We start from the raw sequence: 132,779 nt of genomic DNA, 5'->3' as shown, positions 1-132,779 counted from the left end.
ATGGTCGCGTTGTGTGTGTGTGTGTGTGTTAAGTGCCGTCAAGTCGCTTCCGACTCATGGCGACCCTATGAATGAAAGTCCTCTTTTCAGAAGAATTCTTGCAAGCTTACCCTCTAGTCTTATTTTTGGATGCTACAAAAAGCCTCTGCATTAAATTCATTCCTATTTGGAGTGAACCAATTCTCTTGTTTTTTTCTAGACAGAAGGTGGTAGTCCTGCTCACATCCACTTTTTTAAAAAGAATAGATGAATGGGTGGCTAATTGCTAAATATATAAAACATTCTGTTATGAAATAGATATAGCCAGCATAGAAAACCTGGACCATGCAACGAAAAACTAAGGAACTATATTATCAGCAATATGCCCCAGAGATGCAAGCTCGTATATCATCATTACCTAACCTTACTCTGTGTGTGTGTGTGTGTTTGTGTGTGTGTGTGTGTGTGTGTGTTAAGTGCCGTCAAGTCGCTTCCGACTCATGGCAACCCTATGAATGAAAGTCCTCCAAAATGTCCTATCTTTGACAGCCTTGCTCAGATCTTGCAAATTGAAGGCTGTGGCTTCCTTTATTGAGTCAATCCATCTCTTGTTGGGTCTTCCTCTTTTCCTGCTGCCCTCAACTTTTCCTATCATGACGGTCTTTTCCAGTGACTCTTGTCGTCTCATGACGTGACCAAAATACGACAGCCTCAGTTTAGTCATTTTAGCTTCTAGGGTCAGTTCAGGCTTGATTTGATCTATAACCCACTGATTTGTTTTTTTGTTTTTTTTTGGTTGCGTTAGTCTCTTTTATTCCCTGTTTCAGCCAGGATTCAGCCAGGATTGAATGCACGTTCGGCGAAACGCACGCGTTCGATCCTGGCTGAATCCTGGCTGAAACAGGGAATAAAGGAGGCTAAAGCGACCATGCGTTTTCGCCCTTAGAAAGGTAGAGCAGGATTTGAATCCAGTAGCACTTTAAAGACTGACAAGCTTTTGAGAGTATAAGCTTTTGAGAGTCAAAACTCCTTTAAAAGGGTGTATCTCTGCTTAGGCTGGCAGTATACATTAGTATACAATCCTATCTTTTCCAGAGTGTTTTCATATGAACACAACAGCTGTCTTTAGCCTCTTCCACTCAGAAGTGAATGTCGTTAATACAGAATAAAGAGAGATGCATAATGTAGGTTTTACATTAAATGTATAGAATTGCAGATTTTTTTCTTCTGGAGTCATGTGGACACCCTTAGTTTAGACGAGCCTGGCAAAAGGATCTGGATCCTCCCCCTTGATATGAATTTCCTATATTGGTTGATTACATCCGCCAATCCTCAGCCTAATTCACTGCCAAATAGAACTGGTTGAGTCGTGATAATACTGAGCTCTCTGTCACTAAATCAGCTTCTTGCCCAATAATATATTTGAGACTTACTGAGTTGCACACTGGAAACTATGCTTTTAACGTTCACTTGTCAGAATGCAACAGTATGTAACATTTTATATGTAGCTTATATTCAAAGCAAATAATGTGTAATAAATGCAGATGATTCATGAAACACATTAATAACAATATATAGGAAAGCATCTGTGTGTGTGTGTAAAGTGCCTTCAAGTCGCAGCCGACTTATGACGACCCCTTTTGGGGTTTTCATGGCAAGAGACTAACTGAGGTGATTTGCCAGTGCCTTCCTCTGCACAGCAACCCTGGACTTCCTTGGTGGTCTCCCATCCAAATACTAACCAGGGCTGACCCTGCTTAGCTTCTGAGATCTGACAAGATCAGGCTAGCCTGGGCCATCCAGGTCAGGGCAGGAAAGGATCTAGCACCCCACAAAATCCTTCCATCCTCCTTCCAGGCATTCTGCTTCCTAGGAAGACACCCCCAATATAAGCCACCTTTCCATGTGTGGAGAGGTGAGTGTGCCCCCCCATGGAAGTGCCAAGTTGAATTGTGCCCATAATTTGAAGTCTGTGTAATCAAGAAGTTTGTTCCAATAATCATTTTCTTTTTTTAAAGATTGTGCAATGATTTGCTTAGTCGCTCTTGCAATTATGCAGCAAAGACATTTCTACAGTCTCAAAAGTGTGTTTGGGAATGCCTTTTATATATTTTCATCTTTTTATACTTCCTAAAACTTTCGAGAAAGAAACCAAATGGATGTTGTTATACCCCCCGCCCCCATGAGTGCAGCCACTTGGCAGAATACATGAAACATTCCTGCTACCCAACTTGCACTCTAGATAAGAAGCTCACATTGGATCTCCTGTAAGCAGCACTGATTTAAATACAGATTGCACAGATGGCTCCCACTGCAACATTACGAGCTGGTGTATACTAGCAATAGTGCCTTTTATACCCAAGCCCTCTGGAAGGGACCTTGAAGATAAAACGTGATTTTAATTAATATTTTAATAGTGCTGATGTATTTTCTGTTTTTAACCTTATGCTCTGTTCATTATCATCGTTATAAATGGTTATATCCCATATGCCATACTATTTTTAAATTTTTTTAAAAAAGTATATATCCTATAATATTTTATTGCATATTTATTACAGACATGAGACTGGAATGTCTTATCTGATTGATATATCTCATGACTAATTTGGCATTCTGCTACTAGAATTCACCTTTAGTATCAATAAAAAAATTCTCTGTTTCACTATTTTCTTGCTCTTTCTTTATATATGTACGCAAGGTCAAACGCTGTCACCTGCAAGCCCTCAAATCCAGTGCCTAAGACGAAATGCAATGGATTGTTTGATAGCTTGGCATGCTCAGGATGAAAATGTCTGCATTAAAATGTTGACAGCTTTTGAAGAGAGTGATGGTTCACTTTGGGCCTTTACTCATAGGTCATTTTATGAGTGGGAGTTTCACCTGAGGTTCATTGCTCACTGGACCCACGCTTTCCTGTTGGGAGTCTATGTACCAGCAGTCTCCAAGTTCAAATCAGGAAGTATTTGAATCCCCACCTCTTGAACTGCTGCTTTGTAATTGGCTGTAGTGAGAGAAAAGTTCCTCCCCCCCACCCAATTGCCACATAAAAAAGCATTTTAAGAGCAAAAAACGGAGCTATTTGAAAGGAATGGGGGGAGAACCCAAGCCTCGTTTTTAAAAAGCCTTCTGCTCAGAAAGAACTCAGAGGAAGCAGGGAGTATTTGAATCCCTGCCCCTTGACATGCTGCTTTGTAATTGGCTGTCTGCTTGCTGTGAGAGAAACCAAGCTTCTGTGTCCCGCGCTTTGTCTTATGCATGGGGATTTCAAGCGGGCTGAACTTGGGGGAGAGGGAAGAATCGGGTTAACTGAGGGACAGGTGAGGGCTGGCAGCGAGGTCATCTCTAGTGGAGGGAAAACTCATGCAGAACTCCAGGGAACAACCAAGACAGAAGGGGGCCAACATGAGTGAAAGTATCCATGTATAACCAACCATAGAGGATCTATGAACAGGAGTTTAATGCTTTGTTTGTGGGAAGAGGGCGTGGTGCTCAGATGTGTGTGTGGGGGGGACACACGAAGGGTTGGCAACAGAGCAGAAAAGACACCGGCAATTTTAGGGACTGAGAGCCCTGAGACAGGACTATAAGAAAGAAGCAAGATAGGGTTCCCAACTGACCTGGAGGAAAATGTCCTATATCTTTGAGGTTTAATGGATTGGCTGTTTACCAGGTGATATTATTTAGATCCATGCCATTAAAAGCTTTAACTACCAATTTCTACACATTAAGCCTCTGTTAAAGTGACAGGCCTTTTTTTTACAGATCAGTTGGCAGCTATAGGGAAGATGGGTAGACCAGTAAGTGCCTGAAAAGAAGGTATCGGGGAAAGACAAAACATTTCCCCCTAGTTCCTGATTCTTAAGGACTATTATTAGCTAGTGTTAGGATTCTAGTTTAAATATATTTAATTTATTTGTCTCCCCTTTTGCCCAGCAGTCCCGTGGCCCAAGAAAAAGCATTGCCAGTAAGTTGGGAGATCTTCTCAGATAAAAGGCCGTTCTGGTTGGGGAATAGAGATTACTCTCCTCCCTCTTGCAATATCCATAGGCTCTAGCCCAATGGGTTGGATCCAACCAGATTTTCTGCTGCTGAAAATGAGAGGAAGGTGGATCCTGTTTGACTACCAAAAAGGTTATGGTGGGATTGCAGGACCCACATGGACAAAACCCTTGTAGGATATTTAATGTATAACTGATCATATGTACGTCCCCACCAAGGGAGTTTACACAGCAGGCCCGAAATATTTTAGTGGGATGAAGTTTGAAACTTGTGCTCAGTCCTGACCTAGCAAGAAACAATAGCCACCAAAGAACATAAAGTGTGTGACTACAGTGCAAACATACTTCCCTACACATATGCGCTGTCCCACTGACTCGCCACAAAAAGGGCATATACTACTGGCTTGCACAAGGCTAATCACAAAAGGGTATTCTACATAAGGTGCGGAAGAGATATAAGCCAGACTTGCTTTTGTGCTCTATGCTGACCCGGTCAAGTGAAGCAGTCCAACTTCTATGGTACTTGTAATGCTTTTGGGACAAAATGTTCTAACATCAATAAGTAATTAATGAGACAACAAACATATTTATTATGAAAATGGAACTGGTTACGTTAGTTCCCTTGGACAACTAACGGTTTTCTGACTGCTCAGTTGGAGACTGCCCACTTGTAGCTAATATAAATGTACCATCCGGGACTCCATAATAGAACATGTCTCTGGGAAACAAATATGATCATACTTGTGACTTAACCAAACATTCCAAACTTAGCTATTAACACTGAAAAAAATTACATCACCTAAAAAAGTGAAGAATCTGCCCAGGCAATGAACTAGAATACAAAGACAGAGTTGGACCTCCTAAAGAGGCCAGACAGTTTTATTTGTATTTCCCCATTTACACTTAACCATTGTGGTCATAATACATATTTTGCTTGATTCTAAAAACCATGTGGAAAAAAGTAGCAGTAGCACATCGAAAAAAGCACAGTTGCAAATGTTTTGCTACAGCCTTGTAACATTTATGGCTTCACCTAATATTTAAATGCAACCAAACCCCCATCACATTACTCAAACCTTGTGGGACTCTTTGCTTTTCCTTTTTTTAAACAGTTGGCCACAATTACTCATATTATTATAGAACAGAGGTCATTGTGTTCTTGTGATCCAAGGAATTTCGCTTTGTGCTGAAGTAGTAGCAGATACCCTGACCTGGATAGCCCAGGCTAGCCCAGTCTTGTCAGACCTCAGAAGCTAAGCAGGGTCGGCCCAGGTTAGCATTTGGATGAGAGACCAATGAGAAATCCCAGGATCGCTACACAGAGGCAGGCAATAGTAAACCATCGCTGAACGTCACTTGCCTTGAAAACCCTATGGGGTTGTCATAAGTCGGGTTCGACTTGCTGGCAAAAAAGAAGTAGTATATAGATCAGAGGTTTCCTTCCCAGTTACAAAGGATCTGTTGCTTATATTTTACAGACTGACCAAAGATTTTTAGGTAGCATTCAGACATCACTTTTAACCAACATTATACCAAGATGAATTTGGTCTGTTGCTGGAATGGCACATATACTTCACTCCTCCCTCCTTTCCTTCTAGCACAGAGAAGCCCTGACAGACAAAGAATGGCAAACAAATTAACTAGAGTTACGCTTCCACCACACAAACTGGGATTCTAAACCTGGATTAAGTTTTGGTTTAGAATCCTGGATTGTGTGTACGGAAGACCAACTCCTGTTAACCTGTATTTGTATGCCATGGTGCTCCTGGATTTGATTTGGTAAAGTTGATTCCAATGGGACCTAAGCATGATTGGATCAGAATTTAAGACTACTTGAGTGTCTAGTTTCTCACCCCACCCCCCCAAAAAAAGTATACAGCAGAACTGAAAAAGGGCAGCAAAACAATAAGGTGATCTTGTTGGAGACTGCCTATGCAAAAAAGACAGACAACAGTTATACAAGAAGGATGATTGAAGGATGACAACCCAAACTATTGGAATAAAGGTCAGTTTGGGATGATCAGGAAACCAAATAACGATACTCCTTTTCTGACGCTTTACACCAATTTCTATACTGAATCTAGACTACATTTGGGACAAATATATTATTGAAACCTCATAAAGAATATTAGTGCAAATTATATCACAACAAGTCAAACAAGATTTATTCCAACATGACAATAAACTAGGGAGCTTGCTACAGGCTGGCATGTTTCCTGCTATGCCCTGCTGCACACTCTTGGGCACATGCAGTCTTCCTACTCAGCATGGAGGCCAACGGAGAAGAAATCTGGCAGAAGGGAACTCCACAGAAGGGAACGGAAAAGGAAAAATCAGCAGGATGCTGAACAAAATATCCTGATAATTACCTGTCATTTGCTTATTGCTGAATGCTGAAAAGTCATTAAATTAGGTTCAATTTAAAGGCACCTGGTTGGCCACTGTGTGAACAGACTGCTGGACTTGATGGGCCTTGGTCTGATCCAGCAGGGCCTTTCTTATGTTCTTATGCATTATTTAAACTGAAAAAGCTTTTTAAAATATATTTTCATTTTGAAGTATGAAAAAGTCTGGAGAAAAAAACACTATGTTCATAAAGAAACACCGGATGGTGTAGTAGGGGGTCACTGAGGGTGTGTGTGTGTGGGAGGTAGTTGTGAATTTCCTGCATTGGTCTGGGGGTTGGGCTAGATGACCCTGGTGGTCCCTTCAAACTCTGTGATTTTGCCTTGTGGACCATGTGCTCATTTTGATCATCAGGGCAATAAAAACCACAACACACAGGTTAAGATCCTAACATTCTGCTCAGCAAAGCATGGAGTCTTGTGGAAAAGGTTCCCAATGCAGAAAGAAGGCCCTGCTCTTAGCTGAGTAGACTGGCATAATCCAACTTTCAGTATTGTGAATATATTGAATACCTGGCCATTTTAATTAGTGCAGATGCCTATGTGAGTGTGTGTGTGTGTGGGGGGGGGAGGAATTTAAATGGATTTCTAACTCTAAATGTTCTGTACCTTACCATTACACATTTGACAATGAAAAAAAATTATTTATTATGAAGTGCTACTAATCAGTGGAAGACTTACAAAAAACTACTGAAATGAGCAGTTAGGGGTGAAATGAGGCCACCCAAGAGCTTACACCAGCAATACTATAATATTTTGGGTTGTGACCACCGGCATGTAAGTAGCAAGTGGCTAAAAGACATTCAACAGCAGAGGTTCCCCCAGCATAATATTAAATCAAACAGGAAATGACTCACAAAATTGGAAACAGAAAAATAAATTACAGTGAAATGCAATTTTAGTAATGTTCCACTATGGACAATTATGACAGTATAAAAAAACCCGGTAAGATAATTCATTTTTAAAAAAATAATGAGTCTTATATAACTTTTCAACCTAAACTGATTGGCACCAGAAGATTCCATAAGTTAACACACACACACACACAAACATGAGTCCGATTTCCCTGCATTCCAGAAATGTTATACCCAAAAGCAGCTCCTGCTTTTGCATTAAGGTAATAGACAAAATAGGCAAGTGTGCATTGAATCTTTTTAATCCTCTGATTTGGTTTGATCCAGCAATTAAGTAAAAACAAAAAAAGAGAAGGCTTTTCATATTCATATTATCTACACATTATGTCTATATATAAAAACTGTGTGGATATATATATTTACATATCATATACACACACACACATTCATACATATATACACTGGAGCCTGATTCCCCTCCCCCGAGAAAAAGTGTGCCGCACCAGAACCTACCAAAGGCTTTTAAGGCTGCAACAATGAAAGAGGACTTTGCTTTTGAGCTGGACAACATTCTTCCATGTCATGATCTATCACTGAGGCCATAACCCAATTCTGAAAGAGGACTAGATTTCAATAACTTAAATATAAGAATATAAAAACAATTCCAGAAACACTTATTAAAAGGCTATTTTTGCTTCCAATTCATTTCTGCTACCTAAATCACATAGCAAGCCACTGAAATGAGGCCACATTGGAACACACGCACACTCCCTAAGCCTTAATCTAAACTAACATGCATTAGAACACTCTGGGTTGTTGCGTCTTTTGACTTCCTCATCTTCTCAATTGCCCGGTGCAGATCTCTCTGTTGCACGGGACGTATTTCATCATCTTCTTGGCTTGGGGGAGAAGAAAAAATAAATAAATAAAGTTGATCCAAGTGTTGTGTAAGAAATTTAACAAAATACATATCTCAAGGAGAAAAAACTAAGCCGAGAAACAATAAAAAACCTAAGCTGCTAAGTGTGTTTCAAACAGAAAATTCTAGCCTCATAATCTTTGCTTCTGGTTTCTCAAGTAGCTGCACACATCCCTACGTGCATGTGGAAAGAAACAACTGACATTCACTTCCTGTTCCCTGAGTTCCTTCCTCTTATCCAAAGTGGAACTGACACATTTCCACTCACCCGCCCCCACAAGCAGAGAAATGTGCAAGCTGCTGCCCTGCGCCAGGAACACATGTATCTCACTACAGGAGTACACGACAGTCATTCCCAGTTCAGCCCGTTTCATGCATGCCGTACACACAAACTAAAGTTAGTCTTGGGTCGTTTATGCATGGGTACTTTCACTCATGTTTGCCCCCAGTCTGTCTCAGTTGTTCCTTGGAGTTGTGCATGAGTTTTCCGTCCATTAGCGATGACCTCGTGCCCAGCCCTTGCAATGTCTGGGTCTTCCCATTCCTCTGTTAACTCGACTCTTTCATCTTCCCTGAGCAAAGCCCGGGTGAAAACCCCATGCATAAGGCACAGTCCTTGACACCCAAGCTTGGTTTCTCTCACAGCCAATCACAAAGCAGCATGTCCAGAGGCGGGGATTCAAATACTTCCTGGGAGATCTTTCTGAGCAGAAGGAAATCTTTTTAAAACCAAGGCTTAGATTTCTCCCCCCCCTTTCAGAATACTCCTTTTTGTTGTGTTTGTTGTTCTCAAAATGCTTTTTTATGTGGCACTTGGTGTTTTTTTTGGGTGGGGGGACTTTTCTCACACAGTAAGCACTATAAGTAAGCCAATTACAAAGCAGCATTTAAAGGGTCAAGGACTTGATTTGTGCTTGGAGACTGCTGGTGCATAGATTCCCTACAGGAAAGTGTGGGTCCAGCGAGCAACGAACCTCGGGTAAAACTCCCATGTGTAAATGACCTTGGTGAAACTCTCAAGACCCGTTTCTGTAACAAGGACCATACAGAACAGCCACTGGGTATCAAATATTTTTCCTGACACAGCTGAGCTAAAAAGGTACCTGTCTTCATAGGAGGCATTAACGTATTCCCTGACACAGAGGAGTGCAGCGTCACGGCACATTTCTTTCAAGTCACTTCCAGAGAACCCGTCGGTTTCTCTAGCAACTTCAAGGAGATCTACGTGCCTGTCCACCTATTAACGAACAAAAGTAACACAGATAAGGACAATGACAGCATTTTCTTGTAAATAGTAATGAACAGTCCAAACTGGAACAGAATGTAGGAATTTTATGCTATTGATTCTGTTCCAAGCTGAATTTTGAATAAATGGGGGGGGGGGAGATTACGGGGTAATCCAGCAAAAATTATGTCCTTTCAGCCCAACTGTTACCAGCTAGACTGCATTAAAAAAACAAGGCTGGGATATAATGGCCTTTTCAAGCCCACTTGCCTACAAACAAGAAGCCCATAGCTCTAGTAGAGGAATTAAGTAATACAAACTAGCTCTAAATTAAGCAAAGGTAAAGGTCCCCTGTGCAAGCACCGGATCATTCCTGACCCATGGGGTGACGTCACATCCCGACGTTTCCAAAGCAGACTTTGTTTGCGGGGTGGTTTGCCAGTGTCTTCCCCAGTCATCTTCCCTTTACCCCCAGCAAGCTGGGGACTCATTTGACCGACCTCGGAAGGATGGAAGGCTGAGTCAACCTTGAGCCGGCTACCTGAAAGCGACTTCCGTCGGGAACGAACTCAGGTCATGAGCAGAGCTTAACACTCTGCACCACAGGGCTCCTTAGCTCTAAATTACGTGGTACAAAAGCCAGTGACTCTACCTTGCATTAAGGGCCAAACTACATGCGGCACTGTGAGTCCATGAAAGGATCCCTGATGTATAACTTAGCTGACATGGATAAAAGCTGGGGATGTTCCAAAATTTTATTTATTTTGATATTTATACCCTACTTTCCCCCCCAATGGGGACCTAATCTGGTTGATATCATTCTCCCTCCTTCCACATTCTCCTAAAAAGAGCAACTCCATGAGATAAGCTAGGCCTTGAGTGGGCCCAATGTCTCCCAATGAGCTTCCATGGCAGAGCGGGGATGCAAACTTGGGTCTTCCGGATCCTGGTCTGACATCATCACTACACCATGCTTGGGGGTGGGGGGAAGGTTAACTACATTATCCCAATCAAAGTATCTCTCTTCTCCCTACCACCCATCTACTTCTAAGTCCAACAGAGGAAGGAAAAAGCCAGGTGCAATAAGAGTATTTGTCTTCTTTCCCTACAGGGCTTAAAGGAGCACGTGGGCGGGGGGAGCAGCTATTTCGCATCGGGAAAGTGGCACTGGGGTGAGATCTCGCCCGCCTTCCCCAATGCACAGCCTCATTTCCTATCAGTCCCCACTGGCTGCTTTTTGAAGCCAAGTTATATATTAGGGGATCTAATCAGAGACCCTCCTGCATCACACCTTATATAGCCCCAGGTCAGGCCATCTAACTGCTGGAACGATTAACTTACATTTTCATCTGTCAAAATCAGTTTCAAGATTGCTTCTCTCTGCTTCAGCGCCTGCAATTTTTTTTTTTTTAAAAAGGGCATTGTTATAAAACAGGAACAATGTGACAATTCTCACACATTCAGCTTTCTAGTACGAACTGAACTGCTCCTGAACAACTTGAAATTATGCTGTTGTATAGTTCCCATTCACGTCTCTGAGGTTTCCACAGAGGTCGTGAGAGAGGAACGTGCTCTCTCACGAAATAAAAAAAACATACAGTCAGTCCCTTGAGATAACATCAGGTGGATCTCGCAGACCCATTCTGCAATTGACAGTGCCTCCCCGATTCAAGATACTCCTTTGGTGGCAGTATCTGTTGCACCCAAGGAAAGCCCTGCCATTAGCAGAGCACGCCTGCAGGATCCAGCCTCGTGCTTTTCATCTCTATCCCTTTCGTCAATACCGCCCAAATATTCCCTCTTGCAGGAGAAAGCACTGGTTGGCAGGCGTCAAGGACACTGAGATGTCGTTCCATTTAGCCAGGTCAGAGATGTCAATCAGGAAGCAACAATAAACTATCTCCCTCGCGCAACTGATTTCTGGGCTATGAAGATTCATGCTCTCTCAGAAAATTATTTTTAATTAAATTTTTATTTTTTATAACAACATAAAACATACACTCCCCATACATAATAATTACTTCACATCTATAACAAGATCCTCATCAACATCCGCACTGGAGCGGAGATAGGACCTTCTATAATGCCTACTCTTAAACGATAGATCTTGAAAGTGATTGAGTCTATAACATAACTAAAATACACCATTTATACTCAAACCTGCATATAATCTAGCTACCTTACACCACTGTATTAATATACTAACACTGTTTATCAAGCCTGTTAGCCAATATATCTAAACAATACATATTTATATCCCTCTACTAAGTGAACACCTAACATATAGTTTATAGACAAAGGGGAAAGGTACTATTAACTTTTGAGTTTATAGTAATTTATTCATCAGCATATTCTCAACACTATCTTGTTAATCCAATTCAGCTCTCTCAGAAAAACACTGACATTAATGGGAATCTTCCCTTGCTACTGTGCCAGAACATCCTAGGAACAGGAAGTTCCTTTCCTACAGGAACTAAACTCAGGTCTCCAATTATGAACACATGAAGCTGCTTTATACTGAATCAGACTCTTGGTCCAGCAAAGTCAGTATTGTCTACTCAGACCGTCAGCGGCTCTCCAGGGTCTCAGGTAGAGATCTTTCTCATCACCTATTTGCCTAGTCCCTTTAACTGGAGATGCCGGGGATTGAACCTGGGACCTTCTGCATGCCAGGCAGATGCTCTACCACTGAGCTAGGACAAAAAAAGGGTACTTATAGGAAACAATCGATAAGCAAGGAACAAGCTAATAGCTAACGTTCAATACAGAGTTCAAAACCCACTCCTTTTAAATAACAGTGACTTACAGGTTGGTTGATATGAAATCTCGTAGGCATTCTTCTCATAATAGCCGAATCGAGATCCTGAGGGCGATTGGTAGCTCCCATCACTATCACCTGAAAATTCATCAGAATGAGAAGTGAGGTCAAACAAAGATTGCATCTCTCTCTTGAGATACTTAATTCTGTCCTATGGGCTTAAGTTCAGGGATTGCATGGCTCCTTTGGAGCCATTAAAAATACCACCAGTTTTCAGGGACTTTTGCACAGCTCTGAGCTGCAACTGGGGGAAAGCATGGATGAAACACAGAGAAACACTCAGTCTTGCACAAACAAAATGCCTGCCTCGTGCAAATTTTGAGACAAAAATCAATGTTCTCAGACATATGGTTTAGCCGTTTTAAAACATTTCTAGCACATGAGTAAGATGTGGACAGTAAATCTTGCAGTCTTTTTTGGTTTAAAGTGTCTCCACCCCACCATTTAGGATAAGAATTAGCACATCCCGGAACATCCTTTGCAGTTCCTCCCAAATGTTCAACCGATTTGAAAGCCATGAAGCAAGAGGAACCAGTAATCTCCAAAAGTTAATTACTACCATGCTACAAGACAAAGACTAATTTACTATATGCCCTCTTATGAAGCCATCGATGTATTGCAGAGTCATAGACTTCTTCCACCTCAAAATTAATCTGCTTGGTACCATGTACATCTGTTTAGATTCAGACTTTAGTTTATTGTTTCGACTGACACAAAAATATGCCATTATAAGTGTGAAAAGACATATATGAGAGACATAAAACTGTTACCACAGCATAGGAATGAAAATCTTGCATCAACCACACTGGATACAAAATTATATTTAGTAACTGTAGGCCATCTTTCCTAGCACCAACACTTTGTGAATTTTGGAAGAAATTATGTTTATTCAAGCTCATTGATAAAAACCGGACATTGGTCAAAGACTGTTTCTTAAGTCTTGGTTTTGCTTTTTGCCCATGAACGTCACTGGCTTAGGGCTGCTTCACAACTTAGTTTTCCTACAGGGAGAGAATCTCTGCGTAGAAAAACAAATGTGTGCATCATAACATGAAGAGTATTGGCAACACGGAACCTGTACAATCTGACATTTCGAATGACACACATACATGCCTGATCTGTACCAAATTCCTCTGCATAGGAAAACTGTCAAGCACACAAAGCAAGTTGGGATGCAGAGTTCAAAATATTTCTTGGCTATTTTTAGGGAAACAGTGCCACCTAGAGATGTAAAAGAAATTGTGCCAGAGAATCTTAACATAAGATCATGCGTAGTAGGGGTGAGTGCCTTTTCAACTCAACGCACAGGAACATGACCCCGGGGAAAGCGGGGAAGGCAACATGTTTAAAGTGGTAGTAATCCACTATTAGCTTCCATTTCTAAGCCGAAAGGTGGCATGCATGTGCTGAATATGCAGAGACTAGGACAAGCCTGGACTTGTCCCAGCTAAACATCCCATACACCATGAAGTATTTCTAAGGTGGCTATGTGGTTACCTATTTCCCAGCCAGATTTCCTATAAATGTGCAGCCAAGCTTCGTGTTAAGAGTCTTCCAGCTAAGTATTTATTAGAAGCTACTCTCTCTGACTTCCACATTGTATCTTCTGCCACTAGGTTGGCCGGGGAACTTTGGTTTAGGATTTAAAAGGACTGCGTTTTGATGCTGATCTTCAGCAGCCACATATAAGATGTAATAGATGGAAAAGCAAGCCTGGTTTTATTATTTTTCCTTTACCACAATCTTATGTTCCTCATGCTTTGTTCATGAACCCAACCTGTTTAAGTAAACCTTATCCAGAGGAATTCTACCGTATGTATCTAACCTTATCTCAGCTCCAAGTAAATTATTTGGTTCTCTCAACCAAGTTACTAAGAAAGAAAACCCCCAGTAAGATCCTCTCTTCTCCATCACACATTAAGAGCCCCGTTGCTCTCTAATCTTGAAAGTGGTGGCAGCTGCGGATTTCTGCATATTATAGGGTGAATTTAGTCCCAGCCATAAAGCAGCAGCAAACAGACACCCATCTAATCAAGTTTATCAAGGAATCTCTTGGCATGGCAGAATATGGGATGGGTGGCCGAGTTAAAATTTTTGAAAAAGGGCTCTGAGGCACCCTATCTAAACTAGTCCATCAACAGGGTATTATGAAGAACAGTTGGTTTCTATATGCTGACTTTCTCTACCACTTAAGGAAGAATCAAACTGGCTTACAATCACCTTCCCTTCCCCTCCCCACCACAGACACCCTGTGAAGTAGGTGGGGCTGAGAGAGCTCTAAGAGAGCTGTGACTAGCCCAGGGTTACCCGGCTGGCTTCATGTGTAGGAGTGGGGAAACAAATCCAGATCACCAGATTAGCGTCTGCCACTCATGTGGAGGAGTGGGGAATCAAACCCAGTTCTCCCCATCAGAGTCCACTGCTCCAAGCAACCGCTCTTAACCACTACACCATGCTGGAGTTGTCAGTAATAGAGATAAAGAACTATGTTTCCAAATGTACAAGTATACACCAGCATAATATAAAAATGGGGAGTCTTACTATCACTAGACTACTGGACAGATGAGATATAGCATGTGAGTTGTAGTTCTTTTTCTCCCCCTGAAGAACTCACCTTCTGCCTCTTTTCCCTTTCCTCCAACTCTGCAATTTCTTGACCATCACAAGAGCTTGCTATTGTGAGAAAGCATCTTAAGATGGTTTTGTCAGGAAATCACTGGAGGTATTGATCCCAACCACCAGGCTTCTCTACAATTAACCTGGCATAGCAAAGTCTCTTTCCAAGCATGAGGAAGCTAAGTAAAAGAATATTCTGTTAAATATAAAAGAAGACACAAAAAATATCTCAGGGCATCTACAGAAGTAACTACTCTGGCCTTCAAGCTCTCCCTATACTGAACCCTTCTGTACTGTTGATGCCAGGCTTTCAAGTCAAAGATCAGCTGAGGATCAAACAGAAGATACTATGCTAGTAGCACAACACTAGAACAGCTGCATTTCGCATTTCCTTGTTGTGGCATTTACATTTCTAGCCTTAATATGCTTTTTCTCTCTGCGTTTAATGGAAATTTATGCAACTGAAACTTCCTACAACAGGGATCATATTGAGTAGGCATTCTATGATTGCCTCTTAAACAAAGAAAACCTTTATTGTCTGGGCATGAAACTTTGTACCTACTTGACAATTATAGTCGGTGTCCAGACCATCCCAGAGACTCATGAATTGGGCCTTCATCATAGCTGTCGCTTCGTGATCAGAACTGGAACGGCTTCGCAGGAAGGAATCTGAGTTTTGAGGAATATTTCAATAAGAAATTATGGGCTACCGGGAATGACAATTCCAGAATTCGTTTAAATATTGATCTACTTCTTAGGAACAGTGGCCCCACCCTAGCTAAATATACTGTTTTAATATTATTCACATGACATACAAGGAGAGGCGTTTCAGCATCTCCCGAGCCATATGCCACACTACTTTAAAACAGAGGAGACCTTTGAGCTCATACTATGGTACAGCAGAGGTGGGAAGTAACCTGCAGCTACAGGTAGACTACCAGCCAGATTCCAGCAAAGCATACAGTAGCTGCTCCTTGTCAGGATTCTCACAAAGGATGCTGGACCTTGCTCTGATCTGTTAAGGCACTTATGTTCTAAAGAATGCCTACTAAAGATCACTTCATGCAGCAGATGCCTTTTCTATGAGAAGATCCTTGAGGACAAACTCTTCCTTTTGAAAATTTAAACACACACTGGTTGATCACTGGAATTCTAGTTTAAAAAAAAACTAGCAAAACCCATTCCTTTGAAAAATAAAGTGAGCCAAAAGTGCTATGCAAATCATCATGTTGTACCGATTTGGTCTGAGCATGGAAGTAATTTCTTGTACCATTCCCCCCCCCCCCATCAAGTCACAGCTGACTTATGGAGCCCCTGTAGGGTTTTCAAGGCAAGAGATGTTCAGGGATGGTTTGCCTCAGTGTCATGACCCTGGTATTCCTTGGAGATCTCCCATCTAAATACTAGCTAGGGCTGACCCTGCATAGCTTCTGAGATCTGACAAGATTGGGCTAGCATGGGGCTATGCAGGGCATATAAAGTTTGACATTCAGACAAGTACAATATTTTATTTCAATACCAAAAAAATGCTTTATATGGTCAATGCTGATTGTTTTCAGAGAGCTAAACAATATTTAAAGCATGCAATATTTTTAAAACATAAAATGTGCAGAACATATCATGATAATTTTGAGCACCCACTGAGTGGTTTTATAACAGATATACACAAAAGCAGACTTCATAGAATCAAAGAGTTGGACAGGGCCACCAGGACCATCTAGTCCAACCCCCTGCACAATGCAGGTGTTTATGTACTACCCCTATGCTTACCCTAAGCTTAAACTCCCTTCCCTCATCCTGTGTTCTGTGTTTTGCCATGTAGACCAACGTTTCCCTTGCAAGAGAAGACTGAGGAAAAGTAGGAATTGAGGAGTTCTGCCCTCTCGTCATCACCTGTTACAATTTCACTTTCCTCTCCCCGCAGTGGACTGATCATGTCCTTGTTCTTTTTCTTACTCTGAACATAACAAAACAACCCTTTTTGGTTGTGTTTGGCATCTCTCGCTAGCCTAAGCTTAATCTGCGCTTTAGCTTTTCTAACACTCTCCCTACAAGCACTGGTTATTTGTTTATATTAATCCTTGCTTATAAGGCCCTCTTTCCAGTTCCTAAATGAGTCTTTTTTATTTCTCAAATCTTTAGAAAGCTGTTCATGAAGCAACCCTGGCTTCTTTAGGCTCCTCTCATTTTTCCTTCTCACAGGAATAGTTTGTGATTGTACTTTCAATATTTTACTTTTAAGAAACTCCCACCCCCCTTGAACTCTCTTCTCCTTAAGTATTTTTGACCATGGGATTCTACCCAGCATAACTTTAAGTTTGTTAAAATTTGCTTCCCTAAAGTCAAACCTATATGTCTGACTATGTACAGCTTCTCCCTCATCCAAGATTGTAAATTCCAGAATTACATGGTCACTACTACCCAGGGTGCCCACTACTTTCACCTTGTCAACTAGTTCTTCCCTGTTGGTAAGAACCAAGTCCAAGATAGCAGACCCTCCTGGAAAATGACGTTTCCACAAGACATGTCAGGAATTTATTTGACCTTTCCCTTTTAGCAGAGTTGGAATTCCAACACATATCTGGGTAATTGAAATCTCCCACGACCACTTGTCAAGCCAGAAAGGTTCATTTTATTTTCTTGACCAAAGTTTAGTTTTCCATCTTAAGATGCTAAGTGTTAGCTGCAGTTATTTTCCAAAGTCGGTTATCAAAGACTTAACAGCCTGCACCTGCGGCTTGTTAGGCCAACGAGCTAGTTACTCAAGGACACTTACGTTTAGTTTAATTGGGGAATATAATGCATCTGTGAGAAATTGGGAGGGGGAATGAGATCACTCTCCGGAGTGTGCGGAATACTGGTTAGAACCTGTCTCTAAGCCCTTTTTCAGCTTTCCTTTTAAAGCTGTGGTATTCTATTGAGTAAACTGACCTACGCTCGGTTTTTGTTACAACAAGCTCTGGGTTCCTGGAGAGGATCTCAGGCTTGACACGACTCTTTGAGAACTTTGTAATCTGGCCTAGGAAGAGGATGAGCAAGAGCTCTTGCCCCATGCTTCCAAAAATAAGATGAGACAATTCACATTACTTTTGCAAACACTAAATATAAGGATGAAAACACTAAGGACTGGTAAAAAAGCTTTTCTACTTCAAGATAAACTGAGCTACCAACCAGTTCCTTAATTTTCAAAGCAATCCTTTAAATTGCCTACTTAAAAATGTATAAAAACACACTATTTCTCCAATGATATCTGATAATTCTAAGGAGACGTTTGCAGGTATCTTTTTTAAAAGCTTTAATGCAACATTTTCCTATGACTGAACAGAATGTATATATTATTTTACCTATTTCATCAATAAAGATGATGGAAGGTTGAAGCTTTATAGCAAGGGAAAAAACAGCAGCTGCCAGCTTCTGGGACTCCCCATACCATTTGTCTGTCAGCGTTGAGGGCTGAAGATTAATAAACCGACAACCTGCTTCCTTCGCTGTAGCTTTGGCGATCAAGGTTTTACCGCAGCCTGGAGGCCCATAGAGAAGCACTCCTGAAAAGCAACACATTGTCATCAGTCCATTGCCGCTTAGCGGGAAAGAGATAGCACTCCCCCCCCCAGTCACATCTAGATATGACGCAGCATGTAATGGTCCTTAAAAGCAACCACTGTTCTGCCACTCATATCCGGCTTCCATATCCAACAAAACATAAGCATTTCCTTTTAGTTTAGGATATCGTCATTTATCGAAACAATTTTTTTCGAGGTGAGACGAAGAGTACAATGAAGGCAGAGGAAAAGACACTGGACACACAAAAGCAAGTGACACAGGACTGCTCAACTGGAGGAATACTTTTGATATTACACAGCCTGATCCAAAAGCATATTTACTTGGACACAAGTTCCACTGAACTCCATGGATCTGAATGCTAAGCGCACACAGATAGGACTGAAGTCTTTGAAATGGCTCTCTGAATTCTTATTTTGGCATAGAAAGTTTAAAAACATGGTTTGCAATAGAAGTTCAGAGCACGTTCAGACAACCCCAGTTCAAACACTCCCGCATGTTCACCTGGAGCACTGCAGAAACAGAAGGATGGAAAAGCAGCATGTGCTTTTTCCCCTCACCATGCAGACAGCCCCCGTGTGAACTGAGCACGTCATATGAATGGGAGATTGCACAAGTCACATGATCTTCTTTTTTCTTGAGTGGGAAGTCTTGGAATGGCTCAGCATTGTTGTTGTAACTTTCATTGGTTCCATCTGCTATGGGGCCATGGCTCAGTGGTAGAGCATCTGCTTGGGCACGTATAAGGTCCCAGGTTCAATCCCTGGCATACCCAATCAGAAAGGTAAGGTACTACTATTGTGAAAGCCCTCTACCTGAGACCTTGGAGAGTCGCTACCTGTCAAAGTACACAAATCAACCTTGATGGAAGGGAAGGGGAAGGCAATTGTAAGCCACTTTGAGACTACTTACAGTAGAGAAAAGCAGGGTATAAAGACCAAACAAACAAAAACGAACCAATGGTCTGATTCAGTAGAATGCAGGTTCATACATTCGACGTATAAACTCCCAGAAAATATTATCTAGGACACTTCCATCCTTACCTTTTGGTGGCTGTAACAGTCTGGAGTTCTGAAACAAATGTTTCTTCCGGATTGGCAAAATGACAGTATCCTTCAGGTCTGTAATGACTTCATCTAAACCTGCAATATCACTCCACGTTACCTGAGGCACAAATATAGTGTTAAGAAAACTACAGAGTCATTATTGGGCTATATTCTCAAATCCCTAAAGAAGCTCAGGCATGCTCACATTTTGAGCTTTTTGAAGCTTATGGCCAAAAATGGAATTATACAAATGTAGATGTAATACATACAAGAAACAGGGCTATTCTGAGACACAAAACAAAACAGGAGAGGAGGTTGTGTCATATTTGTGATTCCTGTGGGTTTTAAAGATAACAGTTTTCAAGTGCACTCTATAATTGGCCCTGAGGAAAAGTCTTCTTTACCTGTTTCTCTTCCAAGATACAAAAGAGATGATCTCCTAGCAGAAAGTTATTTTGGCTAACAGGAGTCCTGATCTTGGTAACTTAGGAAACTGTTAGGAGATTCTCAATTTATCAGAGTGCAGTTCCTACAAGAACAACAGCAGCTACATGTACCAAGGTCTATCCCAAATATTATACTTTACTGCCCCCCTCCAAAGCACCATTTCTTTAAATTGTGGCAAAAATGAGCTACTCTTACATGCATGCTAAGAGGGTCTACGAGGTGTGCAGCAATGCTCATTTCATACTCGGTAAGCTTCACATTCTTCACACCTATTTGTTTCATTAACTTCTCTGCCTGTAAAGAAAAAAAAGCATTAAGTAACACCGCCTGTTCTTTTCCATATTTTTTTTAAAGAAAGCTGTTCCATGGGGATGTGAATATTCAGTAAATTTCAAATCAAGACTTCTATGAACAGAATTCCAACATTTTAGGCTTGTTTGCACAGAGATTCTCTCTTCTCCTTTTATAAATGAAAATGCAGATGTCCTGTTACTTATAACTGGGGAGGGGCTGTGGCTCGGTGGTAGAGCATCTGCGTGGCATGCAGGAGGTCCCAGGTTCAATCCTCAGCATCTCCAGTTAAAGGGACTAGGCAGGCAGGTGATGAGAAAGACCGCTACCTGAGACCCTGGAGAGCCGCTGCAGGTCTGAGTAGACAACTGATGGACCAAGGGTCTGATTCAGTATAAGGCAGCTTCATGTGTGTTCAATAGATAAGTAAAATCGGTTCACTAACTCCGAACACTTCTATGTGTTCTAAGGGGCACAACTGGAGAAGCTCAGGATGAGAACTAAGCCCCTGCACTAGCATATCATGAGAAAATGCTGGCCCAATCAGCATGATGCCAAACCAAGACTGGTGCCAGCACGATTATGCTGGTGCAGGGGCACTGGGGCTATGTCAGTGGAGTTAAGAACCATCATAAGCTTTCTCAGCCAGGGGTCCCAGTCTTGATTTGAGTGTAACATTTACACCAGTGAGAGGAAAACAGAAACCACCCTTCCCTCCCCCCAACTTTCTGCCTTCCTTTGCAGCCATGAAAAGCTTAGAATTCCAAGTAACTCTGCAGCCAACTCTCACAGCTCCAATAGTTCACAAGCAAATAATTAATTCTGTTCCCAAATGATGATCTGAATACAGTTGGGCGTTACAGAAGACAAATTTTAGTGCCTGACCCTACCTGTTTCTGAGCTTCTACTTTTTGTTTCCTGGTGGGATCAATTGCATCTACCATCCATTTAATGGTGAAATAGGTCACAGCACCAAATATTGTCAACCGGAAAATTAAGCCAACAACTTCATTCCGGCTCAACGGGCGAGAAAAGGCTTCAGCATGTACCATTTTGGCTTTACGCCTAGGCAGAAAGAAAAACGATTAGAGACTGATGTATGGTCTTAGAAAGCGGTAATAACTGTTTCTTTAAGGGACGTTACTAGATAAGAATTACAACTACTATGTTTTGGCCACTGGTAGGAATGGAATTGCCAATTTACAAATGGTTCTCCTCAGTCCTTCCTACTCCAGCCTCTGCTGAGCAGGCAGACAGTCTGACAGACAGACCTAGTACCATATAACTTTCTTGATTCATATGGCCTCTAAAATGGTTTCCATACATTGCAAACATATGACATTACATTATTATACCTAATTCTGTACTGTGCCACAGAGTAAGAATAAAAAATCCACACGATGGAGCCAGAGAACGAAACCTTGATGGCTTACCATGAGGGTACCTTCTGCTCGGAGGTAAGAAGGGCATCTCAAAGCTATGGGTGATTCCCATTGCACTTTCAGGGAGGCAGCCTAATTCTCCTGTCTTCCTGGGCGGGAATCCACCCACCCCTCAGTTACAATCTTGCCAAGCTAACTAAAGACAGGAGACACCAGAAATAACAAGAACAACATAATTCAACTCAGGTATGAAATTGCCAGATGCAACAAACTGATAGTTAACATATATACAACAAACAAGAAAGTAAGAAAAGAAGTTGTAAGGTCCTAGAGTGAACCTGTTCTTTTCAATCATGTGCTTAAAGTGTTTGGCATAAGTTGTCTTGAGACATCATCTTTTTTAAAGTCCGTCCTGTTCATTTGCAATAGTTTTCTTCTTTCTTTGAGTGGGCGAGATGCCCTTCTTACCTCAGAGCGGAAGGAACCCTCATGGCAAGCAATCATGGTTCCATTCTCGCTCTGAAGGAAGGGCATCTCGAAGCTGTGGGATTCCCAAGAGCTGCAATAATCAGGTGGGACGACTAAACCTCCTTCACAACCTGCTGTAAGACTCTTCTGTCGAATGCCATGTCAGCTGAAGCATAGGTGTTTATTCTACAGTTTTACCAAGATGGACACTGATGACCAGGTGGCATGTGACAAATGTCTTCCACAGAGGCTTGCTTGTCAAAGGTAGCAGACGTGGCTGAGCTGCAGACTGAGTGAGCCAGGATTCCATCTGGAACTGGAACTTTGCTGGCTCTGTATGCCTGAATTATAAACTGTCAAATAGTATTGCTTAATACCGCTCTGGGTATCTTCCCTCTGTTGGGATGTGCCAATGAGACAAACAGATAATGAGATTTTCCCCTTTTAACATATAAATCTAATGCCTCTGTGTCTGACATAACACCTTTTTTACTAAGTGACAGGGATTCCAAGGCTACATTGTCAGTGGCAAGATTTGTTTCAGTCCTTATATCCCCCAAACATTAGATATATGCTGCTCAAGATCAATGGATCAAGGAGCTTCTAAGGGGTAAAGGAAAGGAAATGCCCGCATGGTTTGCAATTGCTTTTCCAATGCTAAATTAACTATGGTTATAACATCAGCCTTGGTCACGGGTCTCGCGCCCACCGCTTCAATAGCAGGGGGTGGCATAATGTTACCAACTGCAGCTTCAGAGGAGGGGATCGCTGATGGTTGATCCGCCACCATCTGGGTGCTCTCCATGCCACGTACAGCCCGATGCCAAAGCCAATTTGTTCTTGTTGGCCTTTTTCATGCCTTTTTCCTCGAGCTGCTCAGCGCATGATCTTTTGGGCATGCTCGGACTGGCTTCCTCCTCCGTTTCCTCTAAGAGACTGTGATAGTGGCTGATACGGGTATTGGCTGCCTTTTCTAGTGCAAGAACGAGGGCTAGATCAGAGTCCTCCTCTGAGAGGAATCCATCGTCCTTGCTTCTTGCTCCGGCGGCCTTTTTGTTTCTCTCCATCAAGTTTCTTCTCAGTAAAAAACAGAGAAGGGAAAGGACATGGAAAAGCTAGCTTTGCTGAAATGAATGAAACAGAGGAGTAGGCTGTAGTGAAGAAAATGAGGCAGAAAATAGAGGTAACATTTCCTAAGAGTTCTGAAGTAGTGCAGAGAAGCACTGCGAGGGTGCTCTCCCTATTGAGGCAGGACAGAAACTGAGTGGTAGGTAGATTCCCACCCAGGAAGTTGAGAATTAGTCCTGCCTCCCCGGGAGTGCAATGGGAATCACTCATACCTTTGAGATGCCCTTCCCTCAGAGCAAGAATGAAAGGGAGAATTGTTCTACAAACCTAAGGAAAACTGAGGTTCAGAAAAATCTGGGGGGGAAAGCCACAAACAAAAACAATAAATCAAGAACAAACCCCAAAACAAAACAGTGATATGTTAAAAACCCCATAGTGACAGTGAAGCCAGGTTTTAGCGTATAAGAAATAAAGAAATTCACAGGGAGCTTCACAGTACTAGAAGGTAATCTGATTTTTGGGTTTTATAAATGAATATGTTTAAAAATAATTTTTGACCTTATGCCCATGGAGAATATACTAATGATTCCTCTTCCTTGTTTCCCTTCCCCCCCCCCAAAAGGGCTTTTAGATATTTCTTACTGCCCATTATGTTATTATTATAATATAAGGATGTGTGATAAGTTATAATTTTATACTGACCACTGAGGAAGGCCTTTCCAGGCCGAAACGCGTCTGGTCCTTTTTGGATCTCATATTGGTCAAATAAAGATTGTACATCATAGTTGTTTATGTTTGTATATACTGAATGTGTAAGTTTTTGCCTTTATTAGGAGTTTTATGCTTTTAATCTACATGTGCACCTTATTAAAATTTATATATTTGTAATGTTAAAACCACACCATATAGTAGAAGCAATGCCAGTAGCTTTAAGAAATGAATGCCCACTGAGATCTCATGACCCTATGTTCTGAGATCTCGGTGGCATTTTAGATTGCTAAGCAACCATAACAATTTTGCCAAGCCTTGATTTCTGTCAGGCAGTGGTGCCTCTGGGTAGACTGGGAGGCCAAAACAGCCCCATCACATCCCAAGCCCTGGCACTGGCCAATGGATGACTCACTACTGTGCAACTCACCTGAGTCTGGTAGCCACCATGCAACCGACCCAGGCAATTCACTACTGTGCATGACTTGGCCTCACGGCAGCACCTTACCACTCACCTAGACAACCTGCTGCCATGCAACTCATGTAACTAAGCTGGACTTTTCCATGGGAGAAGGTACCGGGGCAGGGAACAAGGAGGAGAGAGGCTATAGGGGCCGCCACGGAAAGAGGCATTCGTGTGTGGAGAGGAAAACAGAGGGAAATGAAACGACACATGCAAGTCTTTGCAGCTTACCTGCTTACCCCTATATAACATTATTACAAAAATGTACCATGCCTCTAATGGGATGGGGCAAGATGAGAAATCAGTGCAACCCAAATGGAGCTCCGGGCCAGTGTCCCATGCACAGAAAGGGAGAAGGCACTAGCAGAATTAAGAGCTGCAGAAGCAAAAAAGAGAGTTGGCTGGGAAGACTTTCACAGCGGGACTGCTCTCACTCTCCCCTTCTTCCCAGCCAATGACCGCTGAAGTCACCAATGGATACATGTCCCATGCCAGCCCAGAGCCTGATGCAAAGGAAGGGCGTGACTAGAGAGAAGCATAGAGTGATCAGCCTGCCATCTGGGTAAAATGTATTATTTGCCCTACAGATAGATTAGCTCTGCGATCAAGAATCACTATTCTCTTGCCAACATATTTCACAGCTCTGAAAGCCCTACCTCCCTCCAGCTGACCCAAACAAGATTATTGATAATAATGTATTCTTAAGTAGTATGATGAGAGCCAGTGTGGTGTAGTGGTTAAGAGCGGTGGACTCTAATCTGGAGAACCGGGTTTGAGTCCCCACTCCTCCACATGAAGCCAGCTAGGTGACCTTGGGCTAGTTAGTCACAGCTCTCTCAGCCCCACCTACCTCACAGGGCACTTGTTGTGGGGTGGGGAAGGGAAGGTGATTGTAAGCCGGTTTGATTCTCCCTTAAGTGGTAGAGAAAGTTAGCATATAAAAACCAACTCTTCTTCTCTCAGAACTCTCTCAGCCCACACGGAGGCAGCGATAGCAAACCCCCTCTGAACATCTTCTGCCTTGAAAACCTTATGGGGTCACCATAAGTCAGATGTCTTGACAGCATTTTCCACCACCACCAAGTAGTATGAATCATTTACTTATGGATCGTAACTCCTGATGATTAAGTACACCTCCTAATATTAACTCAAAACTAAGATTGTACTAGCTAAAGAGAACTTTTTTATCACTTACTAGGAAAATGTATCATTTTCTCCCCTTCAACTGTTAATTTAGTATAAGCAGAACTTCTAATACTAAAAATAGTTTTGTCAATGAAGAGGTGTTTTTTTTTCTGAAGAGCCTCAGAGACCATACCAAGGATACTAGGGAAAGAATGAAATTTAAAGAACCCCACAGTTATTTTTACAAATCAGTTTTAAAGATGTGAAAGCAAGCCGGAAGTTGGGGTGGTAGTCCTTTTTAAAACAATTCAAAATGAAAAAATCTGAAAATTTGGGAGAACACTGCAATAATTTCTTTCTTTCAGGGCACGTTAAATTATTTTTAAGATACGGTATTAGTCACACAAAATACATACTATGAAGACTGTTATGCAAGACAATCGACAGCATTAAAGAATAATTCCAATGTATACTGCAGACATATACATTTTTGCAAATGTTTATTCTTTATATATGAATAATTTTGTCCACCACTACTATGCTATAGTTTATTTAGTACATGGACAGCACAATTCAAGGGGTGGTAGCTGAGGCGTGTCTGGGGATGGCGCAGCCACCAAACAGCGGAGCCATCTCCTGAGCAGCTTGCAGCGCTGCAGTTGCAAGGCAAAAATAAAGAGTTAGTTTTTATATGCCGACTTTCTCTACTGTCTTAAGATAGATAATTTATTTACGGCCCTTAGCCATATAAAACAAGATAAAACACGCAACTCTACTGTCTTAAGAATCAAACCAGCTTAAAATCACCTTCCCTTCCCCTCCTCACAAACTACCCTGTGAGGTAGGTGGAGCTGAGAGAGTGTGACTAGCCCAAGGTCACCCAGCTGGCTTCATGTGGAGGAGTGGGGAAACCAACCCGGTTCTCCAGATTAGCATCCGCCGCTCATGTGGAGGAGTGGGGAATCGAACCTGGTTCTCCAGATTACAGTCCACCGCTTCAAACCACTGCTCTTAACCACTACACCACTGTGGCTCTTCCCCAAGCCTCGTTAAACTGCTCTATGCAGTTCCATGGGGCTGTGCCACCATTTTTGCTGGTGCCAGTTTGCAAAAGGGGGCATTTCTGGAGTGAAAGGGCACCCTCAGGAACACCCCCTTCGGCGCCAGTGCAAGCCCTTGCATCAGAGATATGCACCTGGCAACCATGTGTGGTGCTGCTGTGCCGCTCCCCAGAGCTGTTGTAAGTGGCCCTGCACCAGCCCATTGAGCCAGCGCAAGTGACATCTACGTCGGCACTGGGGTCACACCACTTCCAAAGCCCTTTCGCCCCCTCCTTAGGATTGTACTATTTTACCCTGCCCTTCCTACAATGAGCTGAGGGTGGCATACATCAGTCTCCACTCCTCCAATTCTATTCTCACAACAACACTGTGAGGTAGGCTAGGGGGGAGAGAGAAAGAGAGAGGGAGAGAGAGAATGGCTCGATGTTATCAAGCTTATAACCCATTATGACACTGGTCCTAACGTGTCTGTATGAGGCTTCTTCTGTCCAAATACTACATTTTCTTTTGCTTGCTACAAAATTTGTGTTTCTATTTTCAACTTCTAGTTATTTGCTGTCTGAGAGATAGGCAAGAGTAAGATACAACCCTGTTCTTGTGACCTCAAGTTTGTCAGAATTGCAGCTCTTGTGCTGCACAAACAATGCCAGCCACATATTGCAGCTGCTTAGTACCTGAGGTTGCAAAAATAAGGTTTGTCAAGCACCCAGTGTACCGCATAAATTGCTAACATCTTCAAATCCTTATATACAACTTCCATAGACGATATGGGCTCCCTATTCCTTTCACTCGTTGCTTTACAAGATTCCTCTTATACACTTGATTTAATGGGTTGAATCAAACTACCATCAAGTTTGTAGCAAATGGCTAAACATTTGATTTTGTAACAGCTGGTTTCACAGATAGGCAACCATCTGTAGCCTCTATTCCTATAGTAAGCTGAAGGTACAATGCTTGGCAACCACTTAGAAATCCAGAGAAGAAGGAAGTGTTGTAGGCAAGATTTAAAATCTGGCCAAAGGCTATGGTGCACATGGTTACAGCTGCTGTTATATGGTTAGTGATCTAATTCCACCCACATACCCAGGGAACTAACTTCAGTACTATTCTATTCAGTACAGATCTAACCTCTCAGTTTGTTTGCTCACATTAATTCCACCTTACTGTTATTTTGTGGCGAAAGACTTCATTCTTGTACTTCCAGTTCAATCCTGTAATGCAAAACTTGTCTTTCTTACAAGAACATCTTCATGGTTTTTAAAAAGGTATATTTTCACATTTTTAAAGACAAGGAAGATGTCCTTGGAAAAATACAAACATTTTTTGATCTTGTAACTCGTTTAGCAGTGAAAAAAAGTTGTTCCAGCACAACAGTTCTGCCCGCATAGGATAGTGTGAGCAATGTCTATCTATGACAAGCTGCTTTTGCCTAGAAAGAACTATTTATCACAAACTTTATTGTGCCAGTTGAGGTATCAGCCTAGGCATTACCGTACCTCAAGGCACAGATGCAATCCCAATTTGGCTAGCCCTGCAGCTCAAAGAACTCTTGAAAAAAGTGGTAACGTGCATGGCAGGTGTGGTTCCTCTGCCACTATAGAAATTGAATAAGCCCAGCCAGCTGTTTCCTTTCCAGCATGGTGTAGTGGTTAGGAGCAGTGGACTCTAATCTGGTGAACCGGGTTGGTTTCCCCACTTCTACATGTGAAGTCAGCTGGGCAAGTCACAGCTCTCTTAGAGCTCTCTCAGCCCCACCTACCTCACACGTGTCTGCTGTGGGGAGGGAAGTGTCAGGTCCTCCAGCCAACCTAGGTCGTCTCAAAAAGTCACTCGCTCAGACAGGCATGTCAGAAGCAGGTAAACGTTTATTGAGAGCATCTAGTAAGCATGGATACACTGCAGCTTCAAAGCTGCCAATACAGAGCTGGGCTAAAGGCCTAACTTAAAGCATGATTACATGATTACATCACAGGTGCAAGATCAAACGGCCTGGGAAACAGCGAGATAGCAGAACGCAGGGGAAGGGAGGGAATCTAAACACGGCCTGGCCGTTAGCTACTCAAGGTCGGGACTCGGGAGGGGCGAGGAACAGGGAGTGGGAACCACAGAGCAATTGAACAGCAAACTCAGGCCTACAACATGTCAAGAGCCTGAACCAGGACCTGACCGCTTGTACGGGCCAGACCTGACAACAGAGGTGAAAGAAACAATTCAGCAGAGTTCCTCACAGGAAGGAGACTGTAAGCTAGTTGAATTCTCCTTAAAAGGTAAAGAAAATTGGCATATAAAAACCAACTCTTCTTCTTTGCTCCACATGTTCAACCTGTTACTACACCCCATTACTTCTTTCTGCACAACACAGTAAAATCGGTCCCCTTGATTAAAACTAGTCATCTTCACAGCTATAATGTTTTTCTCTCTGGTCTTCTTTGTTACACGCACCTGCAAAATTATGGACCACTCCAATCTTTTAGACAACACAACACTCCATGCATCCTTAAGCTGCCTTTCTTTCATTTCAAGCACTCCTTGTCCATACCCTCTCATCAGCTTTCCCTCACCCTATACTCTGTATTCCTGTTTATGACCTTTGGTCCTCCAATTCTACCACCCTAAGTCAACCTGAAGACTCTTGTTTTAAAGGACTCCATGCACTTTACTTCTCTTGTGCCTGGAATTCCTCCAGAACGACATGGTGTCCTGATACCCTCTTCCTTTAAATACTTCCTCAGAACAATGTTTTCATGACGTTCTTATTTAACGCCTACCTTTAGCCTCAGCAGCAGCAAGATCTAACATCTCAGTGAATTTGCTTGCATTAATCCCTCCGTACTGCTACAAGGGAAAGAGCCCTGTAGTGCAGAGTGGTAAGCTGCAGTACTGCAGTCAAAAGCTCTGCTCATGGCCTGAGTTCAATCCCGACGGAAGTTGGTTTCAGGTAACCGGCTCAAGGTTGACTCAGCCATCCATCCTTCCAAGGTCGGTAAAATGAGTACCCAGCTTGCTGGGGGTAAAGTGTGGATGACTGGGGAAGGCAATGGTAAACACCCCATAAACACAGTCTGCCTAGTAAATGTCGGGATGTGACGTAACCCCATGAGTCAGTAATGACCCGGTACTTCCACAGGGGATTACTTTTACCGCTACACTGTAGGGCAAGTCTACATTCCTGTCCTTTCAGTTCAACCCTGTAATGCAAAATTGAAAGTGCAAGAACAGTTCCTCTCATCAGAGATGGCAGAGGGCTCATGATTCCGCTTTCCTTAGCCACGGTCTGCTGCCTGATCTCAGGCCACGATTCCTACAAACTGCTGCATAGATAGATTGAGCTCTGTGTGGTGACTGCAATTTGTGTGGGTTAGATACACAGAAGAACAGAAGCCAATTCCTCTCAAAACAGTGCACATTTTAAAATCAGTAGAGATCCATATAGAGCGCATGCCCACAAAGTAATTTGATGTATGTAACGTACCAACACACCTCAGCCTTGAAAAGAAAACCATACAGAGGTGTCAACATCAAATAATGACAAACTGAGTAAAGGCACTATACTACTCTTAAAGCAGACAGTTCTTTGGGGGAGGCATTGATAACAACTCTGTACTAAGAAGCCTCCAGTTCAATCCCCCAATTGCCAGTAACGTACAAGATTACCCTCAGGCAAGTCACACTCGGGGTTACCGCACTTTGTATTCCCAGTGATGTATTAAGAGTTTGAAAATGTTATAAAAAAACATCGCTTTGAAAGGGTTTTTGGATGCCACGGCTAAAAAATGGTTGGAAGACGTCTTCACAGCTAAAGGGGCCAAACATATTTTTTATAACGTTTTCAAACTCTTAATACATCGCTGGGACTACATAGGCTGTTACCACACTAGGTATTCCCAGCAATGTATTAAGAGTTTGAAAATGTTATAAAAAAACATCGCTTTAAAAGGGTTTTTGGCTGCCACGCCTAAAAAATGGTTGGAAGACGTCTTCACAGCTAAAGGGCCAAACAAAGTGCGAACAGTATTTTTCATAACAGTTTCAAACTCTTAATACATCGGTGGGAATACATAGAAAGTGCGAACGGTATTTTTTATAACATTTCCAACCTCTTGATACATCGCTGGGAACACCTAGTGCAGTAACAGCCACAGAAAGTGTGAACGGTATTTTTCTATAACATTTTCAAACTCTTAATACATCGCTGGGAATACAAGTGCGGCAACAGCCTCTGTCTCGGCTTCGGTCTCCCACCTCCGACGAAACCCCAACCAACCTTACATCCCACCACTGCAAAATATTATTCCAATACTATTAGCAAGCCAGCCCTGACCTGGATGGCCCGGGCTAGCCTGATCTCGTCAGATCTCAGAAGCTAAGCAGGGTCTGGTTACTATTTGGATGGGAGACCACCAGGGAAGGCCAGGCTTGCTGTGCAGAGGAAGGCCCTGAACACCTCTGTTCGCCTCTTGCCTTGGAAACCCCAAAAAGGGGTCGCATTAAGTTGGCTGCGACTTGACGGCACTTTACACACACCCACAGCTCTCACTTATCTAAATGCCTCCTTTAGATATTTTATTGGGAAATGATGCCTAGTGTATTTCTCTTTTACTTCCAGTATAGTATTAATAGGCAGCAAACTTGACAGCACTTTACACGCACACATTAGCAAGCGAGGATCACCAGCATACTTACAAAGGGAGGTTCCGTGGAGAATTTGGGGTTGGAAACCGGGACGGGCAGGGCCTGAGCTCGCTGCCGCCGCCTTGCTGGACCTTCCTGCGACCTTCCTTACCTTCGATGGGGGCAGAACCGCGCGACGGGCAAAACGCAGGAGGAGGAAGGGCGGAAGGAAGCAAGCAAGCAAGCAGCGGGGAGGGCACGGAGAGGCCACCGTCCTGATTCCCCAGTCCGCGCGAGCCCGAGGCCTTTGACGGAGGGCCGCGCGAGGGAAGGCGAGAGCGGCGACCAGGCCGCCACGCGAGCGCCGGCGGGGAAGGCGAAAGCGAAAGAGGCCCGGTGACCTTCCCCACCCCCGACCCCTCCTGCCCCGCGGCGAAGGAAGGCCTCAGCGCGAGGGCTGTGCTTTGTGTAAAGGCGGGGATGCCAATTGGGGGGGGGGGGAGTAGCAGCGGACACTCACCCACGGGCTGGCTGCAGGAGCGACGGAAAAGGAAGCGGCTTCGACAAACTCCCTCCTCCTCCTCCTCCTCTCTACCCGGCAGGCCTCGCCTCCCGCTCGCCCTGCCCCGGAGCCGCTTGTGAATTCTTTCCCCCTCGGCCCCGGAGCCCCGGCGGGAAGGTTCCGCCTGCGCTGGAGACTCCCAGCGGCCTCTGCGGCCTCTGCGCTCCTGAGCCGCTTCCTTGCTGAGTCGCGGAGGGGTGTTCGCAAGGGACTCTCGCGCAGAGGGGCTACCGCGCTTTGTATTCCCAGCCATGAATTAAGAGTTTGAAAATGTTATATATATATATATATATATATATATATATATATATATATATATATATATATATATATATATATATATATATATATATATATATATATATATAAAAACATCGCATTAAAAGGGTTTTTGGACGCCGCGGCTAAAAAAATGGTCGGAAGACGCCTCCGCAGCTAAAGGGGCCAAACAAAGCGCGAACAGTGTTTCTTATAACGTTTTCGAACTCTTAATACGTCGGTGGGAATACAAAGAAAGTGTGAACAGTATTTTTTATAACATTTTCAAACTCTTAATACATCGGTGGGGATACACAGAAAGTGCGAACAGTGTTTTTTATAACGTTTCAAAGTCTTAATACATCGGTGGGGATACACAGAAAGTGTTAACAGTATTTTTTATAACATTTTCAAAGTCTTAATACATCGGTGGGAATACACAGAAAGTGCGAACAGTATTTTTTATAACATTTTCAAACTCTTAATACATCGGTGGGGATACACAGAAAGTGCGAACAGTGTTTTTTATAACGTTTTCAAACTCTTTAATACATCGGTGGGGATACACAGAAAGTGCAAACAGTATTTTTTATAACATTTTCAAACTCTTAATACATCGGTGGGAATACAAAGAAAGTGCGAACAGTATTTTTTATAACTTTTTCAAACTCTTAATACATCGGTGGGGATACATAGAAAGTGCAAACAGTGTTTTTTATAACGTTTTCAAACTTAATACATCGGTGGGGATACACAGAAAGTGCGAACAGTATTTTTTATAACATTTTCAAACTCTTAATACATCGGTGGGAATACACAGAAAGTGCAAACAGTATTTTTTATTTTCAAACACTTAATACATTGCTGGGGATACATAATGCGGGAGCCCAGTCCCGAGCATGTTTACTCACATGTAAGTGTACTTTCACACAGCCCAAATAATGCACTTTCAATCCACTTTACTGTGTGAACTGGCAAAATCCACTAGCAAATGATCGTTAAGGTGCACTGAAAGTGGATCGAAAGTGCATTATTTGGTTTGTGTGAAAGGCTGTTACCACACTAGGGTGGTTACCGCACTTGTATTCCCAGCGATGTATTAAGAGTTTTTTTAAATGTTATAAAAAATACTGTTCGCACTTTCTATGTATCCCCACCGATGTATTAAGAGTTTGAAAATGTTATAAAAAATACTGTTTGCACTTTGTTTGGCCCCTTTAGCTGTGAAGACATCTTCCAACCATTTATAAGCCATGGTATCCAAAAACCCTTTTAAAGCGATGTTTTTTATAACATTTTCAAACTCTTAATACATCGCTGGGAATACAAAGTGCGGCAAACCCCCTAGGTAATCCCAGCGATGTATTAAGAGTTTGGAAATGTTATAAAAAATACCGTTCGCACTTTCTATGTATTTCCACCGATGTATTAAGAGTTTGAAACTGTTATAAAAAATATTGTTTGCACTTTGGCCCCTTTAGCTGTGAAGACGTCTTCCAACCATTTTTTAACCGTAGCATCCAAAAACCCTTTTAAAGCGATGTTTTTTATAACATTTCCAAACTCTTGATACATCGCTGGGAATAACTAGTGCGGTAACAGTGGCCTAAGTCTCACTGTGTTTCATGCGAATGGCTCCCGCTAAGTGTGAATAGGCATGCCACTGTCTGGTACACTCCTATGCGTCTTTACTGTGGTCAATAACTGCAATCCTTAGCACACTGGTTTAGGAATAAATGCATGGCCATGAAGCCCGCTAACTAACCTTAGACTGGTCACGAGGCCTGAACATGTATTACATTTAAGGTGCATACAGGCAGTACGGTGTACACCTGGTTTTGCTTTGCACCGGTGTTGAGGAAGGCTGCTTATGAATGGGTTGGATGTCCCTGGTTTGTCCCTCTCATGTCTCACACTATTATATCCCGATATCTGAAAACCTTAGGCATGGTGATCCCTGTCCTGGTTTAATCACACGATGGAACTGGGAGGAATGTCCTCATGCATAGTGCCCTTCTGTTTTACATTCAGCGGTCATAAATCTGAACATGTGATTTAAACCCCGCCTTTATCTGGGTACCAGTCTCCAGTTTTATTTTTAAACATGCACTGGTATGTGCATGCATATAGACTGTAGAAACATTCACTATAAGGTCTCACTTTTAAGGTTGCCAACCTCCAGGTGGGGCCTGGAGATCTCCCAGAATTACACCTGATTTTCAGAGGAAATAGATCAGTTTCCCTGGATAAAATGACTGCTTTGGAGGAGGCATGATGGCATTAAACTTGCTGGGGTCCCTCCCCAAACCCCACCTTCCCCAGGCTTCCCAATTCCCCAAATCTCTGGGAATTTCCAAACCTCGAGCTGGCAACCCTATGGACTGTCTGCATAACCTATCTCACAGGATTGTTATGAGGATAGAACAGGGAATGGAGAACTGTGTACTTGGCTCTGAGCTCCTTGGGATAAAAATGTACTGGAGTGATAGAACATGACTCCATTTTCCCCCCTTCCTGGGGGAATCCTGTGTTTGGAACAACAGTGTGATCCTTAGATGTTCAGCATGTGAAGCTTTCCCCACATAACCACATGTCCATCTTTGACTTTCAGCCAGTTGACTGTCAGCTTTAAAAGGCCACATGTTTTCTCAGCCTTTTATGAAGCAGGTAAGTGATAATGGAAAACCTCATAGAAGTCATAAGTTAAAAGAGACATGAAATGCTGAGAAGTTCTGGTCTCTTTGTTCACTTTAATGTTTTTAACATCTTTTATACAGCTTTTGATGGAATGTTCTGAAAACGTCAGGAAATGTGTATGTAGAAATTTATGTCCACAATGAGACACCAATGAGACACCCCAAGTCTATATATTTATGTATGTATGGGGAAAAATGTGTTACTTACAAAGGTGAAGGGTTCAATGGGCATTTCCTGGTATTTCTTCACAACTTCGAAGGCTGAAAGCAAAAAAAAAAAATGAAGACAAAAGCTAAGATTCTCAGCAGGCCAAGTTATTTATTATTACAGTCCACGACCAGTAGGTATATAAAGGAAATATAATTAATTATATAAAGAATAAAATTTATATACAAATGATCTTGATAAACACAGGATAGTCCTAATAGATACTAGCTAAAACTACACATATCTGTCAGCAATTTAATACTTTGACATTCTCCAGGGGAAATACTAGAGATTAAGTCATTTCAGGAACTAAAATCTCTGCCACTCTTCAGGATTAAAGGCCCTTCTCAATTTTTCTGTGATTACAGACCAGGCCAAGTTCAACAGATCCACATTTGTGCTGCATGTTTACTTTTGTGGAACAATATGTGATTTTCTAAAGGCATTTGTTGTCCTTTTTAGTTGTATAGAGGTAAATTACAACCTATCTGGGTGCAAATGTAGTCTGCCTAAAATATAACACAAAGATGGCAATTGTCTGCCAGTACAAAGTGTTATAGAGTGAAATATTATTATTGTAATAGAATTTCATTGCCCTTATTCTCAAAGGACTCCACTATCACAGGCTACAGTCAGTGCAGAATAGTGTGGCCAGGTCTGAGTTGGGAGAGTAGAAATTGGGGAGGGGTATAATTCCTTGGAGTCCACTCCCCAAAGTAGCTGTTTTCTCCAGGGGAACGGATCTCTGTTGTCCGGAGATCAGTTGGAATTCCAGGAGATCTCCAGACTTTACCTGGAGGTTGGCATCCCTAGTGTAGAATAATCTAATTGTTATGTGTTCACATTGGGATTCTGAGCTTTAATGAATGAATTGTATGAAGCGGCATATAGATTCATAAGTAAATCCAATAATGGCAGAGTTTCTACTCTCAGGAAATATATAATAGTCCTATTGCTGTAAGTAGTACATGGTACTATAAAAAGAAAGTTAAAAGAATTACATTCAGATATTTCTTACCTTCCCCAGTGGATCCATGGTTTTATAAGTGAAATAATCAGTTGCCATCTAAGCGCTAATGAGGTCCAAAAAGCTAATCAGTAAATCCATTTATCCACCACTCTTTTTCATTTTTAGCCCCTCATCCCCTCCTTTATTGGAAACATTGAATTATGTATGCAGTTACAGTACATTGTACTTACAGCGATAATATGTCTACATGATGCAACAGGTTAAAAAAAATCCAGTGAGCCATATTATACAATAGATGTGTGACCTGTTTGTGCATAAGACAATGGTTTTATGACTAGTATGCGCATAATAATACCTTAGGCAGAGGACAAGCAGACAGACATAAAAGCTGGCTTAGCACATCCAACATATTTAAAGCTTGACTACTCAGCCAGTCTACTGCAGAGTAATGCTGAGTTAAAACTGATTTTTCTCACTATAGACAGGCTGAAAATATCATCATGAAATAGGCTTGAATATTGGTCAGCATAACTGAAATTGTTCTTCTTTGAAGAGAGGCAGTGTTCTCAATGTATCTTGAAACAAAAACATGTAAGTGCAGAGATGCGGCGTTGGCTGTAAGTTACCAACCTCCAGGTGGGGCCTAGAGTTTTTTTTGAACTAGAATTGATCTCCATACCACAAGTTCCCCTGGAGGAAATGGCTGCTTTGGAGGGTGGACTCTACGGCAGATGCTATGGCATCACATCCCTGCTGAGCTCCTCCCCCTCCCCAAACTCCACCCCAAAATTACTAGGAATTTCTCAACCCAGAGCTGGCAACCCTCTGCATCCTTCCTTTGCCGTTCTTCATCTTGTCTTGAGCTAATTCCCATGACACAGACCCAGGTAAGTCTATTTTTTCACTTGTTATGGATGAAGGCATTTTTTAAGTTGTTCTTAAAGTTGTTCTTAAAGTTCTTAAAGTTGTTCTTAAAGTTGTTCTTTGCACAACTGGGCAGATCTACAATTTGTCTTTCTGCATTCATGGTGCTACATGATCACTTCAAATGGCCACTTTTTGGTCTTTACTCATGGTGAATATTTTTGGTCATAATAATTGCAAAATATAGGTAATTAAATTATCATCTGAGTGGTTCTTTCTGATCTAGCATGTGACTACATGTGCTTCAAAAATAAAAACAAAAACGTGGCACTAAACTGAGAGCTAATCCTGCAGCAAAATGCTCAGATTACTCCTTCATCCTCTCCATACCAAGGACCAATTTGTAAAACCTCTTTGAGTCAATTCCAATGATCAAAAGGCAGCCTGTTCAAGCAAAAACCTGCTCATGCAGGCAATCCACTCACATGAAAATATAATGTCACAGCATCATGTGAAGAGGCAAACAGTTGCAATTTTGCAGTTAATGAATGTAAAGTGATTGCATGAGTTCCTCACTCAGACATTATTTGCTGGATAAATCCAAGACCCTTAAGGTAATTTTATTTTTTTAAAAAGGGCTGTCTCCATGTTTTGTGCATGCACCTTAAGACTTTAATGTGTGTGGGCACATGCACATACACACTTTTCCTGTGGATGGGTATTTTCCTTTCATTTGGATACAAAGAAAAGTGCTCTGAACGAACCCTACACATATCTGACCTGCAATAACATGGAGGACAGACGAACCCTTAGTCTTCCAAAGATAACATTCTATGCAGTACCTTGATTAGGTGACTCTGCCGTTATAAAAGTAGTGGCTTGTCCTAGTGAAAGTGAAGCTGAATTCTATGCCAGATGTCACCGGTTCCTTTTTCATACTGTGGCTGACATAGGAATGTGCAGATTGTGACCTCCTCTAATCCCACAGAAGTAGTGTAGTATTCCTTATCAGCGACGCGGGGCACAAAAATTTCCAGAATGGGCTATATTTTTCCTTGAAAAATTTTCCGCACCCCCCCCCCACATAGACATCTGTTTATCTGCAGCTGTCAGGGCTGTTGTGTGGCAAATCGATTATGTGAGTTGGGCTAAAGGTGGGATGTGAAGCACAGACAAACCCAAGTGTTTTAATACCGTCCAGGCTCATACATGGTAAATTTGCCTTCTTTTTGATAACATTATTTTACAGATTTACCTTATTTATTGACATTTGGAGTGTTTTCCAATACAGATTTTCCTAGAAAACCCACATCACTAGTCCTTATGAACCGCAGTTGTTCAGGAATGGGATGGGCACAGAATAGCAACCCAGACTATGTCCTAGCAACCCAGACTATTGTACCAGTATGAAGAGACATCCTTAAGATGCTCCAAATTTTGATGCAGGATCCTATGATATACTTCCTGAAATCATTTTTATCAGCAGCTGGGGGTGGGTGGATTAACTGAAGAGAACCAGAGATACTCAAAGCACACTGTGCCTATTAATTTTGATAGTATCTCTAACTTTGAAACGACTTTTGTAAAAAACAAAAAAACCCAAAAAAACTCCTTTGCATTTCCATTAAAGTATTCACACGGTTGTTTTCCCCTCCTAGCTGTCAATGAGAAAAAGAATCTTACTGAGATTTTTAAAAGACCTTTGGAGACATGAAAATGTGGGGTTATATTGGAATATTTCTTACAGCCTTTGCTAACTTTATAACATATAAAATTTTATTACAACTTTTAATTGAAAGACATAGGAAGGTAGTTACCCATGATCCTTCAATGTGACCTCTGCAGATGTCCATCCACATTGCTTTGGGGTGAAGTAATGACCACAGTTCTGGGATATATCAGTCACAAAGCAATGATGTGTGGTTTGAAATGTTAATTCTCCAATCCCATAAAGCAGATTGATAGATGAGGCATAAAATAGTTCCAGATGCCATGTTTTCCTAACTGTTCAGCTGTGCTCGCTTCCCAAATCTCCATAACCTGGAGCTATGTTACTGAAAGTAGGCCACCTGCAACTTGCGATTTACCTGCATATAGAAGAATGCCCTTGAATGTATTTGGGAAACAGTATGTTGCTGCTTCACTTTAATTCTGAATGGTTGAAAACAAAATTGCCAGCTAAGCAGATAACCTGGTTAGCGCTGACTGGAAATACTCAACAGAAAAATTGTTATTGAGATAGAAATTCATGTGTAAAACTAAAGCCATATATCCTTTTGAGCCACACTTGTGTAAGTCACTGAACCACTAGACTAAACGGTTTCACTGCTGTGGTCATATTATAGAGATTTTTTAAAAGGATTATTATTATTATTTATTATTATTTACAGCTTTTTCTAGAACACACAACACAACTATAATTATAAAAAGGATTTTAAAAGTGTAGGTATCAAATCAAAAGTATCTCCGTAGCTTAACATAAATACATAAAAATGCTAACATAGTTGCAATAAATATATTGTACTAAAATTTACCTAAAAGTTAGTTGTGACCAATATTAACATCACCACTAGTGGTCTCTCTCAAATGGACCTTAATAGCCACTGAGCAAAATTTAGCAGCTTGGGAAAGACTAAAGGTGTCCCCTTCCCACAGCAGAAATTTCATTTCCTCTTCTTCTGAATCAAACTCCCTTAGGTTCACCAGTGGATGAATCAACTTTTGTCTAATGTCCTTATAATAATTACATCTAAGAATAACATGGCCAGAGTCTTCAATTTCTCTGGCCCCACAAGGACATAAAAAAGGATAACATGTGATGAAAACCTGTATCTAAATGGTTGGTCTTGCAGTTTGCAAATGGCCAGCTAATTTCCATTCAATGTGGTTTGTGATGTGATTTCACACGCTCTTTAATCTCTTTTGTTGACATTTCCTAAAAGAGAGTTGTGTGACTCATCTGGCCCTGTTCTGTACAGTGGGTGGGAGAAGAAGAAAAAAACAAAAAACCCTGGAGGGTGAGCTGTTACTAAACCAAACAAACTCTGGCGTAGCAGATTCTATTTCATCCCATTTGAAAGGAAAACAGTCCATTATAAAGCCCATATATCTTTATTATTCCTGGACATTCCACTTTTACAGGACTTTTAAATGTACACTGTGCTTTGCAAACAGATTAAGATGTATTCTTTACCCTGAACGTGCTGCTGCTAAAGGTGACTTGCATGTAGAAAACTCCTGAGTTGATACAGTTTTGCCTCTAGCAGGGTTATTTTTTAAAATTGCAACTATTTGTAGCACATTGCTGTGCTGTATGCCTGATTTAATGGGCGTAACTCTGTTTAGGATTGCCTTGCTTTCCAGGTATTTTGCAGGCAAAATTTAATGACAGGCTCATTCACTGGGTTATTATATGTTTAACCTGAGATGAAAAGGCTTAGCCTTGGAAACTGAGAAAGGTAATTTGCTTTTTGGTCATGGGGGAATTGGGACATATTTCAGATGACAATTTAGGAATGAAAAGCTACATAGCCATTTATAGTTCTCTTGTGTATCTATTTCCTTCCTATTCCTTGTCTCTCTTTTTAAGCTTCAGTGATAAGTCCTTTATGTGATTTCAGTGTTGAATGCTTTAGGGTGCTAGGACTTTCAGCTGGGGTTTTGCTAACAACACCATTTCCATATTGTCTAAATAATTTTTTTAAGAGAAAAAACATTTAAAGCAGGTCTCACGCTGCAGACCAGAGCTAAAGATGTGTGTGGGTATGTAAAGCGCCATCAAGCATCAGCCAACTTATGGCAACCTTACTGGGTTTTCAAGGCAAGCGACGTTCATTGCCTGCCTCGTGACCCTGGATTTCCTTGGTGGTCTCCCATCCAAATACTAACCAGGGTGACCCTTCTTAGCTTCCTAGATCTGACCAGATCTGGCTAGCCTGGGCCATCCAGGTCAGGGCTAAATGTGGGTACTGACTCAGTAAAGGTTGAAAGGATTAAGTACGTTCCAGGCAGTTGCTAAACTAGAGAGGCTCACTCATCTGCTGAATGTGACCAAAGATGTGGGGGAAAGTGCCATTCCGTCAGCAGTGGAAATGATGCTGTATAGACCCAAGTATCTATCCTACATCTTCAGAAATCCTATTTCCTCCTGTTGCAATTATATGCAATCATTAGAACGGTATCTATGAACTTTATCTTTGCACTAGGTATGGACTTCACCTCCCAGAGAAGTAAATTTGCGTAACAGTTCTGGATAGCACACTTTTTTTTTTAAAATGATGGATCTGCGTTAATGATGCATTACACTTGCCTTCTCTGCATTGTAATGTAAATGTGCAGAAAATTATTCTACCCTGAGCAGGAATTTTTCCTCACTTCAACATGCCACATTTCAGAAATTTGTGGACAGAAATCTATAAATGCGACCCAGCTGCTGTTTCTTGTGGCAGAACCTTTTGTGCCACTGTTTTCCCCCTGCCACCCCATCCTTAAATCCTTTCTTCTTCCCGGTTAACAAAGTGAGACTGCCCCCCCCACCCGGCTGCCATTTTCCACTTTGCACAACACCAGGCTTTCTCTAGATGAGTCCCTTGAGTCTCCTACATAGGAAACAACCTAGAAATGCAAAGTATTTTTAATTAAAAGCAGGTACAAATGAGTCCAATGAATAGTTCTCACAACAAACTTTGGGAGGGGGAGAGGATGTGGGAGAACAATGGAGCTAAACTGCACCAATACATCCCCAGGGACAGCCAAGTGCCTTACAAGTGCTTCATTACAAGAGCCAAGTATATGTGGATGTAAAACTTGCTTCTGAAATGTGCAGCGATGAAGCTACTGCCCCCCTTCTTCCACAGCATTTTCATTCAATCTGCTTAAAGTCACAGGAAACGGAGTTGTATCTCCTCTTCTCTTTCAACCTATTAATGTTTGAAATATACACCACATATACTACAGTTGCACAGCATTCAAGAGCCTGATTTAATGTTTTCCTTCCCCAAATAGCTCCAGAATTCTTCCTGGTAAGTCAAACACTTGAAGCTGCCTTATATTGAATCAGACACTTGGTCCATCAAGGTCAGTATTGTCTAATCAGACTGGCAGTGGCTCTCTGGGTTTTCAGGTGGTGATGTCTTTTACATCAGCTGCTGCCTGGCCCTTTTTAACTGGAGATGTGGGGGATTGAACCCGGGACCTTCTCCATGCAAAACAGAGGCTTTTCCACAGAACCACAGCGCCTGCAATTTTGTAATTCATGATTTCTAAGCCTCAACTGTACAGAAAAATATTGAAAAGGGGGGGGGAATAACTTAATGAGAACTGAGCATATTCACTGCCCTCCCCCAACCCAGAGAGCACTAAATAAAGCTAGTCCGGGAGAGAATTTCATCCAAGGACCTTCTTACTACCTATGGCGTCCTGGCAGTATGAACTGCCTTAGGCCATTAGTGCAGCAAATTAGATCAGCACTCTGTTGCTTTGGCAAATCTTTCTCATCCTTCAAACATACTGGTGACACACCAAGCAGTTTCATGGCATAGAATGGAATGCGGCGAAGGTACGATGGGTTATGGGCAGGCCTGGGAACCAAGGTTTTGTTATCCATTCGGAACTGCATCTGCACAACTAGATTAAATGTGACTGCAACTAATGTACAGCATTGTAAAACTGGTCTCTTTTACATGAAGTCACTGTACCAATTGGAGCAACACCTATTTAGAGGACACGGTTGTTCGTCCCAAGTGGAGGCAATTCAGCAAGGGACAGGTTAGGTTGTAAGGAGAGATTCTCTTCCGTACCCTATTAATGACTCTGCTCTAAACAACTTCAGAGGCTGTTGCTTATACAAAAAGGATTAGCCACAGAATTCTCAAGGGTTTATCACGGTAGAGGAAATTTTCTGTCTCTAACTCTGATAATACAAAATAGGAAGGGCCTATTCTGATCTATTAACCAGTAAACCAGACAGAACACCTAAATGAACTTTTATCTTTTATTGGAAAAAAACAAAAGACTATATTGAGCAAAACAGAACAAAATCAATGCATATAAGAATTAACCCCACAATTACTGTGGAAAAAAATGCTAAAATTATCAATGTTCCTAGCAACAAAAGTTGTGGAAACAAATCAGGTTTCAGCTTTTGTCTCTATGCTTTTTGGGATTATCAAAAAGACAAGTCACCCAAAATCTCACCCAGAGATTTCACCCATTCTTTTTCTGAGGCTTCCAGCCAGAGAAATCTGATTTGCTTGTCACAAGAGTGCTTATTTATACTAAAATCAGTCTTTACCCAAGTTTGATTTATTATAATCATGTAATTATTTCTAGATATCTGATTAGTTACAACTAAATCAGAGATAAGTGCAAATAAGCCAATCAGCAGGTTCATATGAGATATATCTGATATAGCAAGATTCAAAGGCCAATACCACTCTTAAAGAGCAATTAATCTAGCCTTTTTCTGTAACTGTTCCAACTAACTGTCCAAGATGAAGGTAGATCTAAGAAAGAGAGTTCATGGACAGTTGAAAAGGTGTGTAATCTCTCAATCAACTTGCAAACTCAGCAACAAAACAGGAGTGATCTCATAGCAACAGTTACAAGGTGCCTGAAAATGGTTGATTATAATAATAATAATAATAAAAATTTAAATCTTTTGTGGTAGCTAAAAAGATTTAAAGGGAAATGTAATAGAAAAATAGGGATAGCAAGGTACAGCGCCACCATGTTCAACAGGACTTACTCCCAGGCTAAAAAGGAACGAAAAATCATATATTTGAGCTTTTTCTTGACCCCGTCTTTGGGCTGCACTTGCATCAAAATACTTTTTTTAATGCAGGGGAGTTTTAAAACTATTTTGAGACTGGGAACTTTCTGTAAGAGAAAGGCAGAACTATGAGTCCATACAAACAGCACGCACGCACCTCTGTTTACAACTCAATGAAAGTCCAAGAGCATGTGCATTAGTAGAAAAAGGCAGTTATAGGGAAGTAATATTCTGGAGGAAAGAACATTGCCCGAAAAGCAGCGCATTCCTAAGAAGAGTTACTCTAGTATAAGCCCATTCATTTCAATAGGCTTAAACTGGAGTAACACTTAGGAATGCACTGAAGGCCATCAGAGCTGTCCACTTAACAACAGAAACATTGGAAAAAACCTAGACTTCTTTCCATGTCTCCTCACAGAACAAGATAGGAAAATCTCCCATTTAAAAAAAACATGGAAATTATATATATATATATATATATATATATATATATATATATATATGTGTGTGTGTGTGTGTGTGTGTGTGTGTGTGTGTGTGTGTGTGTGTGTATATATAAAAAACCCAACCCCTGGACAGTGAACGTGGCAAAAGAATGCCCTAAAACTCTGGCATCAGTAGAAAAGGGCAAGAGTCCAGTAGCACCTTAAAGACTAACAAAAATATTGTCGAAGGCTTTCACGGTCAGAGTTCATGGGTTCTCGTAGGTTATCCGGGCTGTGTAACCGTGGTCTTGGTATTTTCTTTCCTGACGTTTCGCCAGCAGCTGTCCTTCAGCGTTACTCCTCTGAAGATGCCGGCCGCAGCTGCTGGCGAAACGTCAGGAAAGAAAATACGAAGACCGCGGTCACACAGCCCGGATAACCTACGAGAACCAACTAACAAAATTATTTCCTGGCAGGGTGTGCGCTTTCGTGAGCCACAGCTCACTCCTTCGGATGCAGCTAGAATGTGAATCCATCTGACTTTAAGTAGAGGAGAGTGAATTCAGACAAGCATTAGTATGTAAATGTTAAGAGTCTGTAAATGTGAATAGCAGGCGTGATGGGATGAGGTGTGGTCTGCAGAAGAGCCTGTGATGTCCAGGGGAGAGACGGGTGTGGAGAAATCAGCATTGGTCATGAGCCATGAATGCAAGACATCTGTTTTTTTAAAACTTTTCTTTTTTGGGGGGGGGGGGTTTGAGCCTGAGATGACGTCAGCCTCCCTTCTGAAACGCTCTGAAAGCAGACGGGTCCTTGCCGGCCTTGCCTCCCCGGGCCGTCCTGATGTGCAAGCACAGGAGCGCAGCTCTGCGCCTGAACGAGGGACGGGCGGGGCTCGCTGGGCCGGTGGCCCCGCGAACGGCGAGGGGAGAGGTTTTGCGCGTGGGCTGATACTCCGGCGACGGTTTCCTCTTCCCAGGCAATAGGTGGCGCAGCAGCATCATGCGCTCCTTTTGCTAGCCTTGATGCTCGGTAGGCGCTGCTGCGCAGGGGAGGAGGCGGAGGCTGCTTCTCGCCAGCCACCTGGGGGCCGCCGTGCTCGGAGGCTACCGTTTCCACTTCCCTGTACTCCCCCCCGCTTCCCCGGCTTGCAAACGGCTCTTTGAGCTGCACCCAATTGCCGGCCGGGAGGACTGGGCTGTCAGTCAGACCCTGAGCGAGCGAGCGAGTGACATCACAGGGAAAGGCACACAAAGCCACCCGAGGCAGCCCCTGCCTTTCCAGCCGCGCAGGTGTCTCCGGCGCGGAGAGCACCTTTCTCCAGTCCCCAAGCCCGCGCGGGATGCCACCGTTCCCATGCCGTGCAGCGGCGCTGCAGAATCCAACGCCCAGGCTTTGCTCCGAATTAAAAAAAAGAAGCCCCCCCCGCTCCCGGGGTTAGAAAGGGCTTTGCGCAGCCACCGAACAGCCCTGAACTGCAAAGAAAGCCTCGATAGCCAAATGGCAAAGTAGGGTTGCCAACTTTAAAAAAAAAAAACCCGGCGCTTGCTGTTGTGCCTTTTTTCTTAGCAGACATTAGCAGATGGTCACTATCATCGCCTTACTTTTAAAAAGAAGAAGCCTAGCGAGCCGATTCCTGCAGATCTAAAGGCTATCAACGGTACGGGAGCAGCCCCTCCCCCCCCTCTTTGGGTCAGTTGGCAACCCCAATTTGCAGCCGCTGATTTTTGTTTTCGCTTCAATACCAAAACCTGCAACGGCCAATACGTCTGCTGCTGGAAGGTGCAAGCCCTGGCGCCTGCCTCGAGGGGGGGTGGGGTGTAAATGGGGAAGCGGGAAGTGGCCCCCCCAACAAGAGCGAATCACGTGACTCCGTAGGGAATTAGCCCGTCATTGAGATGAGGCAATCGTCGACCGTATCCTTCCGCCGCTCGGAGAGTGCGTGCGTGTGTATGCGCGCGCGCGTCCCGTCTCTTCTCCATTATCTTGCCCGCGAAAGGAACCAACCGTTTCTTGTCGTGGGGAAGGTTTTAAAAAGCAAAGTGGTGGTGGTCGTTGGCTAAACCCGCCGCTGGGAGCCGCGTCTGAGGAAGCGGTGATTCGGCCGCGGAAGACTCCTTTTTTTCGTCACAGGCGGCGGAGGGAGGCAGCGAAGCGCGAGCTTCAGCCCTCGCTCTTTTTTTCCCTCCTCTCTCTCTCTCTCTCTCTCTCCTTCCTCCTCCTCGGTGCCGTTCCCTCTTCTCCCTCCCCCTCCCTCTCTCGGAAGCTGCAGCCATGATGGCAGTTTGAGGCTCGGGCGCTGGGTGCCCTGCCGGGGGGGGGGGAGAGAGAGACCGCGACTCGGAGCCACAGCCCAGCGGGCAAGGAACGGACGGACGGACTAAGGAACGGACGGAACGCTCGCGGAGAAAGGGAGGGGGGTGGCGTGTTCGGGCGGCGCGAGAGGAGGAGGGGGGGGCGGCGGCGCGCGCGCGTGTGTGTGGCGGAGCGCGCGGGCGCGCCGGATTGAGCCGAACCAACCGTCGAGCGAGCGAGCCGCGGCGATGACACGGCGGGGCGGCCAACGGCCCCGCGCGCCCCTCAGGACCTGAGGCCGGCGGCTTCCCGGCTCCCTCCTTGGGGGGGGGGAATCCCCCCACAGCGCGGCGGCGGCGGTTTCCTTCCCCCCCCTTCCGCTTCAGGCCTAACCGCCCCCCCTGCGAGGGAGGGTGCGGGGGGGGGAGCCAGTCGCCGAGTCCAACTTCGGAGGGCGGCAGGTCTTCTTCGCCGAGTCTTTCAAAGCCTTCGTGAGGAGAGCGGAGCTCGGCCGGGGGGGGGGCAGGGAGAGAGAAAACAGAAACCCCCCCTCCCGCCTCACCCCGCTGTCACCGTTCCTGCTGGGGCGCCGCCGCCGGAGAGGGGAGAGGGAGAGCGCCTCCAAGGCGGCGGCGGCGGTTCCTCTTTCTCCTCGCCCGGCAGCAGCAGCAGCAGAGCCGCCGCCGCCACAGAGACTCGGCCCCGGTCGCTGCCCGCCCGCCGCCGCCGCCGCCGCGCTCCAGGCATCGCCAGCAGGAAGGGCCGAGAGGAGCCGCGCCACTATCGGGAGCTGCTGCAGCAAGTGGACCTTCCTTCCCCCGCCGGCGCTCTCGGGCCAGGCCCCTTCTGCCTCGGCGGGGCCTTCGCCGCCGCAGCAGCCGGCCGTGGCGGAGGCGGCGGGAGGAGCGGCGGGACCAGGCCCCGTCGGCGGCGCCGGCCTCGCGGCGCCCGGGGAAGGGGCCGCCGCCGCCGCCGCCGCGCTGCTTTCCCGCCGCCGCCTGGCCGCCCGGCCCCAGCCTCGGCGGGGAGAGGAGGCGGCCTCCTCCGCCAAGAGCCGAGCCGTCTGCGCCTTGCAGCCGCCGGCGGCGCCGCCGCCGTGCCTGTCCTCGCTGTTCCTGAGCGGGTCCCGGCTGCCAGACATGACCGCCATCATCAAAGAGATGGTCAGCAGGAACAAAAGGCGGTACCAGGAGGATGGCTTCGATTTGGACCTGACCTGTATCCTACATCTTGTGCCGGCCTGATCTTTTGCAGGGGAGGGGGGCGCGCGCGACGGTTTCCTTTTCTCCCCTCCCCCCCTCTTCCTAGGGAAGGAGGGTTACTCCTCTAGTAGCTTACCCCCGGCTCCACATATTTCCCGTCCTGGGAGACTTCTTGTCGGTTTCCTTTTATTCTTTCCCTTCTCCCTCCCCAACATTGGGTCCTGTAGAAAAGCCGCTGCGCTTTTTGGCCCTCAGTTTTCCAGGTTTGCAGCAGCTAGAATCTGGAGGCTCAGGCCTAGGCCTGGCACTAAAAGGTAGAGATGGAATTGAAGTGGAAATCACTAGCGCATGTTCAGCTGTTGCATCAGAATCCTGCAACTATTGTCTTGTGTGTTTCAGTGTCTGCTGTATAGTGTGATTTGGTGTGGCTGTATTTTGTGGTGGGGTGTACCTGAAGGCTTTATCAGCTCTACCTCCAAAGAGCCGGGCACTCTCCATAGGCCTAATGCTTTTGTCTTCTGGAAAATGCTGCTTGTGGTATAGAAAACGCACATTGTAGATCAATTACGTAGTGTTACCAGCTACAGATGGAGGGATTGGCCACAGGTTTCTATTTTATGCCATCTAGTAAAAATAGAGGCTCAGGTTTCCTTGTTCCTAAATGACAATAATGTAGTTTGATGTGAGTCTAATGTGCATCAAATGGTGATAGTTGAAAAGACTTACATTAGTCCTCATTTGAAATTTAACTATTGTGTGATGTATCTTACATGTAACTTACATGAGGTGATATTTTACTGAAACTACTAACTAAACCTTCAGATAAATATTTTTTTAAGCCTTTGCTTAAGCTCAATAACTTTTTGATATTAAATGAGCCATCTGACCTGAACATTATGTTTGTGAAGTTTAAAATATCTGGTGTGTAGTTGTCAAACTCAAGCACTAGAACTTACAACAATATATTTCAACGAGTAAAGAAATCATTTTATTTCTCTGTTTGATTAGCTCCATTGTGGGGTGTGTGGCCAACGTACACATGAACATACCTTAGGTTCTTTGTGTCAGCTGATGGTAGCATCATCTTAGCTATCCAGAGCATAGGCAAAGACAATATATTAATACATTATTTGGGTCAGCATAGCCTAGCAGTTCCTTCACATTTGTATCAGTTGTTCTGAACAACAATACAGTATTCAGTTAAGACTATGACACAAGCCAAAGTAAAGAGAACTGAAGATGGATCTTAACTTGTGATAAAGCAGTTGAGCTGCTGCAAATGTTCATAAGGATTAGCTAAGTTAAGGCATAGGTGGTTCTGTGGCACTTCAAGCTGTATAACAAAGTGATGCTTTCTTTAAAATCTAGAAATTTAAAATCTAGAAATTTAAGAACAATTAAATGAAGTGAGAGTGCTTTTTCAGTTAACTTGTTGGTGGCTTCCCTCCATTTTGGAGCATAAGATTCTGTTATTGGAAAAAATACTAGCGGTAATTTTTTTATATGGGAGTATCCAGATCTTTTTTTGAAAAAATACTAATCAGACAGGTGTGATGAATTTATGACATGAACTATAATAGAATTCAGAGAATATTATTTGACATGTTGGTCATATAAAAATAGTAATACCGTTGTCCTTACCTATATAGTTTCATTTCAGTTGTATATGCAGGTGAGCTGTTGTCATCATTTAAATAAATATGTGTTGGAGCAGTGAAGCCTAAACCACTGTATTAAAGAATCTTCATAATAGAGGGAATCTTTTTGCATTTCAGATGTTTAATTCTGTTTGGCTGTTTTACCCTGGCAAAAGTAATCCAAATAATTTAAGTAATAGTCCAACGGACATTTTGAATTAAACTGCATGCAGGTGTTACTTATTAAATGAGGAAGCAGAAGTATTGTACAAGAAATTAAGACCAGTTTGTAACCTGATTGTAGGTGCCTTTTGATGTACTTTGGTGTGCTTTTTTTACTTCCTACGAAATAAGCCTGCAAATGCATTACCTTTTCAATTCGAAGAAGGTTGTGCTTCCTACTGAACTTCCTGCAGCAATGCAATGAATACAGTCTGTGTCACGTGGCTTTAGAAAGGTGTTAATGCATGAATGTGCTTACTGTCCCTCAGGCAAAAGATAGTCGGGCAGCCCTTTCCTAAAGAGGGGGCCAAAGCCACATAGGAACCAGTGTGACCCCTACGCTGATGTCCATGCCACTTGCACCGTGCAAGCTGGCATAGATACTGGCATAGGGTGACTTATGCTGGCCCCGGGGCGTCGCCCAGCAGTGCGAGCCTCCTGTCTCGGGGGAGCGTATGTCCCAGGGGAGAAGCTGTCTTTAGGCAGCTTCCTAAGCCCTTTCAGCACCAAAAAGCGCCATTTTGCAGGCAGCGAGGCACACTTGCAAAATTGTGGTGCAGCCCTGGGGAGTTCCACAGGGTTTTTGAAATAAAATCTTTTTCTATTTATTTTTTGGCTTGTTGTGCTGGCAGCAAGCCACTCTGGAAGTTGCACGACTGAGTCTCCTCCAGCCTCCAAGGGAACCCCCCTCCACACACACACTTAGGAGTGAGCTCAAAACTGTTGTGTTCAGTGGGACTTGCTTTTAAATACACATTCTTGTAACTGCACTGGAAGCTTCATTGCTGTCAATGAAATTAAGTTGTGACGAATTCTTTGACATTACTGTTTTACAGAAGCTTATGCCATAATATATCCATTAGTCTTTAAGGTTTCCCAACACTCTTTCTTTTGGACATTATGTAGTTCCCTTTGTTTCCAGTTAACCAACTGATAGGAAGTTTCAAGTCTATAGCAAGTTTTCTTTTGTTATTGTGGGGTGTTTCTTTGAAGGGAGGTATTAACTATTGAAATAATATTTGTTTAGCTACTTGAGGAGCCCCGTGGCGCAGAGTGTTAAGCTGCAGTACTGCAGTCAAAAGCTCTGCTCACGACCTGAGTTCGATCCCGACAGAAGTCAGTTTCAGGTAGCCGGCTCAAGGTTGACTCAACCTTCCATCCTTCCAAGGTCGGTGAAATGAGTACCCAGCTTGCTGGGGGTAAAGGGAAGATGACTGGGGAAGGCACTGGCAAACCACCCCGCAAACAAAGTCTGCCTAGGAATCGTCGGGATGTGACGTCACCCCATGGGTCAGGAATGACCCGGTGCTTGCACAGGGGACCTTTATCTTAGCTACTTGAACTGTGCAGTGTTGCCTTAATTGAGAGAGAATTTTTAATCAGGGTATTCTGCATTTTTTTTAATAATAATTGTTAGCTTGTGTTGGAAAAAGTATGTCGACCATAATGTCAATCAATTAACATTTATTACGATCAAAAGATCAGTCAACATTAGTTTAACAGCACAATCTATATAAAAATATAAAATAAATATACTGAGATTAAGACCATATTATGTGTTAACTGGGGGTGGAAATGTATGTTTGTTCTGCATAAAAATATCAAAAAGGAGTTTTCTTGAGCTCATGTTAAAGGAAATGCATTTTTAAAAGTTGTAATTATGCTGTTTTAATAATTCAAATGAAGTTGAAATGTGTTGTTTTTTTGAGACCCCCCCCCCCCAGCTATTTAATGGTTGGACATATTTGGTACAGCTCAGCTCGTTTAATTTTTGCTTATTCTTCCAAGCACTTTGGAGTAGTATATCCTTTAGAAGAGTTACTTAACTTTGAAACACAGAAGTCATAGTTAGTATGTGCAGATTTGTAAGTTATGCAAACTAAACATAAAGTTAAAAATTAACAAGCATTCCTTGTGTACACAGCTAAATCACTGCTCTTGGTCCTCTAGTGATCAGTAGTAGATGGTGTACAAGCAATAGCCAGATATTCTGTATTTTAGCCAAAAGTAGACTTTTGAAGTAGTGAGTAACGAGAGAAAATCTTAATACAATAATGCACTTGTGAATGAGTAATTCAATACAAAGCTGTCTGAAATCAAGCGAGAGCATTGGTTCACCTAGGGTTGCCTATTCTGATTGATAATGCCTCTCCAAGGCTTTGGGCAGAATTTTCCAAGTTATGCTACCTGAGATCATTTTTAAAGGGAGATGCAAAAGGTTGAAGCTGGACTTCTTCCTAATTGCTTGTAAATGTATCTTCATAAGCTTATTTTTCATTGTATTGCTGTAGTGAGTGTGTCTCATCTCATATGAGGGATGGTTATGGTTAGTATGTACCGTTGTGTAAAAGTAGGCAGGATTAATTGCAGCACTTTAAAGCAACGGTTATATTTTAATTTTTACTAATACATTCAAATTCATTTAAATTTTAAACTTCATTGCTGATGCAGTGTTGTGCACCTAGGACTGGATTCTATTGGAAAGATCTTCATGTGCAAAAGGGGATAATTCTTTCCTCTTACGGAATCCCTTCACCTTCCCACTTACATTATTCCTGGCAATCCCTGTCCCCTAGCGGGTCAGGAGGAATTCAGGCTTTTTTTTGGGTGGGGGGGGGGAGTTGCGCTTCCATGCACAGAACTTACATAGAATAAAAATAGCAGTATGCTTAATGCCCATAAATACCAACAATTTTCATATTGGTAGCCGATGGCCTTTTAGATTGTGATTTTTACATATTGCCCAATTACTAAGAGTTACCCATAAAAAAAGATTAGTTTCCGGTCATCCAATATTATACACAGAAAGTGCATGTGCTCATGCTAGTGCTAGCACCTGCCTATTAAATTTGTTTCAAAGACTTAATTTGGGCTATCTTGAAAGAAGTCCAGGCATATTGACCGCAAACCTTTGTTTGCTACCATGGATCTCAAATTGCTGCTTATCTGAAGCAAAATGAGCTTCATATTTTTATGGGTTTGTGATAAGCTGTTATCAGGGTTACCATTATCAGCGACATCCTACAAAAGATGAAGAAAAAAGCTTACATAGTAAACTGATTTAACTTTTAATTCATTGAATGTGCTGCAGGCATCCTGAGCTGCTCTGAGGCTGTAATCCGGCTTCTTTGTATTTGTAGTATTGTAGCACTTGAGTTTTTGGAGTTGGAGGTCCCGTTCACTTAGGCAGCCCCTGGCTGATCAGATTTTCCTCTCTTCTCTGATACCCAAGCTCTGCTCCCTTGATCACTGATGTGGCTGTGTGTTCACAGGAGCATCTTTAGCATCTGTCCCTTTCTAGGGTCTCTGAGGCTTTCTGAAAGACTGTCTTCTGTGTTTGGTGGACTGTGTTCCATGTTACAACTTCCTTCGAAAGTTCAGCATGGTACTGAGGTGTTGTAGCATCCTTTGCCCCTTGTGAATCATCTCATCTGTGAGTGATGGGCAAGAAGTCAGCATGCTGCATCATATTGCATGATTGGAATAGCAGCATAGCTGTGCAGTCATGGACTTGATCTCTGGGCTGTATCTGGCCTACATGGTTGTAGGGTTCTGATATAATCTGTAACTTTAGGTAGGTAGGTAGGGCAATATACTCGGCCAAGCTGATGTCCTAAAACTTCACTTTATAGCAGCTAGTCCAGGTGTTTGTCTTCATTGCCTAACTTACACAATATTCTGACACTTATTTCTCATTTTTATTCTGGCCTACCAAGAATTTTTGAATTATGTACAATTTATCATTGTAACAACCTTGTGAAGTAGGTTAGGCTGAACAAAAGATTTGAACAAGCAAACCTAATGATCTTTAATGATTGGTAACTTGAAGCCAGGTCTCTCCTATCTAGGTCAGGCACTGTTACTTACTAGGTGCACTTCAGTAACTCTTGTGTAATGGGGTTATTGTGTCTGCTTCATAAATGGACGGGAGCTAATTTACTGAAGGCTTTTCCACTGCAGGTGCTCACCACACATGTGCGCAGGTTTACACTACAATGACAGACATTGTGTTCGTATATGGCATTTCCTTGGATCTGTAGGCTTCAGTGCCTCATGACCAAGAACTAGAATTAGGAAAGGGGTTTTGCTGTATATAAGGTCTCTGCTTTCTCTTTCATCTCATTTGTAGTGAAGGAGGATTTATTTAGTGGTAATTTTAAAAAAGGGTAGGTTGTAATCACCCTTTCAAAAAGCTGTTCTTATGCCATTTGACTGGGTAAAACTATTGAGACTACATTATGTGATATACTGGCATCTTACATTGTATGATGATGATGTGGAAAAGCTGTTACCCCTTTTTTTGTTCTGCATATAATACTATTAGATCTTTAGAAAATTGTTGATGTTAGTGTCACTCATTGAACAAGTAGCAGGTAATCGCTTTCACCCACCACTGGCATCCTGTGCTTCAAACATAGGAAAACATATTGTTGCTATTCCTTGTGAGGGTTTCTCTTGGGTATGTCAAACTTTTGCATTACATTTTTGATCTATGAACCATTAGAGACTTGCACTTTAAGGTGGGTTGCAAAAATAAAATTACTTTAATATAAAAGTTAATATAAGGAGGAGGGAATGTTGAACAAAAACTCCTTGAAAGCCCCTTATATAACAAAAGCTCTTTATATTGATGTCACCTTGAGTGTATTGTGGGTTTTTTGGTATGAAAAATGTATGCCATTGTACTATCTTTAGCAGGTGTGCTTGAGCAGTACTGTTTTAATGTAGTAAAACATTATTGTGATTGTACATAATTTTAAAGGAAAGTCACAATGACCATGGAAAATGTATGCATAATTTTGAAAATTGTTCTTAGATTTGGCATGAGATGGTTCTTTTTATCTTACAGTTTTTGTCAGTAGTGAATTAATAATGCCCTACAGTGGCTTTGGTAAATGTTCTAGTGGTGCAGTTCAGTTTCTTTAGGAAGATTTAGGGGAAGATACTGATGGGGTATTTTAGGTGCTGGTTTAACGGCTCTTTATATGTTGCCTAGTTTCACAAAAATTGTGGTTTTGATAATACTCTTTTCAAGCAAACTTGAAGTCGTTATATTAAAAAAGTAAACTGGTGATGTGTGCATAACGTTTTGGGGGCGCTAGTGTGTTAAAGATGCCCAATTAAATTGATAGTAGTTTTTAGAGATAAGACTTTGCATGCATGTATGCATTAATGATCTGTCATTTGATGAATAAATTTTCTAACTACAGCTACTGCTATTCGACATCTGCTTATAATTTCCTGTGCCCGTGTTACTCTATTTCTAGTGTATTTTTGAATTTTTCAGTAAGAACTAGTGAAAACTAAATAATTGAACAGCTGATGACACTATTGGGCCACAGGTTCTGGATTTTATTTTGTTTTTGTGCTTGCAAGGAATCTTTGTGGATTGTAGCAAACTATTGAGGAGGTGCCCTGAGGCTTGCTTCATAAAGAGAGCTGTCATGTGTGAAAATAGTCTCCCATTCAGGAGAGAAACTAGTACAGTGTCATGTTAGTTTTTGAGTATTATCCTGCAGCTACATATGTTTAGAAACTGAGGTCCTTACAGGATGATTATCTTGTTTTTTGCATGACAACCTCTTCTTTCAGTGTTCTAAGCTGTCATAGACAAGTGGTGAGTTGCACCTTACCATGTCTTGGCTTGCCTGCATTTCAGTGGTATTTCAAAAAGTATTGTTTGCTTGTGAAGAGTTGAGCTAAAAATGCAAATGGCTTTTCCAGTTGCCCTATGTGTTGAATCTGTTTTATATCTCACTGAATGATGCCCGAAATGTAGGCCTACTTAATTTTCTCCCTCAGAATTTTCTGTGGAGAGAAGGTAGAAGCAGACATCTGGCTTGTACTATTCCTGTTCCTCTCTTCTGCATTCATTACCCACCTGTCCTTAACCAGTGCTCCACCAGGCCAAGGCCAGAGCTGAAGAAGCTCTCACCCTGGCCTGATGGAGCACAGTTGGCAGGGCCTGTAAGATTGAGATGTTCTGCTAGGCCTACGGTTGAGGGCAGCAACTTCCCATTGTAGCAGGCCTCTCTTCCCTCCACCCTTTCTGATTAAATTAAATCTTTTGAATAAATTAGGGGATCTGGCTGCCTTTTCCTCTGGACCAGCTGCTGACCACTGTGCCCATGGATCATTGTCGGATTTTAGGGTTGATTTTAGTATTAGAGATTTTGATGTGTTAAATTGTTTGTCATCTATTTATAATGTATAAAATAATTTTATGATGTAACCCGCTCTGAGCCTGGCTTTGGCCAGTATAGAGCGGAAATAAATAAACAAATAAAGAAAATTACTGTGGCGATAATACACCTCAAAACCAGGAGGACCCAGTGTTCAAAAAACAAATCAAAAACAAACAAAAACAATATTTCCTGATTCTAGGGTCAGGGGGGATTTTACATTCAGATAACTATAGTGTTTCATAGTTTATGAAACTCTCTGGGCACTCTCTGAAGTGAGAAGAATGGGTATTTGCCCAGGAGAGAGTCCAAGTGCCATTTTGTTGTCAGACGTGTGTAGCTTTAGCTGGTATCCATTAGGACTATCCTGTGTTTATTAATTAATTTTTGTGTATTACTTTTATCCTTTTTTGCAATTAATGTTTCCTTTATTTATATACTAGTCGTGGACTGTAATAATAAAGAACTTGAACTTGAGAAGAATGGGTTAGGAGGTATGGTTGGGTGTATTCAAGGCCTGTGTCCCTGGGGAGAATCCCTGATAAATTTAGTTAATCAGAGAAAATTGAGGCATTACTAAAATATTGGCTGTAGATATCTGAAGGTTAATCTTCTAGTTTAACTTTTATTTTGCATCACTGGTGGCAAAATTCAGGTAGACCTTTCAAACCATTAGTGGAATCAGAGCTGAAAAGGAAACTGTAATTTAAATAATCCAAACCGTGTTCTAAAACTCTTAAATCAGGCTTTAAGCAAGACTCTGTAGCAAACCTGGCAAACTCTTGACAATTTTTCCATGAAACCTTGAGGGAAGGAAATTTTTTAGCCTCTATGGGCTAAAATCTTACCATTTGTGTTTTTTTAAAATATTTAATCTGAAGCCATGTACTTGAAACTATTGTTTCTAATTCAGTGTATTTTCACAACTTGCCCCATCAATTCCTCTTCTTCTGAACTCGCTTGTTTCCTGAATATTTTGTTATAGGATATCTTCTAGGTAATTCAAAGGCAAAAGTAAGGAGATTAGGTAGTTCCATGAAAAACAGTCATATCAGCAGCTATTAGACATTATAAACTAATTTTAAGCCTTTTGGTTTTAGAGGTAGTATGCCTCTGAATGGTAATTGCTGGCAAGCTAACACAAGGGAAGGCTATTGCTTTAATTCCATGTGTCAGTAGTTTCTGGAAACATCTAAGTGGCCACAGTTGAAAATGGAGTGGTGGACTAGATGGACTTTTGCAGTGCAGTCCTATGCAGAGTTACTTCAGTAGGCTTAGACTGGAGTAACTCTGTATAGGATTGCACTGTCAGTCTAATTCACCAGGATTCTTACATTCTTATGAATACTTTCCAACGTGTCTTGAATTCTGATGCCCCAGAGCTGAGCATGATGTATTAGATTATTACCAGTACAGAATAGAATGGTAAGATTATACTAAAGGCATGGAGGGAAGTTTTTAATATAGTTTATAGTGGGATAGGTCTTTTTTCCATTATATCATGTTGACTTGTAATCTTTACTCTTTGGAAATATACCTTTGCCTTCTCTCCGCCTCATATCTCAGTGTTGTTTTGCGTGTACAACTTTCATTCTAATAAAGTATATTTCCTCTTTCTTTGTACCTGTCTTTGTTTGCACCTCACTTCCCAGTTGAATAATTTAATATTTTTAGTGAACTCTGTTTTAGATCACTTGCAAATTTGATTAAGGTACTGTCAGCCCATTCAATCCGGATGTTGATAAAGATATTGACCAGCACTGGACCTTTCACTGACCCCTACATTGCCTTGCTGATGTCTTTCAAATTTGATATTGATCTATTTTATTAGTTTTTTTGCGGGAGAGCGGACTGCTTACTCACTTTGCACTAGTTCTTTTCTCAGTTTCTCCGGTTTTCTTGTGAGGGTGTCATGGAGAATTGGGTTAGAAACCTTGGCAAAGCCTAGATTTATCCATGTGTATTTCCTTCTTAATCCAGTTACGTTACTAAAAAACATGAAAGTCTGGATTGGTGCAACTTGTTTATAAAAGCTATTGATTGACTCCCCTGTAGGTATTTTATCCTGTTTTAATCTTCCCAGGTGTACAGAAGCTAACCTACAATAGATCTGCAGTTGCTTACTGTATTCCTTAAAATGTACACTGTTTTGAGACCATGCTGGCTTTACATATTTCCCTCATATGATCACTAGAGGTTCTGACCAGGTAACTCCCACGGGCCCTGTAATTGCACCCTGCTGACTTGAGTACATTTATGCTGTTTAAGATTTGTCTTTCCCTTTGATTATCATGATCTGTGACTTTTTGCACTCATTTTTTTTATCTCTGTTCTAAATGATTTCTTTATGGCTCTTGATGAATTCTTACTGACTTCTTGGTTTGGATTTATATAGCCATTTCTAGAAAATATTGTGTTACTGTTAAGAAATGTACAGTTCTTAGACAGATTCTGTCGTTTTGATTCTTTTGCTTGGATCCAGTGATATATTTCTGCACAAGGAACATGACTTTTTTACCTTGCACTGCAGCACAAAATGTTTCCCCAAAAGTTGCTCCTGGTGGCTAGGGGGATCCCCCAGGAATAGCATGTCTGGGGGCATTTTGGGCTGCAGTGGGAAGGGGGAGGTGAGAAGGTTATGCTCCGAGGGCATAAATCTTTCTATTGGTGGCAATGCTATGTTGGATCCAACAGACTTGTATTTTGGTGACGAAATTGCAGCTCAGAGAAAATTGGAACATTCTGCACTCTTGTGATACTTTGTATGTGTACGTAGAGTGCTACTAGTAGCTAAAACATAGTGCCAAAGTTAGGTGGATTGAGGCTGTTTTGATCAGAGGATAATATACTAAGGTGTTGGATTTTTCAGCTGAATGAATTGGCTTATGAGATACTATTGGGTTTTATAGAAGTTAGGTTCCCTTCAGTTCTGCCTGTCTCCTGACACGGGATGTTTTGAGGGGGGAAAGTTCCCTGTGCTTGCTGCCACCACAGTGCTAAAGTTACTTTTCTGAATCTGATCTAGTGCTTACCTTAGCATGGTGGTTTTCAAACATCAGCAACCCAAGGACCCCAGTGTTGATAACTTCTCATGAATACCTAATCCTATTGATGTCTACTGTGGACAGCAGTTGGAGAAATGCTGCTCTGAAACATTCTCTGGTATCTTCGGTAAGACTGTAGTCCTTCTTTTTGTTAAGAACAATTCTGCTGGATCAGACCCAGGGCTTATTTTCTGGCAAAGTCCAGTGAGATGGTTCAAGGAGGATCTTCCTGCTTTCTCCATGAAAAGTATCCCAAATCTTGTGCTTATTCTTGTGGATTGAAGTTTGACTTAATCTGAGCCAGTGCTCGCCTGGGACTTGTTGTCAATGCTGTGGGCATAATCCAGGAGCAAGTGAAGCATCAAAGAATAGAGTGTTCTGGAATATGTGCAGTGTGGATTAATGATGAGGGAAAGATCCCCCACTCACACACCTGTGTTACCCTTGGGTTTACAGTGGGAGGACAAGATCTGCAATGACCGGCTTGACCTCTCATTTTGAGAACCAAAAAGAGAACTTTTTGCAGGGAAGCTCCTTGTGCAACAGCACAGCCATCTCCTCTCCACACTGCACAGGCTACGCAGCCACTGTACCCTTCTTTGCCTATCACCTTAGCAGCTCAGTCAAGTCAGTGGATGTGTATGTGTAAGGCATGAACTCTGCATACCTAACTAATGCTCTTGTTCTCCCACTGAGCTCAGAGGACATCTTCATCAGCGGGTGTTTTCCTTCCTATCCTCCTCCCTCAGTGTAGAAGGAACCTTCACAGGTAAGCCAAGGTTCCGTTCTGAGATGTTGCATACCTAGCTCCTTGCAGCCTCTGTCTTCATCTCTTTCCTTCACAAGGAATTCTACAGGAGAACCACTATGCGTAATCTGTGTGAGTAAGAGCTATTGCTTCAGTGAGTGAGAAGGGCAGAGGTGCGCAGGCTGTATGTATAGGTGCAGTTACCCGTTGCCTAACATGAATCCCCTGGGAGTACCCTCATGGATCCCAGTTTGAGAAATGCACCAGATGCACATTGATAGCTCAATCCTATGCATATTTGCTCAGTAATAAGTCCTACTGAGTTCAGAGTGACCTCTTCCCAAGTTACGTGATTGGTGTGTGAATATTTGTTCCCGGTAAGGTCTGTACTGTGCTCTGCTTATTATGAAGCTTTAGCATGGGAGTTTCTGCCACCTGCTTAGTATGCCTTCTGTCCGGCCACGGCTAGTTCTTGATGTTTGAGATAGAAAGGTGGGAAAGGGCTTTTTAATTGCTAGGCTTAGTGGCTAATAAAACTGCATGGCTGAAACATGTAGCCAAGGTATCTTTAAAGGGTTTTTTACTTTGCAAAGTTCAGTGCTAGAACCTCTAGGAAAATATGTGTAAGGGTGTGCATCGTGACTTCTTCCTGGAGATTAGTACTTGCAGATGTAAACTGGTCAGTCAGAACTTGCTGTTCTTGAAAAATGAGTTTACATTTTCTGATGTCATGTTCATTGCTGCCCCATACCATCACTTTGTACTTGCTCAATTTCACATCCTTTTAAAATGTTAGCAGAGAGGGATGGAAGTAGGATAGCCAATAACCAATCAGGCATAAAGGAACTGTGACGGGCGAGTTTTCAGTTGCAGCTTGTCTCCACTTTCTAAGATCTCTTTTCACCTCCTTGCATTATAGCTCCCTGCACATAATATGCCTGAAGATATATTGGGATGTACTGGATCCCTTTTGTGAGCCGTGATAATTATCTAATCTTGGTTACTTTTTCCATGTTCTTGATAAACAAATGATGTCTTTAATTTGAGACTTAAATTTGAAGTAGTTTATTGCAGATGGGTTTGCATCTGTATGCCATATGAATAGTATTAGACAATCTGTCAATCGAATTCATTTTAGTATGGGAAAGAAGCTTAGTATAGAAGTTACTACTAAGGAGACAAAGGGGTCTGAAAGATTCTGTTTGTTGAAACACCTTGATTGTATTGTGGAGAAATTGAGGTAATTTTGGGAAACAGACTGCATTGTACTCTTCTTTGACAGATTAGGTGGACAGAGGGTGGACTCTCTAGTATTATACCCTGCTGAAGCCTCTTCCCTCCCCAAGCCCTGACCTCCTCAAATTCCACACCAAAATCTCCAGGAATTTCCTATCCTGGAGCTGACAAACCTAGCCAGGCCTGGCTCCAGTGAGTCCAGTGAGATGGTTTGGAGCAGTGGAGTCTGATGTGGAGAACCGGGTTTGATTCCCCACTCCTCCACATGAGCAGCGGAGGCTAATCTGGTGAACTGGATTTGTTTCCCCACTCCTACACATAAAGCCAGCTGGGTGACCTTGGACAAGTCACATTCTCAGCTCCACCTACCTTACAGGGTGTCTGTTTTGGGGAAGGGAAGGTGATTGTAAGCCAGTTAGTCTCCCTTAAGTGGTAGAGAATGTCAGCATATAAAAACCAACTCTTCTTTTTTTAGGACTTGACAAATTTTCTTTAGCTCTACGAGTCAGCGCCAAAATTTATGAGTGAGCCTTTGGGTTTTTTTTATTTTAATGCCCATATTATCTAACTACTTCTGACATAAAACCTAATCCTAAACTTTCCACTGTTTCTTGTAACTTTCTTAAAACGGTGACAAAACGTTCTGTAGTGCATAAATATGTGGTAAGTCTGATTGTCATCACTACAACTAAAAGCAAACCTCTATCCCAGGGGTCTTTAATGATAGCTACATCTGAGTGAAAATCTTCAACTGCTTCTCCATCCCCTAGGCATGTTACTAAGTTTTATTCTGTCCTGGAAAAAATATGGAGTAGGAAGAGCACCAGAAATAAATCAGGTAATCAGCACAGAGATGTCCCCTATGAAATAGAAACTTTAAAAAATTCCTAGAGTAGGTCTTAGTTTTTTCCTGGGTCTTCTAGGGGATGCATTAGCTACTTTCAGCAGGCTACTTGTAGGAGACCTCTGCTCTAACCCTAACCCAGCTTCTTCCAAATTTATCAGAATGTCATTATTGCTTTAAAAAGTTCCATTTAAGTAAATATTGGAGCCAGTATAGAAAGTACCTGGTTAAGAAATGAATTCATCTATCAGCATTGAACACATACACAAGCAATGACTTTGTGCATATGCGTTTTTATGTTGCACAACAAAACATTTTCTGATGTGAAATGATAATCTGTATTTCTGTTGAGGATCACCAAGAGACACTAAAATAAAAATAGGTTCCACAATTAAATAAATCTGTTGGTGACATGGTGCCTTGGATTTGTTGAATCCTGCTATAAAGTATAATTCTGTCTTTTGATACTCCCATCAGTATTTGCCATTGTCCCCTTCAGTTTAATAGAACTTCATTTTGTGCTTATGAAAGCTGCTTTCTGTATTCCAGTCAGCAGAATGGTTTGCACTTCACGTATCAGTATAGGTATACCGTTGCCGTTACAGTCCTACTGCTCATCAGTTTATTTACGTTTTTTTTAAAAATACATGTTAGCAAAGAGACCTTAATGTGAATGTGAGGCTTCAGTGGTGGATTTTCGTTCTTTTAATTCCAGGATGAAGTTTATGATCCATGGAAAATTATCAGTTTGCTTATTTGATAGGGGTGCAGTCTCTATGTGACTTACGCTATGATCCTATACCTTGTATTTCAGTGAAATAGATGACGTGTTCCTAAAGAGAACCTGAGAAAATGTTAAAGCCAGCAAAAGCAGATGTGTGAACCTGATATCCTTAAGTTGAACTAGTCTTGCAAATCTACAGAAGTTCCTATGTTGGACCAGGATAGATGTGTTTTTAAAAAATGAAGTTAGATTTTTTTTAAAATGTTTGTTATGCTCCTTAAAAATAACTTCAGTAATTGTAATAAACACATTGATTTCTACTTTTGAATATCAACTCATGTTCAGTTCAACAGCAACGTGGGCTGCATGGTCACACATTTTGGATTATGCTCCTATGTAGCAGTTTTATTGAGTTACAAAGTGTTAGTTTACACTGTCCAGGAAATTAATTGATTTAATGCAGTTTTCTAATTCATGAAACTGGTGTTTTCCTTTAGTGCAAGGGTGTCAAACAGACAGCCTGTGGGCTGGATTTGTCCCCGTGAGAGCTCTTATGTGGCCCGCAAGCCAGCCAAGGCAGCCACCCCACCCCGTCTTGATCTGGGCTGACAAACCCAAATGATTTCTGTGTGAATTTTTATCATGTTTTTAACTTATATTCTGATGTACATGTGTTATAGTTTCTTTATAGTTTTTCCTTTTTCACAGGAAGACAACATCTACTTTTTAGATCTTGGTAGAAAAACTGTTAGCTCATGTACAAGCTTAATTTGAAATCAAGTTTGGGGTTCACACTAGCATCTAACTTCAGTAAGTATTTTCACTTAAAGAGAACTGTAGAAAAGAACAGAGATTCTTCCTGAAGAGTAGTTTAGTTTTTATACTACTTTCAAATCCAGAGAAATCCTAGTGACCTGGAGGTAAGGGCTTATAGCTGTTGTGTAGATATGCATTTTTTCATATGTAGCTAATATTCATGATTCAAGGGTACAGCAAATTGCAGAACTTGAATACGTTGCATAAGTCAAAGCAGAGTCACGCCCACCTGTGCTCGAAGGGAGAACCTGTTGGGTATGTGCGTAAAACTGGAATATATTTTCTCTTCATAGCATCAGAAGAAGTGAGCTCTGATTCATGGTAGCTCAATCTAAAATCATTGCTTTTTGTTAGTTCAAGTTTGAAGGCTTCCTCCAATCTAAGGAGCCTTCTTCCCAATTGTGGCTCTTCCATTGGAGAAAGAGTTCCTTAATGGGGAGAGAGGCTGTTTGGAGGATGTTTGGATCCACCCCATTGTATGTGGACCATGCAAAAAAGGCCCCGGTGACAAGAGTGCATATTTTTGGGCCTGTGACCAGCCACTATTGATGCATACATATTAGGCCTCGGGCCATACGACATTGTAGAAAGGCAATAGGAATTGTTCTGTGAGTTCTAATACAGATACTTGATTCCTTGCTTTTGCTTGAACTATGCAGTAGCCTGGTTGAAGCAATATTGTGCCAGCAGAGGTTGTGGAGGAAGATCCGCTACTAGAGAAAGGGTTTGTGCAGCTCTTCCATTCATCTGGGAAACAAGAGGGGATTGGTAAAGACCTTCAGGAGTAAAATTATGAGTCACGAATTCATGGCAGCTGTGATAGTGTTTAGTGCTAATGTGGGTATGAATCTGCTTTATGGCCTCTGTACACAGGGATTAGAGAGAAACTCATAATTGACACTTTGTGCTACAGTGATGATGCTTGATCATGGATTTTATTTCTCTGCATAGAAAAGAAGTCTAATTTTCTCTAGCATGCACAGTAATCTTAAGAATTACTAGAAAGGGAAGGCTAAAATGTTCTATAATATACTGTTGAACATATATGTTAAGGGGGGGGGGAACTGGGGTGATTTCCCCCAAGGACATTTTAATTTTTTGATGGACATTTTTCAGAAAACTGAAAAAAACATTTCCTGTGAAATATTTTCTCTTTTGGTATTAGTGAAAAAAATTACATGTCCAAAAAAAGTAATTATTACATATATTTCAGTGTCCCTAAATTTCTGTGTCTTGTCAAAGGGACAGATGGGCTATTTCTCCTCCTAGCTTCAAGAATTCTAAAAATAGTATATCTCTGGTTGTAAAGGGTTTGCCTGTTCATGTACAAGAGTAAAATAATACCTGCCAAATGTTGCAGAATATGACTGATGAAAAAATAGTGTTTAATGGAAAGCCATATTTATTCATCATTAGATGGTAAATACCCAGATCTCATGGTGGAAGTACCAGTAAGTGATGGGAAAGCTTGCTGTAATGGTAGACTTCATGTTAACTATAGTATTTGCCAAAGTTGATATTTTCACATGGGCAGCAACTTAATTTTCAAGAGAATCACTTGTAGAAAGCATGGTGGTAGTAGTATGAGGTCCTACATACCGGTGAAATTTGTGAGTATGTTATGTTACAGTAGTTACTACTTCTACTGTTTTTGCCCTCTTTTGTGGCTGTTTTGATAGTAGAGGAGAAGGAGAGCAATTCCTCTCTTGGAAGGATGGGTGTGTAGGAAGATACGTTCATGAGTGTATAAGTTTAGTTCTGTATGATCTGTGTTCAGCACAATCCATTGTGCACAATTTGTGCACAAGCTCATAAAATGAATGAAGCAGTAATTTACAATTGTAAGGTTTGACTGATTCTTTATATCATTTTATTTTTTTAAAAAAACACTGTGACATGGTTTTAATTGTAAACTGCCTGGAGCAGGACTCTGAAGAGATGGCATAGATATATCTCAGATCATGGTGTTGGTTAGTGATGTTTCAAGTATTAATGTGGGCTTTAGTAAATATGTGATCTCAGAAATTTTGCAAATAATCGTGGGATGGGTAACAATGAAACTGTCTGATCGAACAAGGTAGACCCAGAAACCTGCTTTTATGAATAGATTCTTTCATTACATCTGGAAATGTACACAGTTTAAATTTGGGTGTACAACCTTCATCTCAGTCCGACTTCACACTACAATGGGGAGATGAGTGTTCGCGTTCTGCTTGCCGTCAGTGTGAACATACACTTTTATCTGCTGTTTGAGGCCATTTTGTACACGTGCACAACGTTTTCTTGATTGGGGCTTCAGTAGAAGTAGATTTCTTACTCTCAGAATGTACTTTCAAAACACATAATTCTTGTCTGCAGCAATGGACTGGGTTGTGGACAGTTCTTTTAATGTACATTTATAGTCTATTCAGATTCTTTTCGGTCTGTTCCGTTTAATTTAGGAATTTTAGGAAATCACAGATTGTTAATGCATTTTGTGAATAATTGTATCTGTTATGTTGGAATCCACCCTGAACCCAGCAGTGCCGGGGAGGGCATGGTATAAATTTATTAAATAAGTAAACAAATAAGGAAGTATTTGTACTTAGTTTACATGGAATGTTATCATTTAAACTTCTATAAAAATGGCAGACTTTCCTTTTAAAAAAATTTAGTCGGTCTGGTTAAGCAGATAAGCATTTACTAACACATTTAACAGTGTATACTGCCTTATAATGTTCTAAGTATTTCCCTTAACTTGAATGTTCAGATATTTACCCAAACATAATTGCAATGGGATTTCCTGCAGAACGGCTTGAAGGAGTATACAGAAACAACATTGATGATGTCGTGAGGTAAGAATTTACATGCACTTCGTGTTGCCCAGTGGCTTAATCTTTTGTGTTGTTTAGTCTACAGTTCAGTAGATCTACATAGTACATAGTATATAAGAGAGAATTGTATTTATTTTTTATTTACCTAATCCATACCCTGCCTTTCTCTCCAGTGGGCCTGAGGTGGCTTACGTTGTTCTCCTCCATTTTATCCTCACAACAACCCTGTGAGATAGGCTAGGCTGAGTGTGAGTGGTCCCAGGTACACACGAACACATTATACTGAATCAGACCCTTGGTCCATCGAAGTCAGTATTGTCTACTCAGACTGGCAGCAGCTCTTTAGAATCTCAGGCTGAGGTCTTTCATATCACCTACTGGCCTGGTCCCTTTAACTGGGGATGCCGGGGATTGAACCTGTGATCTTCTGCACGCTAAGCAGAGGCTCTGCCACTGAGCCACAGCCCCTCCCAAGCAAGCTTTCATGGCATGGTAGAGATTCAAGCCTGGGTCTTCCAAATCCTAGCCTGTCATTCTGACCACTGTACCTTACTGCAACCACACTGGATGAGAACAGTGCTGCCTTTCGTTTTACACAAATAAATGCGAAATGGTAATGGAGTAACCATTACAGTACTATATATTCTTTTCCTCCCTCTCTCAATTTGGTATTGCTTGGGATACAGTATTTTGATGGTGGTTTTTCAGTTTTCATGGTGGTGTTGCTTTTCCATATGGAAATAGATGTAGTGGGATACTAATCTAGCAAGCTGAGGCATTGTATTAACACATATTAAATATGCAGATTATTTTATGGATTGTTTAGGGATAACTACAATTAAAATATTCATACGCATGAGGTACGAGTGTCCCGCTGAGGATTTTCTCAAGTTTACATTTATGTTAGCTATCAAAATATGAAATTACCTTTACAGAGGTCAAGTACTGCAACTGGTACTTCCATGTAGTGTGATGTGTAGTTAACCTGATCTGGAAATGGCTTATTTTAGTGCAGGCAATTAATCCAAAAGACTAGCATATTTATGCAAGCAGTACAAGCTTGTAGTCATTTTAACCCTCCTTATTCATCCTCAACTCTAACCTGGAGAATCCAGATCCTCTCCAGGGATAAGCTATCATTAACTTTGTAAAACTGCCAACAAAGTTGTTAGCTGTAATTTATAAAGTACTATTTTTGCTCTCCAGATCAGCTTTTTAAATGGTCTTCTAAACTTGGCAGCCCCACCCTCCTTTCTTGGATCTCCCTCCCAGCTAATTCAGTACTCCTCTGTAGTGCCACTGTGCAATTGCAACTGTAATGTCTCTCAGGAACTGAGGAGAGCTGTGATCATGCCATGGGGCTACCTTCAACCTATAAAAAGAGTATTACTGCAGTAACTGAAGGAGGAGGTATCCTTGGGGCAGCTGATTTTTGCCTGAGGCAAAAAGACCAATAACTGTACTCAGTTACAGATGAAGTGGTCTCTGAATCTTCCAAACATACATACATGTATGTGAAACAGTGTCTGATAACTAGACTGAAAACATTTGCCTCTGGTTCTAGAAAATTAGTGTGTTCAGGTTAAGTTTAAATATGGCAAATGTTACCATGGCTAATTAGGCATGTAATTGAGATGCATGCATATTGATGTGAAATAAAAACAATATATATTTCATATAGGAAAATGCAAAGTGCTCTAGAATGAGCTGAATTAAGTAGCTGCTGATTGATAAAAGTAATTTAACTCTTAGAGGTTTTTTTGTTCCTTGACTAACATTTGCATAGAAGAACTTTCCATAACACAAAGCTTAAGAGGGTTAAAACAGAAAAAGATGATGATAGCAGAAAGTGTTACTTCAGAGCATGTTTGGATATGAGTATCATATGAGGAAAATGTGTGAATTCTAAAATGAAGCCTCCTATTTTTGTTTCAACTACTTCACTTACAGCACCACTGGTATCAACATGCCAGGACAGTTCAGAACACAAAAGTAGCTTGCCTGATGCCTAGAATGTTTACTGTGTAACACTTTGACAGGATAGGGCTTGATAATGGTAAAAGGATGTGAACGAGAGGCTAATTGGAGAAAAAGGTGAGACTGTGGTCATGGTTTGTGAATAGGTTTGAAGGCATGTGCTTAACAAATAGTTAGAGGTTGTTCAGGCACAAGCAGTCACTTAAGCTGACTTGAATGCATATGGCAGACAATGGAGTGACGATATAAGGAAATAACAGAAATTTATTTATTTATGGAAGATTTGGAGCCAGATATTGAAGACACTGAATATTGTCCCTTAGATCTTAATGCTCATATGATCAATAGATAGGGCTAGAGCATATATTTAAAGAAAAAGTTGATAATGTAGTGTTAGGGAACTGGGAGACAGTTTGACCTGTTACAGTTTTGATAGATTTAAAATGGACTTCGGCTGAAAAGTAATTGATACTCTTCACCTGTGATGATTCTTGCATATTGATGAGAACAATATCAGAATATAAGTAGGAACCCATGAGAAACAGGGATATTCTCCTGCTGATGCCAAGAGAGAAAGAGGTGGGCAGCTTGGGGGGTGGGGGAGAACTGAGTGCTTAGAGTGAAGGTGGGTGCAGTTTCTCTCATAGTCCAAACACTGCTGGTGCTCAACTGCTCTTTCTCTCCCTATATCCTCATCTTTCCCTGCTTCCTTCTGTTACCCACTCACCCATTTACCAACATACCTACCTTTTATCCGTCCCCCAGCTTCAGATACATTTATTATTTCATTGATACACTGCCTTTCTTCACAATGGGGACACTAAGAAGCTTACATCATCTTTTCCCTACGAGGAAAGACTGAGGGAGTTGGGAATGTTTAGTCTGGAGAAGAGGAGGTTGAGGAGAGACATGATTACTCTCTTTAAGTATCTGAAGGGCTTAGAGGAGGGCAGGGAGCTGTTCCTGTTGGCAGCAGAGGATAGGACTTTCAGTAATGGGTTTAAATAATGGAAAGGTACTGGCTGGACATTAGGAAGGTTTTTTTTTTTTTTTACAATAAGAATTATTCGACAGCGGAATCAGCTACCTAGGAGTGTGGTGAGCTCCCCTTCACTGGGCAGTCTTTAAACAGAGTCTGGACAAGCTCTTGTCAGGGATGCTCTAGGCTGATCCTGTATTAAGCAGGGGGTTGTACTAGATGGCTGTATCGCCCCTTCCAACTCTGTGATTCTAACCTCCATTTTATCATCACAACGCTTAGGCTGTGTGTAACTGACCCATGGTCAATCAATGCGTTTCCATGGGAAAGTGGAGGTTTGAGGCTGAGATTCCCAGATCAGTCTGAAACACTAACCACTATGGAACACTGGCTTTTGTTTTTGTGGTATGGCTGCTGTTGAACAGTAGCGAGCAGGCAGGCTTGGGAGAGTCATGCAAGCCAGTTGGTAAGGACAGTAAGTTACATCAGTATGTACAACCACTGATTGGGTGTGTAGTTGTCAATTCAAGTTAAAACGGGATAAAAAAGTTACATTTTTAAACCACAAAATATTATTATTTCAGGAATTGCATTAGCTAAAAAGTCGAGCAATAATTTATTCTCGGTGGCCATTGCTATATAACCACAGTGGTATTGTCAGCCTTCAAGCCTTGGTTTCCATCAGTAAAATGCAAAGGGAGGGGCTATTTCCAGGGCTATTTTAGCCTTTGAGGGAAGACTCATTGGAGCCAGGCCTGGCAGCAACCACTGCCCAAAGTGTCTAACATGATGCCTGTTTGCTGCCTCATTTCATGATCCGTTTCACACTCCTTGGTTATTCCTTTTCAGGTTTATTTCTTTGTCTTCCTTCATCGTGTTCACATTTCCTTCTTTATGCTGTTTCTTATGTAAGCTTTCACAATCCTTCCTTCTCCTTCCTCTTTTTCTCTCTGTCCTTCTCCCCTGTCTCATTCCACATTTCCAGCTATCTTCAAAGTGTATTAAAAGTGGCATTAATGCATATTGTGAGAGGATCCTGAGGTTTTATTGGTGTGGAATTAGTGGAGTGGAGGTGGGAAGAGCCAAGTTTCAGCTGCTTGCCGTGAAACCTGGGGCAGTAGAAGCATTTTGAAGGGTATTGAGTGCCTGAGCTTGCGGCTAGGCTGCAGTTGTCTTCATTTTAGGGTGAAGTGTTTGCTTAAAAACTACTTTGGAACAACAGGAGGAGGATGGGCACAGAGGCAATAGCATTCCATCTGATTGGAGGGAGATGTCCAGTGGGGTGCCACAGGGCTGTATTCTGGGCTTGTTACTTATCAGTATTTTTATAGATCGTCTGGATGAGGGACTGGAGGGACTGCTCATTAAATTTGCAGATGACACCAAATTGGGAAGAGTAGTGAACACACCAGAAGATAAAGATAGAATTCAATGAGATCTGAATGCACTGGAAAAGTGAGCAAATGTTGAATTGCATTTTATTCACAAGGACAAGTGCGGAGTTCTAAATCTGGGTAACAAAAATGAGACGCATGCATACTGGATGGGGGAAATACACTTTTAGGTAACACTCTGTGAACAAGATCTAAGGGTGCAGGTGGTCTGTAAGCTGAATATGAGCATTCAGTGTGATGCAGTGGCAAAAAGGACTAATGCGGACTTGGAGTGTATCAACGGGTGTAACAGCCAAATAACAAGATGTCATAGGCCTGCTGGGCACCACTTTGGTCAGGCTGCACCTGGAGTATTGTGTGCAGTTCTGGATGCCTCACTTCAAAAGGACATGGACAGAATGGAGCAGGTGTAGAGGAGAGTGAAGAGGATGATCAGAGGCCTGGAGACCAAGCCCTTCGAGGAAAGGCTGAGGGACTTGGGAATTTTCAGCCTAGAAAAGAGGAGGTTAAGGAGGAACATGATTTGAGTATTTGAAAGGCTGTTACTTAGAGGAGGGCAGGGAGCTGTTCCTGTTGGCAGCAGAGGATAGGACTTGCAATAACAAGTATAAATTACAGGTGGAAGGGTACCAGCTGGACATTAGGAAAACAATTTTTTTTACAGTGAGAGTAGTACAGCAGTGGAATCGGCTGCTTAAGAAGGTGGTGAGCTCCCCATCTCCGGCAGTCTTCAAGCAACAGCTGGATGAACACTTGTCTGGGATGCTCTAGGTTGATTCTGCATTGAAGTTGGACTATATGGCTTGTAAGGCCCCTTCCAACTCTATGATTCTACTATGTGAAGTGAAAGTAAACATGAGGTGAAGGAGTGAGAGATTGAAATATTTATTTATGCTTGCTCTCCTCTCCCTTCCCCAGTATTGCCCTCAGCTGGATTCCTCTATCACCGTCCCCAATCCTACAAAGACAATGGCAAGTGCTAGTAAGCTTAACAGTTTTGCCTCCCTTCAAAAATTAAAATTTTTTGTTCCCCCCTGAACATTTAATGTTCTTGAAATTTAATTTAAAAAGTATAGGAGGTGAGAACTGGGGAAAAGTGAACTCCTTGAAATGTAAGCTTATATATACCCTTAAGTGATAGATTCTTTCCTTTGCCCTTGGGGGAACAATGTTGAAGTGTCATCCCCCCCATGGCAGCCATTTTGTGGTGTTGCCCTGCCACTGTCCTTTCTCAAAACTGTAGATGTCAGCAGGCTCAACCAGTTTGTGGATATGTGCTGTAACTTTCATTAAATATTTCAAGTTTTATTTTGTTTTTGTTTACTATCATTTTACTGATCACAACTTTCATGAGAGTTCTGCCTCCTATGTAAGCATGCTATTATGGCACAAAATGTGTGTGACCAGTTTTGGTCACATCATGAGATGACGAGTCACTGGAAAAGACAGTCATGCTAGGAAAAGTTGAGGGCAGCAGGAAAAGAGGAAGACCCAACAAGAGATGGATTGACTCATTAAAGGAAGTCACAGCCTTCAGTTTGCAAGATCTGAGCAAGGCTGACAAAGATAGGACATTTTGGAGGACTTTCATTCATAGGGTTGCCATGAGTCGGAAGCGACTTGACGGCACTTAACACACACACACACACACACACACACACACACAGAGTAAGGTTAGGTAATGATGATATACGAGCTTGCATCTCTGGGGCATATTGCTGGTAATATAGTTCCTTAGTTTTTCGTTGCATGGTCCAGGTTTTCTATGCCGGCTATATCTATTTCATAACAGAATGTTTTATATATTTAGCAATTAGCCACCCATTCATCTATTCTTTTTAAAAAAGTGGATGTGAGCAGGACTACCACCTTCTGTCTAGAAAAAAAACAAGAGAATTGGTTCACTCCAAATAGGAATGAATTTAATGCAGAGGCTTTTTGTAGCATCCAAAAATAAGACTAGAGGGTAAGCTTGCAAGAATTCTTCTGAAAATACATGGAATGGACTAAGTATCTAGTGGGCTTGGGCAAGTATTTTTTTTTCCTTCCTGAAGATTCTGTTGTAGCTATCTGGATAAATACTTGAGACTCAAATCCAACTGAAATTTATTTAAACCTCTCCTAGGTCAGCCGTTTAAGGATTATTTATTTTGATCATTTGTTGTTCACTCTTGAACTAACAAAAAGCACCAAAGCAACTTATAAAATGGAAGCATTTATTAATATTCAGTAATGTTGCTACTATTTACAGCCTCTGGTGGACTAGCTTTTACACAGCCTTGGAGGCTCTGCTCCTGGCTCCTTTGGGAGGTGATGTAACAGAGGGGTTGCCTGCATTTTCATTGAATTTAAGAGGTATGGTTCATTTTTAGTCTTCTGTGCCAGGCACACATTGGGACTGCACATGTGCAGGCCTGCCAACTGAAGGTTTTTACTTAGCTCTACCACTAGGGGGCACAGCAAGTCAGTCCTGTACATCCGTTCCCGCCAAATGTGGTCACATGTCCTGCCGCTGCTGTGCCCCCTCCCCTCAGTTCCTTCTTTGCTGCTGTGAGAGAAACAAACTTCTACCGCTTTTCTGTTCTCATCGGTTGGAACTTTAGTTGGAACTTGGGCCTGAAGGCCTACTGTTTTTACTTCGGAAGCTTGAGTTGTCGGATATCCCTACCCACCCCCATAAGTGCGGTGGTGCTGGGTTGGGTCGGAATGGCCCAGAACAGTCTGTTCAAATAGTGCACCAACTATGGTGCGAAACTCCTGCAGAATGACGAACATGCATTGTGCCTGTTCTGTCTTGGAAAGAGTCATAATGTGGCCATATGCAAAATGTGCCAAAAGTTTACTCCTAAGGCCAGGAGTGATAGAGTGTTGAAACTGAAAGCTGCTCTTTGGGAGAAAGCTCTTCAGGCTTCCAGGCTGTCAAATCCAACATCGTGTTCAAAGCTACCTCCAAAGCCATCCCCGATATCCATTGAATATGACCACTTCAGTCATGGGTTGGAACCAAAGAAGTGGTTGACTAAGTCGTCATTGCTGTTGTGCGGCTCCTCCAAACCTCCCTTGAAGAGACCAAATCCAAAGGAGAAGAAGGAGAACGGAAGTTGGATGCAAAAAGTCAACTGCTACAGTCAACGTCAGTTGCAGTTGTTGAACCTGTGGAGAGAGCAGTGCTTCCTCCCAGGACTCTGTCTCCACATCTAACCACCCCTCGGCATCTGTTCACTGGAGGGGAGGCAATCTTCGAAGGCGAGGCAACTTCGATTCCGACTCTGCCACTTTGGTCCAAATCCAATAGCATGACCATTGGCTGCCATGTTGGACACGTGGGGACGTGTCCCTGATTTATCTTGCCCAATGGGGAGATTATTATGGCCAACCTCCATTTCCATTGTCCCAAAGTGGATACCATTGTTGTCTAATTCCACCATCTACAGCTTCTAGAGTTACCCTTGCCACTGTTTGAATCCGAGGGTGAGGAGCCTGAGGAGATGCCAGCAAAGTCAGAGACCGTGTCATAGCCCCGGGCTCTGGCACGTCTGAGGAAGAATCGGAACCTTTAGCAGCCCCTCCAGAGGCTGCAGCAGCAGAACCTCCTGAAACATCAGATGACGGAAAAGAGCTGATGGAAACAACAAAGCAAGGAGGCACTGCAGGGCCCCTCAGGAGGCCAGCAAACAGAGGAATGCTCTCCGGGAGAACAAAGACGAAGAAAGATTAGGCAGCTAATGAGCGAGAGGCGCAAGTCAGCGCGTCTTCAAGCGAGGCGTAAATTAACAGCTGTGGACGCTGTGGACGATGAAGACAGTGATTAAGCCTCGTTCTGGGAACCGGCCTGATTTAAGGAACAGAAGGGAGTATGCTGTTTGTGGAAGCAACTTTCTGACCTCCGGCGTCAACCAAGCTCCACTCCCGAATTGCCTCAACTGTCTTGGACTTCGGACTGACTTTTGACCCACGGATTGCCTTGCCTGTGACCTTGACTACAGACTGCCTACCAGACAACGTTCTTTGCCTAGCCCCAGATAAGTGACTTTACCGGCTTGACTTCTGGACTGGACTTGACCTGTGCTTCCTTGCTTACCTTTCTGCTCGGTGCAGCTGCTGGCTGCAGAAGCTCAGCTTCAGTGTTTTCCCCTCAGCGTTTGACCCCGCCCCTCCTCTGCTCTAGCCGCTCCATTCTGCAACTGCAGCCCTGCCTGTCTACCCAGCCAGAACAGACTGGATCCAATGTCATCTCAGTTCTGAGCCCAGATGAAAGGGTCAGTGTCACCTCCAGTGTACCTCCAATGGAGGACTTGAAGATGTATGGAGAGCAAGATGCTCAGAATGGCACGTTCCTTGGACATTGAGGTGTCCACAGCCAAACTCCTTCCAAAGGACAAAATCCTAGGACGCCTCTAGTCTGACTCATCAGGAGTCATAGCTTTCCCCATCCTGCAAGGTCTTATGGAAGTAGTTCAGGACATTTTGAAAAAAAATGGCTTCAGTTCCAACGTCATCCAGACATGTGGACGGCTTCTACTAGAGCTATGTAAATAACAGATAAATTCCAGAAAGCATGGAGTTGATGCTGCAGCGAGGGTCATGGCTACATTCGCAGACATGCCTGGCTTAGGTCTACAGCCTTGCCACTCAAGACCAGATAAAAAGTAGAGTACTTGCCTTCCGAGGGTACAGCACTCATGCAGTAATATGGGTGAGAGATGCAGGGCAGCTAAGCAGGAACTGAGGGGAGGGGCTGCAGCAATGGCAGGACATGTGACCACCTTTTGGTAGGAACGGCTGTATGGAACCTACACTCTGTGCCCTCTAGTAGTAGAGTTGAGTAAAAACCTAAAGTTGATAGGCTGCACATGCGCAGTCCCGATGTGTGCCCTTACAGAAGACTTCAATGAACATCAGTTACAGGTAAGTGAAACCTGTTTATCCATGAGGTCAGGTGGTAGTGTTGCATAAAAGAGAGAGGAAAATTTTATGTTTACACATGTATGTTCAGTTTTAGGAAGATTGTTGATTTCAGTGGTATTTATTGCTCAAAATGAGCCAGTTCTCTCATGTTCCAATAACAGCATAGCTAGGTAATTAAAGTTTGATCTCACAAAGCAAACCAACAGATTCGGTATCAACGTTTAGAGTACTGATTAAAAGGGGGGAAAGAGTAAGCTTGGCGTGATATTCAGGCCCTATAGTGCGTAGAGGTAGGCTGCATGTTTCCTTAGTTAGACCGACATGGTCTGTTGTTGTAATATACTTTATTTTGGGCTTTTTAGGCAGCTCTACATCAGTTTATTTGGTAATTGCCATTGAATAGGGAAACTTACTTCTGAGTAAACATAGTACACTCACATTATTAATGTATTACTGGACTGCAGGTGAAATTAAAAGTCAAGTTGTGATGCTTTAGTTTTGAATGTTTTGTGTTTAGAGATTTCTATGAAGGCTGAAATTAATGTCATTGTTCAGGAGTTGTAATTATGATTCTTGGTGTTAAAAATCTCTTGGAAAAGCATTTACTAGGTGGTATTACAACATTGGCACCTCAGTTTTTCAAGAGTAAGATGCTTCTTATAGGAATTAATGATTAACGCTGTTACAGTGTGATATACTTGCCTGCCTTAATAGTTCTAGGGAGCAGGTTGTGTGTATTAAGTGCAGTAGTAGTGCATGATACATTTCTGTTTCTAAAACTTCATAACAAAGTTCGAGTAGCGATATATGTGCCTTCATTGAACAGAAAATTAAAATAATGGTATTCATTTTTCTCTTAAGGTTTTTGGATTCAAAACATAAAAACCATTACAAGATATACAATCTGTAAGTATGATTCTTATCTACTTTCTGCTACTTACTAACTGTAGCTATGTTCCCCTGATCAATTTAAATTATCCTTATGTTAAGGTAGATTGTAAATATATTGTACTGAGTTAAATATTCAGGCATCACAGATATAAGCATTGTTAAATTATTTGGTGAGAGAAAGGGTATGCTAATGCAGATTAATGTTGGTCTGCTTTATGTGGCTTGGCCAAAGCTCCCTTTAAAGCCCCCAACTAAAATGAACCAGGTTTCTATTGATTGCTAGCATCTTTACATTATTATACATTATTTTATGACAGTTTTGATGCGTGCTATTCATATTATTGTTACAATCATTTTTGAGGGAGTTATTATAATATGTTTGTGTTTGTCAAGAATTATTGGGCTTATAATAAACCAGGAAGAGAAGTAACAGAGATGTAATGAGTAACCTGCTCTGAGCCCTGCTTTCTGGGAATGAGGGCGGGCTATAAATATAAGGAATTAATAAATAAATAAAATTTCATCAGTTTTTAAAACGATATATGCAAAGCATGTTGCATGAACCAGCTGTTTTATCCTATTATTCGAAATCTGAAATCTTTTACTATAGCATACTGAAGCTGAAATACATTTTGAATGTATCTTGCAAGTTCACATTTTTTTCCTGAATTTATTGCTGTGGAAGAAATTGTATCTCTTGCATGGTTGCAGGTTGAGCTTTTGAATTTCTGACATTAAAACCTGAAATGTATTGTACTGGATTATATGCCAATAATTTGATTTCATAATTTTGACAACATGCAATCCTTTGCTTGAAGTTTTCCATGGGATAATACATTTGTTATTGTCGGTGGTATGGGGACTGCTTGACCTTGGCTGTTTCTTATTCTGTTCTAGTACTGCTTGATATTAGGGACCTCATGGGTGGAGCTGATTATAGTTCCCCATCTTGAAGTCTAGGGATCAAATTATGAATGTACTGATAGCCTTCATTGGCTTATTAATGTTTGTTGCCATGGTACACTACAGAATTAACAGTTTTGTGACTACATGCTTTAAAAAGTGACTCAGCTATGCCAAGTATGAATTGCTTCCAGATCAGGCCAGCTTCTAGTCAGTATTTTTCTTTGTGTCTGAGGCAGAGGAAAGCCTGGCAAGCGCTGTTGTGTATGCTAAGATGGGAACACAGTGAGGCTGTAATGTGAGGCTCTGTTTTCTTGACAGTAAAAGGGCTCCCCTCGATTTGAAGGTCATGCATAACTTCCATAGCACCATTATGGAGACCAAGCTTGGACTCTTCTCTGCCTCCAAGCCCCTTTCTTCCTCACACTTTGAGTCATTATCTTTATGACAGGAAGATAGGAAGAACAGCTGCTACCATCACAATACTGTGCTAATGGAGGCTTTCTTATTTCTGCCTACATTCTAGCAGCTTGTAGGGAGGGAGAAGCACCTGGAAAGTGGATGCTCACTATATGATTTTGTTTGTGAGACTGACCTTAAAACTATTTTTAAAGTTCTCCCAGGGTCATTTGACTCCACTAAAATAAATCTAGGGTTGTCTTCAGATTTTGAGGTGAGTAGTCAGACTTTTGCCTTGACCTGGATGGTCCTGGCTAGCCTGACCTTGTTAGATCTTGGAAGCGAAGCAGGGTTAGTATTTGGATGAGAGACTTCCAAGGAATACCAGGGTCACTGTGCAAAGGTAGCCAATGGCAAACCACCTCAGAACATACCTTGCCTTGAAAACCTACAGGATCATGGTATGTCGGATGCGATTTGACAGCACTTTCCACCACCACCAGTCAGATTGTTGATCAAGTCTGCCATATCTGTTATCAGACCAGAATGTTTAGGATTGGAGCTTTAACACTGCATGTTTATTTCATTTATACCCCACCTTTCTTACCAGTGGGGACCCACCATGGCTTACATCATTCCCCATGGTCTCCCATATCCTCATCTGAAATTAACCACTACACCACACTGACTTTCCTGGCCCAAGGTTATCCTGCAAGCTTCTGTGGAACATGATAAATTCCCAATATTGAATAAAACCTAAAACTTCACATTTGTGTTAAAACATTTAAATGAATGTAATCCTTTATATCAGGTAGCCCACACTTTGCATATCATCATTCCCTTTGATAACCGTTAATTATTCTTATCAGAAGCCATTGAAAGGGAACCTCATGAAGACAAGATCACGATTTCTGCATACTCAAAGGACTCACATTCAGAAAGTATTAGTTTGCACATGAAAAAGAATTTACTCCTCCCCCCCCCCCAACATCCTGACTCAGGTTGACTGTGCACATTGCCCTCTGAATGTTGAGCTAAGAAAATAGGCCTGCTGAAGCCACTTGGAAAGGGAGGTTTGGATTTGGCGGGGGGGACGGGACGGGACACAATCATTCTGTCACCCCTGGTTACTTGAGCTCCCAGTAGGTGTTTTGTGGCGATCATAAAAGAATTACAATCAGGCCGCCAATAAACATGTAGGAAATTTTACAAATGTGGGGAATGCTGCAGGTATGTAACTTCATAAATTAATCTCAACACATCCCCTGATGAGAACTACACATGCTCCACAAGTACAGAATGTTGAGTCAGTGGGAGATAAGAGGGGAAGTGGGGAAAGTACCTGTTTAAGCCCCTGAGAGCTTATAAAATTCTGGAGGGGTGAGGTTTAGAGTGGTGGAAGGAGGGAAACATCTGGTGCACATAGAAATCTTTGCTTGGTCCCAGCCTTTCCATCTAATTTTGAAGTTCGTGGGTCTATTCCTATTGGAAGAGTTGCAAAGTGGGGTTGTCCACAGACAGGATAGCAGTTTCTGCATATGTACAACTCCCCAACTATGCATAAATATAGTAATTTGTAAATATAATAAAAATTCCTACTCCAAAGAGCCTAATGAAGACTGAGCATGCACATGGTTATCTAGGAGTCTGGAACGTTGAAGGTTGCAGTCTTGTACTACTGTACAATAGTGAGGATAGAAATTTTCCAATTGATTATTCCTTTGCTCTGGTGTTTCATGAGTCCGCAACTTGTAGATTTTTCATTTGAATTTCCTGTATAATTTTATTTTTAGTAGAAATTTTATTCTTTGCAATAACTGGCTTCCTGACAGCCCAGTTGCATTAATCTAGAGTATTTGTTGTGATGAGAATTTGGCTGTGCATAAATACACTGCCTTTGCATACAGAATCCAGAGCCTCTTCTGTGACTAAAAATCCTTGTTTACGATGTAACAGTGAAATAAAAATATTAATTTTATTTTAAAAATAAATATGCTAATATTTGCAAACTTATTTCTATGCATACATATTAATGAGTCATGTTGGGAGAAGTGGGAAGGATTTCATTGTATAGAATTGACAATCCAGAACTGTTCTGAATTAAACTATAAAACAGCTTTTCTCAGAATTTAATAAGAATTAATAGTGCTTATTATTTTGTACATTAGTTTCAGTATAGAGTTGTCCATATTTCTGTAACAGTCATGCTCTTGATCTCAGGAGCATCAATCGGGTTTAGCAAACCTACAAAAAGATATAATTGATCTAAATTACTGTTATTTCTTTAATTTTGGGACATGCTGTTTGTCTTGGGTGAGATACATATATGTCTTGCTCATAGTGAAAGAAGTATATACTTGATGGGGGGGGATGCATGATCCCGTGAGTGCCATTGTGCCTGAAGTTAGGAGAGTAGCTGCTGTTTGGCCACCAGCCAATTGGAAGTTTGATTCATATAGAGGTCATTTTAATTTAGTTAATTATTATGCCCTTCCAAGGAGCTCATGGTAGTGTATATGGTCCCCCCAATTTACCCTCACAATGACCTTTTGAGTTATTCTTAGATGAGAGTGTGGGACTGGCACCTTGAGTATTTCAGATGATTGTAAGAATTTGAACCTGGGTCTTCTCAGTCCAACATTCTTATGGCACATTGGATAATGACTAAGGGTCCTTAAGAGTAGGAGCAAGTACAAAAAAAGCTTTAAATTATATGAATATATTAATTATCTCCCCCTAAAAAAGTGGTTTCCCCAAATGGAGCATATACTTTCTACTTTGGGAAAGTTGGTGTATCAAATATGTGTGTTTTAAAAGTAAAACCTCTGAATATGAAGCTTAATGAGAAATCACTAAAATACAAATATGTTAAGGTTTAGCAGGAATCCTTTGCCCCAGTCCGACTAAATTAAATAACAGAGCAATTCAAAGGGGGGGGGGGAACTGAAATGCCTCTGGAGGTGGCGTGACCCCTGCACAACATTGATGCCACCTATGCCATGTAAAGTGGCATTTGTACCAGTGCAGGGCCACTTATGATGGCAGTGGGGAGCGGCTCATCAATGCCTCACCTGGGCGCAGGCACAGCTGCCACGGGGGCGTGGCTCTAACGCCAAAGGGGGCATTCCTAGGGGCGGCGTTGACATTAGTCAGCTCCCAAAGCCCTTATGCGCAAGGAATGCCCCCTTTTACAGGCACAATATTGCCCCTGCAATATTGGTAGCGCAGCCCCGTGAAACCTTGTGGAGTAGTTTAATGGAGTTTTTCGAATAATAGCATTTTTGGCTTGCTGCACCTGGCTGCAAGTCTCTCAGGATTGCTCTGCCCATTTTATTACCTTTCTGTTCGTTCTCCTTATACTTCACAACAAGCTTAAGTGAGAGTTATGGTATGTTTAGGTGCAAACTGATGACTGGCCCAAAGTCTCTCCCTGAGCATCATGGCTGAATGTGGACCCAGGTGTCCCATAATAATATGTTACACACTATTATTTTCCATTACCATCTATAGATACCTATGCAAGGTTTAAGCAGTCTTTACTTGTGTGGAAATTGTTTAGAATTTAAGGGCATATAGTTTCGTCTAATACGTATGTATGTATTATAAGGCTCCCTTAAGAAAAACCAGTTACATTTAAAACACTAATGTACTAGTCTCTTTTCAAATAAATTCATGTTTACCCATATATTTGGAGAATATCTGAGGTTTCTGTATATTCAGAATATTAAGCTCTTCAGGTGCAATATGTGTATGTTTTATATATGGGTGTGGTGTTAAGATGTTTGAATGTTATGTATGGTATCCTTGGTAAGTAGTTTGTTTGAATTTAACTGGCTTTATTTTTTTTTCAGATGTGCTGAAAGACATTATGACACCGCCAAATTTAATTGCCGAGGTGTGTTTATACTTTTGCTTTATCTTATATTCATTCCTCTTTGGTTCTTCTCCTTCTAAAAGGAGATGTAGAAGCAAAACAGAATTATTGGGAGCCATGTATTCCTCATTAGTGTGTGAGAAGAATTCTGAAACTGAAAATATGGTCTATTAATGTAATTTCCCCCCCCCCCTGCATATGGCCATCAGATTCAATTAAAACATTGCTAGTGTGTTAAAGCTGTACTCCTGTATTAACATGAAATACTCTTTTTTTGTATTAACTGCACATAAGGCATACTAATTTTGAAATTGTTGGTTGCAGTTTTCTTGAGAAATAACATGTCCAAAGATTTAGAAAAGGTTTTCTTTGTTGAGAATGCTTCTGAAAATGTGTTACCAGGCAGCAGACACCTTAGTATTCCTGAAGAGAGTGAGACGAATGTTTATCAGCACTGAATACTGTTGTATGACTCTTGCAAAGTAGCATAGATGCCAGTCGTTACATTATTGTATGTTTGTGGGTTCCTTTTTCATGCTAGTGTAGTAACTGGAATGATAGTGACTATAGGAACAAGTATTACATATAGGTAATTGTTTTTCACTTGTGTAACTAAACTCTTGGAAGAACAAGAGATCTGTTCCACAAGATCCAAGAAATCAAAGGGAAATTTAAAGCAAGGTTAGGCATGCTGAAAGATCAGCATGGAAATACATTAACTGAACAGGACAAAATAAAGAAAAGGTGGGAACAATACACTGAAGAACTATACAAAAGAGATGAAAGGATAAACAATTCTTTCCAAGAAGAATCTTTTGAAGAAGAACCTACAGTTTTACGAAGTGAAGTGAAAGCTGTATTGAGAGCAATCGGGAGAAACAAATCACCAGGAGCAGATGGGATATCAACAGAGCTATTCCAAGCCACAGAAACAGAGTCCATCAAAATCTTGACAAGAATATGCCAACAGATATGGAAAACAAAACAATGGCCCACAGACTGGAAATGATCCATTTTCATTCCAATTCCAAAGAAAGGAGACGTCAAAGATTGCAGCAACTATCGGACCATCGCATTAATTTCTCACGCAAGTAAAGTGATGCTCAAAATCTTACAGCAAAGGCTGTTACCATATATGGAACGAGAAATGCCTGATGTTCAAGCTGGTTTCAGAAAAGGAAGAGGCACTAGAGATCATATTGCAAATATACGCTGGTTACTGGAGCATACAAGAGAATTTCAGAAGAAAATCAGCTTGTGTTTCATAGATTACAGCAAAGCTTTTGACTGTGTGGATCATGAAAAGCTATGGCTGGTTTTAAAGGAAATGGGTGTGCCACTACATCTGATCGTTTTAATGTGCAACCTGTACTCGGGACAAGAGGCCACAGTTAGAACAGAATATGGAGAAACGGAACGGTTTCCAATTGGCAAAGGTGTCAGACAAGGATGTATTTTATCTCCCTATCTCTTCAATCTATATGCAGAACATATAATTAGGAAAGCAGGATTAGATTTAGATGAAGGTGGGGTGAAAATTGGAGGGAGGAACATTAATAATTTGAGATATGCTGATGACACTAGATTATTGGCAGAAAATAGTGAAGATTTGAAACGACTACTGTTAAAAGTTAAAAGAGAAAGTGCCAAAGCAGGACTACAGCTGAACATCAAGAAAACAAAAGTAATGACTACAGGAGAATTACACAACTTTAAGGTTGGCAATGAGGAAATTGAAATTGTTCAAGACTTTCTATTCCTTGGCTCCACCATCAACCAAAAGGGAGACTGCAGCCAAGAAATCAGAAGGAGATTGAGACTGGGAAGGGCAGCCATGAAGGAGCTAGAAAATATTTTGAAGTGTAAGGATGTGTCACTGGCCATCAAGACTAGATTAATTCATGCCATCGTATTCCCTATTACTATGTATGGGTGTGAAAGCTGGACAGTGAAGAAAGCTGATAGGAAGAAAATAGATTCCTTTGAAATGTGTTGAAGGAGAGTGTTACGGATTCCGTGGACTGCCAAAAAAACAAACCAGTGGGTTATAGATCAAAGCAAGCCTGAACTGACCCTAGAAGCTAAAATGACTAAACTGAGGCTGTCGTATTTTGGTCACGTCATGAGACGACAAGAGTCACTGGAAAAGACAGTCATGCTAGGAAAAGTTGAGGGCAGCAGGAAAAGAGGAAGACCCAATAAGAGATGGATTGACTCAATAAAGGAAGCCACGGCCTTCAATTTGCAGGATCTGAGCAGGGCTGTCAAAGATAAGACATTTTGGAGGACTTTCATTCATAGGGTCGCCATGAGTCGGAAGCGGCTTGACAGCACTTAACACACACACAACTAAACATGGCTAGGACTGATAACGCTTCGTAAGCAGAATGCAAGCTACTAAATCTTAATGCAGTTTAACAGTTTGAGTGGCAGTTTTAGAAAAAATCTAACTTTGGACTTGGGCATTATCATAAAGTTGATTGAAAGTAATCATTTGTATTCTTGTGGAGGATTAAAAAATGTCTGTGTGTTACATGTAGATTTGTAGGAATTAGCAAAGCAATGCTGCTCAATGAAAGCTCTTTTCACAATTTGTTATTAGGATATCTAAAAAAAATTCCTTTTTTAGTAAACCTTGTTTTGTTTTCCTGTTTGCACATTCACTTCTGCTTTTAGTCTGTTAGGTGTAATTTAGCCAGGTACATGTATAAACACTGACAGGGATTCAGAATTATTGTCTATTCCGTTCAGAGTGAAATGACAGCTTTTAAATATGACTAAGAAATCTTCAGTAGTATTCAAGTGCTCATATAATCTTTACAGAAAGTATAAGTCATTTGTATTCTACAGCAGTGTTAAAAATACAGAATTTTACTGCTGCAAGGAGCATCATCTTATGAAATGACAATAGATAATGCATTAAGTCTGGTGTTTTAATTTCTTGTTGGATCTACAGTCTGGATACTTGGCAACTTTTTAAAATGATTCTCGAGCTAGGTCTCATCTTTTTATCATCTATTAAAATGTGTTAATGGCTTTTAGATAGGAGAATATACCATACTCTTCATATACTTATACACTTATCTAGTTGATTGAATTGAAAGATAGTTATGAAATTCTAGATTTGATATTATAATACCAAACATTTCAACTAGCTTAACTGTATTCCTAGTCTAAAACTGTACAACATCATTGTGTCCAGCTAAATGTATCCTTTCTATCACATATACTGGGCCACCAAAAACTTGAATAAAACAGTTTTTGATTCCTGTTAGAAGACTGTCAGATATTTGGCCAGTCACAATACATGGCTGAGATGTATTGGATGTGGGTCACAAATTGTACAGTCCCGCTGTAGGGTATTGCTTGTGTAATAGTTGTATAAAAACGGTTGAACCCAGATGTGAAGATGTGAATGTAAGACAGTCTACAGCATGAGTAATTCCTTTGTGCACTAAAGATGTTTACAGCACTCATATTCAAGATGCATTTATGCCCTAAGAAGGTGCTGTGTTTTTATAAGAGGAGCAGGCGGGGCGCTTTTTGCTTGTGGACTGCTGTTTGTCTTCTGACTTTGATCTAGCTTAGTGTAGTTAGTAGAAGCTAGTACCCTGAATCTGCTTGCCTCTTGACCTGATCTTCTCTGGTCAACCTTTTCAGCTTTCTTCACAATGGACTGTGACACAGTCACTCACAAACTGGCAGAAAAGCAGCTTATTGCTGTATCTTGCTGGAGGCAATGTTACTGTTTTTTCAAATATAAGTTGATTGTTTAAACACGACTGCTTTTGACCACAATTATTATACTGTAATGTGCTTGATAACGATACACTATGGAAAAGCATAGATCAGTGGTTCTTCTTCGTGGCTTCTGTGCAGTCCCACATAGGGACAGCCATGCGTAGAGCCAGCTGCAGAGAAGATTTGTCAGCTTCTGGAAAGATCTGCTCCCCCTCCCATCAGTGCTGAGGAGTTTTCCCAAACGGTCATGTGACAAGAGGGGAGGAAGGAGCACTTCTCCCTCAGTTCTCTTTCTGCCGCCATGGAGAAAGGACATACTTTAGCTTCTGAGGTAAAACACTGTCTGAGGTAAATTTTTCAACTTGTTTGGGAATAGAGAGCTGTAAAAAAGGAGCCCTTTTCAAGAAAAAAACTGTGGCATGAAGATGGTACAAAATGATACCAGTAAGGAGTACCTGATGTGTTTGGGTGAGGGACATATTTCCTTGATTTGCCACGCATGCGGGCTGTTGACCCCCAAGCAAGACAGGAAAGGGCCACATGTTTGAAAGTCGCGCTGTGGGAAAAATCCCTGGGCCGCGAACACCCTCCATCATATCTGTGCCAGTGGCTCCCTCTGCTTCTAAGTCAGTCCCAGCTTCAGCTGACCAAAGAGCCACTTACGAGCCTCCAGCAAAAAAGCTGAAGAAGAAACACAAATTGCCTGATTTGGGGGCAAAACAAAACACCAAAAAGCGGCTCTCCCCTCACATCACTGAGGAGACTCCGGTTTGGCGCAGATTGCTGTCGGTTCCTAGGCGCCGCCAGTCGCCACGGGCTTCAAGAGGTCGAAGCTCTTGATGTCAGACACCACCCCTGTGCAACCTGCACAGGTTACTTTCTCCAATGACTTCAGACTCTCCAGCACTGCGTTGGAGCGAATCTCCTTGACACAGTAGTGACTCGAGAGACCCACCTACTCGATGGGACCCTTCTCTGAGACATCCTAGTAAGCTGAGGACACTGTCGCCCTCTCTGAGGGAGTGGGACTTACCATTGTCTGCGGATTATGTAGTTGAGGTCCCCACTGTGGCATCCAGTATTCGTCGGGCTGCTTCGCGCAGCCACCACTGTTCATCCACCAAAGGGTTGAAGCCTTAGAGTGGCATGCTATCACATGTGTTTGATTATTTGTTGTCAATATGGGACTTTATGATCCTTCAGTTAAAGTCCATCTGGCCACAATTTCAGCATTTCATGTGAGTGTTCATTTGATCTCACTGTTTTCTAACCCACATTCCAAGAGGTTCCTGAAGGACCTGAGTAACTTAGACCCCCCCACCCCGTTAGCTCTCCGACTCCACAGTGAAGCCTTTCTCTAGTACTATCATGGCTCATATATCCACCATTTGAACCAATGGCCACTTGTGACTTAAACCATCTCTCATACAAGACAGCATTTTTTGGTGGCTATTACTTCTGCACTCAGAGTGGGGGACTTAAGGGCACTACGCCATGGTCCACCTTTCACTAAGGGCGCTTTCATACTTGCTGAATAATGCACTTTCAATCCACTTTCAATGCAAGTGGATTTTGCCAATTCACACAGTAAAATCCATCTGCAGAGTACAGTGGAAGTGGATTGAAAGTGCATTATTCAGCATGTGTGAAAGCGCCCAAAGTTTCAAACCGATAAGGTAGTTAGGAGGCCAAGCTAAGTCTTTCTCCCAAAGGTGGTATCAAGGTTTCATGTCTCACAAGATATTTTATTGCCTGTGTTTTTTTCTGAATGTGGAGTTTACAGCAGTCCGGACATTACACTCCTTGGAGGTGCGTAGAGTACTGTTGTTCTGTTTAAAACGCACCACTACATTTAGAAAGGAGAACAGTCTGTTTATTTGCTTCAAGGGCACAAACAAGGGGAAGGGTGTATCCACTCAGACTCTTTCTAGATGGGCCACCTCGGCTATCAGGCTTGCATATGAATGAGCTCCTCAGGTTTGCCCATTGCAGGTCAGAGCCCATTCTACCAGGGCTCAGGCATCCTCTGCCACTTTTGCATCACATGTCGATCAGGGAGACATCTGCAGGGTGGTCACCTGGTTTACGCTGTCAACATTTATCAAGCACTACTTGATGGACGTAGATTTCAGGAATGATGCAGCTGTGGGGGGAGCGGTACTTCAGTCACTGTTCAAATGAGCAGTTGCACACCCACCTCCTAAGTAAGCGAGCTTGCTACTCTCCCAATAGGGCTGCACAGAATCCACGAAGATGAAAAACAGGGTTGCACTTACCTGTAACTGTTGTTCATCGAGTTGTCTTCTGTGCAGGCACACATCCCTCCCTCCTTCCCTGCTGTGGACTGTTCTGTTGTTTCAAATTACAGGTGATCGACAGGGGCTCCACGGAGGCGTTGGAGAACAGAGGGAGACTGCTCCCTTCTCCCCTCTTGTCACGTAACCGTTTGGGCAGGAAAACTCCTCGGCACTTAGAGTGGAGGGGGAGCACTCCATGGAGCTGATCTTTCCAGAAGCTGACAAATCTTCTCTGCGGCTGGCTCTGCTCATGTGCAGTCCAGTCCCCATGTGTGCATGCACAGAAGGTTACTCAATGAACAACAGTTACTTACCAGTAGTGCAGGCACACATGGGGACTTCCCAACCTTTTCAGTGCAGTGACCCACAAGTCCAGGTTTACTTGGTGTGGCGACCCAGCCAGTGCTGGCCTAGGGTTTTTTGGTGCCCATTTAGTTCAGCATTCCATTTTCTACAGTGGCTAACCAGATGTTTTTGGGAAACCAACAAACATTGCACAAAGGGCGCAGCAGTCCCCACTATGAACTCAAACAAGCGGTATTGCAACATGCACAACCTTTACATATGGAGGTGACATTCCAGCCTTTGAACTCTCTCTCCTTCCCCATTACTCCCTCTAATCTCCCCCTAAGATTATAAGAAACTCACTCTGGCAACCTTCAGAACATGTTTTACTTGGTCAAGATTTATGTGTAGTGAAGAAAACATAGCAACTAATGTATGACATGGATGATACGGTTTTCAGGGTCAGATCTTGGTTTCTAAAATATGAAAGAGAGCGATGGAAAGGGCAGGGGTAGTCGTTAGAGAAGGCTGGCCCATAACCCACTCTAAGAGGTTTCACAACTTACTTTTGGGTCCCAACCCACAGGTTGGGAAACACTGGTTTAGATAAGCTGTTGGATAGATGTTTTCAGTGTTATAACATTTACTTTAATAGCTAGATATATATGGCTAGTCCCTTTATTGTTAATGAAACAGCCTGTCCTAGGCTGTCTGGCATTTGTTCTAAAATCTGTGTTTTCTATTTTCAAGTTTTCCCCTAAATCTCAGATGGCAAACATTAAGATACATATAATAGTATGTATGCATAGCGTACAGAAGTTTTTACAGTTCTTTTGATTCTCATTTGGGTGTATTTACAACTTTTGCCAAATCATAAATTATGCATTTTATATTAGAGTAGTGAAATAATATGAAGATTGAAAAAGTTAAGTATTGCATATATTTCAGTTTTCCCAACATTTCTGTATTTTTGGGAGGTTGGGGGTGCTCCCAAGGCTTGAGCATTTCTGAAGGTTTTACGTCTCTAAGCATCTACATCATTGATAGTAACATTTATATTTAATGCTAACTGACTCTAGGTCTTTGAATCTTTCCTGTTTTTATAGTTGCACAGTATCCTTTTGAAGACCATAATCCACCACAGCTAGAGCTTATTAAACCTTTTTGTGAAGATCTTGACCTATGGCTTAGTGAAGATGGCAATCATGTTGCAGCAATCCACTGCAAAGCTGGAAAGGGACGAACTGGTGTAATGATTTGTGCATATTTGTTACATCGAGGAAGATTTCAGAAGGCACAAGAAGCCCTAGATTTCTATGGGGAAGTAAGGACCAGAGATAAAAAGGTAAGATGCTATGTTCTCTGCTTTATTTGCAAAACTTTGTGTAAGTTATGATGAACTTATTGAATTTTGTGACTTCTGTGTGTATTCATTATGGTCAGATTGTGAATATTCAGTATTCCTAAAATAATTTCACTACTTTTTAGACACTTTTTTCTTCCGAACAGTTTTTACGATTATGCGGATATATGCTTTTAAATGTCCATGGTTGAGTAATTTCTTTATGCATCTGACAGCCTTAATTATGGTTAACATTTTAAAAAGTTTTTACTCACTTTATACCTCAGTTTTCTCCCCAATGGAGGATCCATTTCTTCATTTTATATTAACAACAACCCTTTGAGATGGGCCAGTCAGACACACTCAGCCTAACTTAAGGTCACCTAGCAAGCTTCCATGGTAGAGTACGGATTCACAACTGGGTCTCCCATATCCTAGTCTGACACTGGCACATACAGGATAGTGAAGGGATATAGCTCCTGCTTGTTTTTGGTTGTCTCCCAGCAGCTATAACAGCAAGGCAGTGCTTTGAAGGGATGTGCATACTTTTATCTGTTTTCAGTCTGATCTGTTAGAGGGGAATGTGGAAACTTTTAAAGTATGAGCATGAAAAATGAAAATTAGAACACAAATTAGTTAGCATTAAGAGCTGGACCTCTTCTGTACCTCAGTTATTGCTTTAATTACTTAAGTACTTATGGTGTGAACTCACCAGGGGATGAGACATTTCTCTAGTTTTGTTCCAAGACCCATTATATCCCAGGCTACAAATCTAGATAAATTAGTTTGTCTCATGTAGGAGAGGAGTGCTTCTTCTAAGAAGGCACTGCCACCCACGGATTTTGGTGTATTAGTGTCTTTTAAAATCTGCCCGATTTAGCCAAGCACATTTCTTTTAATCAAACAAAATGCCCATCGGCTAAACATTTTAGTCACATTCAATGGATTTTTCTTTGGGTTTGTTTGAACTTGGGAATAGGTTGTCCTCTTTTTCCCATCCCCCTTCCTAGAGGAGATGTCTTTTCCCTTCCAGTATCCTCTCAGAGGAAAGATCAATTTAAAGAGATGAGATGCTGCTTGCTCCTGATTTTAAACTCTAGCAGCATTTTCACACATCATTTTCCTTGCATATAGACTTGTTAGACAGATTGACATGTCTGATTACTATTGTTTGTAGATTCATATGATCAGAATCTTGACAGTCTTGGCTATATTAGTAAAATTGCATTATACTTGTGAAAACAGGATTGGAAGCTCACAGCATTATTCTTTTTAATTTATACAGTGTTTAGTCGCTTTAGATACATTCTTGGTTGTGGCATAAGGGAAATGAATCCTGACAGTTTTTGAAAATTGGTGTTTGTAAATATTTGGGTTTGAGGAAGCTAGAGTTTTATGTTTAGGTGTCTGTTTTTCTAGGGTGCCAAGGGCATCTGGGTTGTGCTTAGCCTGAAAAGTATTAGTACTGAACAGCAGGGAAAACCAGCCCTTTTAACACCACAGAATCCTGTTTGTAGGGACGTGCGCATGAGTGTTTGTTGTAGAGTGTAACGTTCAGAACTTTCTCTTCATCATCGTGTCTTCTGTGCAGATCCACAAAGGACTGCGCAGGCCAGCCACGGAGGACAGATTTTTAAGCTTCTAGAAGATTCAGCGTCTTTGGAGTGCTTCCCCTCACCTCTGTCTCTAGCCCAGAGCTGGGCTCCTTTTCCGCCCAGTTACGTGACAGAGGTGGGGAGAGCGCTCCTCCCTCAGTTCTAATGGTATATAATGAGCCTTCATTGAAGCACAAGGCACATGTCATTCAGTTGTCTTTCAACCACTGTGGTAGCAGCATCAAGAAAATCTTTCTTTGAAGAGTTTCACCCTTCGTGGAACTTGAACCTTCCGCTTACTTTTAAAAAATGGTTTCCTCCTCCCTAAAAAGTACACTAGGTGATGTTTACAGTGTGTTTTTCTAGGAAATCTTTCTTTCCCTTGACCTGGCCAAGCATCTATGGCACAGCTGTCCTTGTTCAAGAAGTGTTCTAGGTATTACAGCAAGTTGCTAACGGAGAATGTTTTGGGAAGAAACACAAAGTTGATCGTAATAGGCCTTTTTGCCTAGTTGCTGCAAGCCTCTGATACTATGACTTCTCAGACTTTGTGCTTTGTTTCAGCACCTTTACTAATATTGCTTCCCAAGATCAGTGCCAAAGCAGTCTCCAGCTCCTAATCAATTCAGCAGTATCCCCAGAGGAGACCTATTTGGATCTGGGATTCCTCTACTGTTAAAAGAAAACAGTCTGCATGAACAGCCTCTACTGTTCTTGTAGGTTATCCGGGCTGTGTAACCGTGGTCTTGGAATTTTCTTTCCTGACGTTTCGCCAGCAACTGTGGCAGGCATCTTCAGAGTAGTAACACTGAAGGACAGTGTCTCTCAGTGTCAAGGGTGTAGGAAGAGTAATATATAGTCAGAAAGGGGTTGGGTTTGAGCTGAGTATTGTCCTGCAAAAGTATTGTCCTGTAAGTATCAATACTTTGATACTTACAGGACAATACTTTTGCAGGACAATACTCAGCTCAAACCCAACCCCTTTCTGACTATATATTACTCTTCCTACACCCTTGACACTGAGAGACACTGTCCTTCAGTGTTACTACTCTGAAGATGCCTGCCACAGTTGCTGGCGAAACGTCAGGAAAGAAAATTCCAAGACCACGGTTACACAGCCCGGATAACCTACAAGAACCAATGAACTCTGACCGTGAAAGCCTTCGACAATATTTTGAAAGCCTCTACTGTGTTTGTTATTTACTGTTGTCTCTGTAGTGATGACAGCTTAGATCTTTAGTATAAATTTCAGTCCCTTCTTAGTAACGAAACTACCTCTCAACAATAGGGTAGACTTTTCAAGGCACTTTCTTTTGGGGTGCAAAATATCTGTTGTTAAATCAACTGTTTTTAAAGGATTAAGGATGGCATCAGTTGTCCTCTGTTCACCCTTATTGTCCAATTTCTACCTGACACTGTTCCCCAGCAAATTATCACAACATATTGCTTTGCTGGTTTCTTTAGTCTGATGTTTGCACTAAACAGGAACTTTCTGGGACTAAAGCAGTAATAACAAAACACCTGCTACCTTGTTTGCCGCCTTAGATTTTAGCATCCCTTGTTGTCTTACAAGGACATGTGGGAGCCATCTCATTTTCCCCTCCCCCACTACTTCTTCTTTCTCCTGCCTGAAAGCCCCCATAGTCTCTCTGTCTTTCCTGCTTCCTTCTTTCCTTGTAGGGTTGCCAACCTCCAGCTGGGGGCTGGAAATCTCCTGGAATCACAACAGATCTCCCAACAACAGAGATCAGTTCTCCTTAGGGTTGCCAGCTCCAGGTTGGGAAATTCCTGGAGATTTGGGATGGAGCCTAGGGAGGATGAGGTTTAGGGAGGGAAATGACCTCAGCAGGAGATAATGCTATAAAGTACACCCTCCAAAGCAGCCATTTCCTCCAGGGGAATTGATTTCTGTCATCTGGAGAGCAGTTGTAATTCCGGTTGATTTCCAGCCTCCACCTGGAGGTTGGCAACCCTAGTTCCCCTGGAGGAAATGACTGCTTTGGAAACAATGGCATTATATCTGAGGTCCCTTCCCTCTTCAAACCCCACTTGAAACACTTGGAGCTGCCTTATATTGAATCATACCCTTGGTTCATCAAGGTCAGTATTGTCTACTCAGACTGGCAGCAGCTCTCCAGGGGCTCAGGTAGAGGTCTTCGCATCACCTCCTACCTGGTCCTTTTAACTGGAGATGCTGGGGATTGAACCTGGAACCTTCTATATGCCAAGCAGATGCTTTTGCACTAAGCCACATGCAAACCCTCGTACTTTTCCATTTACAACTCATAGTGGTGATTTTCAAGTTTGCTTTGAATGTTTTCAAAGGCATCCAATTAACTGTTCAAAATATCTGGTTGAAGGATTTGGAGGAGGGGATCTCCCCTTCCCCATCTGCTGCTGGTAATAAAAATGTTCTGAGGTTCTGGGGAGCCTTCTGAACAAAATGGACCACAGTTCAAGGGGGTGCTTTAAGAAAGAATCACAGTTTTGCTCCATTGGTGGAGGAGGGAATTTCACCCAATTTCCTCTTCTTAATTGTGGCTCCTTGCAGTGTGGCACATTTTATTCATGTCGATTCACCAGTTCCTTGGAGGACTGGAGGAACAAGGGAGGTGGCCAGGCAAGATCAGGTTTTTCAACTTCTTATTTGAGCTTCCCCAAGATATTATCCCCAATATGTGAGACCTATCATGTATGGTAATAGGCCACTTCCCCCCCCCCCTTGAATATGTTTCCCCCCCTTGAATAACTAAAGGTCTCTAGTTTGCTTTCTGGCCCTGTTGAAGTTGTACTTAATCGGTCTGTAATGCAACAAATTGTAATTAGCAAGTATTTAGGGACCATTGATTTCTGGAAATTAATTGTTCTTTAAAGTCCTTGGCATAATTAGAAAATAATAGCGTGTAAAGCCACTTAATTTCCTATAAAGTTTATTTATTAAGAGATGTAAGCATAGTTCAAATAATAAATAGCATTTCCTCTCAGCTAAAGTACTGTGGATGTTCATTTTCTTTTGGAAATTGTTATGATATTGTTCTGTCTTTGTAATATTAAAATTCTGTTCCCGGGGGGACCATTGCTCTGAACTTGTGAATGAACTCAGGTTCAGCAATCTCATGTTGTAATCTCCCCTTGAAGCTTCTCTGTCCTGGAAGATTAAAATGTTCTCCCACTGGTTTTTGAGTGTTGTGATTTTTGATGTCATATTTATGCCTATTTATTGTTTTGCATAAGGACTGACTTGATTGTTCGATGTAGAAAGTGGAAGGGCATTGCTGTACGCTTGATGGCATATATCATGTTGGAAGATGAACAAGTGAATGAACCTGAGACTATATGGCTGGTTGTGTTAGGTCCGGTGATTGTGTTGTCAGTGTGAATATGGGGAAAGAGCTGGCATCTTGGTTTATTGCAGGCCTTGATCCCAGAATCCATGTCCATGTTAGGAAGTGCATTATTGTGGGTGAGAAATTAAGGGTAGGACACTGTCTGGGCAAGGAAAGATTCTCTTCCCAATGCCTGTGAGAGAAGAGTTGCTGTTTCATTTGGGCATATCTTGTAGCATTTTATTCTTTGGTATCATTCAGGCTTTGTTGATCTGTTTCCTTAGTACATGAGGTGGGTACAGTGATTCCAAAATTGTCTGTTGTAGATCCCACAGGCGTGCACCTTTGTTAGAGAGGTCAGAATAGGTGCGGCTGTAGTGTAAAGCTGTAGACAGTGGATTGTTTGGTGAGTTTAAGATGGTGACTGTAGGCAGATATGTTCTGCAATCAGTAAGTTTCTGGTAAAAGGTGGCTTTTGTTCTTACATTATGTATGTGTGCTGTACTTTCTAGAAAATGTACCTGTTGTGTGGATTGATTCATGGTCATGTTGATGGTGGGATGGAAGTTGCTGAAGTCCTGGTGAAATTTCTGTAGTGCTTTTTCAAAAATGTCATCAATAAATTAATGATCTGCAGCCTATACTGGACAATGAGACTGCCTCTTCACCTATGTCGTGCTGTCAAAATTAGCCTGGAACAATATTTTTAAGATCTCCACAATGAGGCCTAGTGTTTGGGTATTTTGGAGGGGGGGGGGAGTTGGCTGTCAAGTTGTAACTGACCTATGCAACCCTGTAGGGTTTTCACCGCAAGAGACCTTCAGATGTGGTTTTGCCATTGTCTGCCTCTGTGAACCAACCCTGGACTTCCTTGGTGGTTTCCCATCCAAATACTGAACAAGACTGACCTTGCTTAGTTCCTGAGATCTGTTTAGATCAGGCTAGCTTAGGCTATCCAGGGCAGCGTGTGCTTGGATATAGGTTTATACAAACCTGGGATGGGTGGCGGCGGTAAACATTAATGCTGAAAACTGGAAAACAATGTTTTTGAGGTGAACTATTTAGGTTTGTCAGCATCTAAAAATGTGCTCTTGCTACGGTCTCTTTTTTTGTTCACCTGTCTGAAATAGCTTGAAAAACAGTGTCTTCGAACAATACTGATCTGGGGAACAGTTGTATGATTATCAATCTTTGTTTCAACAACTTTTGGATAACTAAAGGAAAAGGTTTTACTAGAGCCTACCATGACTCACTTTACATATTCAGTGTTGGTTTCTTTGTTTTGGTCTCTGTATAAGCACATTTTGTACTTTCTGATCTGGGCAGAGAGTCCTTCAGAACATTAAACAGGAATCCAGTGGAACCTTGAAGATTAACAAAATTTATTCTAACATAAGCTTTTGTAAATCATAGTTTATATCATCAGATGCATAGGGCATCCATCCAAAGCAGCTGAATTTATACTTGGTGTTTATGTATTTCCTTTATACTCCACCTGTCTATCCAGAGGGGATCTAAAGCTGCTTATATGATTCTCCTCTCCTGCACTTTATCCTCACAACAACCCTGTGAGGTAAGTTAGGCCCAGAAGTTCAAGCAACAGAAAAGAAAGTGGGTTGGGGAGAAGTTACAAGGACAGCAGCCAATCAAAGAGTAATCAGTTGATTTAGTGGATGAGAACCTCTCCCAACCGTTGATAGAAAGGCATAACAGAATTACCATAAAATCTGAAATACATCTATTAAACAGATTTAGTAGGGCGGTACAGAGACCATATTAAGGCATCGGTGAATTAACATCTGTAAAGGGCGGATCATGCTGAAAAATTAGCACCCATTATGATCGAGGAAATCAAGATTCTTATTCAAGCAAGGGAAATAATTTGGCTACATCAGAAGAACACACCCACGCCTCTGGACTTATTGTCATGATAGGCACTTCAGAACATTCTGGAGCTGTTACCTTTTTAGCTATTTCATTTTCAAAGAGAGGGATGCTGCAGGACATGCCTAGAGTGCTGGAGCTACACCTTCTGATTCATTTTTTTCAACTGCCACAGGAGCAACATTGTTCAGAACTTTCTGTGTTGAAATCATGAGTGATTCTCTTCTCACTATTCTTAAGTCTAGCAGGTGTCCTCCCTCAAAGTCCATATGCCTCTGGCACAACACGCTTCTAAAGTATCTACAGTATGGCAGTAAATAACCTTCCATGGACAGACATTACTGCTGCATTTTGGGCTTAGGGGAGATTTATAAGGTTGCATTGTATTCACGTTGTCAAAAATTCACGAAAGCTGGCTGTAACCAGCCCTTGACTCAGCTATTCTGTGGGCACAGGCTCTTCTTAGTCAATGTTAATCTTGGTCAGTGTTGTGTGTTTGCAGACCAATCTGGTCTGTCTTGGATCCCTGTACCATTATGGTATGAATTTCAAAGGGACTCTGCAGTGGAATTACATGGAAACAGAGCTGGAAGGACCTCAGGGGTCATCTTGTCCAACCTCCTGCACAATACAGAAAATTCACAACTACTCTTCCCCCAGTCACCCCTGCTCTATGCCCAGAGGAAGGCAGAAAACCTCCAGGTTCCCTGGCCAATCTGGCCTGAAGGAAGATTCCTTCCTTACCCTAAAGTGATGATTGGCATAACCCTGGTGGGTATGTAAGAAAGGGCCACAAGAGGTGAGCACTGACTCATCCCTTACCGCCCTCCCTGTCATGATCTGCCAAAGTTCACAGAATCAGCCTCACTGTCAGATGGCCTTCTAGCACATGCTTAAAAACCTCCAAGGAAGGAGAGCCCACCACCTCCTGAGGAAGCCTGTTCCACTGAGGATCCTCTCTGTCAGAAAGTTCTTCCTAATGTTTAGCCGAAAACTCTTTTGATTTAATTTCAACCCGCTGGTTCTGGTCCGACCTTGGGCAACAGAAAACAACGTTGCACCATCCCCTATATGACAGCCCTTCAAATACTTGAAGACGGCTATGATATCCCCTCTCAGCCATCTCCTCTCAGGTTAAACATACCCAGCTCCTTCAACCTTTGCTCACCATCTTTGTTGCCCTCCCCTGTTCCAGCTTGTCCTTCTTAAACTGTGGTGCCCAAAACTGAACACAATACTCCAAGTGAAGTCTAACCAGAGCAAAATGATACCATCACTGTGCATGATCTGGACACTATACTTCTATTGATGTAGCCCAAAATCACATTTGCCCTTTTAGCTACTGCATCACCCTGTTAACTCATGTTTTACTAAGACTCCTATAACCTTTTTGCACTTACTACTGCCAAGACTAGGCTCCCCCATCATATAATTATGCATTCGATTTTTTTCCACCTAAATGTGGAACTTTATATTTATCTTGGTTGAGATTAATTTTGTTAGTTTTAGCCCAATTTTCCAGCCTGTCAAGATCATCCTGTATCTTGACTCTGTCTTCTACTGAACTTGCTACCCCTCCCAATTGAGTACCATCTACAGGAGTTGCTCAACAACAAGCTTTGGTACTGATGAAGACACTGAGTGTTGTCTCGCTTGAATCTCCCCTCCTCCACCCAGCAACCATGCTAGGATGAGTCAGGTGCTTGTTCAATCCCCAGAATGCTTTCTGCAGATTGAAATGCATATAGTAGATTCCGTCTCTGAGAGCTATAAGACTCATAACAAGAGATGAAGCCTCTTCCTTGAAGGTGATCCATAATTTTTTGCATTTCTCCATTGTTCTTACCACTGGCAGAATTAATATGAGTGTGATCGGGGTCAGTATTCTTATCTAGGGCTCAGCCTCTTAATCTTGATTGTCTGTCAGTTCCTGGCTGGGTTGTCTTCAGTTTCACTACCAAAATTGGAACCTGCCTTCCAGCAATTTGCTTCCAACTGAAGACTTGCAAGATAAGTGTTCAGAACACACTGGATGGCCAACATACTACTAGTAACTCCCAGAGCTATCTGATTCTCCATTACCATGGTTGGGACTACAGTGCCAGCCTTGAGCAGGCTTGGTTACACCTCTTGCTGTTGTCCGGGCTCATGCTTTTCTCTGCTCATGTATCCAGAATACCATCCACCAGCACTGGACTCAATGCCTGGTCAGCCTGTCTCACAACAATCCATCTGAAGGTCTCAAGCCCATTCTTCCTCCATCTATTTCCCCCTCTTCAGACACCAGAGACTCACTCAAAACTTCTGTTTTCTGAAACCTTTGTTGATCGTCCCAGATACTTTCTCATGTTTTGAGAATCTAAAACTCTACTCCGCTCGGTTGATTCAGATGGCCACATCTTGGAGCTAGGGCACTAAACAAACTCCATTCCTCAAGGATACAGAATTCCAAGTAACGGATTTGGAGTTTTATACTACACTATCTTATATTAGCGGCTCTCCTTCAGATTGTTATTAGGATAACAATCTTCCATGCCTCCCCAATCAGAAAGATTGGAGAAGGTGTACATCATGCACCAGGAGGCTTGCTTTTTTCTCTTTCCGACCCAATTCCATAGCTACTGAACTCTCTCTGGGCAAGTGAAAGCAGTATCCCTATTCTGCACCATCTTCCACATAAGAATGTTCTGGCCACAATCCAAGAATGAGGCACCGTGCCTTGCTAAAAAGATCAGTACATTGCATCATCTATGCTCTGTGGTTCTAAAACAATGGTGGTATCTATTCCCCTTGAAAGACATGTTTGGTTTTGTACCACTGCCCTCACCTCTGAAACCAAGGCCATAATTAAGTATATGCCCTTGAATGGGGCAGGTCTGTCTGTTCAGCAAAATAATGGGTGATACCTCAATTAAGTGATGTTCAAAAACCGAGATCAACAGCCCACTCCATAGGCACCCCAGATAATGTCTGTCTACCGAGACTGTGACAATGATTCAAAGATGGAACCATTCCTCTTGCTTGCGTAATGTTCTGTCTTCTGTGTGCAGATCATTCTCCTCTGTGTCTGGCATTTACATTCTAATATTGTCTGGCATATGCAATAGAATTTGCTTCACTTGCCTCTTCTGGAGTCTTCAGATGCTCTTGTCCAAGCCAGACCCTCTTCACAAACAAGAGTACAATAGAAATTGTCCCACCATCTCAGAAGTAAATTTATTATGCTTAAAAACGTTGTAACAACCGTAAAATCAGCACAGTGTAACATAATTCCAAGAACAGAAGAATTAAAAAAACTTGCAGATCAAAGTTCAATTAAGACTGTCTTTAAAGGCATCCACATCAAATCTGGAGGATTCAGTGGCTCTTCTGAACAGTTCTGTTTTACAAGCCCTTCAGAACTGCAGGAGAGGTATATATATATCTTCTGATTTCCTTCAAGAAGTGTTTCACAACATTGTAGCAAACACAGAAAAGTATGAATGGGTAGCAGAAGGAATACTCTGTTGGGGATAAGAACAGCCAAAAGGTATTGCTGTTCTAAAAACCTGCTGAATGGGGTTCTCTTCTTGGTGTTTCACTTTATCTAAGGGGGATGGAGGCTTACAATCTACACTAGTTCTCAACAGTCAAATGCATCTTATTCACCAAATTTTGGGGGGTTGCATTCAGTGAGGTTCTGGGTTGGGACTCAAACAGGGACCACTACCAATTTAGGCCCAGTACTACACAGCCTGTGGCATAATAGCACCATGTGGGCTGCAGTTTCTCTTCTGGTTTAGGATCATCTGACTGGGTCCTAGCACATGACCCAGGGAGTCAGTTGCAAAGACTTGGACACTGTAAGGCCTGAACATGCAAGTTGCCTCCTGGTCAACTTGTCAGTCTGTGAGGACCTGTCCTACGCAGTGTGTGGCTTCCCTACTTGTTTCACCCATCCTGACTTCCTGGACCTAAACCCTGCCTACCTTTGACTATGCTTCTGTCCTCTGGCCATTCCAGTTTGGACTGCTTATTCAGACTTTTGACTCCTGTTCTGATTTCTTCCCTGCTTCCTGCATGTGGCCCTTGCAATTACGACTGCTCACCTGGACTTCTTGCCCTGCTTTTGTGACTTGAATTGCACCTAGCTCCTCAGCACCGTCACATCCATTCTTCCACTGTTGACTCAAGAAACGTGGTTTATCTTGTACTGAAAGACCTATAATTCCATATCTTAATTTATTTAAACTGTTTAACTATTATTTAGTTAAAACTAACCACCTTTCCATCCAAATAGGGTCCCCAAGGCAGTGAACATCAAAACATTAAAACTTTTCATCATTAAAACAATACTTAAATTGTATATAAAATGATACAGTAAAAGCATATAAACACACATAACACCAAAACCAGGGAGGAGTTGACAGTTATTGGGGTTATTAAAAAAAAGTCTTCACCTGCTGGCAAAAGACAACTATAGAGGGAAACCGATGAATCTCCCTGGGGAGGGAGTTCCAGAGTTTTGGCGCCACAACTGAGAAGGCCCTTTCTTGGGCTGCGACCCTTCTAGCCACAGATGGCAGGGGCATCTGAAGCAGGGTATCAAAGATGACTGGAGTGGATGGGTGGATTCATATGGGAGAAGGTGGCCCTTAAGCTATGCAGGCCCCAAGCCATATAGGCCCCACCTCCATGACTTTCTCCACTTTGCAATGAGGCAACTCCTTTATCAATACAAAGTTCTCCCCTTTGAACTGTCTAGTGTTCTAAGGGTGTTCACAAAGGGCATGGCAGTGATGGCTGCCTACCTGTAACAGGTGAACTATTACATGCACACCCATTAGGGAAGCACTCCTTTGAAAACAGACACATGGGGTCTCTGCCTGTTCCAACACATGAACCACTAAATCACAGGGCTTATTGAAATGGCTACTCTCTTTGATACCTCGTCTCTATGCGTTACAGCCCTCTGACTGAAGAGAAAGAAGTTTATTTATTCCAGGTGTCGTGAAAACGTGTCTCAGCCAAAGATCACCCACGATTTTTATTTAAAATCAATCTAATTATTCCTGAAAAGACTAAATAGGAAAGAATCCCTGATACAAAATATACTTGAAATCAGAAACAGAAATGCATACATATTATTTCTTATCCTATTTAAAGATTAAAAGGTAAAATACAATTTGAGATTCTCACCAAAGGGCTTTCAAAAAGATTAGATAGTCTCATGCAACCCACATCTGAGAGATTCAGGGGTGTTTGGGGTGTGACTATCTTATATAGACCCAATTGTGTGAAACACACATGTTCATACCAAAACCTTCCAATTCGTCACTTCTGATGGTTATGAGGTAAGCATTTCTCTGCACCTAGAAGACATTCCCCATAGAAATATATGTATCAAAACTGTGAACTATTAGATTAACTTGTTCAGAGATTTTTCTGGGTATCAATCCTCAGCAAAATACTGTACAACAAGGCTGATTGTGTCTTAGTCACCCTGTATTGGCCTCATCAACCCTGGTTCACAGATGTGTTCTGCCTAGCCATGGAGCCCCTTGTTCATCTCTCTCTGGCAAAAGGTCTTCTGTTACACGATTGAAGAAAAATACCCAGAGGTTGCCAGCCATTGTTGTAACCGCACAAAGAATAATGCTTCAAGTGCAATCATTATAGCTGCAGGAAGTACTTCTAAATGCAAGGAAACCTGCTAAATGCAGTTTTACTTGTCCAGATGGAAGCATTATTGCATATTTGCTTTGTACCATGATTGGGAGCTAATAATCTGCTACTTTAACTCTGTCTTAGACTAGAGCTTCTTAAACTTTTTCCACTCGCGACCCCTTTTTGCCCCAGAAATTTTTACGTGACCCCAGGCATATAGGTATACAAATCAACATTTACTGATAATAAATCAAAAAGAAATTTATTTTAAAACAATTTGTTGGTATACATATAATTTTACCATTTACTGTTGCCAATTTTTTTGCAACCCTCACATTCAGTTATGGAACCACATATGGGGTTGCAACCTACAGTTTAAAAAGCTTTGTCTTAGACTATCTACTTTTAATTCTGTTTCCAGGGATTGACTTTTCCATCTATGAGTCCACCTTGGAGCTCTGTCATCATCATGCCCCATGCAGCCACTCTGTTTTTACTTGGCAGTTGTGAACTTCTTCTTTTGAAGGTCTCTGCAAGCTCTGCCTATCCGGTTGTGGGGTTTCTGATTGATTGTATCCTAGCTGATGAAATACCCTTTTGAGCCACTGGAAATGTGTGAACTGAAATATGAAAGTATATTTCTGGAAGCCGTAACTTAAGCAAAATGAACCAGTGAACTTTCTACTTCTTGCTTTGACCCCACTTTGTATCTGCTTCCATAAGGATGGGATTGTCCTCTGGTTGGCCATCTCTTTTTTTATCAAAGATGGCCTCTAGATTCCATCTAGATTGGTGTCTGACACTGCTAGTGTATTTCCCAAACCCATTGTTTGAACTCAGTACTCCTTAGATGACCACAGGACCATGGCCTGCTATGTAGGCAGAACTTTTTCCATTAGAAATAATCCCATGGGACAAGGACAAAGGATCCCATTTTGGTCTAAGCCACTAGATCACAGGGTCCATTAGGCAGTGTTGGCACAACAGTACTTTCCAGTGAAGACAAAGTAACAGTACCACACTACTAAAACTGCTTTCGGCTCTCTGACCTGCCTAGGCACATCTCTTTTGGAACTCTACTGAGCAGCCACCTGGACTCAGGCATCCAGTTGTGTCCCACAGTATGCCTGGGTGTGAGAGCTAGGTTGGATAAAGTCTTTTGCAGACCTGTAAGGCTTCAGCTGTTCCTGTACTAGTTGATCAGTTTACTAATCTTTTCCCATTGTTGTGTCTGTGGAGAGACCATGAAGAACAGGCTGCTTGTTTGTAACTGATGTTGTTCAAGTGCTTTGTGCATTTACAAAACCAGACATCCTTCCCTGCAGTGGGGGGGGGGGAGCATTTGCCTGCTTGCATTTCTCCTGGGAAGAACTGAATGGGAGGTGTGGCTCTGCCTCCTAGGTATGTTCTGTTACACCCCTCTCTTCAGAGTGGGTGTGGCCAATGCCAAAGAAGTTGCTTTGTTTACCTTTAAAAGGAGCTAAAGGATTCTCTGTGCAGATATAGTATGCATAGATAACCACTTCAAAAATATCTGCTACGGGTAAGCATCTACACACAAAGGATACAAATGATGTCTTAACTGCTGTACTTGAAGACTAGGCCTGGATAACCTCAAGCGATTCATTACTGTATACAGCTAATCTAGTAAGTGTCAATATATAAGGTGAGGGAGGAAATTTGGAAATAGTGCAAGAAATATAGAGTATTTTTAATACTTCATAGCAAATGTTGGACTGCGTTTTGTAATACTTAAGTTATAACATGTCATAGGCTGCCATTTTGTAGGAGCCATGGAATGTAATTATGAGTTGAAAGAGCATACTAATATGTTAGACCAAGTTATGAACTACACTTCACACCAGTTTCAAGTCGTATGGTGTAAGACATCTAAGAACAAACACAAGAGATACTCCAATTTTTTTTAGTCACATGTTCCAGAAACATAGGCATAAGTAATACGCCCTGTGCTGTTTTCTGGTGTGAAGTTTTCCTGCACCAATGATGTGTCAGTACCCTGGCACAGGTGTACGTATTCTGTGGCTTACATGTAACCTAACTATTTTATCACCTTAATGGCCTTCTCTGGAGAAAAATAAAAACATTCCATAAAAGTTAATATAGGAAAGAAGTGTGTCTAACCTTGTGGGAGAAACTTATTTGGGTTTTATATATCCTTTATTTTTTTTGTTGATCAGCTGGATTTTGGGGTGTGTGTGGGTAAATTTCTTACCCCGTGAGAATTGTGTAGTTAGTAATTGCCTACAAATGACGTCAGTGATTCATTTTAAAAATTAAGATCTTGCATTTCTTACCACAAACAATAAAAATGTCAAAAATAAAACATTCTTGGACTAAGTTTTCTTTTCTCTTTTCCTTTAGGGAGTAACTATTCCCAGTCAGAGGCGCTATGTATTTTACTATAGCTACTTGTTAAAGAATCAACTGGATTACAGACCTGTGGCATTGCTCTTTCACAAAATGATGTTTGAAACAATTCCAATGTTCAGTGGCGGCACTTGCAGTAAGTATTTTTAAATATCTGTGACATGAGACAATATCTTCTAATATCCATATCAACAATTGAGCATAGTTACCCTCATTCCTCAATGTTGAGTATGATATGTTTAAACTGTTACTTTAAAAAAATCCCTGATTTTTGAAACAAGATGTTTAAATTTATTTAAGGCTTTTTAAATTCTTGCAGACTTTTGGAATGGATATTCTCTGGCAGCGGATACTCCATCCCTAGATTTATCTGGGGGCAAGCAGGGGAGCATGCTGGCGTGGACGTGTTTGTGGCCTCAGTCTTGGCATGCCTCAAATCCCGGAAGCCAGCATGGGGGCAGCGGTTGGCACAGCCCAACAGTAGTAGGCTGTGGCAACCCTGAGTGTGGAATGTTGCGTCGTGGCAGCCTCCAAGGGCCTCAGCTGGCCAGTAGGCTGAGAGAAGGGGGAAAGGAAGGGGTGAGAATGGCTGGGTCACCCTCCAGCCCAGAGCAAGGCCCCACCCCTTCTTAAATAAAAGGAAGTATTTCTTCACACAATGCATAGTTAAATTGTGGAACTCCCTGCCCCAGGATGTGGTGATGGCTGCCAACTTGGAAGGCTTTAAGAGGGGAGTGGACATGTTCATGGAGGATTGGGCTATCCATGGCTACTGGTCAAAATGGATACTAGTCATGATGCGTACCTATTATCTCCAGGATCAGAGGAGCATGCCTAGTATATCAGGTGCTGTGGAAACCAGGCAGGATAATGCTGCTGCAGTTTGTCCTGTTTATGGGCTTCCTAGAGGCACCTGGTTGGCCATTATGTGAACAGACTGCTGGACTTGATGGGCCTTGGTCTGATCCAGCATGGCCTTAATTATGTTATTTTTTATTATATAAATTTTTATTAATTTTTATAACACAAAACAAAACAATACAATAAAAAATAACAAAATACAAAAATTACAAAAGAGTATCTTTATATAGTAATTATTACTTTCTTGTTTACCAAACCATTAAATCCAAAAAGATACCCCTTCACCCTCCACCCACCCAAAAAAGTGACCCATCACCCGACTTCCGAAGAAGTGTCTAAACAGTTTTTTAAGCTTATCTACAATATAATATAAATTTATTAAGACTAATTTCTATAACTCGCTAAGTAATATTGTAAAGTCAATTTTTGCCATTTTATCCCAATATGAGGCGGCCTTAAACCATGTTTTTTTAAATTCTTCCATATCGTTTCCATGTAGGAATTCCGTTAATTTGCCCATCCTCGTATACATCCACAATTTCTCCAGTCAACAATCGAAGGTCTATGCGTTTGCTTCCAAACTTTAGCTATTACAATTCTTGCAGCAGCAAAACTATATTGGCAAACAACCCTATCAATATTAGTCATATTTTTTTGTGGAATTCCCAATAAACAAAATACCGGCTTCCTCTTAATTATGTTCTTAAAGCTGTGCAGGACTTAGCTTGGGACTTGTGGACCCAACCCTCTTTCTGCCCCTCCTTTAAAAGGAGGGCAGCATGGGCTGTTAGGAAGATACACCATAGTCCTCTTCAACACTTGGAGAGAGGAAGTAGGCTGGAGTGAGAGGGCTATGGGTGAACTGAGGGGAAAAAAAAAAAAACCTCCCACCTCCAATGCCAGGCAGTCCTACAGCTCGAATACAAGGGATACTGGAGGGAGCTTCAACCAGGATTCTGATTCAGGGGAGGCAGCCCCTGACAGATATGCTGTAGCTGGTCACAGTAGACAATTCTGGCCTAAATATCTTTTCCAAATTATCTGGTTAAGTAAGGGGGTTACCGCATTATGTATTCCCATCAATGTATTAAGAGTTTGAAAAATGTTATAAAAAAAACTGTTCGCACTTTGTTTGGCCCCTTTAGCTGTGAAGACATCTTCCAAACATTTTTTAGCTGTGGTATCCAAAAACCCTTTTAAAGCGATGTTTTTTATACCATTTTCAAACTCTTAATACATCGCTGGGAATACGTAATGTGGTAAACCCTTAAGTTAGGCTGAAGGAGAAATAGACTTAAAGTTCCACAATGAATGTTTGAGTAGGGATTTGAATCCTGGCCTGCTTGGCTCAGTGCTGTCTGCGTTGCACCACACATCTGCTAAATGCTGCTAGATACAGTAGAGAACTTGGCAAAATGGCAATCACTCATATTCCATTTTGTGATAAGAGTTGGTCACTTAACATAGTCAAAGCTCTCCCTTTTTTAGAGAGTAGAGTGTCAATACCGGCTAGGAGATAGTAAAGTAGAATCAGAGTAAAGCTTCATTTAATGTTCTACAAAGGCAGTATGGTGTGACTTCTTTTTGTTGAGAGGGACTGGAGGAGCCATAGCTTAGTTGGTAGAACATGTGCTCTGCATGCATTGACATCCCAGGTTTAATCCCAGAGTAGATAATGTCTTACCTCTTGGCTGTAATGTAAGCATAATAGTGTGTTTATCCAGGGATATTTGGCTAACTAGCTATATAGTTCTTCCATATCCACCGCATATGCAAAAATGCCAGGAAAAACTTGTTCTTTTAATCTATTCATAAACAGCTAATATAACTAGTTAATATAGTGACATTGGAACTAATCTCTTAAAACATTCTTTATGTAACCCAAGAATATTTAGTTTTTAAAATTGCTATATGCTTGCATTTGGGTTTATTCTTTCCCCCATTATGCTACAGACTGTGTAATAAAATGTATGTTGCGTGTTGCCACTGTTGCTGACTTCTAAAACAATTAGAACTTCCTCTTCTGCAGCTGGGAAAGTGGGTAGTAGATTTTTGTGTGTGTTAATTTTGCCATTCTACATTCTGTATAAGGGACTTTAGTGGTTTTGGTTCTGGTTTCCTTTTACCCATGAGTCTGTGAATGTGTTCCAAAAAGGTGAGATACTTCTGTTATCTGCCATTCATGGCATTAAAATGCTATTTCTGACACCTGTATTTTCTGGCTACTTAATATTTAACATCATACGATGCTATCTAATGGGGTAATAACTTTAGAATTAGGAATCAGGATGGGGCATAATTCTATCTGCAACAGTATGCATTGTACCAGGCCTGCAAGTACATTAAACATTTGTGAATATCAGTTGGTTTTGGCACTAATCTACTAGTGATTCAATTGCTACCAGATTCCTGTGCTCAGATTGATGTTTATTTTAAGCATTATTCTGAAGCAGGTTTTCTATTACCTACTGCTGGTTTGGTCTGATAATACAGAATTCCACTATTAATATCTGAACACTTTAATTTTTTTAATGTGATATAGAAAGATTGGCATACCTAAGCTACATACCACATCCTAACTGTAGTGGTTATTACTGAGAAACATTTATTAAGAATATTTTTTTGCAGTAAGTTGTTTAGCACTGATCGTTGAAATTAATTTAAACTGCTTATCATGACATGACTGTTTTTATCATACAGATCCTCACTTTGTGGTCTACCAGCTTAAAGTAAAGATATTCACCTCCTCTTCAGGACCCACAAGACGTGGAGACAAATATATGTACTTTGAGTTCCCTCAGCCATTACCAGTTTGTGGCGATATCAAGGTGGAATTCTTCCATAAACAAAACAAAATGTTGAAAAAGGTTTGTTTTATAATTAGAGATGGCTTTATTTGTTTTTGGTTTTCCCTTGTGCTAAATTGGTAAATTTTACACATTCTGACAACTGTCACAGAAAGCGCAAGTCACTTAGATTCCAGGATTTGTATGGAGGTGTGGGAAGTGAGATGGACAAACAGTTTTTAGAGGACATGCCCATTGAGAATCCCTTGCTGTAACCTTGACTTATGAAGGCATGAATAATGGACCAATTCTGAAAGGACTGAACCTTTCTGACTAGATGATGATAAAAAGTTCTTCCAGTCATTGCTGGTATGGGAAGGACCAGGTACTGAAGCATTCATGCAAATTCTTCAAGGCTTCAAGTCTGAGCAAATGAAGTATAAAAGTCCAGTGGGTGGGGGGTGGCAGCTTCACAAGTCTGTTCTCTTGGTGCGTGAAACAGGATGGTGTGTTTTTGTGTGCAGTTCTAATATCAAGGGGGGGGTCTGTACTCTTTCCCCCGCACCACCCCACTTTTTGCCCAGCTGACTTCTGGTATCGGGTGGGGGAGTGGGATTTGGGTAACAAATTAAGGGGTGTTAAGGTGGAGCAGCAGATGGCAATAAAACCAACCATGCCTGCTGCTGCTGCGTCTAGCTTGGCCCTGAGTAATCAGAGAAGGCCCAGCCCTATCAGCAAACCCACTTCCTTTTTAGTTATAAGCCCTGCCGCCTATTATTGTCCCTGGATTCAGTTTCACTCAGCTCGACTGCATTGAGTCATTATCTGAGAAATTAGGTTACAGGGCTAGGGCTTAACAATGTTCACTGTTCATGTTGAACTCCCCAAATCAAGCCTGTACAAATCATGTACAAGTGCACAAATCAGTAAGTGAAGCCCTGGGAAACTTGCCATTTTGCAATTTTAAAGATTTTGTTGAAGGAAAGGTGTCTTTATGAATGCAAACAATAGGCTTGTAATGAAATCTTACTTTTAATTGACTTAATCCATTATCATGGTTGATCTATTAATTCTAATTTGCATAGGAGTAAAACCAGTAGTTCTGAAATTAATTTTATGTGATGCCTGCCTATGTTGTGGAAGGCATCATCTTAGAAGCTTTTCCTCTTGTGTGGGAAAGAAGTACTTTTCTAAGATAGTACTTGCCAACTGCAATTTTGGGGCAGATTTAACTTTAAAAAAAAAACTTCCGTTTATCAAAAGATTTTTTAATTAGCTTAGTTAAATTAAGACTGCAACCCTGTGCACACTTACCTGTAAGCAAGTCCACTAAAGCAACTTAAGAGCAACTGGGGGGAAAAGTATAACAGTGCATTTCTGAGTGGAATGCCTGAGCCGGGCTTAGGAGCCAACGCGGCGCCAAAAATCCATGCAACCCTCATAGGGTTACATCGGAGATACGCCACCAGTTAGGGTTAAGGTTTTTAGGTGGCGTATCTCGCCAAAAATAAGGGGCGTTCCCGGCTCGAAATGGCTTTGGAGGCCTCCTAAAGGCAGCCCCACCCCCAGGCCGGCGCTGGTATGCCCTGGGAATGCCTCCCGGGACACCGTTACGCCCCGGGAATGCCTCCCGGGACACCGGCACAGCTGTTGCCGGTGTTCAGACGCCACCGGAAGGCCCCGTCGGCGACCCGGGGTGGCGCTGCCGCAGCAGCGACCAGCGTCTGGGCCTTCCCTCCAGCATTTAGGCTACTAATGCCAGCATAAGTTGCCCAGACGCTGGCGCAGGGGGCTTGGACGCCGGCGCAGGCCCTGCCTGGCCTTCTAAAGGGCCTCCGGCGCGGCTCAGGAATGCACTGTAACTCACTTAACTTTACTATGAATTTGATTAGACCTTAGACATATTTTAATTGCTCACATTTATTTTATTTCAAGATCTATCTTTGCCTTGTGGGAAAGGTAGATATAGAAACTATAAAGCTTTAAAAATTGTTACAAAAATACAGTACATTAACATACAAATAGGAGTGTCAAGTTCTATTTTAAAAAGACATACAGTTTAACTGGTTCTCTAACTTAGCCATTCCCTGCCACAGTAATGATTTCTTTTTTCGAAAAATTCATCTAAATAAGCATAAGTTTTTTTCCCTCAAACATATTTTGAAAAGGATGAATTCATGCTCATTGGGTGGCATAGATAGGAGTAAAATGGGAAACTAACCCTGAACTAAACAATGAATGCATCCTGTTAAAGATTAAATTGAAAATAAAGGAGCAGTAGCTTTTCTAGGAAACAACTGCATTATTGATTAAAACTCTTAAATTATAAAGGCAGTTTTAGAAACATCTTGAAGTCCTGATGTTCATGTTTCATTTCCCCCCCATCCTTGTGAACATTTGTTCTTTACAGTGGAAATTAATTTTAGTAGGGTAATGGTTGAAGTTGGCCCCCTACTGGTAGCAATATTTTCTTAATCAGTGTTTGTCCACTTCTTCAAAACATGCTAATTTTGTATTGATCAAAAAAGGAAGTTGCTTCTAGAGGTTCAGTCTCACTAGTTTATATTCCAAACACCGGTATGCATTTTTATGAGCTAGAAAAGCAATATATTAGGCCTATATGTCACAAACAGTTTCTTGAAATCCCTTTCTGTCAGAGTTGTCTGGAACAGAACTAATTTGCCTTTTAACAGCCCCTGCAGAGTTTACCCAGATGCAGGAAAGTACATTTGCAAATAGAAGCACTTTGCTTTCTTTTCTAATCCTTTGACCTAGTACAGAGAAATAAAATGTTCATTCATTTTTGCCACTATTGTCATTTCGGGTGGGGGAAAGAATTTGCTACATAACAACATAAAGGGAAACTCCTTCTCATGTCTGATCTCAACGGATTTCTCGTATATATCCTGTACTTGTTGTAACAGCAGTTCAGAATACCTATTTATTTAAAAGGTTTATATTCAGCTGTTTGATCAGATGATCTCCTTTAGCTTCAAATAAGTTATATTTTCCTCTGGCAACCTTCAGCTCCTACCTTGCACTAATGAAAAGCAGAGTCTTTCGTATCTAGCTTGCCAGACCTTAATTTTTTATAGAAAACTATCAAATTAAGAATGGAAGGTGTGCAACCTAATCCGAAATGTTTGCTGGGGGGGATCAGCCTATACTGTTGTACGCTATCAGTATTGCAGTCATAGTATTTCCTCCCTATGGTGAATTTTAGGTTCAAGTTGTTAGTGAGAACTGCGGCTTCTTATCAGTCATTGGCATGAGTAGTTACGCCACAATTTAGCCATACAAATTGCTGTGTACATCCAACAGCCCTAGATGGGTACATTGCAGGTTGTGCAGAATCAGTAATAGATTAGGGAAGTATGAGTTATATATCAAGATAGTTGTGGGTGATTTTTGTGCTAGGTCTTAAAATGGCACTGATACAAATTGGAGTCATTTACTTCATTGATTCTGCACCACTAGAGTTGTCTTATGCAGTTCTCATTACAGCAGTCACAGTTAAGGGTATAATAATATGCTCTTAATTCGCATGGCTTGGCTACTGCCGTGTGTGCAGACCAGGTTTATTATCTTAGGTTTTTGGTATCTCGTGAACATGTTAAAGAGAGCTGCTTTTTTCTCTTTCTTAGGACAAAATGTTTCATTTCTGGGTAAATACATTCTTCATACCAGGACCAGAAGAAAATTCTGATAAAGTAGAAAATGGAAGCCTTCTTGGAGATCAGGAACTTGATGGCATTTTTACTATTGAGCGCTCAGATAATGACAAAGAATATCTAATACTTACACTAACAAAAAATGATTTAGACAAGGCAAATAAAGACAAAGCAAATCGTTACTTCTCTCCAAACTTTAAGGTAAGTATTTTCAAAGCCTTCAGCTAATGGCGTTTTAAGTATGCTCTGCGATTTGAAGTATGCTGTACTTAGTTAAATAGAGGTAAGTTATTGTATGCCTCAGGAGTAAATGCTTGATAAATCAGTAATAAATATCACTTAATGTAAATAGTTTTTGTTTCATTAAAATATTTAGACACCACTTTTCTCTTTCACTTAAGTGGTATGGGAAGAGGTTCACATTTAAGAGAATTCATTTTGTGTTCAACTGTTGTTGTCCATTGAGTCTGCTGATGAAACACAGACTTCTCCCTTACTCGCATTTGTATTTTCCCATGTATACATTACAACAAAAATATCAGAGCTGGAAGAAGCAGATAAACTACTTTTCCATTTTAACTCTCTAATGTGTAAATAATTCTATCTGTTGACCCTAATTTGGTGAGGCTCCTCCTCAACAGATTTCAGCTTACATTGGGTTCTACCAAAATCAGTTTAGTGAAACGCTAAGTTTAGTATGTGGGAAGACTTGGAAGAATTTAGCATCTGTCTGCTTTGTTTGTTCCAGTTCATAAGTATGTGTGTACATGTACACACATGCACACTAGCGGGGGATTCACAAGGATTTATGGGAGACATACCATTTTCCTTTTCACCACTATTTCCCTTTCCTGAAAGCCCCCAAAGCTTCTCCCTTTTTTCTGCTTCCTTCGCTCCTTCCCACCCACCTACCAGCCAGTCTATATTTCTCTGCCCCACCCCATCTTCAGCTTTCCCTCTCCCCGGCAGCCATTCCCCAGGAAAAGTCTGCCCCATTTGTTCAGTGCCTGCCACTGGGGTGGTCCTAGTTACATGGTGCCAGCTGGGCCGGGCCCCAGTTGCATAATAGGGAACCTGAAAGGACTTGGGGGTTCTCGTATCCTCAGCCCCCGTATCCTCAGCTTTCCTGGTTTCCTTCTCTCCTTCCTATCCACCCACCAACTTACCTTATATCTGCAGCCCTCCCATCTTCAGCTATATATATTATTCATTGGCTTCATATATTTACCACCTTTCTCCCTAGTAGGGAGCCAAAAGCAGCTTATATATTTTTTCTCTCCTCCATTTTATCCTCATAACAACTCTGAAGTAGGTTGCGTTGCCTGGTCCCCTCCCCCTCCTCCAGCAGGAGGTTTTTGGGGCGGAGCAGGGGTGGGGGATTGTGCATGTGTGGCCACGCTGACTCAATTACATCACTTCCGCATGTAAACCAGATGTGATGTAATTGCATTGGTGCAGCCACACACGCGATCCCTTCTGCTGAGCCCATTGATGGATTGGCGGTCAATTGCTTGCCAATCCAAGCGACCTGGCAACCCTATAGAAGTAGGTTAACCTGAGTGTATGTATGACTTGTCCAAAGTCACCCCTAGCTTCCATGGCAGAGTGAGCATTTGAACCTGGGTTTCCCAAATCCTAATTTGAAACTCTAACCACTACACCACGCTAGCTATTGTGGGTGGTTACTATTGAACAATAGCAAGCAGCCAACCCCAGCCAATCCTGGGTGAGTCATGGAAGTTGCCTGTGGTTGCTGCTGGTCCTGGCCCCAAAGAGTTCTCCCTCGAAGGATCTGAAAAGCCCCTCCCCCCTGCTTAGAAACCAAGGCTTCAACTGACAATGCTGTTGGGGTTACCTTGCAACATCCACTGAGGGCATTCATTCGTTAAAGCTACAGGTGTTGCTTCTATTATTTTTGTGGGGGTTAACCCCCCAATCTTTTGTTTTTAGATTTCAGATTTTCCTTCCTGCAACCCTGGGGCTCTTAGGTTTGTAGAAAGGTCTTTCATGTCTGTTCATGGCTCTAATCTCTGTATTTAAGTATCCACAGCCTTGGCCACATTGAGAATTCGATATATTGATGATATATACATAGGCAAGTTTTTCTTTGTTTTGGTGAGCATGGTATTCCTAATAGGAATATCTGTTGGCCTAAAAACACCAGTAAGAATGAAAAGGGCAACTTTGAAAGAAAATTTCAAGTAGCTAAATATATAGAGCTTTGCAGCATAAGAAGCTATTTGATCACTCTGGAAGAAATGGGGAAACCTTTAAGTAGTAATCAGCTTTTTAAATATTTTGCTGCATTTAATTGTAGAGAATATATTGCTTGCGTGTGCTTCTCTACTTAGTGCTAACTTATGTTTCAGTCTGTAGTGTTTATTTAATAGAAATTGTTTAAAGGCAAGGTAATATCAAATTTTAGCATCTTCTTATCCTGTCATAGTAATTACTGGCAATGTTTCTATTTCCAGCAGATACGTACTTACTTCTGCCATGATCCTCTTTTTCTAGGTGAAACTATTTTTCACGAAAACGGTAGAGGAGCCATCAAACGCAGAAGCTAGCAGCTCAACTTCAGTAACACCAGACGTTAGTGATAATGAACCTGATCATTATAGGTATTCTGACACCACTGACTCTGATCCAGAGAATGAACCTTTTGATGAAGATCAGCATACACAGATTACAAAAGTCTGAATATTTTTTTTAATTTGGGAAAAAATACCACGAAGAAGAAAACTTGAATAAACTGAATTATGGACCTTTTGAAATGGCAATAGGACATTGTGTCATGATTATCAGTTGTAGAACAGTTTTCCTGACCAATCTCATTTTGCCCTATGAAGCCGCTGGGCTTGACACTTGTTGTCCAGTTGAGGGGAAAAAAGGTTACGTAGCTATGTTATGTATATACCTTTTTGTGTCAAGAGGACATTTAAATTTCAATTAGGAACACATAAAGATGGCACTTTCCCATTTGATTCCAGTTTTATAAAAGTGGAGACATCTGATGTGTATACGTAGGAATTTTCCTTTTGTGTTCTGTCATCAACTGAAGTTGCTGTAAAGCTCTTTCTAATACACAGGTTCACATCCTGCCCCTTTCTTTGCACTTATGTGGCAACAGATAAGTCTGCAGTTGGCTCGGAGAAGTAATGGGGTTTTTACTACATTTGAATGCATGTAATATGGATAGAAGAGTGGAAAGAGAAGCTCAGAAAGGAATGTTTTGTGCTGGACCCTGGACTGTGTACCATTTCCAGCTTACTTACATGCACCTCTTCAGCATGCTCAGAAATAAATCCTGGACAATTGAGGAATCGCCGCTGTCACTGCTTGTTGTTTGTGCATTTTATTTTTTTCTACGCATAATGGTGCTAGAAAAGGCAGCTAGAGGGAGTGGTTCTGTGTTAGGGGTACAGGAATGAACCTTCCGCAACATCTTAAGATCAATAAAATGAAGGGATATGAAACCAATGTGGATACATGTGAAACACGGTAACAATGACTTAACCATATAAATGTGGAGGCTGTCTACTAGAAATGGGCCTAAACTATAGTTTGTGCATTAGTTGACATGTCCTCAGCTGTGGATGGAAAAAGAAGACTACAGCTTTTGTTGTAGATTTTTCTTAATACACCCCCCCTGTCTTTCAAACAATTACTTTTTTAAGCTTCATAGTGTAAAATCTTACGTGTTTATTGGCATTAACTTTGTTCATCAGCAGTGGTCCCACTTGATTAAATGAATTTGGAATCCATAGTGCCCAGTCCACTAGCATTAATAAAGAGGGTATAAATCATAACTAGTCAAGGCAGAACTCAGGCTGAATGCTAAACAAAGGGTCAGCATGCTCCTTCTACATTCTTTGGTGAATTTTGCTCCCTTTCTAAATCCTGTGTGTAGTTGTGTGCCTATAACTTCATACTGACTTCAGCGGGACTTGCGTTTAACTACACAGGATAATAGCTTTCATCCATAATGTGAACTTTTTACAAAGCTAATGTTGAGGCTTCCTGAGTTTTGATCCCATTATACGTTTCCATAGATGAAACTGATTGGCACAAGTTGACGACTGAATCACCGTTGACTTTTCCCCTGTGATTTAAGTTGAACCAGATTTTTCTTAAACAATTTGAAAACCACGTTAGCCGACTAAAAAGTTTGTGCTTTAAAATATTTGGATGTTGACAGTGTTCGGTGTCTTATAGAACTTTATCTTTGTACAGTTCTACTGTTTAAAATGGGAGGGCCAGTTGGGAATAGTTTTCATGGCCTTTTGCACTGTTGTTCTTCCTTTTGGAATGTGAAGGTCTGAATGAGGGTTTGGATTTTGAATGTGTCAGTGGTTCTGAGAAGCCTTGCTTACGTTTTTATGGTATAGTCATTGAAAAAGGAAAATTGCATATATTGCATACTCTCCTATACTTTATTTCAGCTACCATCCCTATAGAACATGGCAAGAATTACTATGACTGAAAGGTTTGAGTCCTGATTAAAACTTTATTTATGACAGTATTCGTTAGCTTGAAAATGCATTCTTGTAGGTAATTTCTTGAGTTTCTGGACTGTGTACTTAAATTCTTGGATGTGCAGCCGCTTACATGTCTGAAATTACTTGAAGGCATCACTTCGACAGGAGCTTACTGTTAGGGCCTGTGCCATCCCTAGTCATCTGTAGCCCCAGTTTGTCACGGTAGTTAAAGGGCAGTTGTATAAAATAGCATCAAGGTTCTTTGCTGTGGCACAGGTTTGTAAACTGAAGGGACGTCTACACATAACATCAATTGTTTTCAGCTTTAAGGAACAAAGAGAAATAAAGGATAGGGTGCCAGTGTGCAGTTCCTTGTTTAAATTCTAGCAAAACGTGCAATATGTTAACGATGCCTGTGGTTGCCACAAAGTGCCTCGTTTACCTTTTAAAAAATACTGTTAAATGTGTCATGCATGCAGATGGAAGGGGGTGGAACTGTGCACTAAAAGGAGGCTTTAACTGCAGTGTTCGGTAGAGCTGCCTCTTTACTCCGCCAGTTCAAAATTCTCAGTCTGTTTTCATATAGAATATATATACTAAAAAAATTGTCTGTTAAGCAGCCTTATTCTGATTCAGCCTTTTCAGATACTATTGTGCTGTGCAACAGTGGCTCTGTGTGTAATGCTATGCACTGAGGATACACAAAGCAAGAAAATGACATGTACAGGATAATGTCTCATACAAATCAAATGTCCGTTTGTTATTGTGTTTAACAGCCCTTTATCTTAGTGTTAAAACTCCACTTAAAACTGATTAAAGTCTCATTCTTGTCTCTGTGTTGGGTGTATTATTATAAAACTACTCATTTCTGTAAAACATTGAAAAGCATATGTGGTTGGAACTATGAGGATCACTTATTGGAGAGCAAGTTATTGATGAGCCTTTGACTGGATGTTAGAAGTAAGCATTGTGTTGTGAAGTTTAATCAACTTCCCCAAGCTTACAAATGTAACTGCAGTAGTTCTGTTGCATAAAAAGTGCCATAACTTAGTCGTTACAATCTCTCAAAGTTCACCTGCAGACATCTTCATTTGAAGGTCTTGGCAAGGGTGGGACCTTGGAGAGCTGCTGCCAGTCAGGGAGACAGTACTGTGCTAGATATACTGAGCCTAAGAGAGCTTGTATATGTAAATTTGTAGAACAATTAAGAACTCTTGTTTAATGTCTGTCTTATACAGGATCCTTGCATTCTGGGATGTTTCACAGTAAACTGCCAGCATGAATATAGTAAACTTGAGTAATAAAGCTATTAATTTTTCAAAATATATATAGTAAACTTGATTTCAGCACTTGGTATGCTTGAGTGATTCTGTATGAGGCTTAACGGAGACCATCTGAATTGCTTTGCCTTTTGTGTCAGGTGTGAAGGAAAGAATCTGTCTATTGTCTGACTACTGTAACATTACTGTCTATGTATTCATTTCATATGTTTTAAAACATACATATCTAGCATGCACTTTTTTCAATGTTTCCTTGTCCTAAGTTCTGACTTTTCAAAACTTGCTTAGTACCAAAATACAGCATGGAATGAACTGGTGCACAAAACAGGTTTCTGGAAATTGACATTTAAAATTTGAGGCTTGTGCCACTTTAACATCAGAGTTTCTCTGCTGTGCGATTGCATAGTCCCAAAGAATGTTGGGACAGTTTGTTTCTGTTGGTTTAAATAACTTTGAAGGTTAAAGTTACAGCTTTCGATACATGGAGTCAAGCTTGTGATGTGAGCATGCAAGGAGGGGGGAAATGGTACACTTACATATATCCGAAATTCTGAGTTGATGTTTGTGGTCATAAATGATTATATTCCTTTCTGGTTAGGTTTTTTCCCCTTAAAAATGTAGAGTTTAATAAGTTTTTGTTTAAGTCATAGCTTTGCCAAGTACAGTACTAGTGACATGTCCTACTAACAGTTTTTTTAAAATGTGTAATATGGACATAATCTTTGAGTCCCACAGGTTCTTAGGAATCTATGCAATTTTCACACATTGTGCATATAAGCGAACCACAGTGTAGAATGCTTTTAGAGCTTTGAGAAAGATTCAAGCTGCTGCTTCTGCTCTTCATCTTGACTAGATTTGATAATAACTAACTTCAGTTTTCTGCTGTCACAAGAGAAGCAGTAGAAAGACCCTTTCCTAGTTTCTCTTTTGGAAGCTTTCTCTTTTACCTCTTGTGGTCAGGTCCGTACATCCATTCCCACCCAAAGGTGGTCACGTGTGCTGACTCCGCTGTGTCCCCTACCCTTAGTTCCTTCTTCGCTGCCATCGGAAAAAGAAGCTTCTACTACTGCTTGTCGGTTGGAACTTCAGCCTGAGGGTCTACTGTCTTTGCTTTGGAGGCTTGAGTTGTCGGAGATACCTATCCACCCCCGTAAGTGCGGTTGTGCTGGGTTGGGTTGGAATGGCCCAGAAGAGTCATTGTGCCTGTTCTGTCTTGGAGAGAGGCATAATGTGGCTGTATGCCAAGCATGCCGAAAGTTTACTCCTAAGGCAAGGAGTAATAGAGCGTCGAAACTGAAAGCTGTTCTTCAGGAGAAAGCCCTTTGGGATTCTGAGCTGTCGGATCTGATACCGTGTTCAAAGCCATCTCCTACATCCATCGCATCCAACCATTCCAGTCATGGGTTGGAGCTGAAGAAGCTGTCAGCTATACTGTTGCTGCTGCACTGCTTGTCTGAACCTCCATTAAAGAGATCAAAACCAAAGAAGTGCAAATTGGATGTGAAAAGTCAACCACTACAGTCAACGTCAGCTCCAATTGTCGAACCTGTGGAGAGAGCATTGCCTCCTCCCAGAACTCCGTCTCCATGTCTAACCTCCCCTTGGCATCCATTCACTGGAGGGGAGGCAATTTTCAAAGGTGAGGCAGCTTCAATTCCGGACTTCTAATTCTTCTACTTCGGTCCAAGCTCAATAGAATGACCATTGGTTGCCACGTTATCAATCTGGGGACATGTCCCCAGCCTAACTTGCCCAATGGGGAGATGATTATGGTTATCCTCTGTTTCCATTGTCCCAAAGTGGACACTGTTGTCGTCTGATTCCACCATCTACAGCTTCTAAAGGTCCTCCCTTGCCGCTCTTCAAATCTGAGGGTAAGGAGCCTAAGAAGATTCCAGCAAAGTCAGAGGCCAAATCTGATGTCGCCTTGGATCCAAGTCCACATGAAAGAGTCTGTCACCTCCAGTGGAGGACTTGAAGATGCATGGAGAGCAGATGCTCAGAATGGCACATTCCTTGGATAGTGAGGTGTCCACAGCCAAACTCCATCCAAAATCTGAGGACATCTCTACTCCGACTCACCAGTAGTCATAGTTTTCCCCTTTCTGCAGGGTCTCATGGAAGGAGTTCAGGACATTTAGAAGAAAAAAAAGCTTCAATTCCAGCATCGTCCAGGCACGCAGAGGGCTTCTACCAGATCCAGCCAGATTCAACACCATTTCTGGCCACTCATCCACTACTGTTGTCCACTACTGTTGTCTCTCATCACCAAGGAACTCCACTCCAGCGGTTGCCCCATATACCATTCGGCTCTGACAGATAAGGAGAGTCGGAAGCTAGACAGCTTGGGATGTAAAGCCTATTCATCTGCCACAATGAGACTACAAGTCTCCAATGACCAGGCCATAATGGCCGGCTACCAGTTGTTTCTTTGGAAGAAAATGTCACCCTTCCTTGAACAACTCCCAGATGAGAGAAAACAGCTGGCCAAGTTATTACAAACAGAGGCCTATCTAGCAGAGGTCTATCTAAACAACAGATATATACCAGAAATCATTAAGTTGATGCTGCGGCGAGGGACATTGCTACATCTGTGGTGATTTGGAGACATGCATGGCTTAGGTCTACGGCCTTGCCACTTGAGACCAGACAAAAAGTAGATGACTTGCCTTTTGAGGGCACACTGCTGTTCTCACAGGGCACTGATGACTTCCTGACACAAGTCAAGAAAAATAAACGAACTGCCAAGTTGTTGGGCATTATTCCATCTACTCCTACCACTTACAAACACCTACCGTCAGAAATGGCAACTGTACTACAAGGACCAGAGATCTTCAGCATATAACTGTCCGCAGTATCCTGCCAGACAACCTTTGCCACACCAGTCATCTGCCCAGAGGAGAAGTTCTTCTAGACCGAGGCAGAAGCATCAAGGGCCCTTGCCCTAGGAGGGACATCAGTCTTTCCAAAGACCATCCTTCTGACTATCTCAAAACCCTTCTGGGGTCTTTTTTGGTGGCCAGTTGTCGCAGTTCAATGAGGCCTGGGGGTAAAATCACAACTGATAGTTGGGTTCTCTCAGTTTCTCAGGGTACAGGCTGGGGTGTATGTTAGTCATGTTGGCTGTTAATAATCACATTCCTGAGTTAATGAAGGAAGTTGACACCTTCTTAACAAAGGGAGGTATTGAGCAAGTGCAGGACCCTGATAACCCTGTAGGGTTTTATTCCGGTATTTGTTTTGTTGTTGTTGCTAATAAAAAAGATGGTGGCAAGAGGCTCACCTTAGACCTCAAGAGATGAAATTGTTCTCTTTTTGTTAAAAAGTTCAGCATGGTTTCATCGGTTACAGAAGGGGTCTGCAAACTGCGGCTCCCGAACCGCATGCGGCTTTTTGGCCCGTTGAGTGCGGCTCTCCGAACTTGGTTCGGAGCCCCTGCTCTCGCACCTGCTCGCGCCGGCAGCCGGGCTGCGGAGCCAGCGCGCCTGACAGAGAGAGAGCGCAAGAGAGCAGGCGAGCCGGCGTGCTGTCTCTCCCCCCCCGCCGTGGAGAATGGCCAGGTCCCCCTTTCCCTTGCCCTCAATGGTTGGGAGGCTAAAGCCTCCCCTCCCCTCTAGCTGTGCAATTGCTGGGCGGGCGGCTCTGTGGTTCCTGCCCCCAACCCGCCTATCAGCTGTTGGGCAGGGTGGGCTTCCTTTGGTAGACCTGGCCTCCGGCTGAGTCCTATTGGGAGGCCATGTCTACCCACTGGCTCTCTTGGCAGTAGACCTGTTCTTCCCCAGCCCTTCCTCCGGCCAGTCTGCCTGGCCTGCCCGGGCCACGACCCCGTACCTCCACCTCGTGGCGGAGGGCTGCAAGCCAGGGGGGATAGAGGCGAGGCAACAGCCGCCCGCCTGCTCGCTGGCCGCTCGCCGCCTCCACCTGCAGGGAGGAGCTGCAGCGCGCCGCCTCCTCCTCCTCCTCGAGAGCCGCACTCAAGGGGCCAAAGAGCCGCATGCAGCTCGTGAGCCGCAGTTTGCCTACCACTGGCCCAGAGCATTCATTAAGTGCACTGCCCCAGTTGTCACCCACCTTAGATTGCAGGGATGCACAGTTCATCCATATCTGGATGGTTGGCTATTAGTAGCTGATTCAAAACAGCAGCTGCATAAACACCTTGATATAACGGTGAGGATCTGTCAGAATTTAGGTCTAGTAATTAATTGGGAAAAATCCAAATTGGTACTGGCCGTAGTGGATGCATCTCAAGCTAAAGGGTTTCTGCCACCAGAGAGGATTGCAACCATTAGAGTCATGGTGCATACATTCCTAAAATGCCATTTTTAAACCGCAAGAGCGATTAAGAGGTGTTACACCTGATGGCCATTCTGCTGCGTGCTAGATGGTTTACGTGCCCCCTGCAAATCTAGTTTTGGTCATTATTTAAACCACTGTTACATTCCCAACATAAAAAGTTATCCATCCCTAGACCTAAATGTCAGGGCAGACAGGCTCAGTTGGTTCTTCCCCACGACACACAAGTGGTCCATAGCAGAGATATGCTTGGAGCCTATATTCCAGCTATGGGCTTACCCAATTATCGTATTTGCCACGACTGCCAACGCAAAGGCAGGGGTGTTCTGCCCGACGAGGGAAGTAGAGTCAGTGGGAGACGCATTTCAAATATGGTGGAAAGGGAGGTTTTATTACGCCTCCCCCCCATTCCGCTTATCCCCAGGGTGCTGGGGAAGATGTAGAAGGAACAAGCCCAGGGGATCATAGTCACCCCATTTTGGCCCAGACAGGTGTGGTTCTTGGTCCTGATGGACATGTCACAGGGACAGTACATCAGGTTCCTGTTGGTCCTGGAAGGGCAATCTTCACCCCGACATCCCTTGTCTCTGCCTCACGGCCTGGAGGGTCTGAACAATGACCAGTTTTCTTCAGAGGTGCAGGACATCTTACTCCAATCCCGCAAGCCTTCCACAAGGCGGTCATAAGAAGCTAAGTGGTCTTGCTTCACCAGGTGGTGTGAAGAGAAGGGCTAGATTCCGGCCAAAGCCTCTTTAGCGGCTATATTTGATCAACTGGTCACCATTAGGACAACAGGCTTAAATTTTTAGTCTGTGAAGGTCCATATGGCCGTCATTTTGGCCTTCCATGAGATTCTACAGTATTCTCTCTCAAAACCTCAAAACGGTTCCTCAAGGGCCTGTTTAAATCGTATCCCCCTAAGGCACCCATAGTCCCACAATGGTCATTGTCGCTGGTATCAACCAAACTAATGTCAAGGCCCTTTGAGCCCTAGGCCACGACCTCACTTCGTCTACTGTTGATTAAGGTCTGTTTCTTAGTGGCTATCACATCAGCAAGGAGAATCAGTATAAGATGAAGCTTCCTTATACTGAATCAGAACCTTGGCCATCAAAGTCAGTATTGTGTAGTCAGACCAGCAGCGGATCTCCAGGGTCTCAGGCATGGGTCTTTCACTTCACCTACTTGCCTAGTCCCTTTAACTGGAGATGCTGGGTATTGAACCTGGGACCTTCTGCATGCCAAGCAGATGCTCTACCACTAAGCCACAGCCCCTCCCTTACCTTGATCCCTTAAGAGAAGGATTATAATTATTTTCCCTTCTCTTGAAGGTATGCTGGTCTCTTAGATACCTTCTCTTTTTCCTTTTAATCAGATTGTTAGAAGTGTCTTTTTGTAGAGCTCTAATCTTTCCATCTCAAAGGTTCTGGTTGGATAACATCACATTACATTTGCTTTAAAAAAAATGCACTATACTGAATTAAAATTATTCTCAGTTTCACTATGGCTACCATAAACAAGAAGCATTTTTGAAAACTTCATAAAGTTCAGCACGTTTCCAAACAGAGGGAGTGTTACTGTAGTGAGACAACTGCTATGTGCTACTCTCTGTGTTACTGTATTAATAGTGCACAGAATGCTCTTGCCAGGTAAGAGATCACAGCAGATATGAGGGAGTTGGTCTTCAAGATGTATGGGGCTTGTTGCTGTTTTGAGGCTTCAGCTAATGTCAGCATCCTGAGCATTCTCCCCCCCCCTCCCAAAAAAGAGTATGGTGTTAATGAAAATGTTTGAAGTTGTTTAATCTGCAAGGGCTGGGCATCTGCGTTGGACACTAGCTGGGCCTATTAGCCAGCGTGGTGTAGTGGTTAAGAGCAGCGGACTCTAATCTGGAGAACCGGGTTTGATTCCCCTCTCCTCCACATGAGTGGCTGACTCTAATCTGGTGAACCGAATTGGTTTCCCCACTCCTCCAAATGAAGCCAGCTGGGTGACCTTGGGCTAGTCACAGCTCTCTTAGAGCTTTCTCAGCCCCACCTACCTCACAGGGTGTCTGTTGTGGGGAGAGGAAGGTGATTGTAAGCTGGTTTGATTCTTAAGTGGTTTAGAAAGTCAGCATATAAAAACCAACTCCTCCTCCTATCACTTGGTACTTCAGCTTCACTTACTTTACTAACACTAGTCATACACACAGACTGTGGGGCCTAGATCAGATTTAAAGGGAAGTTAGCATGTTGGGTACTTTGTCCTTGTTTGTGGATGAGGACGAAGGCCTTGAAGAGGCAGACTAAACCAGTTGGGAGCTCACAGCCATAGAATGTACAGAACGAGAGCAGTTCTCTGAATCTTTGCCATGTCCTTGCACACGTTTTATTTGCGGTAACCTTTGTTCATCTGCATGGCTTCTATGCAGTCCCACATTGGGACTGCGCAGGCCAGCCATGGATAAGATTTGTCAGCTTCTAGCAAAATCGAAAGTGAGAGTGCTCCCCCTCCCCTCGGGGCATGCAGCCTTCCTGCCCAGCGGTCAGATGACCCAGGGGGAGGGAGCACTCTCCCCCCAGTTCTTTCTGCCGCCACAGAGAGAGAATGTGTCTATAGCTTCTCTTTTATTGTTATTACTGAGTGGAGTCTAAGAAGGCTCCGCTTTTCAATCAATGTCATTCTTGTGGCACCAAAAAGCGAAAATTTTTTGCCACAAGATTTGCCTCCTTTGCCTGAGGGAACGGCACATTCATTCCACCCTCAGAGCACTGAAGTTTCGTACTGATCTCCTGGAATTCTTCGTCTGGAAGCCGGAGAAGGCACTTCTAAAAAGGCTTGGCCCTGCAGGTCAGACTTCCGCGGAGCCCGAGAAGAAACTTCTCCTCAGAATGCTTGGCTGAACACTGGAGGTACGTCTAAGCGTGCTAAATCCTCCCTTCGGTCATTAGGATGTCAAAGTCGATCATTCTACCGGCCAAGTCCCTTGCCCCGGCTCCTTCAGACCGTCGTCAATCTCCGTAAACGTCGCCTCGACGCCATCAGTCGAACTCTCCTCAGCAGTAAGGGCCTCGACATCATTCGACATCAAATTTCCCTCGGCGCAGAGCGCCTTCGAACGCCTTCGACCTCCTTGGCAGTGAGGGCCTTGATGCCTTCGGGCATCGAACTTCCCTCAGCGCAGAGCGCCTTCGACCTCCTTGGCAGGGAGGGCCTCCATGCCTTCGGGCGTCGAACTTCCCTCGGCGCAGAACGCCTTCGACCTCCTTGGCGGTGAGGACCACGATGCCTTCGGGCGTCGAACTTCCCTCGGCGCAGAGCGCCATTCAACTCCGTCAGTGAGGGCCTGGATGCCTTCGGGTGTCGAACTTCCCTCGGTACAGAGCGCCTCAGCGTCGGTCTTCCTCGAAGTCTCCTTGGTGCCAATCGGGGTCGTCATCACCTTGGCGCCGTTCATCGGCGGTCATCGACGTCGTCTTGAATCACCTGACTCCACCGATTGTTCTGGAGGACTCGCCTTCTCATGACTCCCTGGTATATCCCTGTTATAATTCAGGGCGGATCCCAGGGTAACTGGCAGTTCCGCACGCAGTTCCTGACGCAACTGTACAGCGATGCGCCTTTGCCGTCACCGGGCCCGAGGGTCGCTTTCGGTGTCATTACGCCAAATCCTCCCAGCCCGCAGGTGGAGGTGGCGCTGATTCAGACGTCCACGTCATCTCGGCGCCTAAGCTCTTGACACCTACGCTCTCGGCGCCCAGGCTCTCGACGCCTACTCTCTCGGCGCCTAGGCTCTCGACGCCTACGTTCACGGAGCCTACAGTCTCGGCACCTTTGCTATCGGTGCCTAAAGCCTTACCAATCCAGTTCGTCATTTGTATACCTTTTACTCTGGGTCCAGGCGGCATAGAGGGACCAGTCATAGCAAAGACTCCCCCTGGAGATTCTCCCTACCAAGGTCTCCTTCTACATTAAAGGATACGTGAATTAAAGGATATGATCCACTCTCAGTCCAATGCGACGGCTACTCAGGTCTCTTACTCGGAATTCTGCACCCCGTAACCCTCACGTGGGGACATTGTGGGAGATACTAAATCGCATCCCCCTCGGGATGATGTGAGATTATATGTAGTTTTGATCCATCTGGCTAAGGTGTTAATGTATATTCCCTCCCTGATGTCTCGGATGTCGACCATCATGAGTATATTGCATTCCTCAGGGGCAAGTCCCGCGGCCCTTCCAATGATTACAAGCATTTGGAGGTCGTCGATTCTAATCGGACCAAGCCAATCTTTCGTTCCCTCTTCACCAAAAGAGTTGAGAACCTTTACAAGATCCGTCGTGAGGACACTGATTTCCGTACCAGTAGCCTGTCCCAAATTGTATGGTGGTCAAAGCCCTGTCAGGCAAACATGGTTCGTGTTCACTTTCCTTGCCCCTAAACCGGGAGGGACGCAAGCTGGATGCCTTACCCAGGAAAGTCTATACTTCCAGTTCCATTGGCCTTCACATTTCTATTTCATGGCAATCATGGCCAGATACTATTATGCCTTCTTGGATGGAATTCATCCCAAATTAGTATCCTACCAGAGGATCAACGCCCGTCAACGCCCGTTTATGCTCAGAGCATAAACATGACCCTCGACAGACAGCAGTTTATTGCGGCGCATCACATCGCAGACCCTTCCAGCAAGGTCATGGCCTCGTCCATAGTCCTTCGGAGACATGCATGACAACCCTCCGTATGACACTCGATCGTGTATCTAGGACATTGCCCTTGAGGGCACCTCCGTCGCATATTGGGAACCCACCCTTTGAGGGCACCTTGCTCTTCAGTGATTAAATGATGCCTTCTTGATAGTCTCATGAAGGATAACCGCTAAGTCCTTAGGCATCACCCCCACTGTGCCAGCTTATAGCCAAGATACTTTGGCAGCCAGTCTCACCCATCTCGCCTATACATGTACCAAGGTACCTTTCCCCTCCAATCTCATTTCCGCCCAGCAGGAGAGGAAGCGTTTGGGCGCACCTATACCCAGGAAAGGTCCTAGCCCATCTCTCAACCGCCCTACAAACCTAAGCAGGCGTAATTAGATGCTCAAGTGCATTTCACAGTCCAATGGTCTCATCGTTACAGTATATGATGTCCATCACTCATGATAATTGGGTTTGCAAGATAGTAAAGCATACATGCTTTGTTGAGCTCGAGACGCTGCTTCCCTACCTCTTCCGGTTTGCACTACGTTGCCAGCTCCCGCCCAACCCCTACAGGAGGTTCAGGAACTTCTGGGGAAAGGGGCCATGTGGGGAAAGGGGCCATCCGGGAGGTCCCCTCCGAGGATTGGAACTACAGGTATTAGTCCCGTCTCTTACCTAGTCAACAAAAACAGGGGGAGCGCCCCCCTCTAGACCTGGGGAATTGACGACGCTGTCGAGATCCACAAACTTATGTGTTGTTCATATGTTAAATATCCAAGGTCCTGCCACTGTCAGATGAGCAGATGCGGTTTGCCGTTGGGCCGGTGTGATGCATATTGCACATCGCAATCCCTGCTGACGCTATTGCATTTTCTCTGCATAGGCAAGCACTTTGGATATGCAGTTCGCCCTTGGTAGTGCTACGGCACCTCACGCCTTCAAGAAGTGCTTATCTTTGGGAGTTACACACCTGGCCCTGCAGGGCTGTGTCAATTTCCATACTTAGACGACTGGCCAATGGCCGGTTACTCAGAGCTTGCCTTTGCTAGTCAGGTGGAAGTTTTATTCTCCGTCCTAATCGACCTGGACCTCCTGGTCAACTATAAAAGTCTCCATTGACCTATTCTAATGCCATAGATTTGTGGTACCCACCTGCACTTGGCCACAGCTAGAGCTTGCCTTCCAATACAGGGGATACGCTCCATTGAAAATTAATTAACTTGTTCTAGAAAAGGTTCCAAACGACCCCTAAAATTCACTACTTGAGACTCATGACTTCTCCACTGCAGTTGTTGCCTTTGCTCGTTCGCGAATGCTCCCCTTGCAAGCTTAGTTTTTCTGACAGCATTCCAGCCGAACATTGACCATTAATACAAAAAGCTGTCTATCCCTATATCGGTAATTGCCTCGTTGGACTGGTTGTCCTCTTGGCCGGTGTTGCCTCTCAAACACCTGTTCCACGGGCTCATTTGTTCCTGACGCCTCCTTATCAGGACGGGGAGCACATTGTATGGCCCATGGTGTATGGCCTGTTCAAGTGTCTACCCTGCACATTAACTTTCTTCAGCTTCATTCTATCAGGCTTGCTCTCTATTCCTTTGCAGGGGTCCTTGAGGATCGACATGTTCAGGTCACAATGGACAGCACCGCCCAGCACAAACAGGGCGGCACAAGGTCCACTTTCTGTGCGCATGAGCCATGCAGTCTCAGACTAGCCATAACACATGGCTCCACTGTCACTGCCATTCACATCGAAGGCACAAGTAATATTCTCGTAGACTTCATAAATTATCATCCTGATGATTGTCACAGACTCTCTGTAGACTCACATTGTCTCCGTTATCTCTTCCTAATCTGGAGCACCCCACAAATGTTTCTCTTGTGACTTAGCACAATTCAGCGTGTCCTCAATTGTGCTCCAGAGCGGGGGTGAGCCCAGGCTCCATGGGGGACGCATTCCAAATGACTTGGTGGGTTCCCCCCCTTCCCCTTGCTGGGCAAAGTTCTGGCCAAGATCTGGGCGGACAGGACAAGTGGCATCCTGGTAGCACCATCCGGCCCAGGAGATCTCAGTTCACGATTCTAATGTCCCTGACTTAAGGGAGTACTGTCCCTCCCCAAGATATTTCTCACATTCCTTCCAGAATCAAGCTGGCAGCATGGAGAATTCTACGTAATCTATGGTCAGATGGGGTGGCTCAGGTGCCACTGCACCCCATCTAGTTGTCCACGAGACGTTTTTCTTGATGCCGAGCGGAAACGTTTTTCCGTGGGCTGCTGACAATGGTTTGTCCAGAGCTGCTTCTCTCCTGTCGTCAATTTTTTACTACCTTGTATGTTTAACGATGCTGGACTGTCCACTCCCTCGACTACTGTTCGGCCCTTCACGCTGAGTTGGACTCTGTTTTTTTCTCTCCCAGACTCACAGAGGTTTTTTGTATGGGGACATAATCAACCTCTATCCCCAGGTATCTCCATCTGTTTCTCAGTGGGGCTTTTCCCCTCATGTTGTCCTAACTCACAAAACACCATTGAGCCTTTGGCCCTCTCTTTGCTATCCTTGAGACTGCCTGTCTGGTCACGATCACCGCGGCCAGTCATGTCAGAGATTTAGCGGCTCTTGCTGTTCCTCACCGTTTACTAAGTTTCACGCTGATCAAGTGGTGTTGACACCCAAGCTTTCTTTCCCACACAAGGTCTCATCTTACCCATGTCATTGCCGACCCCTTCTTCCGATAAGAAGGGGGCTCTATTACAAAGAACCTTGTTTGAAGGGAAAACATCAATATGTTATTGCTGTAGTGACCACCGTAGGGGGCACTGAGCTTCCCAGCAGACCCTGTCCAGGTGGATTGCCTCAGCCATTAGACTGTCTTATGAGAGAGCACATGTGGATTGCCCAGACGTGATCAAGGCGCACTCCACAAGGGCTACGCTGCCTCCGTCTCCTATTCGTCTAAAATTGACCTCTGAGACATCTGTCGAGCGGCGACGTCGTGACGCACTATGCGGTCGATGTGGATTCTTCTAGAGAGGCAGTAGTGGGACGTGCCATCTTGCAGTCATGGGTTCGGTGACTGTCCCACAGCCACCATCCAGGGAACTGAGCTTGCTACTCTCCCAATGTGGGACTGCATAGAAGCCACGCAGATGAAAACAGTTTCACTTACCTGTAACTGTTGTTCATCTGGTGGATCTTCTATGCAGTAACACATCCCTCCCTCCTTCCCGCTGTGGGACCTCTCCGCAATCATGTGGTTATTGGTTCCGTGGCGGCAGGTTGGAGAACGGGGGGGAGAGTGCTCCCTCCCCCTGGGTCATGTGACTGCTGGGCGGGAAAGCTGCATGCCCAGAGGGGAGTGGGAGCACTCTCACTTTCGATTTTGCTAGAAGCTGACAAATCTTATCCATGGCTGGCCTGCGCAGTCCCAATGTGGTACTGCATAGAAGATCCACCAGATGAACAACAGTTACAGGTAAGTGAAACTCTGTTATACTGTCCATTGTTATTTAAATTCACAATCAGGAATCTTAGGCATCTTTGGCTTTCCCTGGGGATTAGAGACCAGATCCACTCGTCTAGTGTAAGTCTTGGGAGTGTCTTGTTCAGTCTGCCAGAACTAGTTGTGATATATTCTATCAATTTAAATATGAATATGGGGGTAATGGAAACTTGTATGCTTTGGCTTCTTACCATCTCTGAGTCCCACCCATTGTAAATGCTTTCTTCATGGTCTTGACAGAATAGAAAGGGCCTTTCCATCCTCCATTTTTTGTCGCCATTATTTGCTTCTCCACTGTTGTCTATAGTAATCAAGTAGGCTAATAAGTAAAATGAGTACTTATTCATCTTAGAGGTTCTTTTTTATTTTTGACATATTAAGCTGTTCATTCTTAGAGAGGGGACCATTCCCAGCTTGTATACTATGAAGAGAATTATCAGACTGAGCACTGCATACTGTTGGTTGGCCTCATTTGATTGTGACTGACCAGTTAAAAGATTTTAAGGAGTAACAAACAGTAGGTGTGCTTCAGTGTACTGAACACATTTTCAATCCAGCATTGATATACTGGCTGGCATCTGCACATTTAAGGGAAAGATTTGATGAAGAAGAAGAGTTGGTTTTTATATGCCGACTTTCTCTACCACTTAAGGCAGAATCAAATTGGCTTACAATCACCTTGCCTTCCCCTCCCCACAACAGACACCCTGTGAGGTAGGTGGGGCTGAGAGAGCTGTGACTAGCTCAAGGTCACCCAGCTGGCTTCGTGTGTAGGAGCAGGGAAGCAAATCCAGTTTGCCAGATTAGCCTCCACAGCTCATGTGGAGGAGTGTGGAATCAAACCCGGATCTCCAGATCAGACTCCACCGCTCCAAACCACCGCTGTTAACCACTAAACCACGCTGGATCTTGGGCGAGCCATCTGCTCTTACTGATCTCCAATTTCAGTCTGGCTTTGGGACTAAGATAGCTTCAGTCACTCTAGTGAATGATCTTTACCTTCAAATGGGTATTGCTAATTCATCCCTTTTGGTTCTCTATAATTTATTTCTGGCCTTTGATATAGTTGGCCATAGGGCTGTCGATTTGGTTCGTCCCAAACTGAAAAACCGCTGAATTTCCGCCAATTCGGCAGTTTCCAGTTCGGGAAGAACCGAATTCAAAATAGGTGGGAAATGGGGGGAGTCGAATTCCCCGACTTCAGGTTGTTCGGGAAATAAATTCGTCAAATTCGGGGTTCGGCTCCCCCCCGTGCACCTTCACGGGGCTTCGCTGAAGCCGGGTGGGGGGCCCTTTAAACAGATGTGAGCCTCCCGGCCGGGAGGCACAGATCTGTTTAAAGAGCCCCCCACCCGGCTTCAAGGGGCTTCCCTGAAGCCGGGCGGGGGGGGGCTTTAAACAGATATGAGCCTCCCGGTCGGGAGGCACAGATCTGTTTAAAGAGCCCCCCGCCCGGCTTCAAGGGGCTTCCCTGAAGTTGGCCAGGCTGGTGTTCTAGAATGGATTGGTCGACCTACCTGGACAGGTAACCTTGTGCCTTACAGATTGTGTGAAGACCTTGTGCTTGCACTTGGATCCAGCCTTCTTGTTGGCAAAGCAAATTGGAGTAGTTGCTAGGAACTCCTTTCAGTTACCTTCCTTGTAAATTATCTCACCTAGAATAAGCTGACCTAGTTATGCTGCTTTATGCTACAGGAGTTTCAAAGCCAGACTGCTGTAATGCTATCTATGGGCTGTCTTTTAAAGGCAATTTGGAATCTTCAGCACCTCATCTTGAAGCAGGCCAACATCAGCATGTGACATCTGTTCTGGAGTACCCCCACCCCCAATTCGATTTGTAATACCGGTTCTTTTAAATTCCTTTTTGACATGGGACCCGACCACTTAAATCCCACCTTCCTATACTATCCTTGCAGGCACACAAGGTGGCTAACCATCTAAAATACAATAAATACAATACAATAAAAATAATATGAAAACGCGATAATAAACCAGGTTTATGCGGGTGGGGGGAATCCATAGTCAGCATCTTCCATCAACTTAATTCAAAGGCCTTTTGGAATTGAAAAGTTTCACATTCCTCCAAATGGCATTTAGGGACAGTACCAATCTTGTTTCCTGGGAGAGGCAGCTCCAAAATCTGTAACTATTTAGAGGATGGCTTCTCTTTCTAACATCAGTTATCCTCATGACAGCACTTAATCTGTCCCATTTCTTAGGGATGTTAAGTCCTTTTCAGTTCAATCCTGAGCTCTTTCAGTCATTGGCTGTCCTCTGAAATTATTTGCAAGATTAAGTTAACACCTTCTCCAATGTCTTTCAGGAAATCGTGTAAAGCAGTTTTATTTAAGAGGGCTTTCTGCTCAATTTTATGGACATTTAATTCTGTGTTTACTATTCATGGCTTGGCTACTGGGGAAGGAAGATGTTCTGATATTTTTTACACTTACCTAATGGCTGGCATTTTCTACACTGGTATAAACTGGTATATTGGTATATTTCTACATTGTTTTAACTGTTTTTGCTGTATATATTGTTGGCCCATGTGTTAGTAAGCTGCCTTGGGCCTTTGTGGTTATCTGGAGACAGTCTGAAAGTCACTGTCCTACAGCATTCATGAGCCAACTGCACAAATCACAACCAAACTTGCCTCCAAGATCTGTCCACTCCTGTACTAAACCAGATTCCAAGTTGATCCATCTCTACTCATTTTTTCATTTCCACTTAATATGTTGCAAATCTTTGCTCAGCTTAGTAACTACTGTGTCCCTATGCAATCATCTCTACATCCCTGTTTAAAAAAAAATGCAAAGCTGTTTCTTCAGTTCCCCAATGGCCAGCCACTTCTCCGATATATTTTTAGTATTGAACATGCTGTTTAGACGCTTGGAAACATTTTTGCACAATATGTGCTGCAGTTGTTGGCGCATACTTTCCCAATATGAATCCCAGGAGTTTGGTAACGAATAAAACAAAAACCCATGCTAGCTTTCATAGATATAATTAGATCCACTCAGGTGATGGTGACGGAGTAGGATGAGACTTCTAACAAGCTTGGCTTCACCTCGTAGCCAAGGGCCTTTGAGGCTTCCACTGCACGTGATTGCATGGACAAGCAGGTCTGGTTTTGAATGTGTAAAATTTTGTCAGTTCTTTCGGTCCAGTTCAGAAGAGCTGTGGGAAACTGAAGGCACTTAAATTGCTATTTAATTGCCTGAACAAAGGTAGCCTTTTGTAAATGACAAGAACTGTGCCAATCTCTATACCTTGATCCTGCACCAGAAACACGAATCTTATTTTGCTTGGCTGTTCTTATAAAGCTTTGTTTTCCATTGTGAAGGTTTTTGGCAACTTCCTGTCATAGCGATTTGGCCTTAGTATTTACATTTTCTCTCTCTACCTATGGGCATATACATCTGCTGACTCAGGATAGCACCATGCTTCTGATTATTTAGAGAACTGATCTTCTGCCTCTCCAGAGACAGCTGACAAGGTAAAACAATGGAACAATAAAATAAAAACGAACACCAGTATTGTTGATATTAAAGCCAGCAATAAAACAAAGATCCTGATTAAGGACATAAAAGTGGGAATGCTGGAATACCCATTGGCCCTGCTCATGTTCTGATCGCCAGTAATGATCAGGGCGCTGATTTATCAGTGGGCTGTTCATAGGGTTGCCAACCTCCAGGTACTAACAGGAGATCTGCTATTACAACTGATCTAGAGATCAGTTCACCTGGAGAAAATGGCTGCTTTGGCAATTGAACTCCAGGTATTTCCAAACCCAGAGTTGGCAACCCTAGCTGTTCACCTGTGTTCATGCTTCTGCTGCACC

General features: G+C 42.4%; 2 protein-coding genes across 2 annotated transcripts; one reads left to right on the top strand and one right to left on the bottom strand.

The window, feature by feature from the left end:
- Positions 1-7,989: 7,989 nt before the first annotated feature.
- Positions 7,990-21,220, bottom strand: ATAD1 (ATPase family AAA domain containing 1). Its single transcript, XM_056849614.1, has 9 exons — positions 21,050-21,220; positions 20,064-20,162; positions 19,419-19,539; positions 18,159-18,359; positions 15,377-15,483; positions 12,187-12,276; positions 10,722-10,772; positions 9,259-9,392; positions 7,990-8,135 (listed from the first exon to the last, which is right to left on the bottom strand). Exons 1-9 carry the CDS (start codon positions 21,209-21,211, stop codon positions 8,015-8,017), a joined length of 1,086 nt encoding a protein of 361 aa, XP_056705592.1. The 5' UTR covers positions 21,212-21,220; the 3' UTR covers positions 7,990-8,014.
- Positions 21,221-47,184: 25,964 nt separating this feature from the next.
- On the top strand, positions 47,185-114,030 carry PTEN (phosphatase and tensin homolog). Its single transcript, XM_056849680.1, has 9 exons — positions 47,185-47,310; positions 65,497-65,581; positions 75,680-75,724; positions 80,863-80,906; positions 88,315-88,553; positions 103,384-103,525; positions 106,951-107,117; positions 110,681-110,908; positions 113,222-114,030. The coding sequence occupies exons 1-9, from the start codon at positions 47,232-47,234 to the stop codon at positions 113,405-113,407; spliced, it is 1,215 nt and encodes a 404-aa protein (XP_056705658.1). The 5' UTR covers positions 47,185-47,231; the 3' UTR covers positions 113,408-114,030.
- The last annotated feature ends 18,749 nt before the right edge of the window (positions 114,031-132,779 follow it).

The sequence above is a fragment of the Euleptes europaea genome, chromosome 5, assembly GCF_029931775.1.
Source record: "Euleptes europaea isolate rEulEur1 chromosome 5, rEulEur1.hap1, whole genome shotgun sequence".
Lineage (NCBI taxonomy): Eukaryota > Metazoa > Chordata > Lepidosauria > Squamata > Sphaerodactylidae > Euleptes > Euleptes europaea.
The sequence above is the reverse complement of the archived record's forward strand: the minus strand, read 5'-3'. Positions and strand labels throughout refer to the sequence as shown.

Excerpts from the sequence above, each read along its gene's own strand:
- PTEN (XM_056849680.1), top strand. The coding sequence starts at position 47,232 with ATGACCGCCATCATCAAAGAGATGGTCAGCAGGAACAAAAGGCGGTAC. Across the intron at positions 65,582-75,679 it reads AACATTGATGATGTCGTGAG|GTTTTTGGATTCAAAACATA; the intron begins GTAAGAATTTAC and ends TTTTCTCTTAAG. Across the intron at positions 107,118-110,680 it reads AAAACAAAATGTTGAAAAAG|GACAAAATGTTTCATTTCTG; the intron begins GTTTGTTTTATA and ends TCTCTTTCTTAG.
- ATAD1 (XM_056849614.1), bottom strand. The coding sequence starts at position 21,211 with ATGGTACATGCTGAAGCCTTTTCTCGCCCGTTGAGCCGGAATGAAGTT. Across the intron at positions 20,163-21,049 it reads AAGTAGAAGCTCAGAAACAG|GCAGAGAAGTTAATGAAACA; the intron begins GTAGGGTCAGGC and ends TTTTCTTTACAG. Across the intron at positions 8,136-9,258 it reads AATGCCTCCTATGAAGACAG|CCAAGAAGATGATGAAATAC; the intron begins GTACCTTTTTAG and ends TTCTCCCCCAAG.